This window comes from Centropristis striata, chromosome 18 (genome assembly GCF_030273125.1).
Source record: "Centropristis striata isolate RG_2023a ecotype Rhode Island chromosome 18, C.striata_1.0, whole genome shotgun sequence".
NCBI classification, from domain to species: Eukaryota; Metazoa; Chordata; class Actinopteri; order Perciformes; family Serranidae; genus Centropristis; species Centropristis striata.
The window spans coordinates 6,317,232-6,461,410 of NC_081534.1; the positions used below are offsets into that span (position 1 = coordinate 6,317,232).

General features: G+C 40.0%; 5 protein-coding genes and 1 pseudogene across 6 annotated transcripts; 3 read left to right on the forward strand and 3 right to left on the reverse strand.

The window, feature by feature from the left end:
- Window positions 1-1,913: 1,913 nt before the first annotated feature.
- Window positions 1,914-11,570, reverse strand: tbx18 (T-box transcription factor 18). The gene is made up of 8 exons (XM_059356649.1): window positions 11,088-11,570; window positions 9,482-9,644; window positions 9,011-9,112; window positions 7,552-7,723; window positions 6,826-6,993; window positions 5,744-5,808; window positions 4,298-4,392; window positions 1,914-3,625 (listed from the first exon to the last, which is right to left on the reverse strand). The coding sequence occupies exons 1-8, from the start codon at window positions 11,320-11,322 to the stop codon at window positions 3,084-3,086; spliced, it is 1,542 nt and encodes a 513-aa protein (XP_059212632.1). The 5' UTR covers window positions 11,323-11,570; the 3' UTR covers window positions 1,914-3,083.
- Window positions 11,571-46,875: 35,305 nt separating this feature from the next.
- On the forward strand, window positions 46,876-59,519 carry LOC131991299 (hormonally up-regulated neu tumor-associated kinase homolog). The gene is made up of 11 exons (XM_059356652.1): window positions 46,876-47,276; window positions 49,007-49,129; window positions 49,509-49,678; window positions 52,204-52,259; window positions 52,356-52,494; window positions 52,693-52,820; window positions 55,658-55,793; window positions 56,451-56,628; window positions 56,750-56,833; window positions 57,498-57,795; window positions 57,881-59,519. The coding sequence occupies exons 1-11, from the start codon at window positions 47,016-47,018 to the stop codon at window positions 58,660-58,662; spliced, it is 2,355 nt and encodes a 784-aa protein (XP_059212635.1). The 5' UTR covers window positions 46,876-47,015; the 3' UTR covers window positions 58,663-59,519.
- A 9,228-nt stretch (window positions 59,520-68,747) lies between these two features.
- On the reverse strand, window positions 68,748-81,084 carry selenoi (selenoprotein I). Its single transcript, XM_059356542.1, has 10 exons — window positions 80,887-81,084; window positions 78,063-78,131; window positions 77,261-77,369; window positions 76,299-76,373; window positions 73,585-73,847; window positions 73,392-73,500; window positions 73,257-73,305; window positions 72,989-73,169; window positions 72,691-72,870; window positions 68,748-71,767 (listed from the first exon to the last, which is right to left on the reverse strand). The coding sequence occupies exons 1-10, from the start codon at window positions 80,941-80,943 to the stop codon at window positions 71,660-71,662; spliced, it is 1,200 nt and encodes a 399-aa protein (XP_059212525.1). The 5' UTR covers window positions 80,944-81,084; the 3' UTR covers window positions 68,748-71,659.
- Window positions 81,085-82,601: 1,517 nt separating this feature from the next.
- On the forward strand, window positions 82,602-83,916 carry ost4 (oligosaccharyltransferase complex subunit 4 (non-catalytic)). 2 transcript variants are annotated; one of them, XM_059356336.1, is made up of 3 exons: window positions 82,602-82,626; window positions 83,421-83,558; window positions 83,795-83,916. In XM_059356336.1, the coding sequence occupies exon 2, from the start codon at window positions 83,422-83,424 to the stop codon at window positions 83,533-83,535; it is 114 nt and encodes a 37-aa protein (XP_059212319.1). In that variant the 5' UTR covers window positions 82,602-82,626; window position 83,421; the 3' UTR covers window positions 83,536-83,558; window positions 83,795-83,916. The 2 variants fall into 2 exon arrangements, with proteins under 2 accessions (XP_059212319.1, XP_059212318.1); XM_059356335.1 differs by having other exon boundaries at window positions 82,603-82,626; window positions 83,762-83,916.
- Window positions 83,917-84,200: 284 nt separating this feature from the next.
- Window positions 84,201-100,204, reverse strand: agbl5 (AGBL carboxypeptidase 5). Its single transcript, XM_059356334.1, has 17 exons — window positions 100,096-100,204; window positions 97,621-97,911; window positions 97,126-97,297; window positions 96,812-96,978; window positions 96,506-96,683; window positions 96,210-96,388; window positions 94,520-95,051; window positions 94,163-94,332; window positions 93,495-93,630; window positions 92,989-93,206; window positions 92,697-92,899; window positions 91,658-91,834; window positions 87,439-87,581; window positions 87,256-87,308; window positions 86,836-87,029; window positions 85,642-85,775; window positions 84,201-85,519 (listed from the first exon to the last, which is right to left on the reverse strand). Exons 2-17 carry the CDS (start codon window positions 97,833-97,835, stop codon window positions 85,442-85,444), a joined length of 2,949 nt encoding a protein of 982 aa, XP_059212317.1. The 5' UTR covers window positions 97,836-97,911; window positions 100,096-100,204; the 3' UTR covers window positions 84,201-85,441.
- Window positions 100,205-102,428: 2,224 nt separating this feature from the next.
- LOC131991460 (poly(A) polymerase type 3-like) lies at window positions 102,429-108,679 on the forward strand (annotated as a pseudogene).
- The last annotated feature ends 35,500 nt before the right edge of the window (window positions 108,680-144,179 follow it).

Sequence of the window (144,179 nt, forward strand, 5' to 3'; positions counted from 1 at the left end):
ACTGCAAAGCTAAATCAACAGATCGACTTTCCACAGAATCACACTCGGAGATGAAATTTAAGAAGAAGCGCAGCTCAACTATGGAGTACTGCACAATGATGCATGTCATGCTGTTATGACCTATCAGATAAAATAAATTTCAGATTCAGCCCTTTAAAAAAATCTAAGAAACTCAAAGTACACAAGGACATACTTTTGCACACATTTAATGAAATGGTCTCATATAATTGATTCATGACAGTTAGCGAGCAGAATTAAAAAACATTTTTTTTTTATGTTAAGTGATTGTTTTGAGATAATTTTCACTCAGGTAATGGTGTTTGTAGGCTCACACATGCAGTGAATGTGCATATGTACATCCACAATACCAGTTGTAGTTTTTCATACCTTTTCAATTCCACAGTCATGATACTAAAATGGAAGTAGTCTCAGTATCTCTGTCCTTTGTTGTTCTCAATAACCGTTCATCATCTATTTTGATTGCTCAGGGTCCCAAAAAGTGAGATATACGGGTCATATTTAGTAGTAGTGCGTTATGCGCACACTGTGTAGTGTATTGAGAGGGGGCCCCTGTTAACTGTTTCACTGATGAAATGCATGCTGGGTACAACACGCTCTCTGTCGCTCACTACAGCACATTCAAGGCCAGATGAAGAAAGAGAGACCAGAGGTGTTACATTGTAGCAAACTCAAACATTTCAAGCATCAGCAATGTAACTTGCTGTAACTAAGAATGAATGCTTTTTTTCCTGGAAATAGCCCGGTCCCAAATAGCCAGCTGTTAGAAAATAGAGCCTAAACTCTAGCATTGCTAGGGGACACAATATGTGTCGAGTGTGTGAAGTTGTTTGGATGAGTAGTTTTTGTGAAAGCTGCAAACAGCAATACCAGAGGCCAAGCATGTGGTGTGTTCAAAACAGGCAAGTTCTGAGCGGGCACTACACCAATAAAGATAAGACCCTGTATAGTTTTTGTTAGCTGCTAAAGTTTATGTTGCCTTCTGTTTTGAATTACTCCTTTGGCATCCTTACTGACAAAGGCTTCTTCAGTACTAGCTGTTGCAAGAGATGAAATGTAGCACTTGTTTTCTTTTCAAGATTTATTTCGGGTACGAGGTACAGAAGAAATACGTCTGTGTTTTGTCTTGCTCTTGGAGTTTTTAGTTGCCGTGCTTGTTCAGGTGTTAAAATGGGTTAAAATGACAAAGCTTCAGTGACAGCAAAACAGCTTTCTGAAAATTCTTGGCTTATGCTTTCAGCAGAGTATGACTTTGGAGGAGGAGGAGGAGGAGGAGGAGGGGGGGTCAATTCTCAGGGATCTACATGAACTTTGAGACTGTGAGGTCACACACTCGCTGTCAGCTCAACCACCTGTTGCCACATACACACACACAAATGTGCACACTCACACATGTCCGCACTATCACACCCACATCCACATTCACTGCACACCCTGCCTCCTGTGACCAGTCAATTCAGCAGAGTTATAGGTATTAGTTTGCACTGCCATTACACAATGATGACAATGTGTTATTTGTGTGTGTGCAAGTGTGTGTGACTTGTTCTTTCTCTTTGTCTCCTGTGGTATTTTTCATTTCTCTGGAATCCAAAGCCTGTGGAACACCCCCAGTCTTTGCTTTATCACACACGCACGCACACATGCGCACACACACACACACACACACACACACACACACACACACACACACACACACACACACACACAATATGGCTAGCACATATATGAGTGAGAACACATAACAATACAGTCCTCCGTTCTTTGTTTGGGAAATATTATATTTAAAGCATGATAATTGATTTACTTTAAAAAAAATGTGAAAAGGAAACCCTCACAGACATGCCTTAATAAACAATAGGAAATCAGTTAAATTAGTAAGATATTGATTACATATAAACATTGTGACATGAATAGATATATTTTATTTGGCTCAAAAAAGGTCACAGAACATGTAAATGTCCTCGGCCAAAGGGCGTGCTGGAGTAGCGCGTGTTTGCAAAGAAAAGCTTTTCAGTCAAGTTCAGGGCTGGTAGTTGCGTACCTGACCCAGTCTAAAGAGCAGAAGCAGGTGCATTGGGGTTTTTTAAGTGCGTAGGGTCACACAGCCCTTTATATACACATCTCTCCTTCCACCTGCCTTCCCCTCACTATTTACAGAGTCATCATGTGCAGTAACGTCTGTGTTGCACAAGGAAAGATGTACTTCAGCCTGACATCCAAACAGCTGCATCAAGGAAACGTCTGTCAAACCAGACGTAGACTATGTAGATCAGTCCGTCATCCATCATTCTCCTGCTGCTTTAACTTCGTCAGTCCATAACTGTCACTGGAGTATCTCCCATGGTCTCTCATGGCCATGATGTCATCATGTTAATATGACAAGCTCTTCTGGTGTTGTGTGTAAAAAAAAAAATTTAAAGTCTGAGTGGTGAAAAGGCTCTTTCTGTAGTGCACATTACTAGATGGACTACATGTTCCAAAGACTTGATCAAGAACACCACCAGGCATGTAATGACAAAGAATTTAATTGACAAAAGGAATTTAGTCAATGTATCCCATAAAAACAAGTTTAAAAGCAGTGTTCAGTAACTCCATCCAAAGTAGGCGAGATCAAGGAGGCAGTGTAGAATGCTGCGTGAGTATAATAGTTACTGCTTCAGGGCCTCCTGCCAGGGGTTGAAGTGCTTGCTTTGAGTGCCTGGGCCAGCCCAGTTTCTGCCCAATCCATATTCAGCTCCAGTTCAGTCACTGAGTTACATCGCTTGGACTCCTTGTCCAAAGCCGCAGGAAGTTTCTCCCTTTTGTGACCACTGCAGCATCACATGCATGTCCTAGAGAACGTAGTTGAAAGATAACTTGATAAAAAATATTCCCTTCAGTTAAAGGAGCTTTGACAAGCTCTTTATGCTCACAGAGGCAAAGGCTGGATCAGTCCACAGTTCAGCCTGATGCTTGTTCAGCACATGGAAGATTAATTCGTACAATGCTCTGAACCAAAAGCAACTTGCACCCATTACAGGGTGTCATTTGGCTTTCGTGACAACCCTAGATGTCTGGAGTCAAATTCAGCCCATGTGGGCAGTGACCTGTGAGGCCCCACCTCCCGACTGGCTACCTGCCAATCCTAAAGTCCGAGAGTCAAACAAAAAGCCCTGCTGTCCTCCACTGAGTACACCCAGACTGTCCGTTAGAGTCCCACTGGGAGACGAGCCAAGGAATGGACTCTGATGATTGGCAGTGGCAGCGGCAGCCATTTTATCAGGACTGGCTGCGAGGCGTGGTGAGGGAGGGAATGTGTAACCGTACAGGCTGTATGGCGGTGTGTGGAGGCGTAGCCCAGCGTAACCCTGTGAGGTGGGGTTGGATAGATAGCCAAGTTGAGAAGCAGGGAGAGGCAGAGAACAGAATCCTTCACTTTCATACGCCGATGGACCTCTGGGAGGGGGGAACGGCTCTGGGGGGTTGCCATAACGATGGAGAGGGTGTGTGGGTCGGCTGCAAGTGTATTCCGGTGGGCTGAGAGGGCAGACCTGGAAAGGTGTGGAGCACGGAGATGTGGAGAGCAGGTGAGATGGTGGTCCGAGTCCACCATGACCTCCAGGGAGCCCTACAGAAACAGAGCAAAAAAAAGAAAAAAAGATCTTAATCAACTTCAGTGGTAGCGTTCACACAATTCATCAAAGGATGCACCGATCTAATAAAGAGTCCTGCACTTCTCTAGAGTCAGGGAAGCTGTATGTGAGAATGGAAATTTTGGAATTAGTTGGCCTGATGATGGACCAAAGTTCATGTAATGTCCGACTGAGCCTGTGTGAATAGAGCATGTCACTGTCAGGAGAAATCACAGTTAATGAGTGGACGTGTTGATGACGTTTATATCATGCCGCCGGATCCAAACCAGGAGTCAAAAAAACATCTGAGGGTTAATTTACACAAAGATAAATATGAAAATTTCTCACTGTAGAAAGAATAAGATTCAGGAACTTCTGTTGGCAAGGGCCGATGCCGAATCGTCAGACAAATTCAAGAAATGGAAAGACCCTCCATTGTTTATCATAACCAACTGTCTATAGTTTAATACACGTCATGTAATGCTTCCTGCGTCCTCTACCAAAGCACCACCCCTTGCCTAAACCAAACGGAGTATTCCCAGTAGCCAAGAACAGTCTCCCATTGTGTGCTACAAGTGTAAAAGGACAACTCTGGACAATGTCCGTACATCGTCCAGGGTTTATATGAGAGAACAGCTTTATTCTCAACTCTGATTTGCCTACTCTACCTTGCTTAGTAATCCCAGGGATGTCCTCAAATGTGAGTGTTCGCAGAGATGGACGCCAGAATGCATAAGACTCCACCAACGCCTCCAGACCCATCCTGTAAAACACACAGACATGCACATGTTAGCACGCATACATTTATGAGCATGACTGATAAGTCATCAGACCACCACATGGAGCAGAACTTAATTCTCTTGCACTTTCTTTAGTAACTGATGCAGCTGCAGCCGCTCTCTCCCAGCATGCCTCACATTACGCCAACCACCTGGCGGCCATCTTAGTCGCCCGTGGGGCCTCTCTTGCCATCTCCATGGAGACCGCAGGTAATGAGGGGCATAAACGCCACGTTGCGATTGGCTGCTGCCAGCCGGGTGCTCGGAGGTAATTGCTTTCACACGGCTTTTACGGGCGAATCAGGACGAAGGAGCAGGAAGCCGCAGCAAGGATTTATGAGGTGGGACTCCCCTTCCCCCCAATCTGCGTCTCCCTCCTCCTCTAGGTGGGGCAGAGGGTTGCTGTGGCGGGGTAATGCGAGTGCTCTGTTACCCCTCGTTAGCGTGAGGATAAAAGTCCTCCCCCCCGCGGGGTTGTAGCCACGGTGATAATTTAGACAAGCTGCCCGGAGCGGTTCTGTGTGCTCCAAAGCAGCCTATCAGAGCAGAAGTTTATTTAGCAAACTGCTTAACTCTTCCTGTAATATTTAAGGGGAGCTTTTTTTTCGGCCTTCCTGAGTTTAACTTTTATAGGGTCAGCTGTCAGGGTTATCCAGTTTGCTGTTCTCTACCTTCCTCCCTCTCAGATTTTCTGTCTTCCCTACCCTTCTCCTCCTCTTTCTCCTGCTCTCCCCCTTTCTCTCCCCTCCTCTCTAATGATTTCTGTGAGGCCTCAGGGGAGTGGCTGTTTGGAGACTGTTGGAGTTTTACTGCTGTGTTGTTTTAATGCTGTGTTTATATATGTTTAGAAATGTGTTTATACAGATTTTCTTCAGGACACTCTTGACTTTTATTATTTTGCTGTTGATGTTTATGTTCTCGAGGCCGACTGGAATCTGACGCTCCATTTAGGTTTGCAGCCGAGGTTAGGCATTTCCCTCTCGGAGCATGTGCCTGTTGCTGTGCAGTTGTGGGGATTAATGTGCCTTTAAAGTTAGCACATTTAAATGAAAATGCATCACCGTTTAATATGGTGAAATCATAATAATATGTGCCACGTCTGTTCAGTTTAGTCAATTTCTTCTCTGCCATTCAGGACAGATTTAATGGGAGACTGTTGCACATTTTCCATTATAAAAAAAATAAATAAATACAAAGCTTTGCTCCCCATAAAATCTGACTGAAATAGCCGTGACAAAACCCACAACCAAGCCAGAATATAATGCAGTCATGCATCCCACATTACCCCTAATGCACTAGATAATGTGAAAATCTCTGTGGTTGACTTGAACTCACCGGTTTCTGCCAGAGTCCCTGAAGCCTTTGGCAAATGGGTTTCTGTCAATTTTCAGCCTTGTAATCTGAAAAGTAAAATAAGACTTTAATTATTTCCAAACATTTAGTTATTACAGAGTCCATTATAACATAAACCTTTTAATCAAACAGTTTTTCTGGCGCTGATAATTTTCCTTGTTAATGTGCATAATTTGCTGCAAACTCTTGAATATATGTAGTATGCATGGATGTACTTTGTTTCCTTGCACATATATGTGAATTAGTGCATGTGTGCGTGTGCATGTTAGCTAATGTCTGTGGAGTTGCCATGGAGTGGGCCAGGCTGTGGGTGGTGTTTAAGGCCCAGCTCTGTGACCCGCATCCAAAGGGACTTTTATAGGCATCGCCACCATGTTCTGACTTCAGCCATCATGCGCAGTGAGCCAGCCAACCCCAGCTAACATCTTACTTCAAAGCTCACACTGACTGGCTCAGTGCAAAAATAGAGACAGAGCAGTAGATTCTCCTCATTGAAGGAGTTGGCTTTTTTAAATTTGGCAGGCCAAATTCAGAAAACATGGTATGGGAAACATGGGACACTGCACAGGCAGTGCAGAAAAGTACTTTAAAAATTCAACTGAAGTAAAAAAAAACATAATTTTGTAACATCATCAGTCCAATAAGCGTTTCCTTGGTAGAACTGGTAAAACACTCCCAAGGAAAACCGCAGGAACTTTCTCTCTCACTCTCGCTCAACTTTGCAAAACACACATACACACTCACGCTCAGAATAAACTGCCTTTAAAATGCAGACTAGACCAACACAGCATAAAATTGTTACGATACAGAAATTATAATTGTTTTTTGTTTTTCTTTTCTACATCTTATAGTCCTCTTCTGTTGTGCCCCAGTGTGACCTGCAGATGTTATTTTTAAACCCTCACTAGTTAGCAATTCTACACAGTACAAAACTACATATCTGTTGGCAACAGGGCAGTCAGTGTAGCACGTGCATGCTGGAAACGCGGGTTTCTTGGCCAAGTTGGTTATTTCAGTGGGTTTAGTTTGAAGAGGAAATGTGGTTGTGTGGAGTTCAACTGTACCTGTTGATTCTGATATGCTGTGACGGTGGTGAACACTGTCTCTGGGAAGGCAAAGGTGCGGGTGCCTTCCCCAGCAGGGACGGCTCTCACTGGGGATAACTCCTCTCCACACTCCTTACGGATCACATGCACCCGAGGCTGGTACTTGTGCATGGAGTGCAGAATGATCTGAACAGGGAGGGGAAAGGGATTCTTTTAGGATTAAATTACACAAAAGCATTGTCATGTTATTTGCAGATATAACACATGATTATGACAGCTGCACACACACACACACACACACACACACACACACACACACACACAATTACAATTAAAATATGCCATAGGCCCTCATTTGTCGAAATGTCAGAATTTTAATTTATTTTTATTTTTTTAAAGTAATCATATTTTCTTCTTCTTGTTATGATATCATTTTAGTGGAATGCTTTTATTATCTTATATTTTTAGTAATAACATTTCTCGTTTTAAAGGATAAAATGATTATCCAAAGATTATCCGAATAAAAAAATGTGAAATCAAAATATGAAATTGCATATTCCTATCATAAAGGGAAAATGCAATTAAAGGGGACACAATGAGATGAGTATTATACTCATCTCATTGTGTCCCCTTTAATTGCAGTTCATTGTGTGATAGCCATGGCTATAATAGCCATGGCTATCACACATAGGAAAAAAAAGATCATATACATATTTTACATACAGTCCTCGTTGTGGCACTCACATGTCCCTGGTCGTCCAGTTCGTTGTTGGTCAGTTTCAGTTTGTCGAAGCTGACCACCTGACGCATCCACGTCTCCCCTGAGGCCGGGGAGTCCGGGTGGATGTACACTCTGGGCGGCACAGGAGAGTCCGCATTCCCCGCTACCATCCACTTGGAGCTGTGGTACACGTACCTTCACAGTTCACACACACACACACACACACACACACACACACACACACACACACACACACACACAGAGAGGTAAAAAATAATACCATGACTCTCTAAAATTTGCATTATTTTTTCATCCTGTTATGCATCCAATTTCACATGCATAACGTAAAAAAGACGAACGATTTATTATTTTTTCATATTTAAAAGTTATTATTTAGGCTATTATTCTCCTTCATTAGGCTCCTTCATTAATATTATAATAAAGTCGGGAGAAACAATCTCAGACATGGGAATTTAACATAGGTCTATTATATAAAAAAATCATATCATAATATCAAATACATTTTTTGTGCGCTACGTTGTATATGATTATGTTTTAAAAAAGCGTCTGCCAAGTCAAATGTCCGCTTAGATTTTAAAGCAGCCTTGAAGCTATTTCTACTATTTTCGTTATATATGCAATTAAACTTGTCAGAGCTTAAAACGATGTAAATGCACATCAGGCTATAAGTCTAACGGCCTTCAGCTAGAAAGCCAACTAATTAGTTCCTCATCTGGCTGAAGGTGTTCATCACCTGCTGTTCAGCGTTTGGTTGAATAAAAAGCTGCAGACTCGCGCTGTGGCCTGCAGCTTTTACTGTGCGCGCTGCATGTGAGCAGCACATTACGGTAATCCACTGAACTCTGTGATATCTTGTCAGCCTGGCTGAATAACACGTCCTCTATAGGATGTCACTCATCACTAAGGATATGTTCACATATAAACGGCTTTGAAAGTCTGAAATGACAGACCTACAATGCAGCAAGACTTGGCTGCATTGTCGTCGTTGCAATAAAAACGCTGCATTGTAACGACATTTGTTGGTTTGACCTGCTCGGGTGGAGAGGTTAGGCATCCAAAAGGCCTTTTTCCAAAAGGGACGGCAAAACCGCCGTGACAGCAGCCCGGTGCCAAGCGCCATTTGTGGAGACAGAGCTGGGACTGCACAATAGAAAAACCCTGGGTTGTCCCAGGAACTGTGTATATGGAGTCTAAAATTAGGACTGTACAGTTCCGGTTCTATAGGACATGCGTGTACCCACTTCTATTATATTTACGGTTTCTGTATCACTTTAATATCAGTGAGTTTTTAAATTGGAATTTGGTTTAGGCATTTCCTTTATTAAAATAATAATAATAATAATAATAATAATAATAATAAAAAAAAACATCACAAGGTTGAATAGCTTCTTTAAGGATATGCCACTGACAGGTATTGTGGAGCGTGAGTGGGCGTGTGTGTGTGTGCGGAGTGTATTTTACCTGTATCGCTTGTTGTCCACGGGGATTATATCCATGGCAATGTAATACTGCTGATGTGGGTCCAAGCCCGTAATCTTTACACGCATAGCGGGGAACATCCGCCTGACAGGAAAAGCAAATAAATCATCTACATTACACATTTAACATCAGCTGCAGCCTGCATGGATTTACAACACACACTTATTATTAATAATAATCACCATCATCATAATCATTAGAAATTACTGTATAATCAAGTCTGTCAAGTACTTCTGTTATCTGGATCAAATCCTGGTTTTAATAGCTAAATTGCTAATATAGTGACTTTTATCTGATGAATCTCTTATATTATGCTACATATTCCTAAGCATGCTTTTATTATAGGCATGTCTTACTTCCTCTCAGTATAGTGTATTGTAAGTTATATATTATGATTTTAAGTTGATTGATTTAATGTAAACACTGAGCACGTTACATTTTTTCCTCCCTTACCGTCCAGCCTTGGTGATGATCATTTCCGTGCCGATCTCGTGGAAGCGTTTCCACAGGTCTGATCCCTGCAAGTCCACGCGGGTCTCTTCTCCGCTGCCGGTTACCGGGGCCGTGCACACAGCTGCAGGCTGCGGGCTCTCCAGCAGCGCGTCCTCGCTCTCTGCTGCACGTTAGAAAGAGGCGAGATGAACGCGTTATAATAGAAACATATTCAAGCCAGGAGTTATTCTCTTCCAAGGGACTTATAGAAAGGGCTCTTTTCTGAATACATTGCAAAAGCACACAAACACGTTTTGGATTTGACATATAGCCCATATGAATATGAATATTATATTATTATATTATATACGTCCATACAATTGAAATCCTCCCATTACAGGGACTGTAATTATTTTAAGATGCAAAAACCTCTGTAGCCCACAAAGAAGTCTTTTTTTTCTGACAAACTATAACGTTATTTTATATTGCAGGGAGATTTAATTGCACACTTTTTTATAATAACGTTCAATAAAGTCACTCTTTAGTGATGCACTGAAAGTTTTAGAATTTGTAAGAATATTTTATGTGTCTTTTAAACAATAAGGTCACCCTCCACTAATTACCGAATATATGAACCACAATATATTATGATACAGGAGGAAAATGCCAACTTTACTATACATTCACTATAAGTCCACTTAAAGTCCCAGTAGGAACTGTATAATGATTTTGATGATGGAGTACTTGAGTTAAAATGTGTTTTAATATCGGGGACATGTTTGGAGGACACTGTAATAGCAGTGTTTATGTGTCTCACCGCTGTTGTTATTTGCACTGTTCAACACAGGCCTCGCCAGGTGGTGGGAATTTATGGACATTAGAAATGGGCCTAACAAGCCAAACTAACACAAAGACAAATCCTCAGCCAAGTTCAGCACAGTGAAATGTGTGAGGGCCGGTTGGTTCGTGCTCTCTGCAGCCCTCTGAGCGTCCTGTCCGTGGCACTCCCGGCCTTTATACGCTGCTAATTGGCGTGTTTATGATTGCAACACAACTCATAAAGCAGCTCACATTAGTCACACTCACACCACTCATATTTACTAGACCGGTGCCACGATATCATATCACATTTCCACTGAGAGGCTCTGGCCAAAGCAGATCATTATTTTGCCTAATAATCTGCAACTTTTGCTTCTTATTACTGAATTTTCCTCGAAAATAGGCAGAAGACTGCATGCATGAGCGTGATGTGGAAAAAACGGTGCTGCTTCTTATGAAATAATAAATGTCAGCGAGGAGCGAAGAGCAAGTTTAAATAATATCCTAAAAAATAATACGGTATTAAATGCGCAAGGCCTATTACATAATGGTATTTGTAGACTACCAGTAAAAAAAAAGAAAAAGAAAAATTCCCTCTTATATTTTGATCAAAGGCAATATTTAGGCTAATCTAATATTGGTATATTTTTTAGTAGACCTGCATGGAATGATATTCGGAGTAATTTGGTATTTTTGCCATTTCAAGAACCAGTCATTATTAGGCCTATTTATTTTTTATTTGTCTGTTATTGTAGTAATTTCTGTTGTTCTTATTATCGGCTTTATTATTTAGTTGTTCTGTACTTACGGGATCCGTCACTGGCACATTCCGCCTCGCTGCCCCGGTCGCTGGTGCACGCTCTGTCGGCTCGCGGCCCGGGACTCCCGGTTAGATCAGAGACATCAGTTCCGTCCTCGTACCCGGGGGACACAGCATCCTCTGCGGCCGTCCTGCGTCTCTTCTCCGCTCCGATCAGCGCCTCCACGGAGAAAGCATGAGCCTTGACGCTCAGCGCGCACGGGGACCGCCGCTTCTCTGCCATTTCTCTCCGTCTCCAGACAGAAGAGCGAGAGGAAGGAGAAGGCGTCACGAGCTCACAGGGAGCAAGAAAAGTTCAGAAACACAGACGGATGTAAAGAAAAAAATAGTGACTCCACGGTGACAGTCCGTGCGGCGGTGTGTCCTTCCTCGTGCCGAACAGCAGAGGACACACAGGGAGCCGAGACGAGCTGTAATAATGTCTCCGTTATCCGTGAGAGCAGCGCGGACTTTTGGAGAGTGTCAACAACCGGAGCTTAGAGGAGAGCCGGAGAAAGGGACCTGTCAATCACAGCGCACAGCAACCAATCACGAGTAATCACAGCCCCCCGGAACTCTCCCCTGGTCCCGCCCGCTGTGGGGGCCGCTCGTGCCGCCTTATGTGGTAAAAGTAGAGCTGGTGAATGAATCATGTCTTCAGGAGAAGGAGCGCGAGGAGCGTCTCTCCGGAGCATTGCGCGCATTTTCACACACCGGCCCGACATGCTTTGCATATATGTCCATTAGTACCTTCTGCACGGTGGACACTTGTAGCCTCATCCTGGAATTGAACATTTATAAAGCATGTTTCATATAAAGATCTCCGTGTTTGTGCATGTGATAATCATTTCAACTATGGGCGGCCAAAATACATTTGGTTAGACTCCTGATACGGTATCTGGCCGAAATATTTGTTCTGATTTTGTTTTGTTTTTCTTTCTTTTGTACCCTTCAATCTTAAAAAAAAATCTGAATTATGAAAATAGGTATCCCAATGTTGTCATCCATCATCTCCGCCCATGTAATTGAAAAAACATCAAATTATTATAACAAGATGTATTTAATATACAATTAGCAAACAAACACACACATATTATGCAGCTTGGAATTAGTGTATGAAGCGAAATATTGGTAACAATGTCCTGAACTTTAGTGTGCAAACAAATCCCTGTCTTTGTTTCACTGCAACAACACAAATGGTCTGAGATGCTGCAATTGTACTAAAATAAAACCGTAGTCTAACATACCATAGATAGCAACCATGATAGGCCATGTTTAAATTGCACAAGGACTACAGGCTTGGCCTACACATAAGTATAAATACAGATGTCAATATAATTAATTATCATTAAACGCGTTCAGTGGTTGCTTTTAATTATTTTGGTTTTCTAATAAACTATTCCAACGTCTGCATAAGTCGGTGAATAAGTAAAAACATTATAGGTCATGATTGAGATAATCAAGATAATAGAAGTGATTTATTAGTCAGTACAGAGATGAGTTGGATTCCCCCTTTCGCGCACGTTCGGAAATAATCTCCCACACTTTTATGGCTGCATAAATGAGCGTGTGGTGACGCGCGGAATGCGTGTTGGTGCGGATGCGTGTTGAGGCTACAACATATGGATGTGGAGGACCTGGCTATAAATAAACAGACCAGGGAGCTCGTGCGTGTGTATGTGCGCGTGTGTGTTTCTGAACCAGACTCCTTGATATAAAGAAGCCGTTTGGAGACTCAACACACAAGTGACTGCAGAACAGTTCAATATGAAGAATATAGATCATCTCATATGCTTGATCCAGCCGATGCCTAATTTATCTGCTCATGTGTTACTTAGCTACGTTTGTTTTAGCTACTTATCAAAGTCTTAATTGTATTTGATTATATGAAATGCCATTAGTGCCATCAGGACTGAATTAAAGTTTCCTATTTGCTGCAGTGATGTTTCCTCCGCTAAACTCACTGCAAAGCTGCAGGCCTCTCGTGGCCGCTTGGTTAAATAAACAGCACGTCGCCATCGTTTATTGGCATAAATTCAGTGTAAATGATTGGACGTCAAGAGGAGGGCCCGTGCCCGTATCCGCGTGAGTTATCAGATCAAAAGCCTCGTGTTTCACTTCCCGTGGGCATTCAAGAATGTCATATTCTTAATGAGTCCGTGAGAATTAAATAGGCTCTGTTTGAAATATAGATCGATTCAACCCAAGCCTAAAGCCCCACGACTTCTCCCAGCACTGGCACAAATAACCTCTTATTTTACAACTATATTGTTTGCTCTTGAAGGTGAAATCAAATACATCAAAATATAAATTAATTTTATACATTAATTATTGCCTATTATTATTTATGTCCCCTCCTAATGGCCTAATTACATTAAATAAGACTATTTTTACAATTAGCCCAAAAACATAACATACACTACCCCCCCCCCCCCCCCCCCCCCCCCAAATAATACATTTTTTATCCCCCCAAAAAACTTGTATTCCTTTTTACATATATTCCGATAAATGTTGCCGTCGAGGAAATTATATAATAAATAAATAAATAAATAACAAATGAAAAGAATAGCATCGACAATCACACAACAACAAACAACAAAAATAACAATTCTTTTTATATTTCACTATTTTAATGTATTTTATTATAATATGGTATTTTATAAACATCAAGCATTCAGTTTGGATAAATGGTTCGTTCAGCAGAATGCCCAGGACTCTGGCTCTCATTAGACCCACCACTTTAATCGCATAACTGTTAATTGGCGCAGTTTTATTATATTAATATGAACCGTTGGCTTCAATCAGACCTCACCAAGAAACACATTTTAGTTGTAACAGTGTAGCTTTATAAATACACGTTGTTGTTTTTTTATTCAATAAAATTACATCGTTTTTGTTTCTAATTGTCATTGTTTATAATCTTCTATTTTTTCGTTAGAAGGTGCACTTGTCCTTGCATATTAGGGCTCACTATACCATCTGCCGTTGGTGTACGATTATTATAGATAATAATACCTTATAATATAATCATAATTTTACGGATTGATTAGAAGGATTAAAAAGAAGCCTCACACACTACAACCGTCAGGGAATATCATTGATAAATAAAGCGATAATTAAAAAATAATAGTTGATTCATTCATACACTTTTAACATAGTTGATGTAGCATCTAGAAACAAAGTCACTTCTACAGCCCTGTCTCTGGCCGAAATGACCGGAAATTATTGTGTAATAATCTGATCTGGGCCTCTCTAAATATACCCTCGTTTCTTTCTCTACGGCTGGGGGACGACTCAGTCTAAAAATAGTGTGCACCCCTCTGTCGCTGACCCTTTCTGCCAGTCTGGCAGCTCCTCAAAGATGAACGGAGCTCAGTTTTGGACATAATTGACTAGAAAAATCCTGGGCCTTGAATATTTTTTTATTTCTTAAATTGTTATGTGTATTTAATTCTCCTATGGGCTGTGTGTTAGACTCTCTTGTCTCACTGCTTATTGTGTTTCACGTCTGTTGAGTGTCTCAGTTTGTCAGCACCTGAACTTGATGTGATAGGCCTACATTAAAAACCAAACAAAAACACGCTGAAATCTAACCGGTATCCTTTTATTCGTGCATGAAAAATGTAAAATAGGTTATTTTTTGTTAAACAGGTGTAAATCGCAGGTTGCCCCTTCACCCAGGAAACTGAGCGCGAGCTGCTGCACTTTGATTTATTAATGCATAGTCTTAACCCACCATTTTGGGCGATTATGAACAATTAGGCTACGTAAATAACGAATATACTTAACATAACATAAACAGGAAACGTTTTCCAGTTGAATAATATGCCTAGGAATATAAAATTATCTTTAAATATAATAGGCCTAAATAATTGTGTTATCCTAGCAACAAAATTTAAAACGGTGGCTAGCATTTAAAAAATATATATTATTCTTTCTTTTTTCTTTTTTTTTGCAATTTAGCCTAAATTAAACAATCACGTGCAGGTGTGTGCTTTGTGCGTCATTCAGTCAATCAGAGCCCGGCCCGTTTATTCAAGTGTCCTTTTAAAAAAACGTTTTTTCAGTGTGAATGTAGGCGTTACCCACTGCGCACTGAATAGGCTGTTTATTAAAAACCTTTGACATAATTACCTGTGAGCTTTGAAGGGACGCGGGGTAGAGTAGATGTGCCGTTTGGGAGTCTGGGTAATACATTGTTAACAGTTATTTAGCGCGTGCTAATGGGCACGTGGATCACTGCCAGTTATTTTATGGCGGAAGTGGCATGAGCGGCAGGGAAGGTGTGTGGGTTTCTGCCTCTGTGTGTGTGTGTGTGTGTGTGTGTGTGTGAGAGAGAGAGAGACCTACATACAGTACAGTGGTAATACAGTATTTTTTTTTAAAGCTTTCAGAAGTGATGCCTTTTCTTGTTTCATTTGGGCAGCAGTAGCTCAGTCCGAGGGGACTTGGATTGAGAACCACAAGGTCTCTCGTTCATGTCCCCACACGGGCTAAGTAGATGGACTTTGAGCTCTAGAGGTGCCAGTTTGTCTCCTGGGCACTGCAGAGGGTCCATTGAGCAATGCACCGAACCTCCAGGGAGTCTGCATGGGCATCCCCCTAACTGTGACATTTTGACACTCTGTTACAAAATCACATTTTCAGACATGATTATCATGGTCATATTTTAATATCTACAGAAAATATATCAATCAAATGAATCTTTTTCTTGTTTATTAGTCGTTTTGTCTTTTTTTTTTGCAAATAGATGCCAAAAAAAGAAAGGCAAAGTGATAATGCAAGGAAAATATTTTAAAAAGCACTGGATCATCAACAATATTCTGTTATATATATGATAAATATACTATCAATACATGGTTTTCTTTTTAATTATCACAGTATCAATACCAGCATATAGCAACACCCCAACTCTCTCCTTTAATTCATGTATATAGACATAATGGCCTATGTGTAATGTGTAAAAATAGAGTAAAGAAATTGAATTTCCCTCTTGATTAATAAATTATGACTTCTTCTTCTCTCTTGGGGACAGAGTAGCTGAGTTGAGTGCTACAGTGTATCCGTAGAAAGAGTGCAGTTTCACAGCAGAGAGTGATATATACAGAGAGAAATGCAGCATCCAGCTTCAGCCATCTGCCTCCCTCAGATTCAGGGCTTTCCCGTCACCCTTGCGGCCCGTCCTGGGAGGCCGAATCCAACACAAGAACTGCCGGATCTTCTGTATGGCTCCACTGGGGAAGTCATAACTTGAACTCCACGTCTATCTGCAGTTGTGCCAACAGTGCAAAGCAAACGGCCAGAGCCCCTGTGAGCATATCCTGCTTATGCTGGCCCAGAGTCCCTCGTCATCCAAGCGAAGTGACCCCTGCTCTCTTTCATAAAGTTAACCTTCCATTGAAAACGTGGTATTTACTGACATGCTTGATAGGAATTGATGGATCTATGACATTTATTGAATTTTTTTACGAGCCGGTTCTGGTCATGACGCCGTTTATTCAGGCCTCTGTGCGCCTCGGATGTTATTCAAGTTGAACTCCTGCTCTGGCTGCAAATGCTCGTCTCTCACACACACTTAGGCACACACAGACAGATAGAGAGACACACAGATGACTCAAGCTCTCTGTAACTGTGAGTTACAGCCTGAAGCTGCTGGACTGGCTCTGGATTCATCCTCTTATTCACAGATCAAAAATGCACTGCTGAGCTAAGCCAGGTCTGTCACTACACAGCCTATCACATCATAATTTCTACGACATCAAACTGAAAAACATTTAGGAGGATTCTTTCACTGTCCATAAATGCATGTTATCAACGTCCAAAGCCAGGGTTGAACAAAATATCTGCTATCCATTAGGTAGAAATCAACGTTTAGAACTAATAGATTGGAGAGGGAGCAGAAGGTCAGAACTGTGACAACACTGGAAGAAAACTTGAGTCTCTTTTAAAAAAAAAAAAATCCATCAGATTTTAAGATATCTGCACCAACATTTGCTGAGTTTTCACATTTTTAAGAGCGCACATGCTAATGTGCTCTTTATACAGCAGGCAGACTAAAACCTCAGATTATTGAGACACATACTGATTGATCTTGATATTTCAGAGCAGTCATTAAACACATACAGTCTCTCCCATATTAGTGTGATCTTGTCATTTTAAGAGAAGCATTACATGTTAATGTTTAAAAATGAAACATGTTTGTTCCTCTCACCAATTTAGAAATATAGCATAATGATTTCTAATGTTTTTATTGGAGATTGGAGTGTTATGGTTTAAGGATTATCATAAGATCAAACTGACAAGTTAATTTGTTAGGTCATCATATATACAGTTTGGTGCTGGTTTAAATGTTCCACATTTTACATTTTCTGGTTCTACAAATCACTGTAATGTGGAGAGTGGCTGTAGAGTTATTAAGACTGAGTGAGAGACCCGATTCTTTTTTGTGCACAGACATTTTTTTATTTTAAGTGTCACCAACGAGGATTTACTAGAATAGTCTAAAATACAGCCATTTAACTAATGACAAATCAAGTTGTAGTGTGTTTTAAATTTGACATGTAAACAACTGCACACTGTAACGTTATGACTGTCTACCTTGAACATCAGATCCCGTATCTACGGGACACACACTTAATTGAGTGAAGTTGTAACTGATGAGTTGTCTCGCATGTAGCCTGTTGCCTGTTGCCTGCAGTATATGTTAGCCAGCTTGCTTGCTAGCTAAGATTGGTTCATATGATAGCATAAATATTGTGCGATGTGATGTAAACATGACAAGCTGCACATTGTTCATATGTTTATAATCCCTTGTTAATCATTTCCACAACTTATAAAAGACTCAAAGTTGTTTCTCAACAGAGTGATACGAAAAAGTGGTGCAGGAATACGGTAAAATCTGCATGCAAAATTCTCTGCATGAATGGTTCCAGCACCATGATGTCCCCCCTGTTGAACCAGGATCTGTTGCCTACTCACCAAGCTCTTTTTCAGGCATGACACCAGCGACACTCCCCACCTCCGGCCTGAAAACCTCCTCCTCCCAGCGGCCCAAAACAAAGCTCCTGTACTTTTGGCAGCAAACTATATGGCCTGTGACCTATGATCAGTTGGAACCAGGGATTTCATTGGTCAAACAATATTTGATATCTGAGACATCTGAGGCTCGTCCAAATAATTTGTTCCCCGTACAAATGTTACGCAGCAGCCTGCAAGCATTCATAAGAACCAATAAAATCAGCTACAGTGTCACATGACAGGAGCATATTGCATCATTTTGTGTCATGTTTTTGTATTTTTTAATGGCTCTGGATTGGCCCATTTCTCTGCCCAGTGAAGGCATGCCTATCAAAAAGTAATAAGTTTGAATCATATGGTGATTTAATTTGGTCTAAAGCAATTATGGGGAACTTGTATTTATGCAACCACAACAGCAAAAATAAACCTTTTTTTTTCCTTCCAGAGGGGCAGCTTAGCCACAGAGGGCAACTTCAGCCCGGCCTCGTGCTCGTCCCTGTTTTCAGAGCAGGGCTAAAAGCAGGTAGCTGGAGGTTGCTTGGGTGTTATTATCAATAGATTAGTTTGATATTGCAAGATATTTTAATGGAAAATAACTACATTATTCAGGGATGACATGCTTTCAAAATGTGCGCACCACTGTTGTGAAAGAGGGAAGTTAATACGTTTGTCTTCATGATAATCTGTAGTCTGGTTATGTAGCTGTGCTGTATGTTATTGATTTTAAACTTCAAGCAGGTTCAAAGAGTCAACGGCTCTGCAGGACTGGCTCCAGTCATATTTACCCGAGTCAGCAGGAGACTCAGTTATACATATTTCTCCGGCTGATCTAAGCTCTATTAATTACAAAGCTGAGTCATAATTTGCGGAAGCATACTGTTCATTTGCTGGCATTGGACATACTGTAAAACATGCTCATTGTGTGTGATTGGTCCAAAATACGTTAAGCTCCTCAATCTCTATTGCTGCCAAGTCAACCTGCTCATTTCATCACAGCCTTCATCTGGATCCTACATGGGATGTGATTGGTGACCTCCTGGCTGAAGCTGCTTGGTTTGACCCCAGCCAGAGACCTTAAGCAAGACTCCAGATCCTCAAATGCATGACCTTTTTAAGGTGCTTTGAATGCCAGTGGGCTAAATAGGAAATGTAATGTGTTTAATGCGGTTACACAGCAACTAAACAACTCGTCTCATTACCTCAGTGCCTCGAAGACAGACAGAGAGGAGGGGCAGTCGGGATGGGCAGAGAACAAGCAAGCAGGTGCTGTTTTTATGACTCTTTCTCCATCCAGAGAAAAAGAGGTGAAAACATTTTCTCCTCTCATAACCAGTGAAACTCAATTGTGTGTGTGTGTGTGCATGAGGTCATTAGAAGGAAGGATTGTGTATGCATAGGTTTTGATTATCCCCTATTGTTTACTGCCAGGATATTCTTTAAATCATAGGTGTTTGTAAGTCTGTGTGTGTGTCTGCATATACGGGTAGTCTGTCATTGTGTGTAATCGCCTCAATAGTTTCCTGTGATTAGGCTGCATAATGAGCTGCTAAAAGCACACAGATTAGAACTATGGTTAATTAAGCTCAAAGTACTCCAGACTTTTTTTCTTTGGATGTTCCTCTCTCCTTTGCCCACGCAAACACACACACACACACACACACACACACACACACACACACACACACACACAGACACACACACACACACACACACACACTAATGAGTGCAAAGCTCATCACGGAAACACCGCAATTTGAAAATAACAACAATCATAAAAAACCATACAAACATCTGCAGCTCGTAACTGACGTCTCAGGCCAACCCCAGCACACGTGCCTCTTAAAACTGGAGAACAACGGTTATTTTCATCTCTTAGATGTTGGAGTTTTATTTCTTTTCTCTTTCTCTGGCTCAACTGGAACCGTTTAGGCGTTTTTTAATCAAAGAACGGAGTCGTTAAAATTGAGTATTGGCGGGGAAGGCGTCCGGTAAGCCTGCCTCTCCTCCTTGCCTGCATTCAGCGTCCACCCCAGAGCTAACTAGCATTTAGCGCAGATTTAAGGAATGCTGTTTTATTACTGTATTTAAGAAATGTCTGCGTTAAAACGTGCACAGAACATGCATATGTATATATGAAATTTTACTACCTTGTTACGAAATAAAGCGTTTCTGTGTTTTCTCGCCAGTTTCAGTTACTATTTTAAAACCTTTTAGGGATTCTAATTGGTCGTAATGACACAGTTTTAACTGGGGAGAGATGGAACAAACTCTGAATGAGACTCAGAACATCAAAGATTTTTTATACATACCGATTCACAATTACACACACTCAAAAACACTGTTCCTTTCAACCACGCATGCACAGTATGAAACGTCGCAGGTCATTTGTCAGTTGTACATTAGTGAGTAATGTGTTTCTGTTGAATAGGCACTTTTTCACTGTTACACATGTTGTGTGTACATTATGCACAAATGCAAATTCAACCTAACATGATTGAAGTGGATGTAGTAGTCAGTTTAGTTGTTAAGATGACTGTAAAGGTATAACTGGGGCTCATATTAAGCAAACTCTTGTTGTGAAGTCTAAGAGTGACCCAATCTCAATAGATCACGATTATCATGCCAATGAGACACAAGGATTTACTCTGTGTGATTCATTATTTTTTCAAACAAGAAAAAATCAAATTGCTTAGTGTTGTTCTGCAAAAACTGTTTCTGTTATTTCCAAGAAATCCTCAATATTTAGGCTAACAATTAATGTCTGAAATGACCAATAATCTAAAACAAGCATGAAATAACAGGAAATTGTTTTAAATGTACAAAAAAAGAAAAACTTTAATAGACAGGAATTATACTTTAAACAAGAAATGAGAGAAAACATATGATAAGAGGAATTTAGTTTTTACAACAGTGAAAGCGATTGCAAACATCAGTGCCTGATGTTTCTCTTAAATTTGAGTTTTTTATGCTGGGAGAAAATTGATTAAAAATGTATATTGATTTGTTTTTACATCTGTATTAGTATTTTAAATAACAACAAACACTAAACACTGTTTACAAATTCAGCAAGATATTACAAAAACAGTACAGAATTTACATACACAGACAAAAACCAATAGGACGTACAGTAAAAATACAGTGTAAATATCAACCGAGGTACAAAGCTGCTTAAGGTGGTGACTATTGACTTCTCACATTAAGTATAATGTTACTGTGCAAAGATGTCAGGGGATATTTATATCATAGTGTCTATACAACCAATGAAAGTTTGCAATGATCGTAGTTTTTTTCATAACATATCTGAGATCAACAAATTAGTGTGAGGTTTGTGTGTATTTACATTTCAATAGAATTAAGGGTCTGAAACTTGCCACAGTGAAAGTGAGTCCTCTTAGATGACTGTCCCCTACCAGTACCCCAAATATAGCCAACACTGGGTCAGGCTCTGCCACGTGTCCCAGGATATCAGACAGCGTTTTTAAATATTGTGTTTCAAAAAATTGGATAATTTTGGGCATGGCCAGAACATGTGCCCCCAGGAGGCAGGGAGTACCTCACAACAGTCACACAGAGGATCTATATTAGGATATTAGAGACATTTAGAGAGCTTGACCTTTTAAAAGATGGAGACGATGCAACACCCTTAACTGAATAAGACCAAGACTGGTACATATAGACGCTGACTGAACACCTTCTGTGCTCCTATCCATCACTCCTCCATGAAGCTAAATAGCTTGTTGGCTAATAATCTGTGAGTAGAAGTAAAGATTTTTTCTCTTTTTTTGTTCAACCAGCTTTTTTCTTTTTTTTTTCTCATACATTTTTGGCATTTTTCATCCTATACTAGTGACAGAGAGAGAATGGAAGGGTAGACAGAGAGGAAGACAAGCCTTAGTAGTATGTGCTCTCCCAGTGAGTCACCAGGACGTCCCTAGCATTTTATTTTAAGCAGTTTGATAACTGATGTAGTATTTGACAACAAAACGTTTATTAAGTTCTTCATGTACTGCTCAGTCCATCTGTAGATTTTGTTCATACACGGAATTGCATGCACATGTTTGCACATGTGCATGTCTGCATTATACACAAATGTGCGTGCACGTGTATACATATGTGCACCTCTCTTTATTTGTAGCCATATAGCTGCAGTGATAGAGCCTCGGGGCGAAATGTGTTTTTGATATAGAGTCTCTTCCTCTCCCGGCATGCCTCTAATACTCTCCCTCTTCCCAGGATAACAGGGTCACAGCATGGAGACCTCAACGACTCCACACCTGGAATAACACCACCCAGAATATCCGCTCCGCTCCGCCTGTGAGCCAGTGTGTGTGTACAAGTGTGTAAGGGAGATAGGAAAAAGAAGAGAGCGGCTTTATGAATGACAGGGAGAAGGAGGTCGTGTGGTGCAGTCAAGTCATCTGTCTCGCTAATTCCTTTTTCTTTTTCTCTCTCCGTCTCTCTCTTTGACACATACTCAGGCACAAACGGAGCACTCTGGTGTTTTTCGCGATGGCCTGTTATGCAGTGGAGGAAATATGAAACACCCTAAGGCATTTGTCAGCGGTCACTTGCATGTTCTTACTCTTTACTTATGTGTGTGTGTGTTCGCTAGGCGCATTTTAAACTTACAAACCAGCGTGCGTCACTCTTCCCCCTGACACGCCGCTGAGGTCTGATTAATAAAAGATGAGTTTAGGGGAAGTATGAGTGTTTTGATTCCCCCCTCCTCTCCACGGAGAAAAAGAAAAGAAAAGACGGGATGAAAGACGGGGAGAGAAAGAAAGTGGAGCGACAGAGGGCAGGGTCCACTCTGATCACCCCAGGACCGCACTGTGAATGGGCCGTTCACCCAGAGAGAGAGGGAGGGATGGAGAAAGAGAGGGATGAAGTGAGGACACAGAGAGAAAGAGAGAAAATTCATATATCCACCACTGTTTGATGCCTGTGGTGTGCCTCTGTAACTATAACCCTCTTTCTTTAGCTTGCTCTTTCCCTCCTTCTCCCAGATTCCCCCTCCTCCTCTCTCTCCCCATCTTTTTTTTTTTTATATCCCTCTCTTTGCCCTCTTCCTGCTGATCTGTGCCAACCACCATGAAACCACCGCCACATTAGAGCCTTTAACGGGCACTGCCTGGCATCCTGCTCTGTCCAAACATATTATAGCCCAGTCGCACACGCACATGGAAGCGTGTGTGTATGCGTTTTATACAGTTTTCTGAATTCACAACTATAGGGTTTCACCGTATATTAAGAGCAGGGGGATATTTTTCATCCTTGCAAAACTGCCACGTGTCATTGTGGCTCCAAATAAACTCCAAAGATGTTGACTGCTTCTAACAGATGGAGGGAGAAGGCGGCAAATAAACGGTTCACATATACCGACAGAAAAATGATATTAAAGCTGAAGAATTTACTAGGAATATGGTTTGGACTGATGTTTATAGAGTGGAATATTATTATTAAATTCCGACTCCATGCTGTACTAGTACAGTATTATAGAAAAGAGTATAGAATAAGACTGAGCTGTGCCTTTTTCCCCAATCTGCCCTTATCCTTTCATCATTTATCGATCCACCCTCCATCACTTCTCTGTTTATTGGCCCATCTGTGCATTCATCATTCATATATTTCAGAAAATTAAGGCTTGTTGACTTTATTTTACCCGCACACCAGCTGAGTCACTGGCAGTCCTTCACTCAGACCCTCTAATTACTGCAGAAAACTACACATTTTGACACAGTTGACTTGTTAGTGTGTACATGTGTGTAACTGTACTCATTCTTTCATCTCTCACATGAACTGACCATCTGAGCATTGTCTCATACCCACACACATGCCCACGTGAGGATTTTACGATTTGTTAATGAGGCAGTGAGGATGTTGCTCACACCCGTGCGGAGGAGGATGCAGCTGGACGGCACTGACCACACCTGCTGACTTCACATCACCCACACCAAGGTGATGTTTGTTTGTTGTCTCGTGGTGTAGAGATGAGATAACGTTTTTGGGAGGTGATTTTACCACATGGGAGCAGAGTGGCTAGTTAATCATGAGATCCTGTTAGTGAGCAGCCTTCGTTTTATCCTCCGAACCCCTGCCAGCTGCAGGAGCACTGACCTGTACCTGGTACTGACCTTTGACCACCCTATGCATCAAATGTACACACATATCATACACCTCTGCAGTTCCTCTCAGCTCTAACAAGCGATTAAGCATATTGTAGCATTTTGTTTTTGTACTTTCAGCCTGTAATCTCTTTAATAACCCCATTTCCAGCCACAGTAGCTTAATGCTTAGCACCGGCAAGAAGTTAGTGACTAGCTGGTGAAAACAGTGGAGAATCTAGTAGCTAAAGAGCTAAATATTTGGTCATTAGTCAATGGTCACAAAAAATAAGATACAGGGTGAATTATAGAATATTCACATAGACTGTATATGAAAAGCAAATGTAGCCACCATAATGTCAATCATTGATTTGTGGGTTACAGTTTTGAAGCCTCGAGTATAGCCCTCACCATCTTGTTTTTTGGTGCCAGAATTCAAATAGTGGAGCTAAATTATCAGCGAGTACAAGTGCTAGTTAGCTAGCTTGGTTAGCATTGTGCAAAAAAAGCCGATCAACCAAAATATGACAATTATCTTGATACATTGAAAAAACACTGCGAATTGATCAAAGTTTTGAGATGAAAACATGAACAAAATCGCCTATAACATTCTCTGCTCTATTATATTTTTTTCGTAATGGGACCATAATTCACAAAATGAACATCATACTGTATTGAGGAATAAATTAAACTAGCCACTGAGTCCATAAACTCATTGAGAAAATGTTTACTGAGGTAATAAATCAAGTGAGAAGTAGTTATTTTCTCATAGCCTTCTATTCAATCTGACTTCCTTTTGCAACCGCTGGAGTCGCCCCCTGCTGGCCATCAGAAAGATTGCAGGTTTAAAACACTTCCGCTTTGCCTTTACTTTTCAGTCCCGGAGCTTGACATTTGAATGTTTATATGTCCAGGGGTGGAGATTGCAGCTTTAAATCACTTTTAATATTGCTCTGTATTATTTGTGTTCATAAGCAACTGGTGTCTGTCAGGTTTTTCAACAACTTTATATTGTCAGTGTTGATTTTAGAACTTGTTCTGCTGCCCTCAAGTGGCCAAATAACAAAAATAATGAATAATGCAGCTTAAAGATAAATGTGTTTTAAACAGATTTAAGCTACATGTATCAAGCAGTGGAAATGTGGAAGATTATGGCATGGTTCTGCAATTCAGATCCACTTAATATATACTATAAATACAGAAATAACACGACTAGCACATTCCAATATATGAAAAAATGAGCATTTTTATGCTTTACAATTTTGCTGTCATTTCCAAAATACATGTATTGTGCAAAATGTTATTGCACAATACTATATAATATCAATCCATGACAGATGGATAAAAATAATGGATGTAAGTCTATCTTGCTCTGTGCCACATTGTTCACAAATCCGTTTATATTAAAAAACCTAGCTGTATTCATTCTCAGCCGCATGGATCAAAATAAGGTGTGTACGACCTTTGTGGTTGATGGACTAAGGAAGTTAAGCAGTGTTTGTGTGACAAGTGCACACAAACATACACACACTGCATCTTGTAGAAATGAAACATTGCATAAAGCCACAGCATTAAGGCTCAGAATCAGGCGGCCTTGGCCTAATCTGTCCTGACTGTGTGGCGCTGTGAAAGCCCAGTTCCAGAGGTTCCGAGTGCTACTGAGCCAAGAAAAGGTCCTTTGGTTAGACTGCACAGATTAGCAGCAGGCTTTACTGTCAGGGAGTATCAGCGTCCGTGTCCTTTGACTCTATGGTTATGTAAACAACATTTATAGGATTTTTAAAAACACCCGTGTGTTACTGGGGGTTGTAGGAACAGTTAATGGTGTATGTGACAGTTTGTTTCCCTTTCATAATGGGATCTGAGCAGAGCAGGTAATTACAGCAGGCAGTCTCTTGGGCTGCACAGGGATGAATGTTTACCAAGCTGGGAAAAAAGCACAATGTAAGTGTTTGAGCCTCAAAGTATCTGCGGTATTAGTGACATACACCCAGAGAAATCACTAACACCCTAATGATTTGCTAACCTTACGTATTATACAGTCTTCCTCTCATCTTTTGACGTCTCTCCCTTCTATTCCTTTTTTCGCTGCTTTCATAATTTATGCCAGCATGCTGCCTATATTTCAAAACAGTGTGGACAGAGTTGCAGTGAGGAAACAGATACTGTAATTATTCCATAAATCATCAGTTTATAAGACTGTTGAGGAGTCCTGTAAATACTGCAGAGAAGTATTTGGCTGTCCAGCTGTGTTTGGGTCAAAACATAATTCTTATCAAAAGCCTGCGTAAAGAGACCAGTGCTCAGATAGACAGACAGATATTTAGGGTGAATATGTCATTTTTTGTTTTCATGTATATTCAACTTTCTTTTGAAGCCTGGCTATATAGTCAGACCTTTGATTTACAGCTTGGATTCTGAACTGCAGTTTACAACTTTAAATAGGTCATGTGTCTTTTCTGCAGAGTTTTAATGTGTTTTCATCAGCCTTGGCCCAGCGGCACGAAACAAAGTTGTTTTTTATATGGGTCCTGATTTGAAAATGTTTTGGAAACCTTGACTTTATAGAGCACTGAGCTCCAAAACTTGTCACGATGTTTCCCTATGTGAGTCAGTCTGCAACACAACTGTTATTATACAAGCTGGTGATGAGTGAGAGGAGTAATCACTTTTGTTTTGCTGGAATATCTATAACTATATAATAATTGTTGTAAAAGTTGTTGGAGAATCAGCGATGGTCATCTAGAGAAATTGTGGCGTATTGTTATCAATTTTCCAAAGCAAAATACATTCTCCCTTTGAGATAAAAGTTATAACAACTTGCCCACATAGTTGTTTAATAATTATACTTTTCAAAATAAAATCCAGGCAAAAGACAACTTTTCTAGCGGTCCAGGATCCTGATGAATTCGATAGGATAATTCTCAGGCCACAATTACAGTCCAGTGTCATTATTCACTGTCAACGCAGGAATTGGAATTCACAGTGAGGAATGTGGCAAAGCCTGGAGTTTGTATCTATCACCATCCATCATCCAAGTTTTTGCAGAATTGACCAAAATCAACAATCTGTCTGGCAATAGGGTTGTATCTTTCTACCCATCACTGAAAGTGGAAAATCTTAAAAACTAAAAATATTTGGGATCTTCTTTCTTTTTCCTTTGCTGTTTTTTTTGCCCTCTCTATGGCTGAGGAGACACTAAGATTTGACTGGACCTATTTGCAAAATTTCACACATTTGCATGCATGGGCCAATAATTTTTGAGGAAGATACAGTCCACAAAGAAGGAAGAGACAAGTAAGAGGAGAAGACATTAAAAATGTAGCTGTTCATATTGTTGTTGTACACTCACTGGCTGGAAAACAGTTCTGATATCTGTTGATCAGACTGCCGTGTGGCTGATGGCAGCAGCTAAATCCTCTTAAATACCGTGAGGCGGTGAGAGGACAAAATCCAGTGAGCAATCCAAACACGGTGAAAGGGGCTGAAATGGGAGAGAGAGAAACAACTCTGTGGACACAGCAAATTTACTCCTAATAGACTATGACAAGGACCCATTTTTTGTCCCGCGGTTTGGTTTTGAGTGTGTGAGTGTGTAGACAGTCCAGGAAAAAGATCATTGTCTTGTGATGAAAGATGGAGTCTGTGTGAGTGTGTGTGTGTGAGAGAGAGAGAGGGAGAGATGGCCTAATGGTTAACCTCGGTCAAGTTTCCAAATATGATATGAAGGTTTTCAGCAGCTCCTTTCTCTCATGATACGAGGGGATTCTCTCTAAACTTCGTAGAGTTTCTGTGTTTTCCTAGTTCAGTCAGCTCTGCCTCACAGCATTGCCTTCCTTTTCTCTTTCTTTCACTCCCTTTTTTGTTCCCTTTTTGCCCACTTAAAGAGCAGAGTAATAAAGTATAAGAATTTTAATCAGGCTTTTAAACAGTCCTCTCTTATTTGCCCTCCAAGGAAGGTTTTAACCCCCCCCCTCCATCTTTCTTCCTGCCCTCGACCCTACACCTCCCTCCGCTTGTTGAATGCGCTCATGCATGATGGTCTGAACTTGATAGACGCTCAGAGGGCATCAGCAAGAGAGCTGTTAGCATGTGCATGTATGCATGTGTGTGAATGATGGATAGAGTATGTGTGGTCTCCCTGATTGGGTTTCATATGTGTTTTTCATCTCTCTTTTTTAACATATTGTGTTTCTACACATATAGTATATATATCAATCTAGCTCTCAGATCTTACTCGCTTTCATCTCTAGCTCTTATTTTATTCTCATCTACGGCAAGGAATGTGTTAGTTTTATGTGAAGTCAGCACATATGCCAACAGGCCTGTGATGTGGATGCCAAAGTATGACGACTCTATTCGGGCTAACTGTCAGACGTTAGCTGTAGATGGATTTGAACGGGTAATTGGAGGGAAGTAAATAGCTGCACAGAGAGAGTGTGAAAGGGAGACAGAGACAGAAGAATGAAGGAGAGCTGCCTTAGAAAAGTTTGCTCGGTTATCCTGGGAAAGGCGGATGGAAAGAGGGATAGACGGGGAAGGGAAGGGCTGAGGGTGGGGGTGTGTGATTTCAGCACAGGGATTTTTAATGAGGGGAGATCTCTGCAGGTAACTTCCTCTTCTCCCCTCTCCCACATCTTCCCCCAGTGTGGGGGGAGAAGCCCATCTGGTTGGACTAAACAGCAGATTAGCACATTAGCACTGGAAGACGGGCATGCAGGCAGCACGAGAAAGACCCGAGCTAACATATGACATTGGCGCACATGGTGCACGACTCATTAAAAGCAGACATAAAAGTTGCACTAAATTAAAGGCAAACTCCATCCGCCTTCATTAACAGATGGTAAAAGTTTGACTCATGATTGCAGCTTTTATATATTGCACTCGAGCAAAGTAATGCAGCACACATCTGAAAAGATTGTTTTGATGATCATTTTTTGAAAATACACCCTTGAAACGGGCAACTCTGCAGCAATACAAAGTTAAATACAACCTTTTATTAATTTTTCCCTACAGCATGTTTAGTAAAATAAATATCCCAAAACAAAGAAGATGGATTGCACTTGCAGCGATGGGCATTAAAAGATTAGATTTGAATAACTTAACAGAGATGTAATTTTCCAGAAACAATGACCTAGGTAAATATACATACTATCCACTTTAGAATTATTGGCTACCAAATCACAACTGCCAGTTGTGTTCATACTGTTCTGTCAGAAGGGTAAATTAGAAAAGTTGGGTGAATTGGCCCTTTAATCTGTTTCATCTAAAATGATCCTATTGTCGGACAGAAATTCAGCAAAACCCTGCATTATGTCAAATGTCAGCATTTTTAAAACTTTTTATTTTCTAAAATATCTGCAGCCCAGTCTCCTGAAAATTTTCATCATGTTGTTAAAGTGACATGAATATGAAACCTTCCACGTCAATATTAGATTTGCAAGTGACTGACGTAATGTAACAAGCATCAAACTCAGCGTGGGGAAGAGGTGGGATTGGACATCTTGGTCAAACAAACTCTTAACTTTCACCCTGGGAATTGTGGTGTTGTGATGTCCCGCACGAAACGCTCTATTGAATATTTGCTAAATTCTCACTGCTTTCAGCAGTTTTTTCCTTGTAAACGGATTTAAGAAGGACTAAACTTGACTTCAAATGCCTTATTTCCAATACATGGTTTGGCTCGTCTCACATTTGGTACCAGTGGTCTGCAGTACTTTGACATCACCTTCCAGTATCGGCTCAGTTCGCTTAAAACCTCAACCAGTGTTATACCAAAAAAAGTACCACAAACTATCCACAACTTTTAAAGGAAAACCAAGTTCAAGTTGAGTATAGCCATGCTGTAACATGCAGTGAAAATGTGGTAAAAAAAAAAAAAAAGTACACAGCAGCCTTGTCTTCACCCTCATCCTTCTCCCCCCCCCCTTTTTCTGTCTTAATTAGCCTGCATAATGAGCTGCTAAAGAGCACACAGATTACAGTTGGTTAAACTAAAAGTATCTGAGACTTTCTTTTTTCCTCCACCCTCTCTGTTTAAAGGTCAGAGAATGATTGAAGCATGTCGCAGGTATCCAGGTTAGATTTTTTTGGCCTTGTTTTTTTTTATGATTCCCGAGAAAAGAGCTGTGAGAAACTACAAAGTTGCCAGGCATGGCTGGGAGGGGTGCTGCATGCACATTCGTGTGTGTGTGTGTGTGTGTTGTAATAAAGTGTATCCCGTTGCGAGGTGTGGAGTTAGGAGCTGCTAAAACGGCCACATCTGAGATTGCAGCTGTGTGAACACATCATCATCTGTGCTCCTGGTGATAGGCAGGCTCAGAGGAACTAGTCCCGCCCTCCATATACCTGCTACTTCATACTCCAGAATCAGGTATAGTTATAGCTGCTCTTTTTACTTTTTTAATTTACAATGGGTCAGATGACAATGTGTACAGTGAAAGCGGTTGCACATAGTAATGAATCCACAGATTATCACCTATAAATTTCTCCTCACCTCCATAGAATGTTTTATCATCTTTCAGCTGATAGTTTGGATTTTATGGTCCGCAACTTTCATTTTTTGTTTTTTTTTCCCCTTTTGATTCTAGATGCAGCAGGTAGCTGTTTTCACTGATAAAAATTCTCTTTAGTCAGCCTGTCTAGCACCTAATGACAGACAGTCAGTTATAGGGACTAGCAGGTTACCAACATGGAGCTGAGGGTTGAGACCAAAATGGAGCTTAAAGAAGAGTGAATAATAAACAGACTGACATGGCCCGTTGCCCTTAGTCCAAGCCCCTATTATACTTTGCATAGATTATGGGGCACTTTCAGGCTGAACAGGAAGCAGTGTCTGTGTGCTCCTTTTTTCATTTACCCATTGGGGAATAAAACATGTGAGAAAACCTTTTAACACCCCAAGCAGTCAGCATACTGCCAATTTGAAGAAGCAGGCAAGTGTAAAATATATTTATATATAAGCAACTTTAAAAAATGCCAAACTAAAAAAAACCCTGTATCAGTTTAAATCCCTGTATCAGTTTACACAAATGCTATATTTAGAATATTTTAACTGCTTCACCTTGCCATCAGACAACCCTTACAGACAGGACAGAACTGAAGCAATTATGTCCCTCTTTTCAAACTCACCAGATTAATTTAAATTCAACCTGAACAAACTGATTTTTTAACCATGGTAAAAAATAATCAATGGACCAGAGTTAAAAAGAATAAGAAATAAGAAAAATAATTTCTTTAACAGAGTTGCCAGCGCATCATGTTAGCATCTTGCATGCTACCACACAGCTGTGTGAAGGTGAAGCAATACTCACTCAGAAACACACATGCACTCCTCTAATGTTCACATATATAGACCAGTCTTTGTTAAGTCAGGGTACACAAGCATAGTTGTACACCAGTTTAACGACCTCATTTCGCCTGGCCAACGAGGTGTGCTATTAACAACATAACACATGCTTAATGAATACACACTCTCACAAACACACGCAGCACTCAGCTGCCTGCTGTCTCAACACACAAAATATTACCTAGTTAACACAGACACATTGAAACTCGGCTACACTTAAACACGCACAAACACAAACTCATTTAGCCTGGCCTTTATAACACACACTAATGAAAGGGAACAGACTTTATTAGCTCTCTTTAATGGCCAACACCCCACATACCTAATCACGTTCACACAGAAACACATTTTCCTGAGCAAGTCAAAACAAAGATATAGACGTTTAAACTGAGATTTGAAGCTGGGAGCAGCGTGAATAATCGCCTGTAATTCCATTTCCTGTTGGTTGAGGCGAAGGAACTCTGTGCCATCCAAGCATCCATCTGGTTTCCCTTTGAATCCCGGGACCCCTCACTGCTCCACCAGCACCAGCAGCAGCACCATTACTACCATTACACCTCAGTAATGTATCAACATGATGTATGAGCGGCTGTATTTAGACCATGAAAATCAAATTAAAAGTCAAGCAAAAGGAAAAGAAACATCCTGCATCCTTAATCCTCGGCTGGCAAATGCGAGTGCACCGGCTGCAGTTTATTAATGACAATAAGCTTGTTCAGCTGTAGTAAATGTAATACGCAGATTTAACTAATCTCCATTTCTTCTTTTCTAATTGTATTGCATTATTTGCTTAGCAGTATTCATTTCTTTTTTTCGATGCAACTGCACAGTTTCCCTTCAGGAATTGTTTTGGTTCCGTCCAATCATGTTTCAGCTTATCTCATCCTCAGGCAGAGTCAGAGGTGCTTGTAACCAGCTGTCAGCCGGGACAGCAGAGAGCCCAGAGGGAGGGAGGGAAGGAGGGAGGGAAGCAGAAAAGTGATCGAAGAGGTCATTTTAACATATGACTCAAAACACATGAATGCACAAATATAAAAGCACCATTGTTTTATCTAATTTGAAATTCAGAAATCAGAATTTAATAACACATTTAATAACCTTCTACCCGTCATTAAGCCTTGTGCAAAAAATAAGGCTGTCCTTTAATTAGATCAGTTGATAAATCAGTACAGTCTTGCTGAAACAAACTAAATTCCCATTTTTCGTTGTTAATTGAAAAGAGAACTACAAAAATAGGAGTTTTGTTTTATGAGTAACATGCGGAAAATAAAAACGGAGCTTTTTTCAGTTGATGTCATAAAATGTAATCAAAAGAGTCGTTGATTATCAAAATAGTTGTAGCTCTAGATTACACAAAAAAGATTGTATCCCCTTTGCTTTGCTTTGGTTTGTATTTGCAGTTAGAATGTATTTTAAAAAATCACTCCATGGCCTGGTTTTGGCTTTTGCACGTTTTTTCCCCCCAGATGTACTGGAATTTCTCACAGTTGCTTGGCATAAAGTTTGAATTGAAGGACCCAAACACAGCCTTCCTGTCAATATTCTTTTAGCTACCTCATACTTTTATATTTCCTTTAGATACTCATTTTTATAAACTTTAGTAGTCTGTCTGTACCCTGTCAAGTTGGGTCATCTTTATAGCTCCAACTTCTGATTTCTATTATCTATATATGTTGTCCAGTTCTCCTGTGCTTCCATTTATTGCATTTCATGCTTTTCTGGTACCAGTTTAGTTGGATTTTATAAAAGCCATAATGCCAAAAGAGAGAAGAAGCAGGGCATTGGGTTTTACTTAACAATGCTTTGAAAGACAGATTGAGTAATTTTCTGCACATTATTCACACCCTTTAAACAAAGACTCCTCACTCATGACACATCATGATTTTGGAAAACAAACTATGTGCCGAGCTTTTATGGACAGAATACATAAAACGAAGTGTGTGTGTGTGTGTGTGTGTGTGTGTGTGTGTGTGTGTGTGTGTGTGAGAGTGTGAGTGCAGGCTTTGTGTGCATGGGAATGGAGTTAACATTGCTAAGTGGTCACGGCATCACGGCGGGTAGAGCTGGCAGCGCATTTACTGTCCAAATTAAAACAGCAGAAATCACCACAACAATTGAGAACAGATTTTCACCAAGGTGCCTTAATGACATTGTCAACCCTTAAAAACACACACACAAACACATGCTCACACAACCAAAACGCAACACACTCACAACGCTAATGATGTACTAGCTTAAAGCTTTGGGGCTATCTCATCAGTGAACAGGTTGTAATTCATAACATATTCACTCTGGGGCTTTCTGAGCATGTGTGTGTGTGTATGTATGTATATATACGTGTGTGTCTAGTAGGCATCAGAAAACACACACCCGCTGTTCCAGTCTGTTTCCTCCCCATAAAAAGCAACACTTAGCACTTCATTCTCAAGCAGTTCTGACAACATTATACAGGTTAGTTTAAGAGAAGAGAGGAAAAAAAACAAAGCCAGGGAGAGGGGAACGGGGAGAAAGAATGAGGGAGGGAGGAAAAAAAAAAAACGGAAGCCTGGTCACTCAGCTGGGAATATTCAGAGAATTGTTTTTAACGAGTTAAATAAATTCTCCCACAAATGAGGTGAGGGAAAGAGAGAGGGGCAGAGCGCTAGGGAGAGAGAGAGAGAGAAAGAGGGAGGTGAAGTTGAAGTGAGTGTTTGGCGTGGTGTTGGGAATATTTTACAAGCTGCATTAATGGCCGTTCTTAAAACACTGCTATTAAGAAACGGCCATAATGTTGTATATCATGGGCGATTATGTTCACACACACAGGCTTACACAGCTAAACACTCTCATTACACACTCGCACAGACATGCACAAGCCAAAGCAATTAAATGTGTGCTGCTCCAACACCTTTTGTGTAAATAGCAGCTTCCTCCTGCCCAAACAAACTACACCTCTTCTTCTCCAACACACACAATGTGGCCATTCACACCGTCCCACTGCCGCTGATTGTGGAACCATTTCTGGGTCACAAAATGTTACATTGACATGCAGCAGCACGATGACACAAGCCAATCCAAGTCGTGTTGGTTCTGTTGTGGTTGAGTGTCGGCACACGTGGCTGTGTTCTGGCTGCAAAAGACAAAATGTGAGCTAGTTGTGGCCCATATATGGCTGCAAGAAATGGCCAGGCCTTAGGACTGCCAACTTAGCTCCAGCTAGCAGCATTCAAACCATGCTGGGTCAGTGTCAGCACCCGGAATTGGACCAGTGTGCTTTTATCCTTTAACTACTGATTTAGACGAGTTTTGGCCAAGACATGCTCGCAGCCTGGGAAATTTTGAGTACATTTTATTCTGTCATGAATAAAAGTTCTAAATAATCTAACCCTTGTGCCTCACTAGTGACATTTTTGGCTTTTTGATTGAGTTTTTCAATCATTTTGGCTGTGTTAATGCATATGGCATACATTTTGGCAAGGTTGTACGTTTTTTTCCCCTCCAAATTTTGGAAGTTCAGGCTTAGCTCCTATAATAAGTCTATAATAAACTGTATAAAAAACAGACACTCAGACAAAATGTCCCAATTGAAACCACAATTTTCATCCCATTACAAAATACTGTCATACTTTCTATTATATCAGGCTTTCAATCTAGAGCCCTGGCTTCAATATTTTGGTTATTACTATTTTATTTTCCTCCAGATTGAGCCATTTTCTCATGTTTGCCATATGGAGAAATACATGCTATTGACCTGGTTTCCACTAGAGTTATTGCTGCTGTATTATGGAGGAAAGAAATCCATGTTTTTGCTAATCACTAGCAAAAGACTGTGAAAGAAAACCAGTTCAAACTAAACTTTTTCTTTTTGTAAATATACACTGAATTCTAAATTTGATGCATACTGTTTTTATTTACATTTTACACACAGTTGTACAGAAAATTGTGTTGTAGCATTACATAAACAAACTATTTTAAAGGGTGTACATTCTGAATAGGAATAAATATTTCGAAGTAATGAACAGGACTGATGTTTTGAAAAATTAATTCAGTGAAAGTGCAAAATATTTATAAATATTACTTTTAGAGCCATTTCCTGTTTGTTTTTTTTTAACTTTTTTTGTTCATGGCAACAGTGGCATTATATAATCAAACCGGCATTTGAAGAATTGAAATACTGAAAAGGTTTAACTCAGTGAAAGTGGAACATAATATTTATATACAACATTATGGCAATTATCTGATGCAGATATTTTATCTACGAAGGGCATCAGAGCAACTTTTTTTAAGTGAGGAAACATCCAAAACAATCTGTCAGTCTGTTATTTGCTTTCTTTCTGAGAATAAGTCCGTTATTATACAGTAACCCTACATGAAAAAATGCAGCCCTCTCAATCATTTTAATCAGGGCCAGTCTGTGAGTTAGTTACAATCTCTACAAGATTGTAGTGAAGTACACACACACACACACACACACACACCTCCCCTTTCAGTAAAGCAATGTGAAAACACCTCTCTAGTGACATACTTTGCACAGATTCAAATCAATGTAGTCCAGACATCTTAGGGGGTAACACAAGAAAAACACTTTTTCGAATGGAGACGAACTTCTCAATCTCACTAATTGACATGAAGAACATCTTGACAGTTAGAATACACTTGGCCAACAGCTGCAAGCCTCCAGAAAGTCACCATTTCTAGTTATTGTTTGCCAAGAAAATATTATAGTGTGTAACTCACCTAAAAACCATGGATTTTAGTTTAAATTAAACAACCAAAATACAATGTGTTAATTGCGAGCTTTTGTTGTTAGCCCCTTCCCAATGCTTCTATGCAAAGCTAGGCTAATTCTGTTCTGGTTCCAGCTCAGTACCAAACATCCAGTCATAGATCTTCTCATCTAATATACACAAAGTGAATATGATGTTTCCCCAAATAATTAACTGTTTAAATAACCATCCACTTACCAGCTGGTAAAATAACAGTCTACAGGATTATATTTGCTCACATGTATGCTGCCAATAGATGAAGAGGATCTTGTAACAACACATGTTGTTTGATTATTCCCTGCTCTCCATGGAAGGTCGTTAAATTTTAAAATCCCTAATACCAGCTGTCCATGGTGTAGCTGTTTGTGTATGTAGTTATAAAAGGATGGAATGAAAACAAAACAAAAACAACCACAAACAAGTAAGTGTGTATGTCCTTTCCATCTCCTTGGAGAATAATTGTTTCATTATGCTTTTAAGACTAGAAATTCAGTTTTCAATAAAGTCTCATCCCCTTTAAATTGGCCCTATACTGTAGAGCAGATTTACTGTCTGCCCAGTAAATATACTGTACCCACAGTATACTGGCCTTGGCAGAATGTGCAACACCCCGGCATTATTTCCTCCTGCAGTTTCTTCTCAAAAAGCTTTATTTAACTAGCAGAAGGATCAGTGGAAAAGGATCTGATTGTATTTCTAAGTTATAATCCATGAATCATGCGTATATGAGAACAGAGGGGTTGGAAATATTAAGACATCAGACAGTATGGAGCTGAATATTTTCTTTGTTATTCTAGGCGCCAGGGCTTGCTCCTGGAGGAAGTGGCGGGCATTGTGGTCAGTAGCTGAGTACAGTATGGAATAGACCCAGTGTGTGTGTGTGTGTGTGTGTGTGTGTGTGTGTGTCCTGAGTGGTGATCGGAGGTGTGGCTGTCAGGCTTCTTTCTCTCTGCCGTCTCGCTCCTCCTCTCCTTCCTTCCTTCACTTTCTGCAGTGCTGCAGTCTGAAAAAGTCCAATTAAAGTAATAAAACACACATCCCATCCAGCCCCAAAACACACACACACACACACACACACACACACACACACACACACACACACACACTCTCACACATACATTTCCCCTGCAAACACAAACATCCAACACACACGTTTATGCACACAGGTAAGCACACATGCACAAAAAAACATACACACCCTCAGTTCCTCCCCCCCGTCTTCCCGCCTCCCCTGGTTAAATATCCTGGTTATTAAACAGAAATGTGCTGCAGATTTCTGAGGCTCTGTGTGCGACACATCTGGCCTGGGCCTTCAGGAAACGACTGGTTCACTTCACTCTTGTCATCACCTTCCAACACGTTTCTTTCACATTTCAATTTGGGAGCGGCACAGCGGGCTGCACCAGCACACACACACTCACCGCACATCTGCACATACACATGAATGGACTCACTCACATGCGCGTGCACAACCACACATGGACGCACATCTGCACACATGCACTCAGACACACACGGTCCACATTAGCGGCAGTGGGAGTGCACTTTTGGTGTTACAGCGCTCTGTTTTCAGCCTCTCAGCTCGAAGGGGTGGGCTCTTTTTCATCCCTTTCTTTCAGTATTTTTCTCAAACCTCTCTCTCTTTCTCTCTCTGTCTCTTTCTGTCTCTCTCTCTCTAACCAGTGTTTTGTTGACAGTAGAAAACCTCTAAACCACCCGTGACACAAACTCTCATTTCAGGCTCGGTCAGGATTGTGTGGGATTAGAAGAGTGTGATGGACTGAAGCTCTGGGAAAGACATTTTTATGGATATGTATTGTGTGTGTGTGTGTGTGTGTGTGTGTGTGTGTGTGTGTGTAATCTGCAATACTCTACTTTCAGGCAGCACAAAATGAACAGCCAGTGAAAGAAAAAACAAAAACTCAACTTTTTGTCAATATCTCCAAACCAATGGTCTTAGTTAGACAAAATGGACAGATTTAGTCATTGCATTCAGGTTAACCGTCTTTGTATTGGTGTGGGACTTGGCAGATTTTAGCCATCTGAGAAGGAGTTTATTTAAGTTACTTACAAATTAAAAATTATTTTTTGCTAATATTCTTTTGTGACAATATCTTTAAATGGAACAATTCTCGTTATTTAGCTTTTATTTGTTTTATTAAATAGTATTCTCAATTATATTTCTGACAGTGTGGACAATGCTTTGAAGAATCATTTATCAACCGTAATCAACAGTAAAGGTATAATATTTTCACATCAAAATAACTAAAAATGACAAATTTGTTTCCATTCTCCCAAATGTTTCCAACAATTTTCAAACCCAGAAAATCTGTAATTTGTAAAGAAGGACATGCTCCGTGTCTTTTGTCGCCTTTCATTATCCACTTTGTGCATGCGTCATCATTGTGGTTGTCTGCTCGAAGCTGTCATGAATCGACCTTTTAAAATCAATTTTTGAGATCTTGGTTGTTTGTAAGTAGAGAGGATTTTAGTCATCAGATGACTGGATCTTAAGTTAGCAGAGAAACAAGCTGAGCAAATGTTAATGGCAGTTTGGCTACACTGACGTGCGGAACAGCATCAAGGAAACACGCTTTTTTAATCATGAAACTGCTTTATTCAGGGTTTTTACTAGCTTAAATCAGCCGGTCAGTTTGTTTTGGAGAGAAGGAGGCCCCTGCAGATAATTCTGCTCTTAAGTAAAATCTTCTTGAACATCTGGATCTTAATTTATCAGAGAAACATAGCAGCAACTCGACCAGCAGCCCTTCCATCAACAAGCCAAACTACATGGGAGAAACTGATTTTTTACATTAAACTGCATTGTTCCGTATTTCTAGTTTAAATCACAGTATGTTTGCTTTGGAGAGGAGGAGACCTCTGTGCCTAATTCGTCTCTCTGTAAAAACCTCCTCAATGCAAAACACTGAAGGAATGTTACTTATTTGATGGAGACACTCCAAATTACATATTGTACGTTTAAATTAACAAATATCATGTGAAAACAACAAGTGACACATTCGTAAGCCGATTTACAGCCTTGTTACAACTGTTAAAAAATATCCGTTGTTTAGCTCTACTTTTCTATCTTTATTCTATCTCAACAGCTCTTTTGCATTTCAAATGTCAGAAAAGTGATGCTGCAGTCAAGTTTATCTGATACATCACCACTGAAATATCTCCAAGCTGTGTCTAGACGTGAGTTAAGAATTTAAGACGGCTTTAAATCAAAGCATGCTATTAGTGTTATTTAATTTTTTTTGCCCTTTCTTTATTTCAGTTTTCTTTGGCACATGGTGTTTTCACAAAACACACTTCCCCTAACTGTTTAGAGAGGTAATCCAGCACCATTTCTGCCTGAAGCAACCCGATCTCATTGAAATGTTTCTGCGGGCAGCAGTGGTTTGGTCTGTATTCTGCTCTGTCAGTATATGATGTGGAAGACATGCAGCTTAAAGTCTTAGAGAGCAGCGCGTTGTTTGGGTGTTTAGAAACCAAGGAGAACCATTTCCAATCAGCATCACCGAAGCACAGACCACAGAACATGAGAGGTTTGAACCACAGCAACATGCAGGCGCTGACTGATGACACGCTAAGCATGTTGCGCTGCTCTGACTGATGATGGCACGGTGAAGGGATGGCGGGTGTCACTGACAGATGATGACACGTCAAGGAGGCTGCGGCTACGGATGAAGTCATCAGAGGTTGACAGCATCTGCCCCCCCTCTTCTAATGACACAACTAGATGAGTGATGATGTCGGGGCAGACAGTGACATCATCACAACAAGGTCCAATCCTGGAAAGAAAAATCAGCCTCGACCTTTTTTATTATCACTTAATTAAAAGCACATGAAACGCACCCTTTTCCCCCACTCTGACCTTTGTCAATGTTCTCTGTCATTATCAGTTGTTTTCTCCAACCAGTCCATCTATATATGCTCTCCTGCTGTTACACAACATCAGCCTGTGCTGTTTACTCCACTGCAGGAGTTGTGTTGTGATGGAGTGACTCACTTTCCCTCAAGCGCAAAAGTTGACTTGAGTTGATTATTTCCTACATTTCTCCAAATCCCTTTTGACAACAACAACCCTTACACAATGAGTGTTAACGTGTTACACACTTGTTTCACTCAGCTGTGGGTTACATATGCAGGTGGTGAGAGTGAAGTCTTGTAAAGCAGGAGAGGAACACTTGACAGTTTGTAGAGCAGTGCGTTCTGGTCTGTTGAGACAAAAGCAAGTACATTTTTTGCATGATTTCCTTGAAGTTAAACAGTCACGAAAGAAGCCTTTGTGATGGGAGAGTGATACCAAACTTTTTATTTTCTGTATAACTGGAGAAATGTGTTGATCAAAGACACAGAAAAGAAAGAACAATGACTTCCTTTTTAATATTCTGCTTAGAAATTCTTGCCTTTAGTTGAGCTGTTGGATTTCAGAGCGGTGTCCGTGCATCAGTCCATTACGTCCACTGGAGGGCAGACAGGGACAGCAGAGGTGGACACCCTCATACTGCTGTCTGTCTGGGATGAACAGTGTCCTACTGTAACACTGTCTATGCAGCATATCACAAGATATCAAAAAACCTCCCCACATGGACTTTGTTTTGCAACAAATGCATATCTACTTTGACTCAGAATAATATCATTCAGAATCAGGTCAACATGAAAATTATTTATAGAAATTGGCCAAATGATCCGGTTAGTGTTTGTGGCTTTTCACTAACGGGACTTCAGATTATCCACAAATTATTGAAGGGTGACTCTCTTTTCCAACATCTTGTTGATTACAAAATTTTAAAAAAAGAACAACAGAACACCAACAAATACATTTACTAAAAGATGATAAGAGAGAATACCATTTAAAAAAAAGCCATTATCATACCAACCATAACTTTGTGATAAGGGTAAATAATTTGATAGTTGAATTGTAGTAAAAATATAATATAGTTATGTAAAATGCTCTGATTTTTTACAATTATCATTATTATTGTTATTTTAATAGATTAAATACAATAATTAAAATGTCAAAATAAAATACAGTTATGTAAAAACAGTCATGTCGGTGGAAAAAAGTCAGTAATTCATGCATACAATCATTCATTTAGTGAATGAATGGCTTGTAATAATCTAATTTAAAAAAATAAACAACAGAACACCAACAAATACATTTACTAAAAGATAATAAGAGAGAATACCATTTAAAATAAAAGCCATTATCATACCAACCATAACTTTGTGATAAGGGTAAATAATTTGATGGTTGAATTGTAGTAAAAATATAATATAGTTATGTAAAATGCTCTGAATTTTTACAATTATCATTATTATTGTTATTTTAATAGATTAAATACAATAATTAAAATGTCAAAATAAAATACAGTTATGTACAAACAGTCATGTCGGTGGAAAAAAGTCAGTAATTCATACATATAATCATTCATTTAGTGAATGAATGGCTTGTAATCATTTAATTAACTGAATGTGTATATCGTAAATCTAACTCTTTAGAACTTGCTCTCGCCATGAATATCTTTTATGTATCTCCTTTCTCTAATGACATAAGGAATAATGCACTAAACAACAACAGATTGTACTGATTGCCCACTTAATATTTTGATTGAGCGTGTGTATATTAATAATGCACAAAATCTTTAATTTTTGCTTCCAAATTACAGTAAAGCAATTTTCCTTTAATACATTCCAGGATGATGCCACTTTACTTCCTGGTTCCCAGACAGCATGTTGTTATGGCAGCAGAGCCTGACCTGTAAACATAATGCAGGTTTCATGTCTTCACTTATACTAAATCAGTCTGTATTCGGTTCCATGGTGGTCTGCACTGCTCGACCTTTAGCAAGACTACTTTGATCCTGCATTCTTTTCCTTTTGTTTTTTCACTGTTTGGGATATGTCAATGATTAGTTACTAACAGCACTGATTTTGATACATTGCATCAAACACAGCTTCATAATATAGCAGCATTAGTGAAAACAAGGAAAACGGCATGTTTTTGCCCCATACTGCAGACATGAGAAAAATGGCTTGGTCTGGTGGAAAACAGTAAAAACTACAATGTTGAAGCCAGGGCTCTCGATCGAAACCCTGATATAATAGAATGCATGATTTTATGCTGCAGTGGCCATGGGATCAAAAATTGTGGTTTAAATGGGGACATTTTTGTCCCTACACTGCTTATTATAGACTTATTATAGGAGTTGAGGTTGAACTTTCAAAATAAAAAAAAATAAAAAAACCCAAAATCTATGCCATATGCATTAACATTGCCAAAATGACCAGGGGTAAAAAATTAAAATGCCTAAAACATTGTTATATTAATGTTTTAAAATTCTGCATTTGCATTTTTCTGACAACAAAGCTCAAAGGTCTAGAGTAGAACATTTGAAGAAGGGGAAAGAAAAAGCCAGAAAGTCAGAGCTGCTCATTCACTGAGACCGTGAAGAGTTATAACTCTCATTAAACACTCTAACAGGCTACAAAGTAGGACTGTGAAGTACATCATGCTGTGGCACCAAAAAGATCTTATTTGGACATTTAGCTTCTTGCTCCTTTTTTGTATAAAAGCAAAAAAAAAGGGGTAGATGGAGAAATGAAAGAAACAGAGCAGAAGACAGAGAGAGTGAGAGAGATGGTGAGAGGGTGGGGGTCGACTGTGTCTGTTCTAGTGTGGTTTTGGGGAGTTATTTGGTGTTAAAATATGCCTTAATGGTTGCTGGGGATCCATTTATTACAGGCAGGAAGCAGAAGGGGGTTTCTCTTCTCATTTAATGTGACCGCCGAGAAGGTCGCCAATTCCTACAGGCAAGCCAGCATTCCTCCCCGCCAACACAACACACACACATGCACACATAATTATACTGCTACACATGTAAATGATGCTTATGTATGCATGCATGTGTAGATGCAAAGACACATAAGCAGTGCTTTTAGAAACTGCTTACAAATATGTGTATGCATAAAAACACAAATAGACTGTGGTCTCTGGCAGTGAGAATGACCTTTTCTGAACCATGAATACACACACATTGACACACACACACACGCAGAAAAGCCTCTGCAAAACATTTAAGCATGGCGGTGCCGAGGTTATATAAAAAGCCTCCTGAGGTCTTATTAATTCACATTTGTTTTTCAGTTGTGAAGTTCGGTTTCTCTCCTTCTCACTCATCCTGCCTCACTTTTTAGTTGTTCACTCACTTCCTGTCCCCTCATCTGTCACTTTGTCGGGCACGGACGCGGCACACACCGCTTCCTCTCTCCGTCACACTTTCTTCCTTTTTTCCTTTCTTTCCTCCTCTGTGTCTGTCCAATACAGAGCCAGAGCCAGCTTGACACCCTTTCCCCGGCATTAGGGAGGGTGTGTTAACACCTCCTCCCACACACACACGCCGGGGCCTTAAGATCCGTTTATGAAGTGTAGGGCTCCTGGCATATGAGCGCACGTACACACACACACGAAGAAGAAAGAGATTAAGATGTGAGATTTGATTTGTGTAGGAAAATGACTGATTCTCTTAGAAGGGTTTGGTTGAATGTTTTCACAGCATTTTGGATGTGAAACCACTAATGGTGGGCTGCTCTTGTGTTTTGCGGCTCATTTCAGAATATTCTGGAAAAACGGTTGATATCGGCATTCAGTAAGGGTGTGTTTTATATTTATGTGTCTTTTTTACTCGTTAGACAGTTTGGACCTGAGGTGGTCAGTGTTGCAGATTGTATCTCATAAAGAGTTTTTAAAATGTTGGCATGGTCACCTTTAGGGGGGAAAGTGGTCGACAAAGTGTTTTGATTGGGAATTTAACGGCGCCTGAGTGCGCACAAAAGAGAAGAAAACTGTCATGGCTGCTGCAACTGTGTGTGCGCTCTGAATGCCAAATCAAATTATACAGTATCAACATGTTTAAAACAAAATAGGGTAACTCTAGAAGCTACACTTGGCTACTACAGTCACTCAGTTAAAGGTTGTGTAAGGTTTTTGTGTGTGTGTTTGAGTGTGTGTGAGTGTATTGGGTTACACGGCGGATATAAGGCTCTATTCCTCCTTTCATCAGCTGAGTGAGGAAGAATCGAGCGGCAACACACTGCAATCTGACCCTGACGTGTGCACGCACACGCACTTTAATACACACAGTAGCAGAAAAGCAGACATACTTCAATGCTGGCCATCAGTCATCAGCACAAAACCTCACTGCTGCTTTCCATTGATCACCACTGTCATAATAAAACATGCCTCTGTGGCTCTGATCCCTCTCTTTAGTATTATATCATATCAGCAATATAACGTGAAAACCTCCAGTTTGGTTTTTACTTGAAATAATCATTTAAACCCACCTTTTTATGTGAAACCATGGAGACCGTGACAGGCTTTGAAGTAGAATTCATGATAATAAGTCAGCAGATATCTGCCCTGCTGAGGAGATACTATGAAAAAAAAACACCACCAGCATCAAGGGTGCTGATCTGTTGTTGACCCCGACCTCTGACCTCTCTGGGACAAACAAAAGATAATTACCTTGCCAAGGTCAACAATGAAGGTAGTACTTGTAAAAGCAGTATGGATAGAGACATTTCTTGCATAATTAATTAGCTTGCTGCCATATAAACCAATGGAACTTATTCAAAACTAATATGCAATGAAAATATAAACAATTGTACGAGTATATAAGAAAAAGACTTTTACTTAAATTAAATTACAGCTTTAAAGAAACAGTTCTACATTTAAGGAAATATGTTTTTTATGTCTGGACAGCAAATTTGAAGTTACAAGAAGTTATTAAGTTAGTAAGACAGTTATCAGTATTACAGTCAGTATGACGACTGGAAACAAATTGAAGCAGCTGCCGTAGCCTAGTGCTATGCCACTGTCCCGACGATCCATTACTGTGAAACCCTAATTGTCAGAAAATAATTCCCATTTGAGCGACAGCCCATTTGTCTGACAGCCTGTGATCCTGAAAATATATGTCCATTGCTCTAATGGCCCATTGCCCCAAAAATACACATCAAAACCCTCTAACTTTATGAAAGGGAAGCACATGGCTAATTATTAAGCACAGTGATATCAGAGACCTCATTCTCGTTGTCAAAGTGTGTTCCCTGTCTATGTGGTAAAACTGACCCTAACCAGAAGAAAACCGTATCCTTAATCCCAACCTGTCATCTTTTAGGATGCTTAACCTGACCCAACCATTTTTATCTACTACGCCTAACAATGCCCAAAGTCCTAAGCCCAACCACGGTAAAGACCATTCTCACGGGACAGAAACGCACGGGAAGAAACGCATATAAACGTTGAAACTGACGTCAACACAGCGGTGTGAAACATTAGGACGCAGGCATTGTAGGCCATGAATCTCTCTAACTGCAGGGGGAGTGTGTCTGCTATTTTTGTAGCGATGGCCGTTTTATTTTTGGGATAACAGGCTGTTGGACAAATGGGCTTTTGGTCCAATGAGACATATTTTCAGACTATGGGGATTTAGAAAGGTGGGCTATTGGATCCCTGAAAATGTAAAGAAAATCTACCTAGCACCAAAGTTATGGTTTTAAGTGTTTTGTTACCTTTGGACAGAGCCAGGCTCACTGCTTCTCCGTGTTTCCAGTCTTTGTGCTAAGCTGCTCGTTGTAGCTTCATATTTAGTGTACAGTCATAAGAATAGAGTCAATATTCTTATCTAACCCTTGGCAAGAAAGCAAAATGATCTGATCTGCAACAGGTTATCAGGTTTGCTAACTCCTGACTCCAATTAGCACTTGTTGGAGTCATCCCACCAGCACTATGAATGTTTAATGAATAAAGACATTAATTATTATAATTATTTGTGGGGTATTGGGTTAGGCACATTGTGTTTGTCTATACTTGGGACTAAGATGCAGATCAGATCACATTTTATGCCAAATTAATGCAGAAAACTAGGTTATTTCAAGGCGTTCACTTACTTTTTCTTGCCACTGTACATGAAGATTGCAAGATTGAAATAGCTTGGTCTCAAGCACAAGAAGGAAATAAAATTCCCTCTTCGGGTGATGGACACTTCTCCCTCTCCCCTGTCATTCTCATACATGAGAGTGTGTCATAACAACCCTGATCTGTGCTCACACTGAAGTTGATGATTGTGTCAGTGAGAATCTAAAATTGACAGAATTTAAAAAAAGATTTCAAATGAGAACCCAAGGAAGTAAAGTAAGAGTTTGAATAGTTACTGTCTAACTGTGAGTATCTGTGTGCACTTTAGTGTTTGCAAAGGAGGGGGGGTAATTACGGTGTAGAATGTCCTCCTCATCACTGGAGCTGACCTAAGAACACAACAGTTAATCATCCACTAACCGGCAGAGAGAGACGGAGTGAGAGAAGGAGAGGGAAGCCAGTGTTGCATGATACACAGTTGGATTGAAATAGAGGCACTTTGAGACACCTGCTAAAAGGTAAAATAACAGAAGAGGAAAAGAGGAGTCTTCCATCAGACAGTCTGGACTAAAGGATATACTTACCTGAGAGTGGAACGAAAAAAAAAAAAAATCTGCAGCCGGAGACACGCACCTGCTGCTGAAGAAGGATTTTTTTAGCAGCCTTTCCTTCCTCAAACAACCAGCGTGTGTGTTTGTGTGTGTTAGTATGTGTGTTTTATGTGGACTTTCCTGTTTTTGGATTTGATTGTGGTTGTGTGAGAGGCGGCCACATGGGGCCCTGGCCCTACCCAGTATGCCAGCTGCAGCATTGAAGCCCACTCAGGAGGACATGGTGGCAGAGGGAGGGGGCGAAGGAGAGCGCGGCACGGCCCAGTGGGAGGCCTCGGGGTCGGGCCGGGAGCGGCTCTCTCTGCCCTCTCTGAAGGTCCCCAGGGAGCTGCTGCGGAGCTTTCCCCACTCCAAACGTGTGGGGTCCTACCTGGTGGGGAAAATGATCAACAAGGGGTCGTTTGCCAAAGTGATGGAGGGGCTGCACATCGGCACGGGTGAAAAGGTCGGTGGTCTCTCCCTGAGATGAGTATAAGGGACCTACCGCAGACAGGAGGGGTGGCAAGAAAAAGATCACACACATACAAGATTATGATTACACACTTACAACTTGTAACTGATTGTTATACTCACTTATGTTAGAAGGAGGCAGTGGCCTGTTATTATTCTTGTTATGTCTACAAAACTCAGTCAGACCCATCTGTAATTACTTTATCACACAAACATGACTTACAGGGACATCACAAGAACAGAACTTGTGCTCCACAGATTTAAAGAGGTCTGAAGTAGATCTGTTTCAGCTCAATTTATCTGGCCTGTATAAAACAAACAAGTTCATTCATGCAGCACAGATGAGAACTCACATATCCTGTAAATGTGATCAAAAGCAGTTGCACTTATGTGTAACTGTACATGTTGCAAATAAATCAAGTTCAGATGTAATACATGTAGCATAACCCCAAAACTTCCTGGTTAAAAATAAATGGAATATTCTTCCCAATAGGTTAAAGGTGAACCAGGCTAATTTAACAAATGTGTGACGTTGTTTTATTTTTGATGTTGTGGTTTTGAACTACAACTATATGGATGTGCACTTATCTTGCAGTGGAGGCAGGGTGTGTGTGTTTAAGTGCATGTGTAACTTTCTTTCACCGGTCACTGAGTCCCTGACCCCAGCTCATATGTACCTGACCTGGTTGCTATAGTAACAGCTAAACTCATCTCCGGGGGTGTTTGCTCCTCTTAACCCTTGTTACCCTCTGCAGGGACAACCTGTGGAGGTTAAGTCTGGAAATGCATTACACAGAAGACCATAGCAAATGGTATTTTTATTTTGAATAAAATGACTGAACACCATATATTATATACTTTTTAAATACACAATATTTATGGAATATATAATGTTAATACATTGATACATCTAGATCTTACTAACAATATACTGTCAAGTCTTTACTTAGTTACTTATCTACAAACTACAGTTATTATATGTTCAATATACTTAATACTTAGTAATTATATTGCCTGTACTATCATCATTATTTTGGGGGCAAATTGGTTGAGAACACAAATAATTTGCATGTTAGCCACCCTAGATAGAGATATCGGCCTTCTCTCTAATGGAATAGAACTAGACTTCACTTAGCTTGTGGTACTCAAAGCAAAAAATAAATTTAAAAAACTCAACAGAAATGTCTCTTTTCAGAAATCATGACCTGGCTGCTCAGGATAATTCACAGACCTTGTTGTGAGCAGTTTCATCTAGAAACTATTTTCTTTCTACCAAACTAAATCCACAAGCTGCAAGCTAACTTTTCTCCCCAGTTCCTTATACTTAACTTGTTACCTTTCGTTAAAGGTCCAGGGTTTGAAGTCATACAGGTTAAAGTTCTATTCAGATGCTACATAGCAGCTCATGACTGAATTGCTAATGGTTCCATGGTCTGTTTGAGTGGAGAAAATGTAATACGGTGGTGGTTGAGTATTAAAATCTCCAATTTTTACAACTAAATTGCCCTTGAGCAAGGCTCTGAAGCCACAACTACAATCTACCCATACTAGGACTGGGGTTCTACATATCAGAGATAAAGAGATGGTGTATGGTTCTGTTCCTGTTCACATGTGAAGAATTACCCATTTTGGAAGCATAATTGCATAACAAAAAATAATATAACTAAATATATATAACTAATAAAATATAACTTTTTACAAGTGTGCACTTATGTTTGTGTTTAGGTGGCCATTAAGGTGATTGACAAGAAAAAAGCGCGGCAGGACTCTTACGTGCTGAAGAACATGAAGAGAGAACCTCGAATTCATCAGATGGTCCGACATCCTCACATCGTGGTCCTGCTGGAGGTAGAAAATTAAACCATTCATATTAATACACCAACATTGATACAAACTATCAGAAATGCATATACAGTTTCTAAGCATTACATGTACTTAAATGTAGGCCCATTAACAATGAAGTATGTTAATAGATAGATAGATAGATGGATAGATGGATAGATGGATAGATAGATAGATAGATAGATAGATAGATAGATAGATAGATAGATAGATAGATAGATAGATATACAGATAGATATACTTTATTTATCCCAAGCTGGGAAATTACAGAAATTGTAAACCCTAATCAAAAGGTTATAATAACTTGCCACTGTGGAATAAGATTGGTTCAACTGATATGCACATGATAAGTATGTGTGTGTGTGTGTGTGTGTGTGTGTGTCAGACTCTGGAGACTGAAAACAGCTACTACATGGCCATGGAGCTCTGTGCTGGAGGAGACCTGATGGACAGGATCTGTGAGAGGAAGAGGCTGGAGGAGAGGGAGGTGCGGCGCTACACCCGTCAGATCCTTTCTGCAGTGGAACATCTGCACAAACACGGCGTAGTACACAGGTGACACCACACACACATAAACACACAATACTTTCTATGTATGTATTAGACACACTGTCTCCTTTGTGATTGATAAACTCAGTCATTATTTTCTAAATTGGATACAGAGATTACACGCTATTGTTCTTGAGACCTTACAAAATTAAAAATAATTCATAAATAATTGATACGGATACATAGACTCCAACCCATGTTCAGTCCTTTGTGACGTCAACTGACTGGAGAACTCAACAATGACACAAGAGCAGATCAAGTTTTATCCTTTGAATCAACTGCATGGAAATAATTTTTGATTGGATTGTCTTCCACACGGTAGAGCAGTTGTGCTGAAATTGTTAGTCAGTAATTCAACTTTTTTATCAGACAAGTAATTTGTGTTAATTCTGATTACTAATTAATGATTGAAGTACTTTTGTCATTTTTTGTCATTTACAGCTTCTCAAATATGAAGGCTTTCTTATGTTTTTCTATTAAATATTGTTAGTAGACCTTTTCTATTTTAGTGTTGGTTGAACTAATTATCTATTTTAAGAACACTTTGTGCTCTGGTAGCCAGTGATGCACGTTGTCATTATTTTTGGTACTTTTTAAACAAAATGAATAATTGCATGATTGAAAAATAGTAAGTAGTGAAAATGAGTGTTAGATCTGCACAGTTAGTTGAAAGTTTATTAAAATCACATCACGGATCAATGCAAAATCCAAGTCACAGGACAGAACAATGTTTGTTAAAACACACATATTTTAACAAAAAGTTGCAATATCAGTCTAAATAACTGCAGTTAGATTGTATTTTGATTTTAGATTTGTAGGCTACATGCATAATTGTCCCAACATCATTTGAATGGCTATATTAAAATGTAGAAAAAGGTCATTATTTTGGCGAAACAATGGTGACCTAGATAACTAAAAAAAACCTCATTGCATAGTTTTTACTTAATTACTTCTGGCATGCGAATGACTAAGTCCATGCTTCCTGAGCTAGTGTAGCTGTCAGCCAACAGGAACCTGTGATGCAGAACGTTTTTTTCTTACCTTGAGCTTTTCTGGCCCAGTTAGAGATTCAAATAAAACCAAGAAAGGTGTGAAGTGTAATTTTCTAAAAATATCACTGTCCACTATGGCGAGAGAGCAAAAACCTACCTTCAAATAGTAGCTGTTTAGTGCATAATGGATGTGAAGGTCAGACTTTGTAGACTCAAACACACATATACACACTTGTGAGCGCACACATGCACAAACACACAGTTAGACACATAGTAGTTTGCAGGGCATTAACAGCCTACAGAGGAGGAAACGCTGCAAGAAAGCCAATACATGGCACAGTGCAGTGTGGGAGCTGAGAGTGTTATTGTAGAGGCATTTTAGTATGTGTAGGTGTCAGAGACCCAATACTCACACACACACACACACACACACACACACACACACACACACACAACATGCACAGCGCTGGGCTTTGGTTTAAGACCTTGGCTCCTCTGAAGGTGGGAATGTGATTACCAGGCAATGACCTCATCATCCTGCGCCGGCGCCATGATTCACACATCATCACAACATCATGGACTTCCTCTCTAATGAAGTCCCTCAACGATGGCGCTCTCAAGCCTTCAATAGCACCTCTCTCTGTCTCACACACACACACACACACCCCCGTGCTCGCACACATGCACACACTCCCTCACACTCTCCACCACAGTCCCACACAGAGATGATTAAACTGGAAATAAATGGAAAATTTGCACTTAAATGCACCTCCTACCACCCACATCCAGTAGGTTTACCGCATATATTTTCTCCTTTATGACAATGTCTGCTCTCGCTCTTTCTTGCCCTTTTTCCTTCTTTCTTTCTCCGTCTGTCTTTGAACTTTATTCGCGTTGTGAGAGTGGTGTTCTCTGGATTTTTGGGACCCGCAGTGTCTGTTGGTTAGATGAAGGCAGATGAAAGGAGCATGGCTGATTCCCAGGCTATAGTTTATAGGGGATCTCTCTCTCCTAACCGCAGATTTTCATTTAGCTCGGTAGTTTTAAAGCAGGCGGTGTGGTTGCTGGGGTTGCTGGGATACTTTTAGAGGAATGAGGCAACTTTCCCAGGTGATCACACAGATATTACTGTGACAGAGAAGAATGAGTAAGTTGAGAAGAGCTTCATTTCAGCTGGAAAATTTCAGTTTGGCTTGAGTTGAAGATCACAATGGGTGCAGGTTTGTAGGAGTCCAAAACAAACAAATTATCCAAATTACCACTGACTGTTCATCCTGGGTTCTACCCAAACCCAAATTTAGCTTGGGTTTCTTTTTGTTCCTGTGGGTCCAGTCTGGTCCCATCTCATCTGATTGTCCATAAATACACAGAAAAAGCTTAAAAGGGCCAAACTCACACTGCAGGAGTTCTTAAATTGTTAAACAGTAACCTGCAAGGGAAAAAAGCAATTCCTGTAGGATTAAGGGCAGAGCTCATGGAAGTACTACAGCCTTACTGTGTGACCAAACCACTCTCTCTCTCTCTTCTTTAATTCTGCAGAGATTTAAAGATTGAGAACTTCCTGCTGGACGAACACAACAACATAAAGATTGTGGGTATGTGTTGGACAGATCAGCATGGCAGAACCTGTCTTAGCTATCTAGTGCATATGTGCATGTGCTCTTCTCTTAAAATGATGATGTTTCACACAGACTTTGGCCTGAGTAACACTCTGAAGGCTGAATCTTTGTCTCTGGAGCTCCTCAACACCCAGTGTGGAAGTCCTGCCTACGCGGCCCCTGAGCTGCTGGCTCACAGGAAGTATGGACCCAAAGTGGACGTCTGGTCCGTGTAAGTGATAAAGTCTCTATGCGTCTGTTGAGGAGGGCTGCTGTCAAATCGGGTCCATCATAGTTTAGAGGAGGTTTAAATGCAGTTTTTCTATCGTTTTATTTACTGTTTGAAACAAATGTCAAAATGCATTTCTGTGTATGCATCTTGTAAATATGTTTGTGTCTTCACATTTTGTGTGTGTGTGTTTGTGTGCAGAGGTGTGAGTATGTTTGCCATGCTGACGGGGACTCTACCTTTCACTGTGGAGCCTTTCAACATCAAACAGCTGCACCAGAAGATGGTCAATGGAGAGATCAGCAGCATCCCCAGTGACGTCAGCAAAGGTAATTCACATTTCACCTTTGTGGCTTTATAACTGAAAAAAAAAATGACTGAGGGACGATTTCACAGAGATTGGGTTGCGCCTGCTGCTAGCACCATGCATTTCGCATCGCTTGCAACTGTTATCTGCCCCGACATAAGGTCCAATTCACTAAAGATATATCACAGTGCCTGTCGCTTCATTTACCACCAGCTCTCTGAAGACGGTAAAAAGTTCACTCTAACTGCATGTGACTATTAGCACTGGTGTTTGTGAGTTGGACTTTTTTTTGCAATGAGGATCATTTGCATAGAAAGAGGCCAATTTTGCACCAAATGTATGCATATTACCTCATTTAAATATATACAAATAGAACCATAGCACTGAGACGCAATATGCTTGGCAGTGCAGTTAGAGGTGCAATTCACCCATTGCAGGTACTTTGGGAATTACACAATTTGTTTTAGCCTCATTTGCATGTTAAGTGGCTGCAAAAGCTTCATAATCCTTTTGTGAATTCGCCCCTGAGTTTTGGTATTTGCACAAATGAGATAAAAGTGAACTAGCTAGCGCGCCCCACAGTCCCTACGCTTCACTCCCCATGACTTTCTCACTAGGAGCAGAGCGTGCGTAGATCCTTTTGTTAGTGGCTGTAGCAACTCAAATTCAGCCAGTGCAAACCCCTGCAGGGGGTCTGATCCCAGACTGCCCTAACTACCTGCTGGATCAGCAAACTTGCCGGCACAGTACTCACCTAAACTGGCAGACAGCAGAACAGTTTTTTGAGTTAAAATGATAAAAGTAAAGATATAACTGTGTCCACTAAAATGATACCAAAGTACCAAAGTAAAGTTTACAGGTAACGAAAAAAATATTGCCTCTCTAATTTGCTTCCCCCGTGCTGTCTGCCATTTTCTGCTTTATGTGTTTCCTCCTCTTTTCCGCTGGTTTGCCGTCATTAATATGATTAGCTACACCATAATAAGCCGTTAAATAGAGACTCTTGTTATATGAACATTGATATTGGTGTCAGTGTATCGATAATTCATCAAAAGAGGGTTAGATACAATACATTTCCCTATCTATACTTTGTCCCACCCCTAGTGAGAAATATTATTTCAGCTTTTGCAAACACAAATGGGATCCAGTCTTCTTTCTACAGACCACAGATCTGTCAGAGGAAAAACTGTTTCACTTATTTCTTACTCCTTCCACTTGTCCCGTACCAAGTACACAGTGGCCTCAGTGTCTCTGTTTTATTTTGGTCTCTCTCTCACACATAGTCACTCCATTACACTCTGTCATGGCGCCATGTCACCACAAACAAACATAGCTCCTGTTACTGCGGGGAAAACCAGCACAGCTCTACAGCTCTGAAACTGTGACAAGATCGTATTAGTGATTATATCGCTGCCACAGACCGGCATCTCAGATCCTGCATTCAAATGTTTTTTTTCATTCAAACTCTGCTTCTTTTTCTTCTGTCACAGTAACTCTTTTCTGATTTTGGTATTCTGCTGGCTCATTCATTTGTTTTCTTGTATTTTTTTCTTGTCTGTTTTGCTGATGTCATGCTTTTTATTTTATTTTTTAAATTTTATCTTCAACACTGTGTGTTTGCACCGATTAATCTTTAAAAAAAAAAATGATTCCCCAGTTTTATAAATAGAAATCAACATAAACAGCATTTAAACTGTTACACAAACTGAGTGACCGTGACTGAGACAACTGATAGTCACAATTAAATAAAGCAGTCTTGGCTAATATATCTGTGAATGTGGCAGCCATCCTGTTCCAATCCACCTGCTCCTCCAGACTGTGGAGCTTATCAGGACTCTCCATCTGGAGTCAAACTATCAACCCCGCTTGGCTGTCACAGGACGGCTCCGTGTCACAGGCTGACCGGCTTGATTTGGTTCTCCTGGAGGGAAATCCTGCCTCTCTACGTGCTGTCGTCTCTGATACCTGTCAGTGAGGTCACAATGAGTGACATCAGCCTGGCAGTCCTGGAGTTGTTGTGTAACATTTACTCTTTTACTTTGGTCCATTTTGGCCAAGAAAAACACAAACTTAGATGTGCATGAAAAACACTGCACAGTGCCCTTTAGCCACATAAGATACTGACACAAAACTGCTCCCTAGATGCAGACCAGAGCCTTGCTGGTGTGCTGGTAAATGTGAGGGACTTCATCATTTTATACATAAGTACAAACAATTTAGCATAACCTCTATTCGGCAGTTGTTGAGGGCCAGAGGCAAAACATTTTTTTTAGGATTTACACAAAAAAACTAAAAAAATTAGAAAACAAGCGTTGCACTGCTTCATCCGTAGGGTTGGGTCTTAAAAAGTAGATCACTTGAAAGGCTTACTTTATTACCAAGGAGGTTCAGTTTTGGTTCAGTTTGCTTGTTAGTTGGTTTGTCTGTCTGTGAGCAGGATTATGTGGAAAAACTACTGGCAAGATTTCCATGAAACAAGCTGGAAGGGTGAAGCATGGGTCAATGAACAACCAATTTAATTTTCAAATCCAAATCACAAAGGGATACACAAACAATTCTTGTTAAGTTTTGTTAACTTTTTATTGTTGTGTGATAGGGCATGGCCTGTGGCAGAGGAGACACACTGCCAGGGCTCTGTCAGTAATGTGTTTTTGGCATGGAAATATAAGACCAACAAGCTCAGCAAGACATTTATGAAATATTTATAAAGTAATCCAAAGTAGCTGTAATACGTTACATGATTTAAATTAATCTAATCAAATATAGCACTCTTCTTTTGTTACATTTTTGGGCATGTAGTCAGTAACCAGTCAGTAGTTGAATACATTTTAAAAATAACCCTTCCAACACTATATTCAGGTGCGGTTGCGTTTGTGTTGTCTCTCCTGGAGCCGGACCCAGCCAAGAGACCGAGTGTCAGAGCTGCGATGGAGGAGAAATGGATCAACGAGGGATATGCCAAGAAACCACTACACACACTCAATCATAAGAACAGGTAGAAAGCGACTGTGTGCAACAACAATATTTTTTTCGTTGTGTGCACATATAATAAATGTACACACTTTTAAAAATATATTTAGCAGAATTGACCAGTTTTATGTATTGTAAAAGGGTCTATCATATTTTTTCTTATTATATATAAACCAAAAAAAAAATAGATGTATGCCCAATATATTCTTGAGAAAACCATGTAAATCTCCTGGATATATTCAGACTTGCCGTATAATGTATGTTTATGACAAAGAGACACAAAGACTGTCCTCAGGGAACGTTCTGCAGTAAACATTACAATCTGGGAAAAAGAACCAAGAGGGAAATCACTGCTGAGTTTTCTAACAAAATGAAAATTTTTGTGGTCAGTAGGGTAACAGCTTTGTGTATTATAGCATGACTAAAAGGCTTTTATCACTTTACGCAGTGTGGAAATGCAATCATGTATGGCTCCTCTTGGCAATAATAGGTTTTTGAAATCCACATGAATGAAGCAAGAACTGTTCCAGCTCTGTTCTGCTCACAGTTGAAAATCATCAAACTACAATCCTTCAGTTACTGCTCACCGCTTACCAACAAACTCTTAATGACCCCTAACATTTCTCTCTGCTGCACTCTTCACACTTTATCTTTGTAACCGTTCACCCTCTCTCTGGCCCAGGTTGTGTCCAGAAGATCTTAACTCATCTGTGCTGGCATACATGACAGAGACGCTGGGCTACTCCCTCTCTGAAATCATACACACGCTCACCATCAACCGACCGTCCGCCATCATGGCCTCCTATCACCTGCTGCTCAACAAGCTCAGCAGGAGCCAGAAGGGAACCAAGGCCAGCAAGGTTCATGCATCATTTTAAAGCACACATTCACATTCTCAGAAAACAATGGGTCAGTATAAACACAACCTTTCTTATGTTCTGCTGCAAAATTTTAACAGCTAATAATGATTGATTTTGGCAGAAGATGGAGATCAATGACTGGAGTCTTCCAAGCAAGAATACATGGAGAGAGAGGCATAACACTGACTCAAAGACTCAGCAACAGGTAATTTTGTGTGTAATTTTTTATGCACACAGATGCATTTATCATTTAGATATGTTCATAGAAATAGTAATTTATTAAAGTATACAGATTGTTATTGTCTCTAAATCCCAAAGACTAAACAGGACATCATGACACATGACAGTGTTCCAAAAGTTTGGATCGCTTCGTGTTCACTCTGATGTGTGTTTGTTTTCTTGACAATTTTGGTTTTAATTTGTTTTTTGATGCTATAAAAAGGGTTTTGTCAACTGTCATTTAGTCCATTACTCTCAGTACTTTGTCTGTGGCACTAGCCCCCAAGTCCATTTGTTCCTTATGAATTTGAAAGACTATTTCCAGCTGCGGAATAATACACATTTGGTGCAAAAGTTAGTACTTAAAGAAGCCAGAAAGTATATGTAGGATTGAAAAGTAACTACATGATCATGAAGGAATGGGCCACCCTGTGCAGCGGTGTGGCTCACTGATGTGTTTTACTGCAGAGAAACTTACAAGAATATATCCAAGTGAATGATATTTAGCGGATGAAGTGTTGTGGCTGTAGTAGAAAGAATCAGGCAACTTTCTATTTGAGGTTATATGAGATGAATATGGGATGTCTTAACCCTTGTCTTTGTGTTAAAAGTCCTCGGCCCCCTGACAACTAATCGTTGCTTGTTTTTAGAATGAACTGACCAATGAAAAAAGCTCAAAGCAGTCCAGCAGACCACTGAGAGCCCAGCAGACAACTGAATGTCAGAGCAGCAGGAAGAGGCCTGAGGATCTGCACAGAAAGGACCACAGAGAAGACGCAGAGAACCGTCCACCGTCCCCATCTCTACCACAGCTTCCTCACTCTGCCTCCCCTTCAGCCCCCCCTCGCCTTCCCTCCCCGTGCCCCGCCCCTCTGTCTGCGGAGGATGGAGCCACAGATGAGGAGATCGCCATCACCTTGGACACCAGAGAGACACTGTTTCCTGAAGGTAAGGATTTATATTCTGTACAGAAACAAAAGCTGCACAGAGTTTGGGACATATTGGACTGTACTTGTATGTTTGTGTGTTTCAGTGTCTGTGTTTGGAGACAGAGAACTCGTCCATCTATCTCCTCCTAAAAGCTCCGCGTCTCAACTCTGTGACTCCGCCCCTTGCCAAGTCCCCTTACCCGCTGAGCCAATCAGAGACAGCAGCACGTCGAGGCTGATCCGACACACACACCTGCTCAGGACGACACAATCAGACGGGGCGGCAGACCCTGGATCAGACTGCTTCCATGACACCCGTCACCAGGACGACCACTCTCATCACCTGAGCATCAACGAGCGTTTGGAGAAGCTGCAGACGTTTTATTCCTCAGAGAAGAACGGCATCTCTCCCAGAATGCTCCTGGAGGCCGACGCACACATCACCCACCCCTCCGACAGAGACCACCTAGGAGCCATGGAGAGGACACAGACGTCACCCTCTGCCCCACTGCCTCGCCTTCGCAACGTGGGGCTAAAAGACGGAAGAGGCAGGAAGATGACATGGGTGGGGTTGACCCGACCTGGGCCCCCAGGACTCCTGGTCAACGGGTCTAAACCCCCTGCCTTCCCCTCGCAGAGACAACATACTTTGGTCATTAAGAGCCTCAGGCAGGAGAGGGGCAAGAGAAAAGATCTGTCGGCAGCGGGAGGGGGAAGCGGGGAGAGGGGGACAGCAGGAGGAGGGCTGAACGGGACAAAGAGGAACTCAGTTCAGTTACGTTCATCTCTCCAGCGTCGGGTGGCAGACCTGAATCTGCCGCTGCTTCCTGCAGCCCTGCAGGGGAAGACAGATAGGAAGAACCAGCTACACAGCATGGACTACTGATAGACAGATGATAGTGATAGTGATAGTGGCCAGGAAAAAGTGCAACAACAAGAGAAGATAGACCTGAGGTTAGTGACACGTTTAGAAAGATTAGCAGTTAAGAAATACTGGTCGGTGTTGAAATGGGGCAAGATTAAAGGGGTAGTTCAGATTTTTTGAAGTAGGGTTGTATGAGGTACCTATACCTATACCTGTAGTAGATGACGATTGGCATGTCCCCAGTTAGGAGAAGTGAGAGGACCTGTTCGGTGTACACAGTGTACTGCTGTGAACGGGAGCAGCAGCAAAATGTATTTGAGCCACCTGAAAAGACTGAAGGCGTTCTATGCTCTCTCCAAAGATACCAGACCCCACTGACACTTATTTTACCTTCCAATCCTCACTACAAAAGATCTGACTAATAACTATCAAACTATCCCTTTCAGTTGAATAGAAGAGAAGTAGAATAAGAGATGGATGGTATGAAATACTGAGTAAAGACAGGGCGGCAGTTTAGAACTGTGCATATCTATATTGAGGAATAGGTGTAAAAGGCAGCTACAAAAAATGCTAAAGCTATTATTCTCTACTGATGCATATTCATGCATTGCTTACTAACAGGACTTCCAAGCTAACAGCAAACAGTACACATTGTTTAAATGCTACAGTGCCAAAAATTCTAATTTTCAGCTCATTCATTTTAATTCAGCCTTTGGAAGCAAAGTTTTGGTCTAACTATTGTTAAATATCATCTCTGGAATTACAATCTCCACCCATCACAATGTGAAGTGCAGAATGCACACAGACGTATGTTCTATTTGTATTCATTGTTCTTAAATACATTTTTGTACCAACACTAAAAGTCAGTAAAAACAGCTCTCAACCCTGCGTCAACTTCTTGTTGTGCATCTTCATATAAGTTTAAAGTTGTTGCTCAATTAAGAATATATTAAGGCAACCATGTTACATGTTTTGACATGTTAACTTACCCTTACTACAGCTGTGATATCTCCACTTTAACAAACTAATTTTCTGCCTACAGAAAGGTGACCAAATGGCTGCTCTGCTGAAGGCAGCCTTGGGCTTGAAGACCTTCCTGTAAAGTAATGTCACTACATCTGCAGCCGCATTTGACTGCAAGCTATTAATTTTACATGGCAACACATTATGAAATCGCCTCAAATGTAATTTTATTTCATTTATTTATTCTATGCACAGTAGGCATCTCATGTTTTAGTAAAAAATACCAAAATGCATTTCCTTTGTTACTCTGCTATCCTTCCTCTACATCTGGGGCGGAGGGGCTGTTAGTCTGCATGACTGATACTTTATCTGAGGTTTGTTCAAGTTAGAATCTCTGGCCCCGACCATGGCTCTGAAATATCAGTAGCTTAACTGTGCTGTGTTTGATTAATGCATGTCGCTGTCCTTGGTGCTGAAGTAGAAGGTGGATTGTAATTATGACATTTTCTGAGTCTGGGGACGGAAGTATTAAAAAGGAGTAATTAATAGGTCAGTTTGCTAGTCGCAGGTAATCCAAATTAATCTGATTATCAAATTGCCTACTGACTACACACATTGATCAACATTAAATGTGCCAGTTTGTCTGCTAGCTAATATTTAACTACAGTAATTTGTCAATATGTTCCTTAACCAATGACAAAACCAAATAACATTATAAATGGAGAGTGACTGTGTTGTACTGGAATGACAAATAATAATTTCTCCAATGTGACGTCAGAAAGTCTCAAGATAACTACAGCTTGGTAGCAAGCAAACAGTATGATGTATCATCTGCTAAATGTCAGTGTTCATTTAAAATCATTTTACTTAAGCATTAGCTTCCATATTGATAATAGCGTTAGCATTGGCAGGATGCAATGCATCAACACTTTGATTCAGAGTTGTTTGGAACTGGTTGGTTCTTTACTTGACTGATAACTAATCAGGATCGTGTTGGTGCTACCACAACTATTTGTTTGGTAAACTGATGACTCTTCTCATCTTACAATGTGTGTGTTTTGTGGTATCGACAAGGACCAAAATGGCTACACTCAAATCATGACAATTACCTAAACTTGCAAACAGTTTTCACTCTTTTGAATAATAGTTTAACATTTTTTTTACATTTACATTTTTTAATGAACCCACCAACAACTACACCGCAGTCCTTCCACTGTAAAGCTCATTTATACCACAAAATTCAAACTAAAACAACCTTTCCTCCAAATCAGTGACAAGCATCTTCTCTCTCATACACCCTCTGTCTCTGCACTCTTCTTTCACTGTCTCTGGGTCATTAATATTCAGGTGTGCTACAAAGATGTGGAGGAATCTGGTTGCTGCTTTGCGGCGCTCTTCGTGGCTGCTAAATAATTGAGGGGCTGTTACCTGATACTCTGTTGGTGTGTGAGTGTGTGTGTGTGTGTGTTGGAGTAGAGCGCATGTTTTGCGAGTGCCCAATGAGGACAGATTGAACCCACTGAGGTGGATACATCCCCCACTCCAGTTACCTCTCTGGCTACTTAACAGTGATATGAACCAGTAAGCTCTGATACTGTATCAGACAAACACATTGACACTGCACAATGGCAATACACTAAACAAGAACAGCTTGTTAACGGTCAACTTGCCAAATACAAGAGCTCTAGTTCTTAAAATAGTAATCCAGAAAGCAAATCATGTAATTTCAGTGTAAGCCTGTGGTATAAACTCTTTAAACAAATATTAGCACTCATGCAGGGGCCAAAACCAAAAAATAATAGACCTTTTTTAGATGTTTGCTGCTCAGCATCCACTACTGCCCCCACTAAGCTCTATTGGACTGAATCAGAATAGTACATGTGCATTAGAATTGGACAAACAAGGTATGGAAAAGTGATTAATAATGCATGTTTGGCATAAAGATGTATCCATGGCTACTGGAACATTGGGTTTACCTGCATGCTATAGTGAACATTGTTATGTCAGAAGAGCGTGAGCCAATAGCAGTAATGTCAAGGAGCGACAGCAGGTTACCATGACGCATTTGCTTTTGTGCTCTTCTCACTCAGAACAAGCAAAGTGAAGGTCAATCCATAGTTTACCAGTCAGTATTTGAAATTGTTATCTGCTTGGTCATTCATCTGTCTTGCAATAGTATGCAGCAATACATGGAACTTTTTGAAGCTATGAGGCTGTAAATGTGTCAAATGTGTGTTTATGAGTTTGAGTTTGTGTCCTAGAGACAAAGAAAGAAGAATTCATAGAGGTAAATGATTGAATCCTACCTGTCAGACTTAAAGAAGCCTTGTGTAGGATCTATTGGTAGAAATCTGTTTTCGTTCAGAATGAGCTCTTCATCATATAGGGAGCAGGTCCTCTTCCACAGAGTCTGCCATGTTTCCAGAGTAGCCCAAAATGGACAAACTAATTTCTGGCTCTACAGATCTCCTTTTGCATTTTTACGTTTTAAGTGAAGGACACCATAGGTTCTCCTACACGCTTGGAAAGGGAGTGGTGTTTAGTTGGTTGCAGTCTGCAACCTGGTCCAAAATTGATTTTGTGAGACTAGAAAGACATTCAAAGACCTAGAAGACCCATATTTCATCTTAAGCCTAATTACCCATAACTTGATTCCTGAAGTTAAACTTGACTAGGATTTGTTCTAAACAACTCTGACACACACACTGTTGTTATATGCTGGTTTCATCCTGTTGTCATGGTCTTGTTACTTAACAAAAAAAATGGAGGCACATTCCAGTTGAGTTCATCTGTGTGTGGCTTCACAGAGGAAGAACTTCACAAGGCCTTATGGAGAATTTAAGAAGTACTGTGTTGACTTAATTAATGTAAATTAAGGAATGTAGCTATAATACTGTTTACCACAGCACACCTCTCCACCTACCTGACTTGCATTATCATCTTTAACCTACAGTACTGATGTCAGTACTGTATATGTAAACTCGGTTGTTAAGGTGGCAGAATGTAGGTGCAATTATATGACCGGTTCAGCCCCATTAGGTAAGATGGTATAACAAGCACTAGTCGTAGTCACTGGGAGTTCCTCATGCATCTGTATGTTTAATTTGGTTTGTTGGCACTCTTAAATACACAAACCTGCCTGGACATGTCTGCTGCTTCCTCTGATGTTTGACATTTGGGGAATGAGCTAGTTACTTATTAGAGAAGCTCCAGAAGAGACAGACTTTCCCAGGACTCTGAGAGTTTGTAGTGTTGAGTCCAGTCATGTATGGCAGTGCTGTTACTGCACACCACTGGATGTTGTAAGCACCCATTTATAGATTTGTTTAGAAAGAAAGTGAAGTTAATTTTTGCCTTGTGTCATTCATATGAGTTTGGCCACAGGACTCTTTCTTTGCCCTAACAACCAATCACCAATTATAAATTAGCTGTAAGCTTGCTAGCAGCAGATGCAGTGTCTGTCGAACTGAACTGCAGTTCTTTCTCTCCGTATTCCTCTCCACCCTGTATGTTTATGCAACAGAATCATAAAGTCTTTATACAAATAAATTCTTACACCAATGTAACAGCATTTCTAACTGGAGCAGAAGTTGTTGTGTCAATTTGTTTTGGAATTATTGGAAAAAAGAATAATTTGACCTGATGAGGGTGTTTGATAGAAAGTTAAAGGGTTAATCTCAGTTAATACAATTATTTCCAAGGGAGACATGTATATTATGTCTGTACAAAATGAGTCATGGCAATGTATCCAGTTTTTTTTAGTCATCACTAGAGCTATGAATCTATCATAGCTAACGAAATAAAAAATAAAAAAGGGAATAGAGATACCGATGGACACACCCAGGCTCTAGTCTGAAAGCTGAAACCTTCATTGGATGTGTGTGTATGCACACATTGTGGATGAATGTCCATCAGTGTCATCATTTCATGTACTGCTGCTTAATCCCTACGTTAATGACTGATGAGATATGCGTCCTTTGTGTTCCCTTTTTCATAGAAAGCAAGCAGGATTAAGAACTGAGACAAAAGAATAAATATTCAGCTGCCCCCAACGTCGAGTTCCAGATACATCCATCCATCCATCCATTATCCAACCGCTTATCCAACCTCAGGGTGCAGGGGCTGAAGCCGATCCTATTGGGTGAGAGGCGGGGTGCACCCTGAACAGGTCACCAGTTCATAGCAGGGCTGACTCATAGAGACAGACAACCATCCACGCTCTCATTCACTCCTATGGAGAATTTAGAGTCACCAATTAAACTTAAACTGTCTGAAGTCGAGCCTACTCTCTTACTGTGAAAAAAAAAGTGCTAACCACTACACCACCATGTAGCCCACTTCCAGATAGAATGGATATGAATATAATTCTGTTATTGTATAATAAACAAGAACTTTGTTTCCTGGGGGAAAAAACATGCCATGAAATGTAATGAGTTTGGTATAATATCATAATTTGACACCGATTTTAATTTGCTAATAATGGTACTGATGTGAAAAATGCATACTGCTGGTCACCTGGAGGCCACAGGGGTTACAGGTGCAGTGGTTATGGAATGAAATGGATGGTGTTACTCCATTAGCACTTCAATAGTCTTGGGTGTCTCTAAGAATAATCGCCGTGCCCATCACAGTGTTTGTGTGTGTGTATCAGTCTGGGCTAGCCTGTGTTCCGGCGTGTCTGGTTTCTAATGATGGTCATCCATAATTGAGTGTCACCTCGCAGGGGGAGCGGTCCAGGGTGGCGCTGTGGTTAACTAGGCTCCGGCTGCTCGCCATGACAGTGTGTGTGGACGAGTCACGGGGGTCAGCAGCTCACAAAACGTCCAGCGCCACAGAGTAGCAACATGAGCCCAACGCTGTTTAATTGATGCCACCTCTGATTAACTGTCAGCTCAGGATCAACACCAGCTAATTCACTAAAAGACCCCGACTAGAGGGACACTGTGTCACGTTAACCTCAACACATAGGAGCTACCCTTAACATTAACACATAGGAGCTACCCTTAACCTCAACACATAGGAGCTGTCCTTAACATTAACATAGGAGCTGCCCTTCACATTAACACATAGGAGCTGTCCTTAACATTAACACATAGGAGCTGCCCTTAACATTAACACATAGGAGCTGCCCTTAACATTAACACATAGGAGCTACCCTTAACCTCAACACATAGGAGCTACCCTTAACATTAACACATAGGAGCTGCCCTTAACATTAACACATAGGAGCTGCCCTTAACATTAACATAGGAGCTGCCCTTAACATTAACACTTAGGAGCTACCCTTAACATTAACACATAGGAGCTGTCACATATAGGAGCTACCCTTAACATTAACACATAGGAGCTGCCCTTAACATTAACACATAGGAGCTGTCACATATAGGAGCTACCCTTAACATTAACACATAGGAGCTGCCCTTAACATTAACACATAGGAGCTGCCCTTAACTTTAATACATAGGAGCTGCCCTTAACATCAACACATAGGAGTTGCCCTTAACATTAACACATAGAAGCTGCCCTTAACATTAACACATAGGAGCTTCCCTTAACATTAACACATAGGAGCTGCCCTTAACATTAACACATAGGAGCTGCCCTTAACATTAACACATAGGAGCTGCCCTTAACATTAACACATAGGAGCTGCCCTTAACATTAACATAGGAGCTACCCTTAACATTAACACATAGGAGCTGCCCTTAACATTAACACATAGGAGCTGCCCTTAACATTAACATAGGAGCTACCCTTAACATTAACACATAGGAGCTGCCCTTAACATTAACACATAGGAGCTGCCCTTAACATTAACATAGGAGCTACCCTTAACATTAACATAAGAGCTACCCTTAACATTAACACATAGGAGCTGCCCTTAACATTAACATAGGAGCTGCCCTTAACATCAACACATAGGAGCTACCCTTAACATTAACACATAGGAGCTTCCCTTAACATTAAGACATAGGAGCTTCCCTTAACATTAACACATAGGAGCTGCCCTTAACATTAACACATAGAAGCTGCCCTTAACATTAACATAGAAGCTGCCCTTAACATTAACACATAGGAGCTTCCCTTAACATTAACACATAGAAGCTGCCCTTAACATTAACACATAGGAGCTGCCCTTAACATTAACACTTAGACGTTGCCCTTAACCCCGACCATGATTCCATTCAAACACCTTGACATCCATTTGAGACAATGAGTTGGATCATATATATTTGATTTACTGCTCCCAGCACATTGTTTGGATGAATCATTGCTCGGTGAGAGTCATATTTCTGGATGAAAAGATCCCGTCAAGATAAGCAACCTTCCTGATCGTCTGCCAGCTGTTTTGACAGGCACAACTCGGCACATTCACGTTAACAATAGAGGGCCGATCCACGACACACAAGCCGGGCCTCCACGTTCAAACAGAACTGACTCAATCAATCTTCTCTTTTGAAGTTCTCTGGCAGTTTCTTTTAAAGATTACTTAAGGATTTAAGGGCAAGAATTTCTTTGAATTTTTTTATTCACTCTGAGTCGACACCCCCTCCCTAACTCCTTGTGTATGCTCCCTGTGGGTTTTAAGAGTTCTGAGCAAGGATGATAAAAAAACAACAACAACACAGCTTTTACTTGCGGGCGAGGAGACAATCAATTACTAATGAAGTCTGCAACAGAAAGCAGAGCCTCATGAGTCAGAGGTGTTAAGTTCGGCACACATGTTTTTCATGCTGTGAAGAAGACCATAAAAATGCCAACTGTTGTTGTACCTGGTAAACTTATTTTAGAAGGAAATGTTTTCAGTAACGGTACTGTTATCATTGTCTGCTCTTTGTCCTCAACTCTTGCAATCATCAACTGAAAATCACGTTGGCTACAACATGTGCTGATCTGCACCTCCATCTGCTGAACACTCTGTGTAGTGCAGCTAGTTTTGCTATTGAAGTTGTTGAAATGTGTATCTCACAACTGCTTTTACACTTTTCATATTCTACAAAATGCATTACCTGTAGAAAATGTGAATGAATGCTGAAACCTAAAAAGCTGACGCTAAACTGCAATGCTGGACTAAATGTGTAGTGAGATAGTAGTAAGATGGCGTAGTAAAAACAGTAGTAAAGATGGGAATGGGTCTAATTGGTGTGGAATGTCATTGAAAAGTTGAGAAATACCAATAATTTAGTATGTGTAATATGTGTGTATAATGTATCGAAAGTGTGCACAGTGTGTATAGTTTGTATGTATATTATGTATAGTATGTGTAGAATGTCTGTACTGTATGTAGTGTGTTTAGTATGTATACACTATGTAAAATGTGTGTACAATGTGAAGAATGTGTGTACAGTATGTGTAGTATGTCTGTACTGTATGTATAGTGTGTTTAGTATGTATACACTGTAATGTAAAATTTGTGTACAATATGTGTAGAATGTGTTTACAGTATGAGTAGTGTGTGTAGTACAGTATGTGTAGAATGCATGTAGTATAGTGTGTAGAATGTGTATACAGTGTGTACAGTATATGTATAGTATGTGTAGTATACATGTACAAGTATATATGTAGGCTATTGTATGTATAGTACGTGCGTACAGTGTATATGTATAGTATGTTGAAAGAAATTCAAAAAAGTGTCATAATGTAGTTCTTTCAAAAATACCTAAAGACGGCACAGAATAGTATGTTGATAATTGTAACAACAAAAGTAACAATGCAATCTCCACACCAAAGGTCCCCAAGTAGGATTAAAACCATGATCTTAATTGCAGGGAGGCTGTAGTGCTGACCACGACACCACACTAGCCTAGAATGGCATTTATAGTTTATTTGCCTCATAGTGTAGTTTGACCAAAAATTCCAAGAAACGCGATGGAATAGTACATTGATAGTGGATGTAGTATAGTATGTTGAAAAATATATCTGAAAAAAACATCATGTCAAAGTATGTCCTAAAATGAAAAAGAACGCCTTTAATATGGTTGGTATGTTGTTGTTTTTTTTACTATTTTTACACAAATTATACTACTACATATATCAACAGAGTATAATTGGGCCATTTCTAACATTTTAAAATTTGACCATTTTTGACGAAAATCGACATACTTTAGTATAACTTTTTGAGGGGGTCATTTTTGGACATCCTATAATATGGTGTTTTTAGGCTATTTTTGGACAAACTATACTATTACATGTATCAACAGAGTGTAATTGGGCCATTTCTAGAATTTTCAGGCATTTTAAAATTTGACCATTTTTGCCAAAAATCGACATACTATGGTATGACTTTTTTTTTAAGTGGGTCATTTTTCGACATTCCATAATATGGTGTTTTTCTGTCATTTCTGGCCATATTTTGCTATAATAAGTATCAACAGACTATAATCGACCCATTTCTAGCACATTTAGGCATTTTAAAATTTGACCATTTTTGACAAAAATCAACATATATACAACTATAGTTTGACTTATTTGATTGATTTCAGCAGTCCAGTCCGTCTGTTAATTGGCTGGCAACCATTATCGTCTCGGTCTAGCTACAAAGGGCGTCTTTGACTAAAGTAATCAGTACGAATGAACGCCATTTTTAAAAAACTTTTTCTGTTCTGTCATCCAACAGCAAAGCCAGACGACGCTACCTCTGAAACTTGTCTGTTTTCCTGTTTCCTTATTGTTTTTTTCCTCTTGAGTTTTTTGCCACCAGTCTGTCCACACAACTGCCAGTGAATACACTGAACCCACTGCCAAGCTGTGGCTTAGTAGCCTATTTGCACTACTGATATTACTGTATGTGTAAACAGCACAATGGTGTTCTAGGCTACGGTTTAATTCTAATTTGAACAACAGTAAGCTATACTTTATATGCAGTAGGCCTATCCACTGTATTAAAGTGTTTGAATAATAAACAGTACAGTAATTTAACTTGTACATTAATTTGACAAGCGTCTGAAACAGCTGTAGAGCCACAGGTGGTGTTTAAGTAAAGAAATATACTTGAGATGGAAATGCATTACCAGTCAAAGCACAGAGTACACATGGTCCTACTCTCTGCTGCTCTCCTGTGGACATTAAAGGAACTTCAGACTTCTTTTACCTTTAAAAAAACTATGAATGTTCAAGTTTCTGGCTCCAACACAGTAAAGTGGTTAAAGAAAATTCACTTTTATTTGTTTCTGAACCGTCCTTTCTTTCACTGGTTAAATACAACATCACAAGTAGCCACACCGAAGCCCCAGAGTGTTTGCCAGGGCAGCATTTTACAACAACTTAGTCACAATTTGAACAGCTTGGTTCATTGATCCAGGGGGTTGAGACTTTTCCTAGAAATTGGTGAGTGAAGCTGAGGAGCACACTACAAAAAATGCCCAGGAAATTAGCAATATAGGATAATAATATTAATTTTGATGTGAATTCAGCTGCCAGCTGGATGAGAATTCCGCTTGTTTTATAGTTTGTTCTGCAATTTCTGCCTGGTCTTTGTTCGTTGGCACAAATTTTTCTCACCCAGCTAACATTTTCCTATTTATATGATATGAAATTCTGTGTTGCATTCAGCACTGTTTGTAGTGTTTGCAGTCTGGGGTCTTCACACCCAGTCTGCCCCCTCTCCAAACTATCAAAAAACAACGATGTAAACCAGCAGCGGAGATGAATTTTTAAATTAAAAAACTGTTGTCAGATAAAGGAACTGCTGCTGAGATACTTATGTATCTGTGCAGGGTTTGCACCTGCCCCTTGTTTGGAGAAATCGACCTACCAGTTAACAATCCCATTTGTTTTGAAAATAAAATAAAAATGAAGAAATAATATATATTTACACAGATATCCACACATACAGAGTATACACCCATACAATAACAGACTTTGTACACACAGATCGGCACATATCCAGACAGTGCATGTACCCACCAGAACAGTTCACTGTTTTGGTGGCGAAATCTCAGTCACAGTTGTTTTCACGTCACTACAATCTACGGTCTCCAAAGTCACAGATGTGGGGCAAATCAAATTTCTACTAATATTTATGTGCTTATGACTGCATGCAAGCTTTCCTCAGCTGCAACCTACACAGGCTACTTTACTGGGTATTATGGCAGTAGAGTTTGATCTTACATTGTTTCTCCCAGTCATGATAGACACTACAGGGCTGCGGTCTAAATGTTCAGTTTTGCTCAATAACAGTTTATGTACAAAACTTCTGGACAAGTGGTAAAAATAAGTACAATTAAGTACATTTTCATATGTTTCCCAGTGTATCTAATGTACGTGTTAATCAGAAAGTATCGTCACACTTTTACCGTATATGAGATGATTATTAACGTGACTTCACATTTAGACTCACATAGCAGACAGAAAGAACTCCCAACTCAACTCGTCGTCACAAAGCTTTCCCAACAGTTGTTATTGTGATTCATTTGAACATTTTTCAAACCTGAACACTGGACCGACAGTTTAGCTGGCTGGAGACACCTGTTATTTTGACTGGCATGACATGTAAACCAGAGCCCCAGTGGACTTTGTGGGCTAAAATGATCTAGTTTGGGTGAGAACCACAGTTTAAGAAGACTAGTGGAAAACTTCATCCCTTAGTCTTTGTCAACAGACACTAGAGATCTGAGAAAGTCTTTTAATAAAGACAAGACTAGTCACTTTTGTCCATGTCAGTTTTTAAAATGAGAGGTGACACAGATGATGTGTAACCCATCAAAACGTACTTGCCCCGGCAGTGAAAACCAGTTGAATGCGAAACAAAGTCCTGCCACTACTGAATATGCAATTTCACCATGGAAAACATAATTTGAGTGACAGTGTTTAACAGACTGAAAAAGAAAAAAAAAACACGCAAAACAATCCACAAATTATCTGACAGACAGTATAAAAGGTGTGATAATATCAGTGAGGCGCCAGGCGCTGCTGTGGTGTTTGCGGTGTCCTGTGCGACGGCTTGTTCCCTCAGAGTGAGTCCGCTCCATTGACGGTTTTTGAACGCACTCTTCATTCAAGCCCTGCGCAAACTGAACCACAAACCACTGCCATGGCAACAAATTAAAGTACTACCAAAGATGTGTATATATAGTAAAAAAAAAAAAAAGAGGAAGTAAAAAACAAAAAGAGAACGAATCAGCATGAAGACACGACACCTCAGAAAGGAAGGGAGAGCTGGGAGGCCGGTGCTCTGTCAGAGGTCCAGGTGGAAGGTTAGTAGAGTTCAAAAGGTCAGAGGTCGCCCTGGTCATTTGTTGCCCTGGTTAGTCAAAATCCAACTCTGTTTTCATTAGAGGGAAATGTATACAATGTTTTACTGGAGTAATCTTGTTTTAAAGTTTCATTTCAGTTTTAAAATAAAATGCCCCAAGCCCCTAACACATACACTATATATATAGCTATTAACATATATATCAGTGGGACTTCCAACTGAAAATCATCCCATGATAATAAAAAAAAAAACGTGACAACCTTTAAACTGTGGACACAGCTGTGGATGTACGAGCCACATGTGGCCACAGTTTAAAGGTTTAAAACAACACATACTTGAGGCATTCCTGTTAATATAATAATAATATAATAAGACTTAAATGGCATTTCCCCAAGGCATATTATACATTCATAATACTATGTGAGTGCAACTGTTTGTGTGTGTTTGTGTGTGGCTGTCTTTCTGTTGAAATACCTGCCACCAGATAGAAATGATCTGCACTAAAGCAGAATAATTAATCTACATATATTTGTGTGTGTGTGTTTTAATGGCTCCTGTCCTCATGACTGAAGCACATTTCCGTAGGAAACAATTGCACCTCATTGGCTCAACCAAGTTAGCCAATCACCAATGACGGAAGCCAGAGCCCCTGGGCCCGCCCCATCGCAGAGGCCAGAGTTTGGTTGGTTAGGTGGGAATGTGTGTGTGTGTGTATGTGTGTGTGTGTGTGTGTGTGTTTGTGTTTAGGGACAGTGGAAACACAGTCTTTTCCACTTGAAATGTCCTCATGTTTGGGGGGGAGGGGATGAGGTTTCCGTGGTGATGAGAGTGAAGTGTCGATAAGCCGAGGAGGGGAGGAGCCTAAACCTCCGCTTCTTTCAAGCCGATTCGTTCCTCCTCCTGTCAGTCACTGTTTGGCTTCTTCAGCGAGAAGGCCAAAATGTTGAAGTGGTTGCTGAGCTGTTGTACCTAGAAATGGAAAAATAATTTAATTGTATTTAGTACCTCATTGATGTATGAATTCAACAGAAAAAGTCATAATTTCCATATTTAGTAGTTCAGGACCTAGACAGGGAATTTTTTCATCTTGAGGACCAGGTTATTAAAATCATTGTTGTACTGTACTTTGAAATTGAACCACATTCAGTTTTTGCCTTGTTTTCACTTTTTAGTGGAGTTAAATCCTAGACTTAACTAAGAAGATTGGCACTACTGTCTTACCTGTCTGATAATATAACAATTAGCTTATCATGGCACACAGACAGGAAATGGGGAAACAGTAACAGCACTGTTAGTTGTTGTCTACACAGAGTGACCCAGATTAGTCATAAAAGTTATCTATTAACAGTGACTCTGTTAATAAGTCAGGTAAAGCAATTTTGCTTGTTTTGAGGGAATTAAACATAAACACATAAACAAAATGCAACACATCTTTGTAACGTCCATGTTGTTTCTACATTACAATTTAAAGTCCATTAACACACCGAAGTAGGAAAAAAGGACTTTGGGCACTCGGGAAGGGGACCATCTAAAGAGCATGTGAATGCACCATTAACTACATAATGTACGGTAACTTATGTAAGGGAGTTAAAATAAGGTGAAACGTCCTTTTTGGTCCTCTCGATTCCCCCTTTACTTCTCCTGCGTGGGCTGTGTCGCGCTTTATGCTACATGATCCGTCATAATGAAAACGGTCACTAGAGGTCGCCACCCAACAAGAAACTTAAAGATGAGTCCTAATCAGCTGTTTGCACTGATTAACTACAGGGCCATTTTTTGTGAGGACAGTCTGACATTATCTGTACAGATGTGACATTATTTATTTCAACAGAGGGAGTGTGTGTGTGTGTGTGTGTGTGTGTGTGTGTGTGTGTGTGTGTGTGTGCTCTTACCACTGAAACACCGTAGTGTATGTGTGCTAATATGACAGCAGCTGTCCACAGGTAAAGCAGCAGGCTCTCGTTAGCAACCACACCGGTCACCGCTAACAACACCACTGGCGTCATTGGCAACAGCAGCCAGCTCAGCGCCTGGCAACGTGTGTTACTCATCTGACACACAATCAGCTTACACTGCAAGATAAACACATTCACACATGAGTAAACAAACATACAGACGTCTATGCATTGTGCGGATGTCGAAAGGCACAAACGAACAGTAAGGATGTGTGAAAACTGAGCATACACTCACCGTGACATTAGCGAAGGCTGTCCCCACCATGAGGTAGAAGGTCCTGGGCTGCAGCTCCAGGATGTTGGATGGAGAGAAGACCACCCAGATGGTGGACAGGACGAAGAGGAGGACGGGAGACAGGAAGGGCAGGAAGGCTTCGTACAGGCTGCTGTGCTTCAGAGTGTTACTGCGGTGACCCCTGCATAACCACAGAGGAAGAGTTCAGAGCGCCGTGTGATACAGTGACACTCAAATATAATAAAACACTGATGAAAAGTTGACTTACTTGAGAACGTTGAAGAGGCTCATGGGTAAGGTCACAGTAAAGGAACAGGCTGGGAATCAAAACATATTTGTTATTATTATTGCACCTGCTTCAGCTAATGAATGACTGCATTCAAAGTGACCAATCACAGCTCACCGATGATCATAAAGCTGAAAAGGTCTCTGTAGAGGAAGTGCCACAGGATTGGCTGGTACCATGTTTCAACGCCGACCACAGCAGTGACCAAGTAAACGAGGGAGATTGTCTGGAAGGAGAGGAGTCATTACAAGACTGGTGGGTCAAGGTGGCAATCGCTCTAACGTGTGTGTGTGTGTGTGTGTGTCCTTACCACTTGGCTGATGTCGTACCCCCACGGCAGAAACAAGATGCCGGTGTTATATTTCTCCCAGTGAGATAGAATGAATGAGAACAGCACCACCCACAGGATGTAATACAGTGTGGCCACGCCCACGCCACTTTCCAGACGCCCAAATATGGAATAGACGGTGGCGACAAAGAAGATGCAGGCCCAACTGTCCAGGCCATGGTCAAACAGCTCCCCTAGTGGTGTGGAGGAGTTGGTGCGACGAGCCTGTTTCCCATCAACTCCGTCTATACGAAACAAATAACAAAACACAGAACATGTTCATGTTAACATTTATATATGAACATTTTTTGACATGTGACCAAAGCTGCTGCCCTCACTCACATAACTGCAACTGGACTACACTCATTTCATCCACACATGGAAGTACTCTGCAAACACATCCTCATAACAACCGCCATGTGGAAAGTTGTTTTATTTTAATGGTCCACAAAATGGTGAGGAAGATTTTAAACTGACTTTAGTCTGGTTCACAGAGTGCATGTCTACACAAAATAAAACACAAACAGAGAAGGAATGTGACAATAAAATGTGTATTTATTTGGCTGAAAACAACCCAGGGGAAAAATGTGAGGGCATCTATGTAACTTTTGCAAAGTCAGTGAGCGAGGGATAGAGGACTAGAACAGATCTAATTCAGTTCATCCCTCTGGCATTTCTGTTAAAATTCCTATGAGCTTCAGAAGTTTAAGATAACACTCTGAAGCAATGCTACAAACTGCTACATTTATCCTGTTTAATGTTACACCTAGCTGTGTACATATTGCTCTGTTACAGTGACTAATCTAGTGTGAAGGAGCTTCGGGTGAAGAGTAAGAAGGGTGTGGCACTGTTACATCAGAATCTAGTTAATTATCATCTCCTTTAACCGTCTCGAATGATCACATCAAATGGTAAACATTCAACCATTAAGTCAAATAGTCCTTTTAATTCCAGACCTGGAGCAAAACCATCTCCTCTTCACATAAAATTAGAACTGCATTCATTGAGTTTTTGGGTCCTCCGCCCAAAATATCAGCCACAAGCATTACACACATTCATTACCCACTGTCAGTATAAACAAATATTGATTAATGCAGCTTTAAATAAACTGCAGAGTGCAGGCCAAACGGCTGACTGCTTATATAAGTCCAGCCAGCAACTTTTTAACTATTAGATTAATTTCTAATAAAATACTTTTAATTTGGTATTTCTGAATGCTAAGCAACTACGCTGCTATCAGGCCGTTTCATAAAAACAAAAAGAAGAAGAAAGAAGACGAAAGGACAGAAGAAGCGTGACCACAAATGACAGCAAAACGTGATTCAGCGTGTTTTTTCTTTTCATTTGGTGTAGGTGCTGTTGCAAAATGATTAGGAGCTACTTAAGCATTTCGTCAAGTCTAATTCTGGTAGGGATTGTTGGCTAAAATGTTGCTGACATGCATATGCATATCATACGATATATATTGACAAGACCTTGATAACTTTGAAGTCACCATTAATACTGGTACAGACAGGCTTTGGAGCAATTTGCTGCCATCCAGACAACATCTATTCTAGGGACGTCCTGCTTATTTTAGCAAGACAATGCCAAGTAACTATCTGCATGTGTGGCTTTACAGGAAGAGAGTGCCGGTTACAAACTGACCTGTGTCTCTTTCAAAATATGTGACGCATTTGAAGCACAAAATACAACAACGGAGACCCCGGACTGTTGAGCATCTGTCATATCAAGCAATAGGTCTGTCACCATAACACATTTTTCAGAACGATATATTTTCCCAGAAACTATCACGAGAAACGATAGTATCGTTGTAGTTTTATAACGATATTACAGCATTATAAGTACATCATTTTCCACAGCAATGATTTTTTAAATCCCGAAAATATTAAACATTGGAATTGAAATGTGGAAAAGAAGTATTAAAACATCCTAGATAAATAAGACTTAAATAAATAAACTACAACCAAAACAAATAAAATAGACTTTCAGGCTCTGTTAACAAAACATTGCAATGAGATAATCATTATGTATTATTATTAAAATAACATAAAAAGCTGGAATGCCTGTCAAAAATTTGATGCATTACACAACACAAAAAGATGCATGTAAACGACAATATATTGAGTCCAGAAAAAAATATTGTGTCCATTTTATATATTGAACGATGAGTCGATATAGTAATTATCATGACAGGCCTCTCAAGCAACAATGAGAAAGAATTTCACTTTTAAACAACTAGTTGTCCTCAGTTCATTAACATTTACTGACAGCATCACAACTCTTTTGGAATCAGGGTTGTATTTTTTCAGGACAAAATCTCCTCAAAAACTAGTATATCCAACTGACAACGGTGCTGATTGATAACGTGGCATCCTGTTAATACGGGTAACCGTTTCTACCTAATGCTAGAACTACAGGATCGTTTATTCCTAATGAGAAAAAATACTTTTTCAGCACACAACACTATCACATTTATATAAGAAATTATAAAAAGTGACGAAACAGAATTACATACATCTAAACCTCAAGGACAGTCTGTGCAGTATATTCTAGCAGAAGACATGTGAGACTGGTTCAGAATAGATTTCTGAGAGTCACTGTACAGAATACATTCCATGAGGAGGAATTTGCCCCTGCGCCTCTTAAAAGTCAGAGAAAAACAACACACAGGGGTTGCAGGGGTCAGGACTCACCGAGTGTATAGGCCAGGAAGTTGAAGATCCCTGCAGCAACCCAGACCCAACTAGGCACATGTTCATGTCCTGCAGCTGAGACACAAATAATGTAAATATGCAGAACACCACACACAGAGCCACAGATGAGACCAATTCATTTTCACTTTTCTCACTTTGTTTAAAATTCCTCAGGAGGAGAATTGAAGGGGACGCAAAAACAGTTCTGTTGGAATAAGCTGCTGATGATGTACAGTCATGGAAAAAAATATTAGACCGCCCACTGTTTTCTTCAATATCTTGTTCATTTTAATGCCTGGTACAACTAAAGGTACATGTTTCGACAAATATAATGACAACAACAAAAAATAGCTCATAAGAATTTAATTTAAGAGCTGATATCTAGACATTTCCCATGGTTTTCTTGATAATGATTTTGGTTATTATCAAGAAAACCATGGAAAATGTCTAGATATCATATTATTGTTCTTCTTTGTTGTTATCACTATATTATTCCAAACAAATGTACATTTAGCTGTACCGGGTATTAAAATGAACAAGAAATTGAAGAAAACAATCTTCTAATCATTTTTCCCATGAGTGTATATCTCATGAGGACATTTTTTTTTACTTTAGAGATAACTTTACAGAGTGTGCGTCATTCTTTGCTTATGTTCTAGAAATCTTGTTGTACATGTTAACAGCAGTGGCTTGCAGTGTGTGTGTGTGTGTGTGTGTGTGTGTGTGTGCGCGCCCGCACAGAAAATGTAATGGGTGAGTGATTATCCTGGGCCACCATAGGCACCCATGTGTCAGTAAGTGATGAACTTTGCCTTTAATAAACAAGCACGCCTCTTTTTTTCACAACACCTTCTGCAGCGTTTGGCTGGGTTTGGCATGACTTAGTATGTTTCATAAACTGAACACTCCCTCATGCACTAGTCAAACGCAACAAGAAAAAAGAAGAAGCGCAGAGGACCTACCAGAGGCTGTGAAGTCAAAGTCGTAGAAGGCCAACATAAGGAAATTCAACACAAGGAACATAAAGCCTGTAAATGTAATGAGGTTTGGAGCCAACCATGTTGGTAGAAACTGTAGAACGAGATGGACGGAGAAAAACAGTTAATTAACATGTCACTTGGCTCCTCTCATCATAATATTGACAGTGATTAAATAACTAGACAGTAATTATTGTTGTCACACTTAATGGACAGTTACATAACTGTTGCAGAGATGCTTTTAGGACCGGGATGGGGATTTTGTAGGGCTGTACTGAATAGCTTGAAGCTTCATTTATAACACAGCGTTGACATTGCAAATCTAAATCAACATTCAAATGCTCTGCTGCGGGCGGCCATTTGGAAGAATATCAAGAATATCTGTGATTGGCTGAGTTTATCACCAGTTGTTTTTTTTGTCAATTTATTTTATTAATTCAATGTTCTGCCTCTGAAGAATGAGCTGCCTCTCTCTTCCTCTGCTCTAATAAAAAAGGCCCACAACTGCAGAGAGACAGCCGGGAAAAACAGCTTGTAAATCCAACATATTTTAACGTCTACTCTGTGAACTAAGGCTTTACTTTAACCAAACCAGAGTTGGAGGTTGTTGGAACAATGGGACGACTAACTGAAAGAACTGAGAACTGCTCCTCTGGTGCATAAGCTAAAACTGTTTTTCAGCTTCTGGGTTCTGAATATGGCTGTCTCGTTACTGTATCACAGCAGACAATTGGAAACCTCATTAATGATGTATGCTCACATACACACAGCTGAAAAGGTCTCTCACCTTTACTACAAAGTTCCAGAAAGGGTGCATGACGTAGACAGACAGGGGATTCGAGTCCACTGCGCTGTACTGCAAAGAGACACAATTTAATCAGTGAGGATGTGATTAACAAACACAAAGAGTTGATTGGTTGCATTTTTTGCCTTTGATTCATCTCACTGCACGGTAACTACGGCTTGTTGGGCTACACACCCTAACATGTACCTTGTTTACCGGCTAGTTTGGTGGCCTGTCATCACGCAGATCATAACAAACCTGATCCCAGTCTCTGTTACTTTATCCAGGCGTGACGAAAATGTTTGCATGCTACAGTGTAACGTATCCTCTCTGGTGTTCATACAACTTAAGATGTGTGTAAGGCTGCTTTCTGTGTGTTTTAGGCTTTCTAATTAGGAGCAAATGCCTCAAATGTGATTTTTTTTAGATTTAATTCTCACTGCTAGTTCAACTGAATGGGACTGCATTTTCATATGACTACAATGGTTTAATTAATCTAGTTGTGTCATGCCTGTGTTCCTCAAATCAACAAGATAATCAATGAAAAACATACACTGCGAGCATGATCCACGCTCTCATCTTGTACAAACACAACTGTACAGATAAAAGCGCCATGGGAGGCTGCAATCTCTGAGTGTGACAAAGGATGTGAGAGGCAGGAAGACGGATGACAGCATGACAGACAGAGCGGGGCGATAAGCGAAACAGTCCTCACTCATGTGCTTTGCATTTGCACGCACAAGCCTTTATAATACAAACGCTGCGTCAAAGAGAGTTCTTTCATTCACTGACGTTTGTCATCTTCTGCTCTCCTCTGGCCACTGACGCTAGAGGCACAGTAGCAAACACATGGAGCGAGCAACTTAAAAAGCAATTATTGGATAAAAGGTCTCGCTTGATAAACAGTTCGGAGAAGCAGTTTCACAGCAGTAATCGAAAGGAGGCCGTATGAGAAAGAGCCTCACTGACCTAGGTTTGTGTCATTTAAGGACAGAGACCATTACCATGAAAATACAAAGCTGCCTAAGAACTAATGAAAAACATAAAGATTTAAATGAATGGGTGCATAAATATCACTATTATAGTAATGCCAAAGCTTTATATCAGAATCTCTTATATCACCTGTCTGTAAACTTTAGTTTTAGACATTTATCGTCCCTCTTGCTCCCACTGCTTTTCTCTTTTTAAATCCATGGCATTTCCCCTGTCCTGGCTGGAATAGTGTTGTTTGCCATGGTCCAAGCCACTTTATTTGTTTCCCATTTACAGTGCCAGGGTTGTGTGTGAACACCTGATTTATTTTCAGCATGCAGTGCACACAGATTGGACAGCCAGTGGACTGTGAGGAAATATTCACTGAATTTAACAAAAATGGATTGGATTAGAGTCACTCCGTTCACCTTTAAGTGACTTTGAACGTGTTGTGGTTGTTTTTGCCAGACAGGTGGTTTGAGTATTTCACAAACTGATCGACTGGGATTTTTACACTCAACTATATCCAGGATAAAATATGGTTGAAAAAGACAAAATGTCCAGTGAGCTTGAAGCAGATAGGAAGATGCTGATTAAACATGATTCAAATTGTGGAACAGGAGACTCACATCATGGAAGTGCAGCTGTGCAACTGTGGGATGCAATCATGTAAATATGGACCTATATCTCTAATGAATGTGTCCAGCCACTTGTTGCATCTATGCCACATAGAATTAAAGAAGTTCTACAGAAAAAAGAGGGTCCAATCAAGAGCTAGCAAGATGTATAGTAACCAATGAGCACATTCCCTTATCTCTTATAAAAAAAAACTGCATTGCCTTGAGCTGTTACATCCCTTAATGAGTGCCACTCCTGTTTTCTACAGTCCTCCATACCCAGTGAGAGAACAACAGGTTCATTGTATGTGTAGTTCCACATTAATGCTCATTTTTATGGAAATTATCTGAACACTACCATGTTTGTGGAACACAGAAAGGATGGTACGATTCTAAAATCACTAGAATAATTAGAATAGTAATTTCAAGTGTCAGTTCCTGTTTATTTTCGGTGTTTCCCATCACTGTACTGGTTCAAGTTGAGTGGTTTCCCCTTACTTATCCATTAACATTACAGTAGCTAGTTGGTTTACTTTCTCTTCTGTGGTTGCAATATAAGAAAACGTTAAAGAACTGTCATTCTATTCAAAGACGAGACTGTCGGAAGGTCTATTGAACACAGGAAATCACAAAGTGAAGCCTTATTTTATAGCCAAGCAATGCCGAGGAGAAAGAAAGATAAAGCTAGCTAAGTATTAGCACATTTGCGCCAATGTCAAGCAAAACATGGCAAACACGGACACTTCCGGTAGTCCGTTTCAAAATAAAAGTACTATTCGTCAACATCAGGGTATTTGAATCAAATAGTATTTGTTTATTGTATTCACTAGACTTAAAACGGCATGGTTTATAATGCTTACATTTCAAGAGACAGAAAGCCAAATTTATACTGTAATATAAGTGTACAAAGGACCACTTCCCGTCTCCAAGGGTGCTTTTCACTTTGACTCCAAACTTACGTTATAAATATATCTAATCGATAGTTAAAGAAGTCAACTCCATAGTCAACATTATGACCCAAGCAGTACACTATCCAAATGTACCCGAACACACCATACTGTAGTTGTAACGTAAATGATCACGCTTTTATTTTCTAGGGGAGTATGACCAGCTTCTGGTATGGTTTAGCTAACTGTTGCTACCTTCACACACTCTGCTAGGGAAGCACCCTGCAGATCGTGACAGCTAACTGTGAAACACACACAGGTCGCCTCCACGGCTAGTTGCTACAGCCATACCTTGTATTTGTCGAAGCCCGCAAGCTGCTCCTGAGTGACATATTCGTAAAGAGCCATGGTAGAACAGTCTGGCTCCACAGTGAGATAAAAGGATAGCTCTTCCTTTGGAAATGCAAATCCCCAACGTTAGCTGCCGTGTCGAAGTACCATCTAGCTTGGCCGCTGTCGTTCACGCCGGGTGAGGTGATGTCGGAACATTTGGGCCACTCCTACGGAGCGAACATCCAGCCGGCTGGAGCTCACTACCGCCACCTCTGGCCTGGAGGTTTGCCATAAAAATCATCCAAAACAGCAGCATAACATTTCGTCACACTGTTGAAATAATCGCCTAAGTCATTTTTTGTCAGAATTGGGTTTTTTTTGCCTAAATCATCTCCTCATGACGCCGGCCACCTATGGTAAAATCGCCTACATCCTCAGTTGATCAGATCATGTGATTTTACCCCTTTAAGATCATCACTTCTTTGACAATTTGCCACACTTTACTCTAAGGTGTCTACATAAGAGTGATGTGTTAAAAATGTCTCTGTTGTCTGTCTCTGTGCGTGACGCAGGTCACTATGTGTCATTGTGTGTGTGCCCTCTCTCTATGCATTTATATATTAATCATGCAATATGATTTTGATACAATGATTATGTTTGTGTGTTAATATTGGTTTATAAACTATGATTACTTTAAATAAATAATAAAATTCCATTTGCTTAAACTGATTAAAATTCTATAATCTGTAAGACATAAAAAGGCAAAATGTTTGTCTTAACAAGTTTTGATAGGAGGTCAGGACACAGTGTGCCGGGCAGAGATGATTGCTGCCCGGTGACATGACGTGCCTCTATATTGATTAAGAAATCTACCGTCATGATTAGTAAACAATTGTGAGGATAAAATAATGGGTTCGAGGGAAAGGAGACTGGTTCAGACTTCACGACCTGAAACCATTCTGTGTGTACCAGGGACGTAGCCTAGATGTAGAGTGAACCCAGAGCTCTCTGTAACTGTACATTTCTTGACGTATTGTAATACAATTATGTTAAACTGAGAACTTGGACGTTTCCTACTCATCATTCCCCATCAAACGATCTGCGCAGAGAAATTTTCGGTTGGTGTCAGATTTGAAAGGTTTCCTCAAGCGATTTCTCTAACATGTGTCATGAACATTAATGAAACTTTGAAGTAACATTAATGCTCATGATACTTGTCATGTCATGTTTCTGACAGGCTTGTGTGACTCTTATGTAGACACCTTCAAAATAAAGTGTTTCCATATCTTGCTTCAGTCACAAAGGCATGTTAAAAAAAATGCCCAAGTAATTTAATTCTCTTAGTTACATAATTTACACACAGTGTTATTACTATGCCAATAGCCATCCTTTGTTACATCCTTTTTGAGTGAAATTATCAATAAATGTCATATGTTACGCTTTTGGTGAAGTTTTTTGTGTTTCCTGCAAAACTTGAAAAAATGACATAGGCGATTATTTTAACAGGGTGACGATTTTGTTGAATGGTCCAAATGACATGATTTGAATTAATATTTGCGTCACATCATGAAATGAATATAGGTAATCATGGTTTCTAGCTGGTTTCATTCAGTTTAACTGCGGTCCGCCTCACATTTCCGTCCCCTTAAACGTGACGTGGCTTTCCTCTCCAGCCGGAAGACACAGATTTGCTTGTTTGATGCAGAACAGCTGAAGCATCGCTTGAACCCAGCGTAAAAGCTCAATTTAAGGCATAATGTAAGTAATAACACCACTTTATGTGTATTGCAGTAATTGGTTTAATTTCGTAATTGTCTCAAAGCTTCATATGTCGCGTTTGCGCCAGTGGTTGACTCAGCCAGTGCTGGTTCTTCTAGTTAGCTAGCTCGCTAGCTAGCTACGTTAGCATGAACCTCACAGAATGGTGGTACAGATTTAGATGATTAGATTAATTTGGCAGATTGTTTTACACATATATAACCGCTGATAAAGTGATTATTGGTGCTATGATTTTGCGATTCATATAAGAACAATACAGAATCCAGCGACTTGCAAGTATCGCAGCTGTGTTAACAGTCACATAAAGTGTCTATATGACAGGTGTTAGCCATTAGAAATGTGATATATATTTTCAAAATAAGATTTTTTTTCATCAAATAAAGGTCACAGGACTATGCCAGTGGTTTTAGATACGTTACCTTAACTGTACATCAAATCATATGAACTCACTGCTAGGCATTGTGCAATGATTTTTTTCTTATTTTTTAGACTTTGAATGAATTATTCCTGTTTTCAGGCAGTCATTTGTTGCCTCTTCTTTCAATACAATAGGAATTGATAAACATGCAGGAATTTAAACGTGCTCATTCTTACTTTTATTTAAGTCACTAGTTTTACTATTATTAAATAAAACACTCAAAATAGGCTGGGAGGTCAGAATGATATAATTGTGTGTTATCATATATTTTTGTAAGAGGCAAAGATGGTTTACTTGGCTGAACCCTGACCAGCTTTGTTACACTTGCCCTAATATGTCCCTTTATTCTTTGCAGAATGGTGACGGACGTGCAGCTGGCAATATTTGCCAACATGCTTGGCGTGTCATTGTTCCTGCTGGTTGTGTTGTATCACTATGTTGCTGTCAATAACCCCAAGAAGCAGGAGTAGAGTCCCTCAGTATGGTTGGAGAGGTGAGTGCACTTTATGCTGCCCTGTTCTGTTAAGATGGTTCAGCTCGTTAATGTCTTGTTTGTACTTTGGGACCTCAAAGACTTTTAAACTCAATATTGAATTTGTTCAGTAACTCAATCAATGGTTAAACAGATGTTATACGAATTAATGCAAGCAGCATTAGAGTGTTTTGTTGATTATAAAGAGGTCTGTTCTTTTCAAGGTTCAACACCTGTGCACCTGCTTTCTCCCGCAGGTGAGATGGGACTCAGTGCCACCACCATGGAAACAACATTCCCCACTTCCAAGTCCCAAAAGATGAATTTCTTTGTAAGATTGCACAGTAGTGTTTTTTCTAATAAAAATGTGTGAATATAATTTGCATTCATGTTTCACGTATTCCTTGTTATTCTGCATGCACACTAGGCATATTCTCACTGAATATATATATTGAAAATGTGAAAAACAAGTTAATTTCAAGTTCATTTATTTACACTTCAAGTTTGATTCAAGTTCCAACACAGTATTATATCAGTCACAGTATAAGTAATTTGGTAGAAATCAGTTCATATGTAACTTGGTTTAAGATATGCTTATTACAGTTGAAAAGACAACTCCTGTTACTGTTTGCTTTACACAAAATATATATATATATATATATATATATATGTATATATACTGTATATAGTAATAAAGTACAGGTTCCTATATAGGTGTGCTGTGGTGCAAAATGCTCCAAAGGAATGTGACAGGGAAAGTATATTTAATATGAATATTCTAAAGTGTGTGCATAAAAGCATTAACCCACCTATAGGACCTTATCATGTTCTACTGCTTTGAATATATTACTTTTTAGCCACATTGTGAAGCCCACATTGTAAGTATATGTGGAAAATAAATGTCAGTTCTCTGGTAGGCAGCAACTGCAAGGCTTCATGGGATTTGGAGTCCTCTCTTACTAGGGCTCTTTACACATGGACACCAACATTTTTTTGATGGTGATTTGCCTATTTTCCTTTCAAACTATTATTTCTTCTAGTAGCTGGACTTTCCAGATTCATGTGTACTTAAAATCACTTGACACACAGGTGATCTCATTCAATCTGATATGTGCAGTTAAAGATTGTACTATTTTACAATTTAACATCAGTTTCTTTGCTGTTAAGTGTCAAATCCTATGTAAATCAGCAGCATAAACCATGAAAATATCCGTCGAGGGTGAATACCTTTTATAGGCACCATATGCAAAACACAAAGAAATGATCTCAAATACACACTGCACTCACACATCTGTTTCTAAAGTCACAATGGAAATGAGGTTATAAAGGTGCTGCCGTGCTCGTCAGTCTGAATATAAATCAACCGGTTGCAATAGTAACAGTGGCTGATGTAAAAATACTTACCAGTGCATTACAGTGTTGGTCAGAGTGCATTTAACACATTTTTGTGGGGAGGAGATATAGAAAGCAAGGACTTCAATCACAAAACAGATATGTGAAGTAGAATGATGGTAGCTGAAAGGCTAAAGGATATTTCAAGTCTACGGATTCTTAATCAGTTGAAAAACTTGCATGGGGAAGGTTTGTACCTCTCCCCTACCTCAGCCACTGTTCTGGTTTCATTGAGCAAGGCACTAAACCTTCAGCTGCTTCAGTTTAGCTGCTCTCTCCATGGTCTGACTATGTTTAGCAGCATGGTTGAAAATACCATGCATGCTCTGGAGAATCAGAATAAATAATGTTAAATTGTTGTATTGCACGTTGAGATGCCCCAAATGATCTTCCTGTGATGTCAATGCCCCCTCCTGTTTCCTAGTTTTAAATGGTTTTGGTCACAACATAGCAATTTATGCTCACATTAACAGACATACAGTATACACAGGGCCTCCTCTTCTGTGTAGTTCCTAGGCTTCTCCACATAGGGTCACTGTCTCACACATGTTCACAGTCTCAGGCAGGGGCACCACTGGAGCTTCCTCAACCTTAGAAGACAACATCATACAACCATGTCAAGTTTTAGTAGTTTGATTAATTCATTCTAGGTATATATTCTCTCTGAATGTACATCAATTCTATTTGACACAGTGTGTGCATCTGTTTTTACCTGTTGCACTGTTTCATCTGTCTCTTGGGCAGTTTCTATAATAGTATTTCCTGTGTAGTGGAGGCTCCTGTCTGGGCTTTTCTTCATTAGTGCTTTAGAGGCCAACTGCATGGCACCCTCTTTCCCAGATACACCTGTACACATTCATAAATGATGTTAACTGTGGATATGTGCAATTTACATACTGGGAAGAGAGAACTCAAGAAGAAATATCATGCATACACAAACTAACTACTGTAATCAAGGCAGCCTAATACCAGCATCTCTCATTTCTGCCGGGTAAAATTATTGTTTTTGTCAGGAGTTTGGTGGCTTTGAAACAAGCAAAGATGGATATAACAGCTTTAGCTTTTGTGCCGTTACTCCTACCTGTTTCAGGAGTCATGATGACCGCCATCTACTGTAGATAATACACCGAGTATGAATAAGAACCTCATACAACCCCACTTCAATAAATCTAAACTATCCCTTTTAAAGTGATATTTTGGATTTTTGACATTATGTTGTTTATAATACTTGCCAGTAGTGTACTCGATCCAAAGCTATTAGCTTAGTTGCTGAGCTCCGGTGAGTTCTGGCCAGTTCAGATTGTAGAATAGTTCCGGCAAGCTGGCAGGGTCACAAAACTACAACGTTTTTCTCCACAAAACTATGTGTAGACTAAAAGATCAGCCATTCCACCACAAAACAATGGTCCTCGTGCATATCTGTAACCAACTTCATTTGAAAAAAAAAAACGTAAGAATATTATTCTGCATACGCTGCAGCCGGCCTGTACGCTCATTGTATTTACATTAGAATCATTGTTTTGTGGTGGAATGGGTGACCTTTTAGTGTACATGTAGTTTTGTGAAGTAAAACCTTGTAGTTTCACGACCCTGTCAGCTTGACGGAACTATCTATTCTACGATCTGAACCGGCCAGAACCACGACACTGGAGCTCGGCAAGTAAGCTAATAGCATTGCATCCATTACACTACTGGCAAGTATTTCATACAAGTTAATGTCCAAAATCCCAAACTATCCCTTTAAGGTCATTTAAAACCCATCTTTTATTAAATGACAAATTTGCAAAACCTTGTATGTCACTTATCCTACATTGACTAGTGCTGTCATTAGTCAGGCAAGACATTCTCGACCAAACAGAGTTATTAGCGCAGAAACATGTATGTATGAGCGTGTATGTATACGTGCCTGACAGTGACAGGTGTCGATGGAGACCAGGTCTAAGCAGCTTCCAGACCTTCATGGTGGCTGACTCCTCCTTATCTCCAGGTGAGACTGGGGAAATGCTGGTCGGGGATGTTTTACTGTCATGTGCAGGAGGGGTTTCAGTGGAGCCTGCCCTCCGGATGGGGATGCGGCTCATGTGAGGTTGCAGCTCACACCTGGGCGGGCAACAGAAAGGTTAATATGTTTCAACACTGAACGGTAAAACACAGCAGGCATACTATACAATGTTTAATGGTCATAATACAGATGTGTAACCATTTTATCATCATTTCAGTTGGCTTTCAGTCTATTTGTGAATCTCAACCATTGACTGACTTCTTCATTGGCTTAAAAATCTTCCATGTATGATTTAAAAACTCCAAGATACAAGGTTGGACTCACTTGCTAAATTTGATGGAGGAAAGGATGTGTTCAGGCCCCAAGTCTTTAACAGTCTGTGACACATGAAGACAGCACTGTAAGAATTCATGAATCAATATTATGCTATATATTGAATATATTGTAATAAAAACTAGTAATACAAGACATGAGGGTAATCTGAGTGAGCCAGCAAGGACAGCTAACCTCTGTGCGGGCCTCTGTGGGGCTATGAGTGATTGTTAGAGTCCGACAACCCCTCCCCACACGCCCAGGACGCATGGGGAACGGCATTTTGGACCAACTGGCTGAACTGGTTCCTCCAGCCTGGAAGTCTGGGCAGCTGAGGCCTGTTAACCAGATGAAAGGACATCAATTCAAGGAACAGAGAGAAAAAGAGGCAGCAGATGACTCTTACCCAATTTAAGAGGAGAGGTTTGACTGTTTTGACCCCTTTGTAACCAACTATATATTAAATGGGAGCTAAAAAAAAATAAAGAACACATACACAGAGTCAACAGACAGTAGAGGACCCACACACAGAAGTTGCTTCACAAAGGGATAGTTTTTATTCCAGAGGTTAAACAGAGAGGCGGTAAAAGACAGCAGCACATTCAAGAAGGTGATATTCTGTTACACAGACAAACACTTACTACCAACCGTAGTCTGGTATAGAAGGTTAGCACCACATTGAAGAAAAACGGCACAATTCTCATCAGGAGTATAAAGCAGAAATACCTGGTGAATGTGACTATGCATACAGTGTTTCCACCTTAAGCTTTATTTTTGTCATTCTGGATGAGGATATAGTTTGAAAGCTTTAGGGCTGAAACAATTGGGAAACAGGACATTAAAGTTCACAGTGAGAAAGCAGAATAAAACGACAGCACACACACTATTTTTCAGGGCGTTGAATGCAGTAGGCAGAGGTTGCATGGAAATCATCAGCTTAGTGATATTAAAGGAGCATCAAGTAAGACTTTTATGTCATTGGAGTGTAAAATGACCAGATCTGCAGAGGAATTAGTTCCACTCCTGGAAGTGTAATTATTGATTCTCTAAGAACTGAGATTTTCAGGCATATATTCCTGTTTTGGAAACATTTGCATCTATATAATGCAAAACACATTTGAGTTGAAAATTCCAAGAAAATTTTGCTTTTTTATTGTTTAAGTTGCACAAGAAATTTGTGGAGAAAGTAAGTGAGGAGACTGGTCTGACGGGTAAGTTATAAAAACATGTGTCTGTCATTCTCCTTTTTCAGGATGTCTGGTGCCAGTAATGTGAATTACTCAAATGAAGCTATGGTCAAATTTGAATAAGTAACACAAGGTGAAATTTCATTTTGACCACAGCATTGTAGAGGGGGGGTGCTGCAAGAACATGACTTGCAGCAGTTTCAGCTTTTTATTTATTTATTAAACGGTCAATAAAAGTCCTAAATATGCTCTTTTAACGTAATGCCTAAACACTAACTGCCGTGACAGTATATGTAGTTTTTGTTTGACCATACAGTATTTTAGGCCTGTACATAAAGCGGCTAAATTATTCCTGCTTTTCACTCTTTATTGCAACTTGCAATGGCTAGTTTCTCCAAATCAAGGACAAAGCAGACGAGGAGGCAGGATGAATGACCTAACAGACCATAATATATTTGAAGAGTTCTGGTAAAATAATGAGTAAGAATGAGCAGAGCCTCCAAAACCTACTGCTGACAGCAAACACCAGTCAGAACAAGGCGCACCATAACAACAACGTGACACAACACTGGAACAGACAATAGCTACAGTAAGTTAAGGCCAAATATTCTGAAAGCTATTAAATCAATTCATGATCTGGTTTATCTGCTGCTCATAAAACCTCTCCAGGTCTTACACACTCTACCTCTGCATCTTAAGTGCATCTAAAATGACTGGTGCTAAAACACAGACCGTCATCAAGTACTTGGATGGCAGCGCACAAAACTGAATTACAGTCATAACATTGATCTATAAGGGATTACTTATAGGCCAAGACAACAAGATACTTCTCACCTCTGCTAACCACAAATATATTAAATTTGACAGCCTACGAAACACCTGCCAGGTTCAATTTACACTAATAAACACACAATTGTGCTCGATTAAATAATGATCAATGTTTTCTTCAGCAGTTTGATGAAACATGTAATTAAATCAAAAAACTTTACATTCATTTACACCAAAATGAATAGTTGTACTAAATTCCAAACACAACTTTGACCTAGTCAAATTGCTGAACACCAGCCCAAACAAATGGTTTTTATAGGATATTGCTCGTTGGCAAGCGGCTCAATAAAGCATCTATTTTTATCTCAAAGAAACTCCACATGAGGTTTCTGGCAGTAGGCTACACTGTGAACATCATAATGTCAAGACCAACATTGGACTGACACTGGAATGATACAAGAACTTATTGACTTGCATACAAAAAACTAAACCACAATCATTTTCAGTGTGACTTTTAGTCACTAGAAATTAAATGTAGTCTACAGAATGCTTAGTCCTACTCTGTACTGACACAAAATATGACGATAAGTGGACGATGTGTTCAGCCCGCGACTTGCACTGCTTTTCATATAAACATTACAGGGCAAAAATCGAATACATAGAAAAAGAAACAAAATATAAGAAAGTGCTTCAAAAGAGTTTACAGAAACAGAAGCCACACTATGTTCAGTCTCATTCTGCAAACCCGTTACTCAAAAATAAAACTGCAATAAATAATAAAAAATAATTGCAACATGGCAAAAGTAAAAGTTTCTCCTTCACATTGTAGCTGATCATGGAGAGGTCCCATAAGCAGTGTGAATAGAAGAAAATGCTGCGGCTACTTTCTAAATATCAGCACAGTAACATGGTATTTTTTGTAGCTTATCACTTGTATACAAACATAAAAAGCTGCATACAACTCATCAATGTAATGTAATCCATTAGTATAATATTCCCAATATTATATATGTACTGCAAAAATCTACTGTGCTGTAAGTCCTGGGTGAAGATTATATAGCCAAGCAGCTGTCTCTCTTTGCTAAACACATTCACATACTAACCGATCTGCAGGACATCCACAATAACTACACCAGAGGACAGTGCAATAACAATGAGTGTATAAAAGAAGTGGACATAGTCACCATGACATCACCAACTGGTTTGTTAACAACCGTTTTGAAGTCTCAAGTTTGGCATTTTGGCCGTCGCCATCTTGTTTTTTGAAACCAAACAAATTTGGCTTCATCTGACTGAGAATCAGAGAATACTCCCAATGTCTCATACTTCATGCAATGTTGCTGCTAACAAAATTAGCCTAGTAAATCTAGCCTCTATCCATTCGCCATGGTAGCAGCTTGTCAATCACAAGGTAGCCATGCCCACTTTCCAAAATGAACATCATACTGCAGTGAAGAAGACTTGACCTAATGATTGGGACCATAAAATCATTAGGAAAATGTTTACTGAGGTAATAAATCCAATGAGAAACAAGGTTATTTTCTCATAGACTTCTATACAGCCAGATTTCTTCTTGCAGTCAGTGGAGTCAGGGCTGGACAATTAATCAAATTCTATTTTCTATTACCATTTTGGCTTCCAGTGATTGTGAAAACAAGATAATCGAGATGATCCATTTCACAGTGATGTTCTCATTTTGTCTTGCCCATTTTCACTGAATTACTGACTGGAATATGTTGAAAGGTTTACCAAAATTTCTCATTATTGACCAAAATAGTCATCATTAGAATTTTTGTCATAATCGAGCAGCCCTAAGTGGAGTCGCTCCCTGCTGGCCATTAGAGAATGCAGGTTTAAGGCACTTCTGCATTGGTTTCACTATCAGAGCCAGAGGCTATGTCCACTTCTTTTATGTGTAATAAGCAATGTTTCTTTATGCTTGGTAATAAAACACAAGTGAGATTGGAGGAACACTTGCACTCTCAAGTGTATTATTAATCCTAAGGTGCTAATGATGTGGCACATCTTTACACAGATGTGCACAAGGAAAAACAATATTTGAGGAAAATTAAGAAGTGTTAGCACCAGAAATATTTCACACACACATACACACATGCGCATGATCAAATAGTGGTTTCCACTTGTATTGACCTACAGTACGTGGAGTGCCAGACAGGTTTAGGTTTCTGTAAAGACAGTCTCTGGATAAAACACCACTTGTCTGGTACTACAAGCAATTTAAGAGCTCACGCTCACTCAGTCCACCCACACATACATATAGCCAAGCTCTCACAGGTTAGGTTAGATCGAGTCCTGGGTGGGCCCAGCTGGAGTGTTGGTAGGCGGTGGTAGGCTCTGAAGGAGCAGGGGGCTCAGTTTGGACAGCAGCCCGGGGCGGGGCAGAGCCTGCAGGGAGGGGAGCAAGGTGGAGAGGCTGGGGGACTGGAGGGAGTACAGACCTGTCATACTGACGGAGGCCGGGAGGGGACAGGAACCCGCTGCACACACAGAGGAAGACGAGGAGGAGGAGGAGGAAGGGGGTGAGAGTGGGGGGCGGGAGGGTGTATGGCTGTTGCCGGGAGACCGTAGGATGGAGCGGTGGTGGGGGGGACGTCTCTTCTCCTGAGGCTTAGGGTCTACAGAGAGGGAGACACACACACAGCTCAGAGACATGCGGGGATTGGGTGCACACACACACCTAAAGTGCATCTTACATGAGCCATGTACTGAGATCAGAAACATGTTCAGATGCCCAATTAATGAGATGTCAATCAAAATCTATAGTTTGCAAATTTGGCTCTAAATCCCCTTTTCAATCATAGGAACTTTCACCAGGGACTTTACACCTTTTGAGGAAAACACACACAGCATAGCTGCGTAACTCGTTTACAACTTCATTCAAGAACAAGGAAGTACTTTAGTACATCCACCTTTTTTCTTTCAGTACAAAGAAACTGGCTGAAGTAACCTTTAGTGCCTTGAAAAGTAGCCCAACGACTAAAATTACCAGGAACTCCTTGGTCAATACGCAGCTTGGGTAAAACATTATGTTAGAATGTTTTGTGAATTTGAATTTGGTCTTGGCATCTGGGAACATGGCTCATGTAGTTTCATCAGGGTAGGACTAATCTTTGAAGGTAAGAAAATGTATGCAAAGACATCAGCAGCAGCAGGTGGGGTCATGCAAGGGTCATGCAGTAGTCATGATGTTTAGGGACATCCAGGACATAAATCCATCTCTTAATGTTTCTAAAAATCCATCTTATCCCAAACCTGAGACCAACTTTACATAATCATCGCAATAAACCTGAAGCTAATCATCACACAGACACTGACACATTAACCAACCTTTAGCCCTTCTTAACAAGAAAGAGAGAAACCAGATGGTTGTAAATGTGATATTTAGAGTGAAAAAGAGAAGAGCCCAGGTACACCCATGGAGAGGTGATAGAAAATGCCAGCCAGCAACACAAGCAGATGGTTGAGTGATCAACTTACCCCTGACTGGCCCGAGTGTCTTGTTGCCTCCACGGCCACCTGTGTGCGTGCTGTTGTGCTGTATGTGACTCCGGGGTGGGGGGCAGCCAAAGGTAAAGCTCGGGGAGTTGTGCATCTTCGGGGAGGGTGTCTGGCTACTGCTACTGTGGCTGTTGCAGCGATTGCGACTGAGTGCATTCTCTGACGCTGAGCCAGACAGACAGCTGCTCGGAAGGCAAACACAGAAACCCAAATGTTACACGTGATGAATAAACTAAAAAGTGTGTGATCTATTTTGGGTGTGTAAACTAACTTGTTGAAGCTCTTTGGCGGTGAAGCCTTGCTGCCATTGTGGTGTATTCTTGGTGGAGGATGAGCGTGGATGTGTGAGTTCAGGCCTTTGGTGTTGCGGACGTGCTTGAGGATCCAAGCTCGAAGGTTTGTCAGGCAGCTGTGCTCAGACAGCACCAGCCGTGGCCAGGGGTTACACTCGGCCATATCCAGGGCTGAGATAGCCACTGCACGCCCCACCTAATGTACAACATCAATTAGTTTACTCCAGAAGTGGCTTATCTCATAAAAGGGTTTTTTGTGGGTATTTGTAAATCACCTAGACCTGCTTCATAATTTAAAAAAAACAAGGAATCTCACTAGTTACAAAATGGAACCTAAAAGGTAAATTTGGTTTGAAGGTTGATGACCAGGAGTCAATAGCTTGGGATTCAATGTGTTAAATTACCTACAATCCTTCAAGAGAGAACCACATTCCTGTCTGAATAAGAAGGCATTCCTGTGAAGAAACCACTCTTGTTATCCTACCTGTTCAAATATTTCTGGAGTGTATTTTGGAGGGAATGATGGAGGTGGTGGTGGGGTCGCCCGTCCGTTGTCATGGCAAGCAGGTGGGATGGTGTTCATGGTTTTTCCTGTGTTGTAGTTGCACTCCAAAGTGTAGCTGGAGGGAGCCCAATAGCAGAAACATGTTAAAGAAACACACATTTACAGCTTGAAAACAAATGATAATGTATGAGTTGATATGAGGTCATTTACATTCAAAGTCACGACTGAGAAAGAACTATCATAGCTTTATGACGGAGTTAAAGCTACAATGTGCATGTTATTGTTGGTTGAAGTTCGTAAACACACAGCATTCAATGTTGAACCGTCCACCCCCACAGTTCAATGAGCCAGAGAGAGAGAGAGAGAGAGAAACAGAGAGAGAGAGAGAGGGAAACAGAGAGAGAGAGAGAGAGAGAGAGAGACAGAGAGAGAGAGAGAGGGAGAGAGAGACAGAGAGAGAGAGAGAGAGGGAAACAGAGAGAGAGAGAGAGAGACAGAGAGAGAGAGAGACAGAGAGAGAGAGAGAGAGAGAGAGAGAGAGCTGTGGCTGAATTTGCTAGAGAGTGAATGAAGAGAGGGATCAGCGTGAGCGAGAACAAAGCTCAAACTCAAACTGTGGATGTTTTGTGAAGCCATTGAACTCTGACCTGTGAAGCAACCCAATGGCCTTGTGAATGGCTACCCGCCCGCTGCCTTCTTTAGACTGGCCATCTCTCTTGTCTCTTGCGTACATGTTTTTCTCTGAAAAGTTACAGCCCAGGAAATCAAAGTGGGCCGAGTTCACAGCGATCAGCCTTGGATACAGCATGTTCTCCACCTGCAGAGAGAGAAAACACAGTGCACAGGAGCTCACATGTATGCAACAAAAAGTATTAATACCCCATCTCCAAATATGGCAAGTGCACGATGAGAAACAACTTACTGAAATTAAAGAATCTAATTTCTGGAATAACAAAAATGAACCGAATTCTCCCAAAACACTGAGTAAATATAGCCATTTTCACCTGCTGGCTCTCGTCAGGAAGGTTATTTCCGTACATGAAGCATCCTCGTTTAGAAGCGTGGCCATGCAAATCCACATAATAAGCCACACCTCCCTCCTGTGGTGGAATTAACTCCTGTTCCTCCACCTGTGGTTCTGTCACCTCCACAGTAACAGGAACTACAGTCTCCGAGGAGCTTGATGAGCTGTTCTGGTCCCCTTTCCCAATCTCCGTGGTGACCCAAGCGTTTTCCTCCGTCACCATGGGAACTTCTGGCAGCACAGGATTTGCATCCTTCTCTGCATTTCGTTGGTTCAAGCTGACTTCAAGGGGAGTGAAGGGAGGGGGCTGATGCTGATTGGGGGGTTTGATGCTTAGGGGCGGGGTCTCCGTGTGTGTGGTGCTGTTACAGTGACTGCTGGAGTGTGTATTGTGCAGGCGGTTGTGTGTGTGGTGGTAGAGCAGAAGTGTTTTGGCTGCATAGATGGAAGGGTGCAGCTCGGGGCTGGGGTTTAGGTATTGTCTGTTCAAGTTCACACCCCTAGAATCAGTCCTGCAAAAAAAGAGAGACAGGTTACAATTACTTTAAAAAACTGTGGTAAAGTTTGCAAAGCAATGTCACATTGTGCTTGATTTTGTATAGATAAAGCACCATTTTCCACTTTTACTAATTAACATTTTTTGGATAAAGTCAGATGGTGAACATATGTTTGACAACCAAAACAGGAAGCCGCACACCCTGAAACACTGACAAAGTACTGTTACTGTTTACTGATACCCCTAATACATCACTGTCTGACACACAGTGACGCAGGTTTAACCTGTATCTGCTGAGAGGGTAAACACGTGACATCTGACCTGACTCTTCTAACCTGTGCCTCACCAGCAAAGCCTTTACATGTGCTTCAGTAACTGGGTTACAGTCTGTAGTAACCTGGTTTATTCAATGTCATGTATACGTGGAAACCTGTTTCCATAACTGTAGTAGCAGCTTAGAAAAAAACGGATTTCTCATGCTAGATTTCTCCTTGCCAAAGACGATTTCTTGGGCATGTAAACAGGTCACCAGGTTATAATCAGCTTTTTACATGTAAGCATGTGAATAACAAAGAGTTCACACAGGGAAAGCATCACAGTGACAGCAGAGTGGCAGGATTAAAGGAGATACCGTTATATGTAGTTATACTGCTATAATGTAAAGTGAAATTTTGGGCTCTGACACACACTCAAAAACCATGCAATGCTATGTTCCCAGTATTAGCCTGGTCCCAAACAGCTAGGTGTAAATGATGGCTCTAGCATTGGATGAGCGGTTCTCGAGAAAGCAAGCAATCTGCCTGTTCTGAACAGGCGTATTCTGAATGGGGACTGCACCAGTACAAGCACCTGTTAACACTGAAACTGTTACTGAACTGCTAATTAATGCTGGCTGAACCACATAATGGGAGAATGCAAATTACTTTTATGATTGCTGCAGCCTGATAAAAACAGACATCACACAAGCCCTATTGATAGAACCTTTCAAAAACACATTACTCAAGGAATAGAAAGATAAAACTCTTTCATAAAGAAATAACACACCGAACATTAACAAGCAATGAGAAGTGAATAAATCAATGCACACCATGCCGACAAGAGTTTAAACTATACCAATCACTGAGTCTAATGTTTATGTTGTTGTGAGGATGGTGCGTGGGAAAACAGTTGCTACCTGTAGTGTCCACGAACGACCCCGTCTGGGTTGAGCATGGGAATGAGTTTGAACACAAACATGTTTCGCAGCACATGAGCACGAGGGTCATCTCTTCTCAGTATAAAGTTGAGGAAACCGTTGAACACAAAGGATGATGGAGTCTCCCCGGGGTGCACCCGACTGCTGAGAAAAAACACCTGCAGACAGACAAGGACCAAGAGTCAGAATCACTGTTTCGACAATACTCAGCCTCAGCCAGAAGCAATTAAAGGTGTGACATTGTGATTGTGTGTTTATGTATGACTGAGTGATACCCTTTTGCTGGGGAAGCGGTGTGGTCTTGGTGTGTTGGTGTCAGGAAACAGCTTAGGCAGACGGGGTTCTCTCTCCTCTTGCATCCCGTTGCAGTTGGTCACAGTGAGCAGGTCCACTCTATTGCCATCTAGAGATTGGCACAGCAACTCCCTATGATAATACACACTGTCCGCGGCACTGACAGTGAGACACAGTGAGAGGATGGAGATTGGTGGGAGAGCCAGTCAGAAATTGTATGAATAAGAAGTACAGAAAGAAAAACAGCTTCAAGTTGAAGTGTGTTTGAGGCAGTGTGTGTGTGTTACCTGCTCGGACTGAGTTCAGCAGCATTGGGGTAGCTCTTGTCAAACTGCTGCAGCATGTCCTGGCACTCACTATAAGAGAACGGGAAGCAGAAGGAGAAGTAGGTGGTCGCCCCTCTTGTCTCCAACAGCCGGTGAGTGAACGAGAGGATGAACTGGTTATCTACAATCTGCAAAATGACAGAAGAAAGAAAGAAGAGACATTATGAGAAAGATAATAACAGCTGTCAAGAAGCCAGACTGACAGCAGCACTCTGCCTCGTTAGCTGCTGATGCCCACATCCTGCCCCCGACGGCCTCAGGGTATGTGTACATACCTCACATGTGGGTCTGTCCCGGATCCTTTCCCACCGGTTCTTGCCAGGTAAAGTGCGTACTAGAGGAGCCATGCCCTGACTGTAGAGCTTCCTCTGGTTGTTCATGTTCATCACATTGATTTTCAATATCTTCCCAGGTGCAGCACCCCGAACACTGAAGTAAAACCATGATCTGAAAAGCAAAAACAGGATTCAGGATGCTTTATGAAAATAATTGCAAGCTATTGTGATAACATCTACATAAATAATATCTAACATGGTTAGAACGTATGGAAAATGTATGATAGAATAATGCAAACACACCTGCAGATGTATAACACACACAACTGGACCAAACATGCTAACCAATTCCAAAGGTTTTTTATTAGGATGTGTGGGAACCCTGGTGCAGCCAGTTAACACATTTAATTACAAAGAAGCACTGTTCAAGTCTTTTTCTCACCCTCTCAGGTGAATAACATTAAACATTTGCTCAAATGCATCAGTTATTTTTACCTGTTTCCATTCTCGTGTTCTGTGCCGCCGCAATCTGGCTGCGTCCACACATTAAACTCATAGTCAGGGCTTAGGTTTGACCCTGGGAGGGCACTCCCACTGGGAGCTACTTCTGTAGGAGGACTGGAGCTGCCCTTGTCCACCTTCTCCACACGGGCCAGGTTCCCTGAGTCAAACTTGGAGCTGAACACAATATTACCAAAGCGCGCCTCCATGGTTCTGGGCTCTGAGCTCTTTCTTCTCCCCTCAGGTTCTTTGTGAAGTGCCAGTCAGAAGTCTGACATAGACAGCCTGTAATGGAATCAGGCAAACACAATTATAGAAGAAAAGGGTGTGCTTGTGGTGGAACATCAAATAAAATAAACTATAAGTGATATGTGCTGTGCTCGACAGTAATTGGAGAAATTGGCAACCAACTCTCAACCTTTACATATAAAAATAGGAGCAGTAAACCCCACAATAAATCTTTTTTTAAATGCAATTTGTTGCATTAGAAAAGTTTAAATATTGCTGTTAGGTCAGAACAGGAATCAGACAAGGCAGCTCATGCCTCGGTGCCTTTAATCATGTGTACACAGAGCAACAATTGACGAAGCAAATAAAAGTTGTTTGACTATGGGGTGAAAAGTCTAATAAACATCAGTATCACAAACCAATGTGTAAATTGTGACATGGAGGTAATCAAGTAGAGATGATAGCCAAGCTGATGCTGGTGTCACTTAAAGGGACCCACAATCCCTTCAAGGCTGAAATACCAGTAGATCTTTAGAAATCAGCTCAAAAGTCCAGAAACAAAAATAAAAAGAGACAAGAGATGAACAAGCAACCAGTGACTTGCTAGATTCATCTCGGAAGGATCTGTGAACATGAAAACAGTTGCACTAGAGTTTTGTATATGATGAATTGAGGGTGGACACCTTAACTGATAACACTTCGACTTCTATAAAATGGCTGACAACCACTTTTAAATGCTAGTGTCAAGCCCTAAAGTGGATCCAACAAAAACTGAACAGACCTTCAGTCTCGTACATGTTGCAACCTTGTATTGCGATGACAGTGTTTCCTCTCCATAACATGTGTCATCATTCATTTAGTCAGGTGCAACAGAATGCCTATTACCGGATGGTACTGCATGACAGATCACATTAAATTATCTTAAAAGGGACTGTAACTAGTAGAAATTGATTGATTTATTTAAATTTGATTGATTGTCACATTTTTTGTAGTTTAGAGTATTATGCCAGTTCTATATATTTGAAATTGCATTGTGTAATAAAATCATAGATTTGGTAGTAATATCTTTGTTACAGATACCCAAACAATATAATTTTACCATCTCTTCACACCAGTGATATCTGGTTTGTAGGGATATCTGGAATTCACTTTCATATAGTACAATTTAACTGCAGACATCTTTATAAACTACAAACAACTACTATAGCTAGTCCAGGGGTGGGCAACTGGAGGCCCGGGGGCCGCATGCGGCCCGCACCCTCACTTTAAGTGGCCCTCAGTACAACTAAATGCATTTAGGCATGAAATCTTAAAAGCGCAGTGTAAAAATGCACAAAATTACTGTTGGTCTGCTGTTCTTGCACTGATAAAATAAAAATCACAGTAAGTGATTATTTTTTATTTGCTTCAAACCTTCTGTATTCCTATTTATACTGTTATACATGCATTTGAGCATGAAATATGTCAAGTTACTGTACTGTAAACATATTTAAAATCGCAGTTTCATCATATCTGGTTAAGTGCATGGTCCTATGTAGCCCTGTGGTAGTGTCCATGTGGTAGTGGCTCCCTCCAGCATTTAAGTTGCCCATCCCTGAGCTAGTCAATACATTATATATTTTACAAAAGATACAAACAACGCATTGATTTATTTAAATGCACAACAGCGACAATCTGAGGTCGTTAACGAAAATACACCCATGTCAAAACTATACACAATATTTTCTACAGGTACAACCAAATATTAGCAAGAATCCTGTATCCGTTGTATATATGGCGCAGATAAATTGTTGCAAGGTCCCTTGCTTATCGTTTTTCATAACATGACTGCATATCTGCGCCGTGGATAACATAATGGCTGCTGTTTGATTTCACTAACGGAGTAATAACAACAACAGCTGACCGAGATATCTGCACGGAGTAAGGGGGAGTGAACTAACGGATGCAAGCCAGTCCGTTAACAAAACGGCCTCCTTTAACACCATTCTAATCGGCAAATACTAGCTGATATTTACTACTATGCTAGTCTTAGTGCTAAATGTCACACCGGTAATGTTACACACAGCTAATAGCGCTAGCATACGTTTCTAAGCTACTGAGGCTAACTTAGCTACCGAACTAGCAGTCGTTGGTACAAAACGACAGTCTTTTCAGCGAATACACGGTTTTCTGTCGCTACAATGTTAAGACATTCAAGCTGCAGCAGTGCTTTTATATTAGACAATGCATATTCAATCTTACCAGGCTATTTTCGTTCGATGTCCATTTTTGTTTTCAACGTCCTTCTTCACCCTCAATTCATTGCTCTGGGTGCTGCGTTCAGGTGTCTCTGTAGAAATGAACGCTGTCTGGTAATGTCATTGTGAGCAGGTTTTATTGGTTGAAACTTACTGTTGCTGTAACAGTTGGTAGAATGCGTTTTTTATTTTAGTTACGGGCTCAGATATGGCAATAAGAACAAGTTGTATAATAATCGATATTAGCAGTAGATAAGCAGACAATTAAGTGACAGACATTATTGTCATGACACGATTTGGGGGTCTGTGTTGTGGCCCTGCAGTGCAAAACACACCAATTTTACACCAAAAAGCATACAATTAAATAAGAAAAATAAAGCAATTAATTAAACAAACCAAATCGAAAAAGCAATGCATATTTCATCACATGAGACCATAGACACCACAAAGATCATACATGATCATAGATTTCCGCAGGTTCAAGCCCCCTCTTCAGCCAGTAAATACCTGTGGGGTGGACATTGAGGTGGTGCCAAGTTATAAGTATCTAGGTGTATACCTGGATAATAAGTTGGACTGGTCCCTAAACACAGACGCTCTCTACAAAAAGAGGCAGAGCCGCCTCTTTTTCTTCTTGAAGCTCAGATCTCTGGACATCTGTAGTAAGATGCTGCAGATGTTTTATCAGTCTGTGGTGGTAGTGTGTTGTTTTATGCTGCAGTCTGCTGGGGAGGCAGCATCACACACAGAGATGATCAGACTGGTCTAAAGAGCTGGTTCAGTGGTTGGAGCCAGGTTGGACACACTGGAGGAGGTGGTGGAGAGATGACCTGTCAACATGTTCCAGGTAGTCCTGAAATACCCAGATCATCCGCTACACAGAACCTTTATGGACCAAAAAAACAGCAGTGGACGGCTCCTCTGTCTCCGTTGCAGGACGGAGAGATACAAAAGATCCTTCGCTCCTACAGCCAACAGGCTGTCTCATTCTAACAGAGATTCTACCAGACCAACTGAATTTCCCCTCGGGGATAAATAAAGTCATTTTGATTTGATTTTATTTTAGTTTGAGAGAGTGGAGAATGCAGTCTGCAATGCAGTCCTGAGCATTGCTTCTGGCAGTCTTTTCTGTGTTGTAAATCTTCATTTCACTAAGAATTTGAGTTAAATGGAGATTATAACAACAATAATATAGTGTTAGTATAACTCCTGCTTCAACTATCATAGAAATGCATATCTGATTTCACATAATAGCCTCACCGTGTGCAGTCTGAGGCTTGGAGGCCCCCTGGCAGTCTGCTGCCTCTGGGGCACTGGCCATACTTCAGATGGTTAAAATGAAACCATATCATTCAACATGATTGTTCTGTCAAAATGAGCCAATGTTTAGCTGAACTGTTGTATTTAGGATGAAAAAAATGTCAAACAGTATGGAAGCCACTCTTGACTTCAGGGTGTACGGTCTGGATGATCCTAAAACAGCTCAATCATCTCCGGTCAACAAACGTGTTGGACAAGTTGTTTGTCAAGTCAAATTGTTTGGATAAATGACATACATCTTTGTTTAACTGGTTCTGCTTTTTTCTTTCTGTAATTTATTTACATATAGCCTCAGGTGACAGATGAACTGCCTCACCTGTAAACATTACTGACACACTTATAAAACCATTTCTTCTCTGGACTTGTGGAGGAAGAATCCTCTCTGATCACCTGGCAAGTTTCACATCTCCTGAGAAAATGATCTGGCTTTTTAGCTACTAAATGCTTCATTATGTTTCCATTGTGTTTGCTTCACTAACTTTGTCTGAGGTTTGGTGCTTTTCACGTTGCATACAGTGGATATTTATAGTTTTCAGGGGTTTTTATACTGAAAACAGCTGCATGCTGCAGCTATAAGCAGCACTAATGAGAGTAATGAGACTGAACCAAAACAACGAGCTGAAAGATGCCGAAACACTCTGTAGACCTGACATTAATTATTTGTTTTTTTTACAGTAATGATTATTGTGTTGTTTCTGTGTTCACAGCAGACTCTCTCGACTACAGCCCTTATATTAACTGTCCCTTCTACACAATGGCAGGCAGGAACTCATTGAGGCAAGGGAACACATAATATCAACTCAAATATTACACATGAAAATATATACAGAAAATAATAATTGAAGTGTCATACATGATAATGAAATATCTATTGTATGTAATAGTAATTAATATAATTATAAAACACACAGTACAGTAACTTTACAATATACACAAATTGAAAAATTGTTTTAAAATGGGTGGTGCTGATGAAATGTTGTATACTTTTTGTGTCATGACTAGTTCATTAAAATCCAAATGTCCTGTTTCAATCCTATCAAGAGCACAAGTCCATTAATCCCTGAGACCCAAATATGCTATGGGCCCACTCCATCTATCAGTGATGATCTGCCCGAGGAGGCGGACCTGATCCAAACCAGAACACTGATAGAGAGTCTGAAGTCATATGGAGTCTTTGAGGACGACCTGGAGCTGCAACACAGGTACCGTCCATCTTTTTCTATTTCTTTGTTTTCATGTTGTAAGAGAAAAAGACGTAAGTATTTTTAGTGTAACCTCTTACCTCGGTTAGTTATCACTGCAGAAAGACCAAAACCACATTCACAGTAAAGGAATAGGCCACAGGTGGAAGGGAGCATGGCACATTTTTCTTCAGAGAAATGATGATATCTGAACCTGCTCTTTATGTTTCATTTGCAGACAGAAGTTGCTTTTAATTGTTCTTTACTCTAATAAGATGATGGACGACTTTCTGATCAATGTGAAAGAAATCTGTGTACAAATGGTAAGACATCTGTCTCTATCTATATTGTTGTTTCAAAACTAACTCCAAATATGATACTGGAAACATGATGTTGCATTGATAATACCTTTTTATTAATACTCTTTTGTTTGGTTTAGAATCTCCTAAATATGTGACAGAAATGGTCGGAGGAAAGATCTTAACGTTCGGCTCTTACCACCTGGGAGTCCACACAAAAGGTAAGTACCAGTTTCTTTCCTCTACTGTGAGATGACTCCAGGACTTTGGCTACTTGCATTTAACAGTTGTTCATGACTTTACTGTGTGATGAATTTGATAGCAAAGAATTTCACAAGAGAAACCTTTTATTCAAGAGGCATTCAGCATTGTACATAGTGAAGATAATGGCTCAGAGCATAGTTACACATTCAAATATGGACTTTCCTCTCATGAATCTGTGCTGTTCTGACAGGTGCTGATATTGATGCCCTCTGTGTCGGACCCGGATTTCTGGAGAGGAAGACCTTTTTCACCTCCTTCTTTGAGAGACTCAAAGCTCAGAAGGAAGTCAAAGACATATGGGTTAGTTTTTTAATCTGATTTATAATGTACAAGTTAAAAGAGATTTTTATCCTGATTGCAAGTGACTGACAATATTGTTGTCTTTAGGCCATCAAAGAGACTTTCGTCCCACTCATCACAATGACTTATGATGGAATTGAGGTAATTTGGCTGAACACTCTACTGTCTGCAGTATCCCTCGGTTCAAGGTTTTATTTCATGTGTCTTCATCATTATTTTTACTGTTATTTCCTAGATTGACTTAGTGTTTGCCCAGTTGCAGTGTAAAAGCATCTCTGACAGCCTGGACCTTCTGAATAACAGCTGGTTGAGGGGCCTCGACAAACACTGCGTCAGAAGTCTCAATGGTGAGCATTAGATTAAAGAACACAACTGCTCAGAAATCCTGCAGTATTTCGCTCTGATAGCTGTACTCGTGTGATCTATGTGATTTGTGGTTTGGCCCTTTTTTCTGTGAATGTTTTCTATATTAATCGTGTTCTTATTCTGTTATTTGTAGGCTACAGAGTCACAGAGGAGATCCTCCGGGCTGTGCCAAACATCTACAACTTCAGGCTCGCCCTGAGAGCCATTAAGCTGTGGGCCAAACGTGAGTTGAACACACACTAACTAGTTCAGCTGGCTCGTGACAAAAGACACTGTGAATACTGAGGGATTATTTTGGAATGCAATTCTAAACAATGCAAAAAGACAACTTCAATCTCTAGTACTGAGTTAAGTACTGAGTGTTTATTATGATGGGAGACGTGAAAGAGCGTACAAGGGAGTGCTTTCAGACACAGTCATTGTTCTTTTTTCTTTATCATGCCTCATGTTTTTTTAGTGTCTCATGTTGCCATGGATATTTAGTTTTTCTTGTCTACATTTGCTACCAGGCAACCGCAGCTATTTTGCATTTAACAATGCACAAGTTTACTTAACTGCATAGATGGTGCCTTTCTCACAATATATGTATATATATATATATATATATATATATATATATATATATATATATACATATATATATGTATATATATATATATATATATATATATATATATATATATATATATATATATATATCATGTTTAAGCAAAATCCAAGGACAGCGTCAGATTTCCTGTAAAGGATCTTAATAATCCTGTTTTGTAAGACAGACATGGCTTTTTGTTTTTATCTTACACGCTTTATTTGTCTTCATTTTTACTTCATTTTTGAGTCAAAATTGTAGTAATGTGAAATAAAAGAGGCATATATATTATTTAGCACACTTAAAAACACAACATTGTGCTCTGGGAGTCTTAGTCTTTTCTCTCATCCTCTTATTTCTCTTTCGGCTGTAACATTTACTCCAACATGCTGGGCTTCCTGGACGGCGTGTCCTGGGCCATAATGGTTGCTAGAGTTTGTCAGCTGTACCCAAAATCCCGTTGGGTTTACTGAAAGTCCCTTGAGATCCACAGTAGTCAGAATCTGGTTAATGCCTTGTTTCCATCCTTGTTGGGTGGGAAATTGTAAATGATTACGTGGCATTTCAGGGAACAGATGCAATATGTGAGCACACTCTTTAATGTGCCCTTAGTTTAAAATTTCCTGGAACAGCTTGGCCAACATAAAATCAATCTTTTTTTTTTAATTTGAGATGTTTGTAAAAACTGCAGAGGATGATCAAATGATGTGAAAATGTTGTTTTGTGTGTCAGGGAGTCGCCAACCCCCATTAACTTAAAGAGACCAGAGACCTGGGACTTCAGCCTGCCTGTGTGGCATCCCAGGGTAAGGCCTCTGCAGGTTTTTTGTCATGAATTTAGACTTTAAATATAAAAACATGTCAGTTTATTCTCAGATATGTGCACAGACACAGGTAATCTGAAAATACTGAGTTCTTCTGCATATCCAGGTGAATCCAAGTGATCGCTGCCACCTGATGCCGATCATCACCCCGGCTTACCCGGAGCAGAACTGCGCTGCCAACTTGTCTGCCTCCACCTTCGCCATCATTAAGGAGGAGATCAAACGGGGTACGTAGTTACTCATTCAAACTTCAATTACTGTGTTTTAATTTTGGATTAGATTGCCACGATTTACCCACATTAAACCTCATGCCCTGGAGATTATTGCAAGGATTTGATTCCGTGAACACAGATGGGATTTTGTTTTACTCAGACTTTAACAAGTGTTCTTTTCCTCGTTCACAGGCCGTGTCATCACTGAATAAAGCAGACCAAACTGTTTAAAAAAGACAACTTTTTTAGCACGTATTATCCTCCCATAATATGAAATTGGACTGCTGTATACAAAATGTACTCACATACACATAGCTTTATGTAATATTCATTTACATTTCCACTACATTTGTTTGAATTTAGTTCAAATATATTTGAGTGCCCTTCACTTTCAGCTTTTCTAATTATTTAATCATTTTTCCAAAGAAGACAAGCTTAATATCTGATGTTTTATGTTGTTTATTTTCCTGAGAAACTAGATATGTAAAGTAAATTCTGCAAAATATTGACTTCTTTAACCTATTTTGTATTATGTTCAAAACACATGATTTAGTTCAGGTTGTGCTCTATTTATGCCTTGTTGATTGAATTAATTTGTTGTTATTCAATGTGCTTTATGATGCTTTAAGTTTATTGTGTGATTTTTGCTTTGATCTTCTCAAGGCTCTGTACTTTAAATGATGTAACTGATACAGTTTTGTTGTTTAAAATTGACTTTTTGTACCTAACACAAATGGTTGAGTGCTTCATGTGCAATGAGTGTGCAAAACAGATGTTTGCAATTTAATGAATCACATTATTTCTTTTATTGTGCGACTGATTTCCATTTGCTTTTAATTTGAATTATTGAATGCCAGAGTTTTAGTAAAGGTAATTTAAGAAGAAATGGGTCGTCTGTTTGTATGTGTGGATTTACAGACTTTTACTTTTTCAAAAGTGCATTGGACTGAAATGTAATAGTTGAATGCTGATTGTTTTATGGTTGCACAGACCAGATTTTGCTGTTATTAATTTCAAATATGGACTGAAGCTTGTTGAGTTGATTTAAGAAGCTGTTAATGTGTGCTGTCTGACTTCAGTCTGTTGTTGCATTCCATGTGTTGTTCTGTTTAAATAAATCTGTTGTGTGTTCTGATCTCACTTGCCTTATTTTTTTAAATTTTATCTGAAACTCTAAACATGGAGTTTTCTTGATTACGCAATTACCTAGAAACAGAAAGGTCACAACAGGCAGCATTTCTTAAATGGCTAATGACGTGGTTACCAGCTTGATTAAGAAGCAAAAAGTTGTGTTGCTGAGATTTAACATGAAATATATAAACACAGATTCGTTACAGGAGACAATTTTCCTTTAAAAATAGACAACAAAGGTTTTTATCTTAAATGAGGTGTTCCGTTTCAAGTTTATAACGACCTGATGAAGACAAGTCTCTGTCTTTGTTTAGTGATGGTGTTCAGAAAATCTTTCAACTATGACTGTTAGTAAAACAGGAGATCAGCTGAATGTAATAAGCCTGTAAAAGGCTCACTGCTGTGATGTCTGTTGTCATCGTCTCTGTTGTGTTTTAAGGCATTACATAGTGCTGCAAGCTTCTTCAGCTACAGAGAAGCAGCACCTGGAATGGTGAGTACACAGAAACAAAACAAGAAGCCAAGTTTTTTATAATCCTAATGTTTGGGTGAGAATGATTCTCTTTCATGCCCCATTGTTTTAATATTTTATTACTCTCATTCTTTCCTCTTTCTGAAAATCACGTTTGTTCCCTCTGTCAGGGTCGGCCTGGTGGAGTCTAAAATCCGCCTCCTGGTGGGAACTCTGGAGAGAAATGTGGAGATTTCGCGAGCCCACGTTCACCTGCAGTCCTTCCCTGTACGGAAGCGCTGAGACGCTGAGTAAGCACACATGACTTTATGCTTTATTTCAATTATGGCAGGGAACTCTCTTTGAAGCAAATAATGTTAATGAACTCCTTATTGTTTTTGTTCTGATGCTACACATTTACTCTCTGTTTGCAGAAACACAGTATTAAAACTATCATGTAGTAGATATATGTGTTCCACTTTGTCAACTCGTGTGTGTATTTTCATGTGTGTATTTCTGTGTTTCAGAGAGGGAATCAACACAAGATGGCTGATTGGACTCATCTTTAATACGGACGGGTCCAGAGACCAGAATATAGACCTGACCCTCAACCTCCTGTCCTTCAGCGACACTAGTAAGGTTTTTTTTATTTTTTAAATATTCTAAATTTAGTAGAAATTAAATATGTGTGAAGTTCTAAATCTATTTTATTTTGTTGCAGTGTACAGTCTGGCAGAGAGCTGTAAGGTGTATGAAGAGGGGATGACTTTATCGGCCAGATGTGTGACCAGGGACAGTCTCAGTGTGATGATCCCTGATGGAGAACACAGACTGGTCTTCAGTCCAGAACCAGAGCCCACAGCGAGCTGTCTGATCCCTGCCACTGTAGCAGCTGGTCAAACAGCCACAAAGAGGAAAGGCTGCTCTGACTCTGAGACGCCGGCCAAGAAGATCAGAACTGACAAGGTAAACTATGCCATGCTGTATTCATAAGAAAAGGTCTTAAATGTTAAACTTTTTTTTAAACTATTCCTTTAACATGCCAGGTACTTTCAAAAGTTACCTAGCCGATGCTAAAATAAAAACCATGTTTCTTGTTCTCTGCAGGAATCAGTGTGTGTGTCTAGCGTCTCACCTCTCCAGTCATCCACGTCCAGCAGACCTGCGTCCCCCTCCCTGAGCCCACGGGCCACCGAGAGACCTCACTCTGCTCAAACAGAAACTTCTTCCAAGAAGTTTAAATCTGATGAGGAGCCTCCTGAACCGAGCTGCTCTGACTCCTCTGCAGGTGTCTCCCTCAGTCAGAGTCCGTCTCAGAGTGTGAGCACCAAGAGAGCGCTCACTCCAGAGCCTGAGACTCCCAGCAAGAGAGTCAAAACTGAGCTGGTATGTAAAACTTTAAAGTGCTCTGTTCATCTGACAGAATGTTCAGAATTTCACTATTAAACTCCTTAAGTCTTCAGAGATCTATTTGCTGCCCCTGTCCCACTGTTTACATTAAAATACTGATCTGAACATATTCATATTGTGTGTCTGACCTCACTGTGTGTTCCTCTCAGGGTCCGCCCACTGTCGAGCTGTCCAACGTGTCTCTCTGTCCCACCAAACCTGCTGCGGTGGTGAAACAGACCATCAAGATTCAGCTGATCAGGTAAAGCTCGCTCACTCCTGATGCATGTCAGAGTTCAGGGAGCATCTTTACCTTCTCTAATCTTTTTATAAATGGTCAAGTCACCCATTTGACCGCTTCTTAAAAAAAAAGATAAAAATCCGTCCCCTTTCAAATGAAACTTCATACATATGATTCTACTGCAGGCTTTGAATATATCGTCCCAGATTTACATTTAGGTAAAATCGTATTGGTAATACTGTAAGTCAGTTGTTTTGGTGTCATTCAACAACACAGAGACACGTTCAATGCTACCACATAATTGCAAGTGATATTTAATTAATAACCTTAATAGTCTGTATGACAGCAACAAAGCAGCAAAAACACTATAAAAAGACGAAAAGAAAAAAATCTGACAACAGCTGATCAAGGTAAACAAATGCTTTTTCTTGTGCTAGTCTTGTATGGAGACTTGATTGGTGCCTTGCATGAAGTTCAGATTCTGATCACAGTGTCTCCTGTGTCTTGCAAATAAATAGTACCTACTGTATTGTACTAACTGGCAGAAAGGTGTTCCTTACATAGTGATTTTCCAGCCAACTTCTAAAATGTGCCATTAAGATTTAACACATCAGGTACAGCACAGAATCAAGAAAAGGAACTTCTCTTTAATTCTGTCGAGGTGCACACACTTCTTCTTTTTCCTACCTTGTCATGTGACCATTTGACAGACACCCTCACACACAGAATTCATGCTGAGATTCATATAAGGCCTCTTGTCGTGTAAACTGATCAGCTGGATGAATGTCATGTGTTTTCACCACAAGAGGGCAATGAAGCCTTTCTGCTGGCCTCGTCCTCAAGCGTAGCAGAGCATCGGCCACAGACACACTGTTCAAAGACTCGTCACTTGGTGACAGCAAAAGCTGATGCACATTAGAGTTAAGGGAGCATCTTTACCTCCCGTAATCTTTTTATAAATGGTTGAGTCTTCACGGAAAGAAAATAAGGATTTTCAATGCTCGCATTTTTCACCTTAATGTGTTGATTTGCAGAGCAGATAATAGTAGTGAGGTGCTGATTAATAATTTTGTGATGCATTTGTGAGGATGATGTATCATGCCGTCCTTTATTTTTTCATTCCGTGCTGTTGTTTGATCATTTTCCTGGAAGTGCTGTACCCAGAGGATAATGTTTTGTCAGTTGACCTCTGGGAGCTCTTTGCAGAGTGGCGCTTTTAAGTCATCTGCTGTCTTTGATTAACGGTAATTAATGACAGGGCGAAACAAACATCACTCATTATTGAATGGTAATTGTTTTTAGGTCTTTTTGGATGAAGAGGATAATAGCAAGTATACTTAAGATCTGAGTACCACAAAAATCACACTCAGTCTAACACCATTAAATACACTCTGCATCGCAGACAGCGAGATGGAGCATTTAAGTGTCTAAAGCCTGGTTCTACATCATAAAACCCTCCATATGATATGTAAATAGCATCCTCAGAAGAAAATATAACAGAATGCTACATCGCCTTATAAGGTAGTTTTATATTTTCACATGGTTTTGAGTACATTTTCAGCCTTAAATCTACTGTTTAAGAAACCCTCTTATTGTCATTATACCTAGGAAAGCCATACATCCTCTGAATGCCATATGTCTCTAGTTTGTGGTTGTAAAGTTTCATGAGGCTGTGATTATACTAGAGGTCACAACAGGTCATTTTATACAGCGAGGTCAAGATTCAAGAAATGCTGTCACTACAATGAATGGGTAATATTAACATCATCACGCATGAACAAAATTGGGTTTATTGAATCCACAAGAATCTCAATTTTCCAGTGATACCAAATTCATGCAATTCTAAGACTGTTTAAAGACCCTAGTATGCAGAAATATTCAACTACAATAGGCAAAAATAACACGTTTGTACTGGATGACAAAAACTGCTTTTTTTTTTGCACCAAACTGGGATTAAATTAGCATAAAGTGGGCACATTTGAAAATAACCGATAGGTACCAATTGATTCTCAGGGCCTTCTGGTTTCTTATGGAGCCTGTATGTTGACTGTAGCTTTATAACTGAGCCTTTGAAAAAAAAAAAGAAGGTCTGCTGGGCTGATGGCTTCAGACTTTTATCATCATCTGATAATGTGAAGTAATTCCTTTCAAAAATGCTGGAGGGAGAGGATGAATTAGAGAGTTAGTGACCAGACCTTGACCTTTAAAGTAGGCATCCATTGCACAGTCACTTGTACATCTGTCTTGTACAATTTAAAAAAAAGAGCTTAAAAGCACCCTTTCTGAAAAAAAACAAAAACAAGACTTGACCTCTGTCCTTGAATGAATATGAAATATTTTCAATAAATCAGACTTTATTTGTATAGCACCTTTCAAACAGGTTAGTTCAGTTTAAAACGTTTCACAGTTGCTTGAGAAGTCGATAATTATACAAACTAACTATAAGACAGTGTATTTAATGTACGAACTGACAAACTTTTGTTTTGTATTTGTATCTTTTGTATTTTGTTGTAAATATATACACTCTGAAATCTGATTTTAATGCATTCTGTGTTTTATTTACATTTCACACTGTTTCAAATCTTTTTTTCAATCAGGGTTGTAAAAAAGACAAATTACAATTTAACAATTAGAGACCAATGCAAAATGCACTTGGCATGAGAAAGAAACATCAGAATAATTACAGAAAGAAAAGAAGAATTGCAATACAATAGATTTAAAAGCTGTATTTAAAAATAAATACATAGAATTAAATAAAAAAAAAAGATAAATATTATATGACTTGTAATCATTCATATATTAAGACGTATTGAGATTTGGATTAGTAACGTACAGTATACCACAAGCTTGCGTCTTTTGTCTTTATAGTTTTTTATTGAAATACAGTATGTATCATTAGTGGGGGGGTGTTGTGCCAGAGGAGACACCCAGGGAGCAGACTCATAACATGGCCTAGTTAAGGGTTTTCTGTTGTTTGCATCCCAATCCGGTCAAAATTTCCCCAGATGTAGCTTGTAAGAGGGTGTATGTTGTTGCTTAGGAACAGTTTTTCCTGTGTCCCCAGTAGGTGGGCTCTTTATGAATATCATTACATATCCCCATTCAGGGGAGGCAAGACATCTTTATCCCTTGCAGACCATGTTTTTATCGCTATTTTTGCTCCTGAATTTGGGATGGATTTTGCACACTGTGGTTTTAGACCTTAATGTATTTACAGATAGATTCAAAAGAATTGCTGACACATAGGAGAAGCTGAACAGGGAGAGAAACTTTTAAATAGTTATACAATGGTCTAAATGGGCTAAATGCTCATTGTTTAATGCTATTTTCTTACACAGCAGTACCGGCGTACTTACATTTATCTCTAATTAATCATGGACAACATTAGGACTTCATCCAGAGGTGTATCCACAGGAGGTCCAGTCTTGGGTACGGGGCTCCCCTATAGTTGTGGCCCCTCTTACTCCCGCCGTGTGCACTCTGTGTGGGGCAGAGGCTCAGGGCATGGCCCCCTGTCTTCCTGCTGGGCCTCCATCTGCTGTGGAGGTGGTTAGGTCCCCGGATTGATGGCAAGACAATGAGTTTATGACATGTGTCGTCGTGAGTGACAGAGGGTCTCGTCCCAACTGGGCCTCCTGACGACCACGGATCTCACATTTGCAGTCGGCACTATGCCAAGGCTAATGGGAGGAGTGATCCTCCTGCTGTGGAAGGGGACTTGTAGTTTACAGCTGGCTGGTAATACAGGACAAGGAGCAAATCTCTCTGGCTTCTGTCTTAAGACTCTTTCGGTGGCACGTTAGCGGAGCCTTTCATTATGTGGCTACATCTGAGCGAACTATAATCTCTGGTAAAAGCATGTGCAGGAATCCATAGAAACTAGCCTTCAATGCTGACTTGTGATGTGCAGTGTTGATACTTGCTCTGCTGCCAGTGTGCACCATTACTCCGCCTCTTCACAGAGACTTTATGAAGCCTTCTAAACTGGTCTCTGAAGTTCCCCAGTTGACCCAGCAGCACTCCTTTCACACACCTGTCAACACGCTGTTTCTTTCCACTTTGGTGGGTCCAAGTTAAAAAGAAATCGCTTCCTTCATCTCCCACTCCTCTCCTCCTCGCCCAAAACAGGATGATAAAAGCTCAAGTTTCACATCTGAGAAACTGCAACAATGCTACTGTGCCTTCAAAGGGGGAAGGTGCCACATTGTGAGATGACAGGGTATTGATATGAAAGTGTTGTCTCCTTCCCGGGTGAGATCAGAGGAGGCCTGGTAGATGTGTACTGTTATGTTGCTCTGAGTGATCTGACCAGCGTGGTGGAGGAGAGGTGTCATGCGGACAGACTTACTGGGATGTGTCTGTGTCAGTTTTTTTTTTTGGTATACTGCAGTTGGATTTTTTTTTTTGTGCTGAGGATTAGATAGTATGGTAGTATTTGCAAATTACTTATTAGGAAATTGAAGCCATTTTTAAGATGACTCCAACAATGAACACTTTATTTACCATGTCTATAATAAATTATTGGGCACACCACTTTGAATACCAACAATTAGTTTGTATTTCATAAGCAAATGTTTGTTTTGAAATAGTCTGTGTGGTGGCTGATCTCTTTCTACATACCATTTTTGTCGCACCCAAGGTTGACCTTTTTAGCTAAAGGGCGTTACATGCTGCTTTGTCAACTTACAAATCCTGCAACCCCACAGCAGGTGTAACTGATTCAGCTGGACCAAAATAAATGGTAAAAAAAAAACCCAAATCCATTTCTGTTGTATTCCATTAAGTGCACTCAAAAAACATTTTAAAAAAATGTGTTGTTTCTTTTGGGGAAAACCCCTTACTGCACTTTAACAACACTTACTGTCTAAATACTAATACTGTATGAAACTAATTGTAAGTGTAGTGCATTTGCAAAAAAAATAATGAACCAAAATCATTCCCTTGAAAAATAAAAAAAATATGTAAAAAATATTTAACAACTGTTAAATGTTGTTGAATGTTCAGTACCTCCAATAAAATCTAGTTGAAATGTGTTAAAATGTTGTATTAATTATATTATTAAAAATTATGTAAAAATGTATTGTCTAAATAAAAATGCTGACTGTGATATTGTCATATTGGTATGATATTTGAGCTGGTCAGGTATTGATTTAAGTAGCAAAGTCAGTTGATGTCATTGTCTAATAGAAAATTTGACAATAATCATCCCTCTTTTAAATAAAACATCTAAATGTTATACTTCATCCTGCAAGCTTTAAGGTGAAACCAGTATGATGGATGTCGGCATAATGAAGTTGTTTTGGTGTCCGCCAACAGCACAAAGATCCTTTAGATGCCATCACACAACTGTGTGTAATATTCAATTAATAACCTCAACAGGCTTCATGACAACAACAAAGCAACAAAAACACTATAAAAAGACAAAGAGAAAAAAGCAGCTGATCAAGCTGAACAAATGCTTTTTCTCTTCTTAATCTTGTACGGAGACTTGATTAGTTGTCTGCGGAACAGGTTCTGATCACAGTGTCTGCTGGACTGCTGTGAGTCCCACTCTTGAAAATATGCAGTGCCTACTGTTTTATAACGTAGTAGCATGGTGGTCCCTACACAGACCAGATTTGAGAACAGAAATGAGTGAGCATGAAACGAAAATATTAGCTTAGTGATTGTGACAGTTCAAAGGGCATTTGTAAAATATACCCCAATTTAATAAAAGATTCTCTCTGGATTGAAAGAAACATAAATATCTTTCATATTCCCTATGAACAAAACAGTTTGACCTGATGTACACATGTAAATGTCTTTATTTTTTACTTTTTAAATGAATCACTATGTTAATGATGAAACAAGTGACTGTGTTTTGATTGGCAGGTGTACCCCTGTCACTTGTTTTTCCTTCAGGAGAAAATCATCTTATGTGTACTGTAGTAAATATGCAGTCAATAGTCACATCCAAAAGTGGAGCTAGAGATTCTGGCAAGTAACAAAAAACACATGAGATCAAGTGCTACATTCTTTCACAACTTACAGAGTAATACACCCACCAACATGTTGTGAAGAGTTGGATAAGATCACCTTCTTCAGTCACAAGCTTGCACATTTTAGGATTTTAGCATTTAGACAAATCCTTTCCTGCTCATTGCTAGCTTTGCCACCACGTTATAAACAAAACTATTCAAGTTAGCTGCAGCCATAAATGAACATGCATCTGGAGTCAGACGTTGTGCCTCCAACACAGAAAACATTCAGCTCAGCACTGAACCCAGTGAAATGCTCCCAATTTAAAAGCAACCTAAAGGATGTAACTGAGGCCTACGGACACCATAAGCACAACATGGAAGACCACCTGTTCCTGGATGGCACCCTGCCACTGCTCTCTGTCTGCCTGCTGTGGAGGCTCGCTACCCACTGATGAGGAATTAGAAAGTCATTAAGGAACACAAATAGCAGGATGGCACAGTCGCAACCAACTCCAGACTAAATTGGTGTCTTCATTTATAGACTGAGGGAAAAAACAAACTTTTTTTGCTCATTATTGATGGTATTTACATTTAAAATCTAGATTTTCTATTCAGGTTAATTGTCTTCCATTAAATGTCACCTTTTGACAGAATACTGTTCAAAGCAAATAATGATAGAAAGTGTTATGATTGAATTTAGTCGTTTTTTGTTTGTTCATTGAAAGGTCAGCTTGAATTGATGTTGGTTACAATACATGCCAAGACTAAAAAAATTGCAGCAGTATAATTTTTCTGTGTTCGTCAGTTTGCTTAATAACCACTACAGATAGTTGCTTGAAAAGAGTTTCTCACACATAACTGCCACTATATAACCTGCAGAATCTTACATTTTAGGCACCCAGGGCCTGAGGCCAAGACAGAAGCAACAGAGACGCAGCCATATCTCAGCAGGAGGGTCCTAAATACTCCCCAGACTAATTGAGACACAGACTAAAGGAGAAATCAGTGAACGGTGCAGGGCTGCATTTCAATAATGCTGACAAATAAGAACAAGACTAAGAGCTTACAGCCAAGCTAACTACTCTGTGAGGCTCTACTAATGCTGCCTTCAAATGAAACTTGTGAGCTTGTGCTTACGACATTGGAAGTTGGGTATGTGTATGATATGACTGACATTCAAGTGATTAAGATGTGAGAAAACACAGCCACTAGGCAATGGCAGCATGGACGCTAAGGCTAACAATTTATCAATCTAGCTAGCAGGTAACATAAGGCATAATGATATAGAAAAAAGATGAGGCTGTTGTGAATATCAACATTTCCACAGACATATTATAAAATACAAAGCAAACTGACTAAAATTACATTATCCACCGTGTGGAGTGTAAGCTTTTAAGTTAGTATTTAATAAGGGTGATTTGAGCTAAATGCCAATGTCAGAGTTACAATGCTAACATGGCGATGGTTAGCAGGTGTTATCTGTTCGCCATCTTAGTTTTGCATGGTAGCATGCTAACTTTGCTCATTAGCAATAAACACAATGGATGTCATTTGTCTTGAAGATATTTAGTCAGAAAGCAAAGTATTGGACACATTGAATTTCTAACCTGGTGGTAGCGCCTCCCAATGTTACCATCTTTTCAATATCTTAAAGCTTATTTTATGAAAGTCTATGCAAATGTTTCCACAATATGGGCTTTTCAGGCTTTGTCAGCACAGGGACATTGACCTCGAGGTTCCCCTTACTAATACTCGTTCTCACCTTGAAATGCAGGTTTATGCTATTATTAGCTTAACCTTCTTTACAAATCACACACAGAGGCCACTGTGGGGCAGTGAGTCATTCGAGCCAAGTAAACCCAACTCGAGGTACAGTATCATGCAGATTTCTGCTATGTTGGCTTAAAATGTTGTTTTAGGCTGCAAGATCTTGAAAAAAAAGTAGCTTTATTTTGCTACTTCACATACCTTAATAGACCCTTTTCACTGTAGACATTCTGGCATGTCATAGCAGGAAAAACACAGTGTGTAATCAATGATAACATTAAAAATGCCTGCATTCCATTTAGGTGAGCTAGTTCCAGGGTTCTGGTGTTGCGCATGCTGGCTCATAGGCATGACTTACTGGGACACTTAATGGAACTGAGCCACTGTTGACGAAATGTGTTTCTTTTCCTGCTATGACAAGTCAAAGTGTCATAATGTCTGCAGTGAAAAAGGTCTTTTGCAGCTACAGCTGCTACTACTGACTGTGTTGGGTTTGTGATAAAGCCAAATCAGTGGACAGCTACAATGACTGACTTGTTTTCAGAACACCACACCACATATCCTGGAAAACCTAGAGGTTTAAAAACTAATTTTTCAGTCATGGAAACACCCTGTAAATCAAATTAAAAGATCATATATCCCAGATATGCTGGAAATAATTATGTTGTCCTTTTACAAATTTTAATTGTATTTCAGCCCTACATTTTTTCTGGAGCTTTGAGTGTAATTCTCCATATTGGGCCTACCAAGTGATTGCCAAACATTAAGGCAGTGGAGGGAGAGACTAGTGGTGGCCAACGTCTCCCAGCAGCTGACCTTGCTATCCTTTGATCTATGCTACTACCATGGCTAAAGAATAATGCTATCAGGCCTTAAATATGAACAGTTTGAGCTACATATCACTTCAGCATTCCTGAATTGGGTCATGTGGAAAATGTATTACTGTTTCCCTGGTGCCATCTGTCTGATGCTCACTGGTCACACTATCCCTGTACAAGTGCTTGTGGTACCTAATTAAAGGCTTCAAATGAAGTTGCAAATTAAGTTTTTCAGTTGTCTCCACAGCTGGCAAGGCAGGCAGCACTGAATCCAAAGGTTCAACTGAAGGACAACAAGACCTGGTGGTTTCCAGTGACAAGTTAGGGACTCTAATGTCTCTAAAAGTTTTGCTCAGAGCTGGATGGATCTGTCTATGGTGTGGTGGTAGCTGTAGGTTGTTGCTGGGAATGGAGGGATTAAAAGGCTGGAAAAGAAGTGTTTGGTGTTGGATAAGATTGGGAGATGGGAAGAGGGAGCTGCTGCCAGTTCTAGTCTCTGAAACAACTGTTAAAATGTGGTACACTTACAGAAACAGCTAGTCACGTTCCCACTTGACTGGCTGTGCACTTAAAGGGAGACACTTAAAGGGAGATCCTTTATGAGACTTTGATTTGTGAAATCCAAATACCTTTGGACAGACAACACCCACAAACACAGACAGCTGCTTGCCTAAAATGGAAATCATAGCATCAAGTCTTGAATTGATAATTTCACAACCCTTCTAGGAGGTGGTCCGCCGACACTGAATTAGCGACCGACTCCATGGACTCGTAGAATGTTTGAGATTTTACATCCAAATGAGTTTTATTTGACTGAAGGCCTTACAGCTGTGAATCATAAAAGGTCTACATATCCCAGTAAAATCACCATGGGGGCAGTCACAGTTGGCCGTTGTTCAATTATTCAGAGCCTGTGGAGAAGCTCCAGGACTGGTTTCACTTTGACATTATAACTGTAGTCTTGACTCTCTGCTGTTCATCCTGAGAAGACCCTTGTTTACATTTACAACTTAAGCCTGAGCTGGACTGCATGATTGAAATAGCACATGTCATTTACTCTTCCAGTGACCCACTTTAATTTAAAGCTGCACTAATCAATCAGCAATGCAGCAAATAACTGTGTGTGATGGGGGAAAAAAAGGGGTTAATTGTAGATATGAAATCACAGATAACATTCACCCAAAGGTGCATCCCTCCTCAACCCTGTCCAATTCAAAATCATAAAAAAGGGTAAAACACTTCATAAAGGACAAATACAGTGAGAGTGTTTGGGTCAGAGCTGAAGCTAGCTTGGAGCTGAGAGTTCCTACTTCCAAGTGTGCATATAGGTAGATAGATAGATAGATAGATAGATAGATAGATAGATAGATAGATAGATAGATAGATAGATAGATAGATAGATAGATAGATAGATAGATAGATAGATAGATAGATAGATAGATAGATAGATAGATAGATAGATAGATAGATAGATAGATTGATTGATTGATTGATTGATTGATTGATTGATTGATTGATTGATTGATTGCTTTATTCATCCCCGAAGGGAAATTCGGTTGTCACAGCAGTCCGGTATTCAAGTACAATAAAATACAATAGAATAAAATACTGAGGTAGCATAAATAAAAACAACAATAGAAAACAAAGCACAGAATAGAACAAGGACACTTAAGAAGTTAGGAAAAGAACATCAGTTGGTAGGATGGTTGGCAAGATGATGGTAATAATTAAACTGGTGATATGATGGCAACAATGCTATAGTGACTAGACGGTATATAATAATAATAATAATAATAATAGTGCAGTATATAATATATATAATATAATATGTAATAATAGATAATAAACAATATAAAAATAAAATGAAAAATAAAAATAAAGTAATTATCAGTAAAATAATATGACATATAATATATAATAATAATAGTAATAATAATAATAATAATAATAAATAAGGGCGGTAAGGCCGGTATAATAATAATAGTAGTATATTACAGTATATAGTAATAATAGTAATAATGGCAGCAACAGTATATATAATAATAATAATAGTAATAATATTAATAACATAGCAAAGTGTCGTGCATAGATTTAGTGCATTTCAGTAATGTTGGTTCTGGCAGAGGTAGATGAGTTATAAAGTCTTATTGCAGAAGGAAGGAACGACTTCCTGTATCGTTCCTTAGAGCAGCGGGGTTGAATGAGTCTGTGGCTGAAGCTGCTCTTTAGCTTGTCCAGTGTTTTGTGGAGGGGGTGAGAGGGATTGTCCATGACTGCCAGCAGTTTTGCCAGCATCCTGTCCTCCACCACCTCCTCCAGGGTGACAAGCTTGGAGCCAACAACAGACTCTGCCTTCCTGATCAGTTTGTTCAGTCTGTTGGCGTCCTTTGCTTTGATGAATATGTTGTCTTAAGGCACCAGTGTGTAGGTAGATCATATTAAGGCTTAAAGTTATGCATAGGTAAGGGCATGGCCGATTTTATTGACAGGTGGGTTTAACCTTTTTAAACCATTTTTGGATTCGGTGGGAGTTTGGAGTGTCACTACCCGATCCGTACGTCCTTCCCAATCCGTTCTGTGCATATACAACTCTCAACAGAGATTTGAAGAAAGCGAGATGGCTCACTAAGTCACTCCCAAAAAACCGATGTGTTTAATTCAGAAAGTTATTGATTTAGACATGCTTTAGAACAAGTTTTAACTTCTTCTGGATTCAGTCTTAGGAGGTCATGACATCAGTACCAAGCCAAGCTGAAGCCGAGCTGATAATGGAGGTCGCTATCAAGTGAGTGCTTTCCTTCCCATCTCAGTTGAAAGTTGCTCAGGTGCAGAACAGATTGGGCAGGGTGCACAGATCGGGTAGCGGCAAGAAGAAGTTCGGCTCTGCCAAGATGTCGACAGCCGGAGTCACCACAGTGAGCTTCATTTATGGCTCTTCAGAAACCTATGAGTGAAGTCACAGAGACTACATCCATATTTATACAATCTATGGTTCTCTTACGTTGTTGGAAAGGGAGGGGTGAGGGCAGGGGTATTCAGTTGGTTGTAATCTGCAACCTCACCGCTAGATGCCACTAAATTCTGCACTGGTCTTTCAGAGCTGGGGCTTTAGACCTCACTGTTATTGTCAGACAATAGCTTAGTATCTGTTAGTGGTGGTGTCTGTGATTCATATGGACAGCGTGTCCAGTAACTTCCTCAGACTGTGTCTGATCACTACATGATGAATGTCTGTTTCACTGAAGCCCTCAAATGCTTCGAGTACATTAAAGCCCAATTCGGGCCGCACTGCTTGAGAGGTCAAGGCATATGGGAATCTGACAGATATCATGAACACGGCTATAACTCCTATCTTTTACACTTAAATTCTGCAGCCATAATGCATTGTACTTTGAGAGTTACCCCAAGGCTCACTAGCCTTCTGAGTCATTGACACACCAGCGACTCTGACTGCACAGTCAATTACCCATCTACCTTTCATGGGCCAGGAGTAGGAGACAGGGAATGAATTCATCCATGCATTCAACCTACGCCAGCCATGCCTTCACCAGAGGTGAAACCCATATGCAGACGGGAAAAAGACAAGAGGATATTGGGTTAGTTTTTTTTTCTATGTGGAGAATAAAGGTTAATAACAGTCCTTTCCTGTGTCATATTTGACATGACCAGTCATCGCAGTAATTACAATCATTACACTCCAAAGGATGTCTAGTTATCCCTCTTAAACACAGGCCGCACAAAGGAAATCAATTATTCAATCAGAGCTCTCCCATTCATCCCTGCCTGAGTTCACTTAATTTTGGGCCTGGGTGAATCTGCCGCAAATAAACCCCACGACCGGAGAAGAAAAGACGAACAGGCCCCTAATTTGTACCCTTTCAGGCGGTCAATCACTTTTCAAAGGAATGCAAGCTTATTCTGACAATCAGGCCGACGTGAATGGGAATGGGTTTCATCTGCTACTTTACATAAGTTATCTAGTGATAAAGAGGGCAGAAGAAGGGGGGGGGGGGGGGGGGGGGGGGGGTAGCCTGTAGCCCCCCTTCGCTCTTCCTCTCAGCCCCCTCTCTCCTTTCTCTCATCCCCCTTTCACCTCATCTCTCACCCATCCTCCGCTCCTCATCTTGCCCGTGCCCACTAGGATTGGCAGCATGTAATTTAAGAGCATGGGCACAAAGACCAAATGCCAAGCCCATAATGGAAGCTGGATGTGTTCTGATTTAAATGGGCTTCTCTGCTCAGGGCCCAGGGCCTGTAATTAAGATCACTGGGACAAAGGCGATGAGACAGTCTCACAATGCAGTCGGGACCTGGTTGAAGAAGAGGGAGTGAAAATATCAGCTCCTTGCACCCAAAAATGGAAAGAAGTCTTTTTTTTATTTTTTAAATGGACACTTCAGTAGTTACAAGAGGAGAAGAAAGTTAAAGTGAGGCACACATGGCTACAAATACTGTCTGTTTGTTGATGATCTGATAAATTTACTTGTGCCAGTTGTGTCCATTCATTAAAATGACAACTTGGACGCGTAGTTGAAATTAGTCTCGGCTAACTTTCAAGGATCCACCACAGTACATGCATCTCTTTGATTGCTTATGGAGTACGACACATTGCAAAGAGCAGCTTAACTTCAGAGAGAATTACTATTACCAAGCACTGACTCCATCAGCATTCCTGTAGGGGTATTTGATCAATCTGAATGATGAAAAGACTACGAGAGGCCTTCATATCCGGATGGAGGGCTGGAAGTCTCGTCCTCCATATCCACGCACCCTCCATCACTCTCTCCTGAGCGTTTTTTGTTCCCGAGGACACACTCTAGCTCCTAGTGCTCTGGGTGGTTGTGTGTTCAGACCTTTTTCCGTTTAATTAGATTTGTTAAAACAATTTTTGGAGTGCTTTATTCGGTAAAAGCTCTCAGGGGTTAATATCCGCAGAACACTTCTGTTCAGCTTCTTTTCACCAATGGAGCATAAATTATTTAAATTATTCAGAATTGTGCGACCTTTTATCTCACCCCCTTTGAAGGCAGCAAATTAAAAATGCAAATGGGCTAACTAATTAATATGCAAATGCATTCATTCCCAGTTAACAATTAGCAATTAAACCTGCAGTGTCTAGAAAGAGCACTGACAAAATTAGCAACTTATTTTTTCATTTGAAAAATAGTCAGTCCGAAAAAAAAATTGATTGACGAAATGACTTTTACTGACAACCACCTGCCTCGATATAAACAAAATTAATAGGATGTCATGTAGGAGACACAGAAATCTGAGGAGAGTCATGTCACAAACAACAGAAATGTATGTCATTTTGTCATGGTTTGGTTGCAACACTTGTATATTTCATAACTCAATCAAACCTTAATTGAAACATGAAAGTCTGCGAGGGATGTGTGCAAGGGATTTATTTTAGGGCAGAGAAGACAGCTTAAAAAAGTAAGGCAGACATACAGATGCAGAGGAGTTAACACATTGCATAACACAAACTAATAGCAGCTCTTTGTTTTTATAGCTTTGGTCAGATATCCAGAACAGCAAAAGACCAGCAGGAAACCATAAAACATCAAGAGCTGTCAAACACTTTCCTATTTCCTTCAGCACGCTCAAATGCAATCTTACACTTCACGCTATCTCCTATATTACACCTTATGATACCTAATGTTACAAACTCGACATCAATCATGCATGCCAAGCCCCAACTGTCTCTCCAGTGTCTGAATTTAACCACATCCAGATCCTTTGATGTGATAGTGGGAAGGTGCGGGGGCCGGGAGGCGTGAACTGCACCTCCTTGTAAAGGTTATCTGTGATACACAGACCCGGGGGCACCTGCCTCATGCAGAGTTCACGCACGTCGCCGCTATTCAGCCGAGAACATACGAAGTGATGTATGCGTGGAGATCACTGTCAGCTGTGGAGCTATGACAATAGAGGTCAGTCAGTCAGTCAATCAGAGGGAAAGGGAAGCGAGGGCGGGGGGAAGAGAACAAGAAGGATTCATTTTTATGAACATCCCCAGCTAATATACTTATAATCCCCGTCAGTGTTCAATTTGATCTCTTGTCAGCCCTGCAACTTTCTGCCAGAGGGCTCAGCAACACGATCATCACCTTTCGACAAATGCTCAGTGATTGCCGTGCCTTTAAAACATGATTCTTCTGTTTCATTAACTTGCATTAAGTGCCCGCGTCCCCTGACGCCTGAATGTTATATTGCCAAAGAAGGTTCATATTTTATTTATCACAGTTTAATATTGTTTTTGAATATTTGCGCTGCCTTTAGGCCTGGCTCGCAGTCACGTTATGCTCTTTAATTTCTCTTCGGAATTGATTTCCTATCGCTAGGAGTGACGTTTGATTAAAAACATTTTCTTGCATAAAAATGTAACATGGAGCTATTCTCCACGCCACAGCTGTTTGCTACAATATCTTTGGATTACGCTCTCATTTTTATTTAATGCACTCCTTAATTGAATTGTTTCTTATTTACATTGTCTTAGATAGACTGCGCGCCACTTAAGAGCATCACACCTTACTGACCATTTATGCCGACGACACCCTGCAGCTCTAATGCATTCACTGGTTTTCATATACATACTGGTAATATACTAGCAACTGCATAATTACTGCACTCAACACAAGACACTCCACATGCATCTCTTTATCCGCTCACTCTTGGAATAAATAGAACTAAAACACAAGAAATGCAGCAAAGAGCCTCTTTCAAGCAAATAGGCTGGGGGTGGGGTAGATAATTAATTCTGAGATTAATGTACTGTAGCAGTGGTGTGTTATTAAAACGCTATTTTTAAATTACAGCTCAGAAAGCACCCCCTTGGGATTAAGAGTGTTAGCCACTGATCTCTGCTTAAGTTATGGATGGAAAGGGAAGGGAGGGGGGGTCTACTTTACATGCCCAGGTCCCATCTTATGGCTCATGCTGTGGGTTGACACCAAGAATGTTTTTGGTGTTTGCTCGCCTCAGTGACTCACGGGAAAGCCTTTAGTCCCTTTATCAATGGAGTTGTGCTTTTCAATAAGTATTTAGAGTGTTTGATAGGCGAAGGCCACTGCTGGCTTACAAGTGGCATTTGATTAATGGATCTGGCTGTGTCTATTGTAAAACACTTGTTTGCAGAGCAGGGGAATGTTGGAAGGTTGTTGTAAGACAGACAGATGACAGATTTTGTCGTAATTTGGCAGTTCAAACAACTCAGAGCAGGACCTGTGCAGTTAAAGGGCTTAAAGGAGGATGACAGTTAAACACAACCTAAGGCTATTATATAATTTTTCAGTTTTGGCCTTTATTTCACCGGCATGTCTGACATTTTTGACTGGGGTGGGTTAAGTGGGGCACTGACTTACACAGGGGTGACACACACACACACACACACACACACACACACACAAACACACACACACACACACACTATTCCCATGCTCAATTATACAGTGTGTGTGATACCATTTGTTACACAGATTTTGTCAGTTAGCCACTTTTGATAGATCTAGAATAAAGAAAAAAAAGTCAAAAATCCCTCCAAAAATTAACACCAAGACCTAGAAGAACACCATAGATAAATCAATGTTGTGATTTGGAATCAAAACCTTTTGGAGATTTCTGTAAGAATTGCATTTTTCTGTGATTGATGGATGGTGAGCGCTTCTGTTCTGGTGATGTCTCAGAAACAGGTATTATTCCAACTTTATGAGCATATATTTCTCGTGTACATATATATATATATATATATATATATATATATATATATGTACAATAGATACATAAAGTTGGATTAATACCTGTTAATAATATTTTTACCTCTTGAATGATTATGACAATGTGATTTATTCTTCGTTATTCGTTATTAATCAATCTCTTCCAAACATATAACAATGAAAATGAAACCACAATTAACAGAGGATTGTGTCTGAAAACAAAATTATTCCAATTTTATCAGCGACAGTGTACATGAGAGAGTCCTGTATCTTCTGATTTCCCTGGCCAATAGCACCCAAGGCCACTCCCGTGACACGCCCCTGTATTATTTTTGTCAGTTATGATCACATTGTCGGGAGGATTTTATCGTTTTGCTTTGGGCTTATGAACTGATATTATGGTTGCTTGGGCTATTGACATTGGCAAACTGTCTACTTATAAATTGTGTCATGATTGTGACTTTTTTCCTTAAGCAGCTGTCTGTTCATTAGAGTATATGTATATCTGTTTTTATCCTTTTTTATTTACATTGAACATTGAAGATGAACATTTTGATAAAGTTGCATAAAGTTGCATTACAAGAGCAAAGTCCTCTATGTGGCCTTTGATTAAAAACAGCAACAAACAAAGACTTGCACTAAAACAACAGCATCCCACATGTTGCAGAATACAAACAGTGCACCTGTAGTTAAAACAGGACTCTGGCATTTTGAATGACCATCTGTAAATGAATATGCAAAATACATTACATTTGCATTGAAAATGTTTTGAGATGTTTGAAGAGAAAAAACAAAACCTTATTTTTGGAACTCAAATTTCTCTGACTGCATCTTCTTTTTTGGTAAGGTGCAATATTTTTAATACTGATTGAGAAGTAGTCTAAAAGTACTTGGATTGGATTTCATTTACTAATTACAAAAATGGTCATGTATTTTTTTTATTACATAACCGACATTACAAAGTAATCTGACCCAACCCTGTTCATAATGTATAAAAATAATGAATGACACAGCTTTAGAACCTCTGTGTGAGTTCTTGTGCTCTTTTCCCCGTCTGACTTAATCATGTTGACATGTTCTCAGATCTCAGCAATTAACTTCATGAGTAAAAATTTTAATAATACCATTGGAATGATGGCCAAAACCATGAAAATAAAGTTGTAATAAACTGAATTTATACTCTAAGATCCAAAGAGTAATGGACGCTAAAATACACTTAACAAAGTCCAGGTGAGTTCCTGTAGCAGGAAATCAAGTGCTTGAATCATAGCGCTCTCATGTGCTTACCATTTGAGCTAACAGCACTTTAATTTCTAACAAATGCATAAAAAAAGGCTGTGCAATGGGGCCATCTGCAAGAGATGACCACAACACGACGAAGAGAGTATTGGAGTATTGGTCTCTAGATTTAGCCCGTGTTTGTGTGTGTGTGCATGTGCTATGTTCTGTTTTTAACATTGGCAGTGAGTGCTTTGCACCTGTGGCTGCTGGCAGACCATCCGGTGTGTTGCAGCTCCGGAGGGACCTTGAAGCCCGTCGCAGTGGGAGAGAGGAGTCTGTCCTGCTAACCGTAATTAGCACAGGCCTGTTGATTCACTGATAATGAGAGGGAGTTCATTAGCGCCACGCTAATTGCTGCCTACTTCACCACCACCGCCACCATCGCCGCCATGCCAGCCCCCCAAATCCCCCTGCACTCCAAAAAAAGTTTGCCCGTCTATCACATTAGAGATGGAAAAGTGCATAAAAATCAGTAACTTTTAAGGAGATTGGAGTGGAAGCAGATGGAAGATTGTGTTTGGGTTAGTTTTGACTTATTTTGTGTGTAACAGAGAGGGAGAGAGAAACAGAGGGAAAGGGAGAGAGTTGTTTTGGTTGTGAGACTGCATTGTGATGAGCAGCAGGAGCCTTCTGCAGAGGGGCAGATGCATGCAGGTAGGACAGTTCTGTCCAAGGACATGATGGAGGTTCAGAAGCTAATTGCCAGAACAAGCAAACAAGGAAAAAAAAAACACAGCGTGCTTGCTGACTCAGCGTAAAGACAACCTCACCTGCACCTGCATTATACAACAACTGTGTCACAGGCTTATTTATACTGCAGAGAGTTTAATTCACACACTGCAACTATCAGAGTCAAACATTAAACATATTTACAATAATTATGTGCACACAGAAAAAACACCAAGTACACATAATAAAAACCCAAGTGCAAAGAAAAACAAAGACAATAACCACAATAAATAGGTTATGACCTTCACCAAAGTGTTCATAATACAACAACCTAACTTTTAGTATGAATTACTTTGCAGGATTTAATAGCATGATGTATAATCAAATGTTGAAGGAAGGAACATTATCAGTAGACATTTGTTGAAGTCAAACTGGAATTTCAAGTCATTATTTGACTACTGTACAGTCCTTTTGAGGCATGCTAATAAAAAACTGTAATTGACACAACACAAACACACACATAGTCAGCACTTACCACCTAAGGCCATTGTTCTCCTGTGTGTGTTCGCAGATCTATGCTAATTGCTCCTCAAAGCTGAATGATGTGTCATTAAATGATGTTGGTCCACACGAATGTTCCCTGAGTTAAATGAACATCTGTGAGAACAGATAACTTCTTGTGTCTGTATATTTCTTTCCAGAAAGTGGAATAAAAGCAAATAAGTTGGAATACATTGGTATCATTACTGTTAACAATAAGAGCTGTTGAGCTTTTCTTTTTTTTCTATTATCTTTTATTTGGTCCACCATGTGCATCTGATATTGATAAGAGTTCTATATGCCTTGTCCCAGCTGAACTGAAAGACATCTGTTAAAGAAAAAGGTCACATTTCCATGTCTTTTTATTACTATAAAGCAGGTCTAGGTGATATATAATTACTGTGAAAGCATCAGAGCGCTTAATCCACAGAGAAAAGCAGACAGCCCGTATTCAGAAAATGTCCTTTCAAACGAGACGTCAGGACTTCTGTAAGGTTTTGATGTCACAAACATACTATATAAATGTGCCGTTATAGTGCCTTTGGAGTCATTCCCCGGCTGCAATGATGGCGCAAAGATGCAGAGAACGTAGATGTTGATGAACCACTTATGCATAGTTCACTGCTGTGAACAGGAGCAACAGCAACATTTTAGCCATGGTAAAAAGGCCCACCTTAAAAAAAACATCTCTATCAGTTTAAGTGTAGCTATATTAAGAATGTTTTCAGTGATTTACTTTGCTTTCTCCTGTATTCTCTTCATGAAGGTATCCTTTCTGCTCACTCTGTCTTACTGTCGTCTCTTTCATAACCTATGAAAAGTCTGACTCAAACAGCTGATCTGTTGCAATGTGAATACAATGTGCAGCACAGTGATGGTTAAAACAATACAATAATAAATGTTTAATTTCTGTGACTCCCTCCTTCTCCAACCTGCCCACCACCATTTACTGTAGGAAATACACTGACTATGGAGAAGTACCTCATACAGACCCACTTGAAAAAATCTGAACCATCTCTTTAAAGAGACAGGCACTAAAACCTTTTCAGACAGAGTCAGACAAATAATGTGTTTTTTTAACATTATGCAAATTATGTAAACATGTTTGAGTAGAACCTGGAAATACATTAATCTCAAAATGAGCATAATATGCCCCATTTAAAGCAATTTCCTCATAAAATCATAAAGCAGATTTGTTGCAAATACTGTTAGTACACAATGTAAAACATAACGTCAAGGCCATTACATGTTGCCAATGTTTAATCAATATGCTTTCTATAATAACAATGGATCTAGTGTCTATATTTAATGTGGAAGCGATCGCAGTAACAATTATATTGAGAACTACAACTGTATTTATCCCGCGCTGGAGCTTCCCTCAGTTCTGCAGAGCATTTTATCATCTTTCAGCTCATTGTTTTGGTTTTACAGCACACAATTTTACTGTTTTAGTTAATTCTCGCTGTTCATCAATGTTGTGTCCAGCACCAGCAGCTGTTTTCAGCGTTAAACCTTTAAGAATCGCTCTGTACCTCTTGAGTCCAGCACCAAATGACAGACAGACAATGTGAGGAACTGGCTGGTGAAAATAGCGTTTAGCAGCTAAAGAGGCAGATATTTCCCTCAGGAGTTGGTGAAGACACAAACTCCAGAATTCATTTTAATGTTGCGTCATGTCTGCTGGATGTGTAAAGTTGCAACTGCTTGCTAACACCTTCATCCACCTACTGTAGGTTTAAAGCAAATATCAATGCTAAAATGGAAAGCATTCATGTTGAAATGCTACATGTAACAATTAAACCTGAGCTAACAGGTTTTTACCAGCTGTAAAATGTTTAATTAAGTTGGAGCAGATTCATTGTTATTGTAACAAATCACTACCTGGATGCTTTGTAAAGAAAAGATGGATGAATTCTCCCTTGGAAAAGTTTCCTTCTAATTGTTGTGAAGCTTTAATCACTGATGCAGTCTGCAGCTTATGGTCCCCAGAGAGTACTTCATATTCAACCTGGATGGATGGAGTATGAAGGGATGACTAACCAGTCCGAAAGTGCCATGGTAATATCCGTCAGTGTTGTGTATTTCTACATAACAAGTGTCCATCCACGAGGCAATCTCACCTCAAGAGAGTGATCTGTCTCTCCTTTCCCCTCGCTAAGGGGCTGAGGCTTTATCAGCAAGGCCATGATGAATTCTCAGCAGACACCCACTCCGTATGGGCCCTGAGTGAGCATGCATTTAAATGAACCCTCTCTTCCTCTGCCGCGTTCTACACAAGGATTTCTAAACTCTCTCTCTTGTCAAGCACTACATCAAACACAATAACAACAGCCGTCCTAGCCCTCCTTCATCCCCTCCCCTCCCTTTTCTACCTCTTTCTTTAAGTCATTTTCTTCTCTGACATTTTTCTTACTTGGTCCACATCACCAAAGACTCCTTTCATCTGCTTTTCATGATGGACTCATCTACATTTTTTAAAGCACCTTACGCCATATCTGAGTTTGTTGCTGCTCTCAATCAAACCACAAAGAATCGTAAGCCATCATTCTTAACCACCTCGTCTGTCGTCTTTTTTTCCTACTCTACAGGTTTTGAACCAGAAGGTGAGAGGCAGCATCCTGGTGATCAGAGCATCAAAGCTGCCAGTGAGCCCCCAGGCTGGTGCATCATTCTCGGGGTGAATTACAGCGTGATGAGACCCCCTTCCTCCATGACCACTGCTGTTTAAGGCACAGCACGTCAGCCCCTGGTCTAATTAGAATCCAAACACCTCGCTCTCACCTGGTCGGCCCTTTCAAGTCTTTAGATTAAAGGGGGAATTGCATACTTTTATATAAGGCATTTCCATGAACTAGTCGATTGTAGGGATGTAAAATGTCATTGTTGGCTATTAATGTTGGCCAAAGTGCTGGAAATTTACTATCAGTTGCTATTTGCATTTTACTTACCATAAAAGTAATAATATTACTTGACTAATTACTAAAATATTCAAATTAGATACACTTCATATCAATCCCAGAATCCATCGGCTATTGTTCTGACAATTTAGCCTCCTGGGGCAAATGCTATTATTTCTGGGGTTCTGGTGTATCCAGTAGATATTCATAAAATTGATATCAGGGCTATCACTTCCTTATTGGTCACATGGTCAGAATGGAGTTGCAGTTGAGAAACCAACATAGACTGTAATGACGTATTCAATTGGATTGTTTCACAAGTGGCTAGTTTAGCTAAGTTAGCTTAGCTACTAAAGAATCTTTGATAGACGACGGATTCCAAAATTGCATTTCGACCCATGTGTTAAGTCTCTTTTGCACACATACTCAAGCTGTTTACCTTTAGTCAAGCAAAGCTGGCTCCAGTCTGATTTATAACTCGTACTACACACAGACTAACCAAAACAAAACAAAAAAACTTCAAGAACTTCAAAGCCTCCACATCCACAGGTCATATATTCAGTAGGCTAATAGCTTGAAGGTATTTGCCAATCATTGACAGCTACCTTAGCCCTGAAAAAAAAATGTATTTACATTCCTACCAGTAAAACTGCAGGTTTAACAACTCTAAGTGAATCTGCTTTCTGAGTGGAGGTTCCCAGGTAGTATTGGAAAGCTATCTTAGGAGTCTGACAGCACATTAAGATAAATACGATGACTTTGGAGTTAATACTAATGCCTAACACTATTTGCTAGCCAAATGGGCTAAAAAGCTTTCACTGGCAAAATTCTGACTCATTCCAAAGTGGGATACCCCTGACTAGCTGCGAAACAGGGTTAGCTTTGAGTTTTTGGGGTTATCTCCTGAAAATCACCTAAACCTGGGGCGGAAAGCTATCAGTGTGAAACAGGGCTAAAGTAAACAATGTAATTTTAGAATGTTAACATTAGTAGTGTAGTGCTACGAGGCACCACTTTCATACTGAACAACAAGCTTCTGCTTCACCATGCCCTCTTTGGCTTATTAGCCAATCATTGTTCATGCCAAGGGGGTAAAAGTAGGCCGTGTCCCTCCTCCTGACCTCTCGCGTCCTGCTGACAACGCCAAGTTTGTGGCAGCACTAGGGCTATTTACTAAATTTTGTTTAGGGCTCCTTTCCCTTTTTGTTATTTTCTAGTCCCAGACCTTGTGCCTATTTTAAATAATAAAGATTTTGTACATGATCATTGAACTCGGTCTCCAGCCCTCTCTGTTTGAACGAACCTGTGTGCTTTTGTAAAAGTTGGTAACTGACCTTTAGTACGGGTCCTTGGGCCCTAACGCAGGGTGGCGTTGTCAGTAGTGTAAAAGAAAAGAAGCTCTTCTGATACATAACTTAGTAAATAACCCCTAGTGCCGCCACAGTAGCATGTTCAAACAGACATTTAACCCAGGGGTGGTAGAAGTACAGTGTAGTGCATATGACCCTAGGCTCAGGTTAACCCTGTGTCAGAATTTGCATGTGAAATACAGTTAAGTTCCCTGGGTCCACTCTTAGCCTAGGGCTGAGGTTAGCGAGTGTAAGCTTTGTGAGGTATGTTCTTAGCAAACTAGGGAAAAAGTTGCCACTACTGATTCCTTGCATGTCTCATGATTGAGCATATGCAATATCTCAGTAAAGACAGGTGTGGACCCAGACACATGCCCCAAGCAGGAAAAAAGATAAAAGGATAGGCAACATGACTGAAACACAGTGAGAACAGGTCCAAATGGGCCGGTATGTATACACTTTCAGGCCTGATGAGGGAAGTTGGAACAGGTGAGTAAGTTGATGAGACAGGTGATAGAGAATGATGGGAGCAGGGGTTGCTGCAGGTCAGGAGGAAGTGGCAATGAAAACATAGTTAGTATGGCAGGAAAACTCCTAGAAAATAATGACATGAATCAAGCTGGTGTTCTGACAGCATATGAAACCATAGGTAGCTCCCACCTCCAGCCACTGGAGAACAATAACTTCACACCACGTTTGGATTTTCCTCAATTAAACCACTGAAGTCATTGTTTCACAGGAAATTGAGGAAAGTTCTAGAAAATGTGCGGTAATTATTCATAATCCCAACAATTTGAGTGCAGCTACCTCATTTGGCTCAGTAATTTCGGCTTTTCTGAAAATTTCTTGCATACATTTGCACATTAATGTGGCCTGTTGTGTGCGGAGAGGGAGCGTTTTCCTGTGTGATGTCTCACACAGTGGCGCGGCCCAGTCGGGAGGCTGGGCCAGCTGAGACACAAAGATTGGTTTTGTTCTCCTTTCGCCGTGCAGCGCTTTAACACATTCAGCGTTATTGCCTCTTGTCAGTGGTGTCGTGACGGTAAACAAACACCTTTGCGTTGTGTGTGTGTGTGTGTGATCTCTTATGTGTCTTTGTGTGCACAAAAACAAACTCAAAATTCAAGCTTGCCATCAGTAATTGTGACATTAATTAATGTCTGTACAGCCTAATTTTATATATTCAATCAATGCTGAATGTCAGGGAATTATCCCTTACATACTGTACATCCATCTGCAGCATCCATACATTTTATTTACCACAAGTTCTACACCCATCCCCTCCCCTCTTTTGCCACTTGGTCCTCATCTTTCATGTTTTCCACGTTTTTCCAACTAGTTGTGCTGCCGGGGAGATATGGCCACCAGTGTCTGTGGCCGGCTCTGTGTTGTGCTGTGACTGTCTCCCTGAGATTTGCATAAATAAGCTCCCAGTCCCAGCATGCCCACGCTGTTGTCCAGGTGCAAGGACATTTGCATATAGAGCTGTGATAGGGCTCCCCTGGGTCCCCTCGGCAACTGCTGAGCGGGTAGGGGGCCGGCAGCACCACAAATGAGTTCTGAATTGGAACCTCACCGCTGCCCTCCATTTTATGTGTGTGGAGGCACGGAGCAAGGCACGGAATGACCAGAGAGAGAAAAAAAGAAGAGATAAAAAGGGAGTGAGAAAAAGATAGAGACAGGGAGATGGGTGGCATATGGCAGAAGGCACAAAAAGCGGCAACACAGACCGCTGGTTATGTAGGAGTTACCCATGTGTTTGATCCTGCTTTGTTGCTGATTACTGACACCAGGGTGGATCAATCACTTGTTTATCTACATTATATAATGAATCCCATAATGGCTTTCAACAGCTTTACTGATATATAACCACATATTGTGTTGGACATCAACCAAAGCAATATCAGCCACTAAATTTCTTGACTTTCTCTGATGGCCCCATCATGCTTTTCCATTACCATGGAGCCTCGGTGGCCTTTTGAATCAGCAGAATATGGTTTGGGAGGCAGGGAGCCGAGCCCAGTCCTGATTAGTCACATGCAGCTCCTCTGACAATACTCTCTCCATCTGAGCACCATCGAGCTCGTCTCTCATTCAAGAGACGAGTTCTGATGGGACGGCAGCCAGAGGAGTCTTATGGGATCAGCAAAGAAATCCTGCACAAGAAGAGATGCAAGGAATCACACACAAACACAAATATTACGAAAAAATCAATGTAACCAGCTGTAATGGACTACATGCTTGACAACCCTTAAATATATAATTACTTCTAAATGTTATATAGCTAATTGTAGAAAGGTTTTTAGCTTTGGTTAAATGTGTTAGCTGTGCAGCAATTTACAGCAGCCACTGTATACAGTTAATGAGTATAATCAGAGTGGGAATGCTTGGGCAGTGCCAGGGCACAAGCAGAAACAACCTCTTGCAGATTACGCTTACACTCTAAAAGGCGGTTTTACACCAGGTCATTTTTTATCAGAGGAAGAATTATCACACCAGATCAGTCCATTGTATGATGCGTAGCATTGCTAAGACATTTTGACCTCAATTACCACAGGATGTCTGTCTAAACAAGTGAGTGAAATCTCAAGGCCAAACAATGAGGTGTTACTCTTGTCAAAGATGCTCAAAGGTCAGTGAAAACCCTCATTAACCATTTCTCTTTTTTCTGGTTTTGCAAATATCTTACTTTGAAAACATTGCTGCAACGAGATGAAGGTGACCCCTCTGATCTGACTGCAGCTGGGGTCACATACACAGTGAAAGTCTATGTGATATGGAGAAGGTGTAAGATGAATCACACCAAAAAATCACAGCTAAAAAATAAAGAAGAAAAAAAAGTCATGCTTGCTTGAGCCAAAAAATGTAGAAAACCTTGTATGTATAATGGGAGATTTTGTCTGTTACACAAATTGTCAGGTATATAGTCCACTTTTTTAATGTGTATTTGATACAAACCCTTGTACAATACAGTCCAATATATCATCCTAACCATAACATCTACCTTTACAAAGTTTATAATCCATTTTTGTTGACATTTTTGTTGGAAATGTGGAATTTCAATTATATGTCTGTGACTGAAGTGATTAATTCAATAATGACCTGAGGGCCACCCAGCAGGCCCGGCCAAGTTTGTGCCTTTCAGAAGCTGTCGCGGTACATATTGGTTTCACATGAAAGTAGGAAACCTAAGGAATCAATTGGTGCTAAATAACGCTCCAAAATTAGGATACATTCCTTCAAGAGAAAAACTCTCTCTTTTGACCTTTGACCTCAAGATATCTGAATGCTCTATGCTCTATGGGTCTCCCCTTTGAAGACATACACACTTTAGAACATGCCGTTTTTCTCATGTGTTATGATAATGTAGTATTTCAATAGGGTTCAGGTTCCCACATTTCAGATGACACCACTTTATATGTACCATCACCTTTTATAAATATTTCCTGTCTACAAAACATAAAAATGGGTCTATGGCGGGTGATTAGAATATTTAAAACACTTCTGAATATAATACAATCAAGTAAAACATTATCCATAACTATGACCTCATTACAGATAGGCCTACCTAATAAAGTGGCAACTTAGGAATCAAGCACAGCAGCAAAAAAAAAAAAAAAAAAAAAAAACTACATAGATTTTGACTAAATATTTAAAACACCATTGAAGTAGAAGATTCTGCTTTGTGTATGTAACATGATTGCTTTCATCCCTGTAATGAATTGCACAGTTTTGCCTGAAGGATTATATCACTCTATTAGAGTTTGCTCAGGCTTTCAACTTGTAGCTCATTGACTTTTTGCAATTTATTTCACAGCAGCAGTAAATTTACACAGCAAATTAAGTGAAACCAATGGCAATAATGTAGACAATTGTTTAACGTCATGGCTGACCAAGCATAGCTAGTGTGTCAGTCAGGTCAGTGGGATACAAACAGAGCGGCTGGCACCTGATTCAGATTCTGATATGGTGCTAAGAAATGTTGCATTTCTTGAGTGCAACATGCTGTTAAGTCTGTGTGGGTTTTTTTTTAAGCCCCTCAAAATGTCATATGTCATACATGTAATGTTCGATGTCTGATGTTCGAATTAAATATGGCCAGTGTTTTAAATGATGAGGTAAACGTATGTTAAATTAATCCTTGTGATTAAAAATCTCAGATTTCTGATTGTTCTGACCTCACAACGCACACATTTTTTTCTACACTCGGCTCAAGCTGAAGCCAGTTTGTGCCGGGTTTCTATATTTGGTCATCTGCAAGTATTTTTTTAGTCGCATATTAGAAATGAAGTTCTTAATTGGGTCTGAAATGTTGCTTAATATTGCAAGGAAGTCACCAAATTATTAGAGATGCAGAGAGAAAAAGACCCGGAAATGATGACCAATAAGAGCAGACTAAGTTTTTTTGGGAGTGGGGCTTAAAGAGACAGGCGCTTTAACAGAGCATTTCACACAGAGAGTGAATAGAGGTGCAGCATCTGTGAGTGGTATGACAAAGATAAAGTATTTATTGGTCATTAAAGCATCTAAACATTCTAGTACAAATCAAGTGTAATAAAGTATAAATATGACCATAATAGGTACCCTTTAAAGTTCACTCTTGGCTATAGATAATAAATATGTGATGGTACAGCATGAAAGATAAACAATATGGGGACCTGCTTGTCACAACATAGCTCCACAAAACTGCAGGGTACCTTTAACGGAGATAATTGAGATTTAGCTCAAAGGTTAAAGCACTATAAAACAAACATTATCCCTGTAGGAATGAAATAAATGTTGTGATCACACATTGTGTGAAAGAGCTTTGTTTACATTTGATATTCTCTCTTTTATAGGATCAGCCAGAAGGGTTTTACATAAAGTGTTTGCCTCTGTGTGATCAATCCATTTACTGTGCATGATTGATACAGTATGTTTTGTCTAGTACAGTGTTCCACGGTGCCAAACAGGCTGAAAATTGCTGGTCTAAAGGACACCAAAAGCGCTGCTATTGAAGTCTCTCTGTGGCTGGCATGACCTCCACTCCAAGTCTATTCAGGGCCTTTTGTTTGCTTCTTTGTTTGGCTCCAGGCTCTAATGGCAATCAAAAGGGACATGGTGGTCGTTCTCAGTCCTCAGCACTAATGACATTGGCACCGAGGCAGACAGACAGTGTTCATCCAATCCGCCGGCCTCCCAACGCGGTCTCATCGCCGTACGCCGAGCCTCTGCAGAGTCTCTTCGGAGAGCTCCCATTTAGCCATTCTCTGTGATTTCCCTCTCAGGAAACAACCAAATCATTTTCTCATAGACACGCTCATTAGCTGACAGCCCGTTCCCTGCCAGTTTCAACATTTGAATATTCCCGTGTGTACCTCGGCAAACATCGGAGGTCTCATCGTTTCCAACCAAAGCCAGAGCCGACATGCCAGCAACACACTCCAAGGAAAAAGATGTAGATGCCAAAGCAATAAGCTGAGGTAGAAAAAAATAATGGCTCAAATGTTATGATACTCAATGACATGATGAGAATATGTCAGAAGGTAATTAGACATTTATTTAGAAGGAGCTGCATATTAGGTTACCTAATGAAAACACTGGATGTTAGGCTGCCATGGAGATAGACCCAAACCTGTGTGTATTGTTAACAAAATTGTAGGAAAAAAGCCTTTAGCACAAGCATGCAGGGATACACACACACTAACACTCATATGCATACCATCAGTTTCAGCGAGTTTAGTGCCTGAGACTGATTTTTATTTCCCTAATATGTTCTGCAGTAAATCTGCATTGTCTGTGGCTATTGAAATACAGAGAAAGAGAGATCAATATAATAGGTTTGGCACCTGGCCAAAATCATCCCTGACAATGTGCGAGGCAGGCATTTGAAATCATCGGTGCATATCCGCGTGTTTGGGGGATAAAAATAATTCCTCGCCTCTTTGCCAGGGAGCGTGAGGCACAATGCCCAGGTCTGAAGGGAAGGGTGCCACATGGGTCTGCAAATTGGCTCAGGCGATCAGACACGGGCATCTCATTTTGTAGAGGAGAAGAAGAAGGAGGGGTGGGTGGGGGGAGTAGGAGGAGAGGGGGAGATGAAGATGGGAGGTGTGTGTGCGGTGGTGGTGGTGGTGGTGGTATTGGGGGGTAAACAATTCCAATGATTTCCCCAACCTGGCACAGTCCAGGATGTGGATGGCTGCACTGGAGAGGAATTGCAACGGGTTTATTTGGCTCTCTGTTTGTTTCTTTATTGGGAGAGAGAGAGAGAGAGAGAGAGAGAGAGAGAGAGAGAGAGAGAGAGAGAGAGAGAAAGAGAGGGAGAGAGGAGGGTGTCTGTTTCTTGTCAGAGCAGTGAGATGAGGTAGGATGTTCAGAACAAATTATTTCATTCAGATGAACTGAAAATCATTCCTGTACATTTGCAAACATTTGCACTTGAAGTTGCCTCGGTCCTCAGTATAAGCCACATTTATGAATACACAAACCTGAACGTTGGAGGAAGTAATTTCCTTTTGCAGAGGCTGACTGATAACATTAACCTCTGGTGTGATGTCAATTTTAATGTCAAGCATTTTAACTTGTGGCAATTATAGGCATAGTTATGAGGAGAATGCAAGATTTAAACTAGAGCTTGACAGATATATTGGTCGGCCGATATCTGCCTATCAAAGGCATATCAGTATCTATCCGTATCAGTGTATATATTGCCCAATATATATGATAAAATATGATGACATGAAAACTTTTCTGACACAATATATAATGCAGGGAACAATGCTCAGGGTGATTTATAATGCTGTTAGCTATTTATTTAATGTTAGATTTTTATTTATTTCAATGGTCAGTAATTAACTGAATATATACAACACTGCTATTTATTCTATTTTATTTTTTAATCATGTCTAGAACAGTTTGACATTACAAAACACACTTTAATAATGTTTAGACCCCAACCAATATGAGGTTTTTGAGACTGATAATGCTTTTACAAGAGAAAAAAATCACTGATCTACAAAATAGTGAATTTTTGAGCTGGAATGAAAATAGAACTCTTCTCAGAAAACTTTATTGAAGAATATTTAGCATCACTACATTATAATTATAATTATAACATCACTACCATATGTTCAGTGTCAGTCAATTGCTGACCATTTAAATACAGAAAAAAAAGATAACACCATTTCTAAAACAGGTGTAAATAGGTTTTCATATTGACACATATTGGACATTACATCAGCAATACCATTAGATATAGATATGCAGTTGATAGGCCAATATTGGCCGATATTATTGGTCGACTTATTTATCAGTAAGCAGCCTTCTGAGTACCTTTGCATAGTAATATCGGTGCACAATTTACATGGAAAAGGTCTATTTTCATTCCAGCTGACAAATTCACTATATCAGCCGCCATACTGGTTATAGGTGAATTTTTCCTCTCTTAAATCGGTATTGGTCGTAAAAAGTCGGGCCATAATTTGAACACTCAATAGCATTGCATTGCATATACATAAACATATTTACACACATGCAAACACACTGGGGGTGTTTTCTTTACACATGTCTGCTTTCATGTGCATGCACTGACACATGCTTGGCTAACCGGATACACACAAGCATGCACATGCACACACGCATGCTTCCCATGCAGGCAGGTACCCTTGGCACCCTACAGACTAGGCTGCTGCCGAAGAAGTCTCAGCGGGAGTGCTAGATTAAAAATGACAATCACTCGGGGTGCACGGCAAACACCACAGGAAACGCAGGTGCCTTTGTTAAGAGACACCCAGCGCTCTAAAGGGCCTAATTATCTGCTGTTATTTTGGCAGTTATCAGGCAGAGAATAACTCCCCTGCTCAGACTCAGACTCACACAGCGAAAAATTACTCACTCGCTCACAGTGAGGCATTATATTGCACCACTGACAAGGTATGCATATTATATGCCGTGTTGGAATTTCGCTTGAATTTTCACAATAGAGTGTTGTGGTTTCCTGTTTTGTTCAGAAAGGAAATTATTAGTATCACCCCGATCATTAAAATCCCCGAAATATAATGAGTGAATTGCGCACCACATATTTTCCAAAACAACTACCAGGTGTAAGATATGAAAATTGGGCAAAACTTTGAAAATAATGCTGACTACACAGCAGTTTTCTCATGGAACATAAAAATGAAATGCAGAAACAGAGGAAGATATTAAAAACTGTTTCTCCCCTGCTCTCAGGGGCTAGGTGGCACTGTTGGGCATGCTTTCAGACACATGCATACATATCCTCCTCTCAGCTCATGAACAGATAATTGGACAGTTTTATGGAGGATATGAACTCTGAAGGGGAACTTAAGCCATCTAATCATTGGCATTCAGCGTATGCTATTCATATGCATAAATACAAATAAAACACATTCTCTGCCTGCACAAAGAGAGCCCTTACTGAAAAGGAAGTCGCACTACAAAACACTCATATTCCTCTGCAATTGAACTAAAGATTATAGGAAGTGAAAGACTTCAGGTAGAAGAATCTTCAAATATATTTTTTCCTCTAAAGCATGTCTGAGTTGGAGATTAATCAATACGCTACAATATATTATTATTTTTTGCACTTGAACAATGGAAGTGCAACAATGCTCTGATGGCAGTGTGTGTGTGTGTGTGTGTGTGTGTGTGTGTGTCTGTGTGTCTGTGTGTGTGCAAGTTCATGCAGCATGTGTGTGTTTTCAAGCAGCAGAATTCGTATAAGGGCCAAGTTTTGCAAAGCATTTACATCTCAAGTGTTTGCGACCATGATGTTATTAAATCAAAATGTTTTGGGATCTCAAATGTGTTGCAGTCTGGCTTCAAATATTCCAAGTGCTTTTTCCTGGGCAGTACTTGAATCCAAAACAAGCTGCATCAATTGCAGCACAGGATAAACGAAGCAGTTCTTTTTCAAGATGCTTTAAACACATTTTGGTAACACTTTCTATGAAGCCCATGCCTATAATGCATTTTAAACATAACCCATTCTAATCTGTTTGTAGCACTGTATTATTGGTACAAACACACTTATAATACTCATAATATTTTATAATTACTGGTCACTCAGTGACATTGTTTTTGCAAGCCTGTGTCTATAAGGCATTATAAACATACTTTTAATGCATTATAATCTTGTTATATGACTGTATACAACATAACAAGTATGGTCATAAACACTCATAAGGCCTTATAAAAGAAATCATGGCAAATTATAAAACTTATAAGGTCAAGTATCATAATACTTCAAAATAGCTGGCTCATGTCAATAATGCATTATAAACATACTTATGATGCATTATAATCTGCCTATAACATTATATTATTATATTTATACACACAGAAATATTCCCAATGTCTTATAACAATAACAATAGAACACTATAAAGCACTTTATTATTACTTATTAAATATCATAATACTTCCTAATTCACCCATAAGTCACTCACCTGTTTTTTGCAAGCTGTAACGCATTATAAGCATACTTATAAGATACCCTAACCCTTGCATTATAATGCATTATAACAGTGATTATAATACATATTTTACAAATATTATAATGTATTACAACTATGGCAATTATAGGCCTACTGGTAAAACACTATGTTTGTAAGTGGCTAGCAATTATAAAGTATTATAATGCTTGACCTTAAATAATTATAAAATGCTTTATAATGGATATTGTTATAAAGCATTATGACCATTTATAAGTATGATTATAATGCATTATAGACATGGACGTCATAGAAAGTGTTACCAAGATCTCATGTGATGTTTTTGTGTTGTTTACATCATCGCTTCAACTACCTCCAGTCACCTTTCTGTAGAGACTTCCTGCCCGTTCCCCCCTCATGCTCTAGCCACTAATGTAACCAGCTCCATATAATATGCAGATAATGGTGCATCAGCGTGTCTTCTCCATGTCGCCCTCGTTGCATTACAGTGGATCACACGACACGGCCTTGCCCTGCAGGAATACAAGCCCCTTGTAATTGAAATGAATAAGAGAGGGAGGAACATGCCTTCTGAGAGCCCATACTTCTCGCTTTCTCGTCAGTATATTCAGTGGGGATCCAGCCTTTAGCTGGCACCGCCAGTCTCTGCAGCTCTGTCATGGGGGCTGAGGCTCGTCTGCGTGGCTGATCGGAAGTGGCACGGTCGAGGAGAGGAGCTCTCAGCGTGGGGTGCAGGAATGGGGACAGTCCCCTACGGTCTCCTGCTCCCTCTCCCCCTCTTCTCCTCTCTCCCTCTCTTTCTCTCTCGTGTGCAAATGCATATCCATCTCTTATGATCTTTCGGTCTTTTTCCCTCGCTATGATCTCCCTCTTCCTGTTTCCCTCCCACTCTCTCGCTCCCTCTATCTGTTTCCCTCTATCTTTGTTTCTCTCACTCTCTCCTTCCCCACGGCCCGTCCTTCCTTCATCTTAATCCCTCTTCCTCCTTGAGTTTTCTAGTCTCTGTGCTTTTTTTTTTTTTTTTTTGAGAGGTGAGTTTCATGAGGAAAGAAAAAGTAGTCCTGTTGTGGGTATTGCAGCACCTGTTAAACTTCCTGCACTTTGTAGAAAGAGTAATCTTTTATGCCTTCTGCTTGTTTTGGACACATATCTTATCCTCGCTTCAACTTTTTCTCCTGCTTGCTGAAGTTTTAATATTTCAGTGACATTTTTTTTTCCATTGCACACACTGGATGTGCTCTTAACTCATTTGCTTGAGGTTTTTCTGCAAAGAAAAATAGATGCACATGCAGGAGTTCATGCACCCATGGCACACACTCCCCCACCCCCGCCTCTTCCCCTGCACCCGCCTCTTGCCTCTTTACACTTCACCCATCTGTGAGGGCAATTATGTGCCCCCCTCTCATCCCATCGCAGCCACACACACTCAGCAAAACCACATTCATCCCTCAGTGCACCTGCATCCCTCATGTTTCTAACAGTCCCACAATGCCCTCCGTCTACCGGCCTACAACGCCCCGGGTTCCTGTGAGAGCAGATCATTGTCATCTTTTTCTTTTCTCTTTCTATCTCGCTCCCCACTTTGGTGACATACACATTATTTATTTTATGACTGAGGACTCAATTTAAATCCCCTTTCTCCATCAGTCACACGCCACACAATGGCTTTCTCCTTATCTACTGGAGTGTCCTTTTTACAACACATCAGGGCACCGTAACACACCAATAAATTCTACTGTTTCCGTATTCTTACCTACTGAAACCTGTGGTTTAAATTCACCCAGACGGGGGAAAGTGGCTATGAAAAAAATTATTACAGTTTGCACGGTGTGATAGTTGTAAACAAGTAGCTCCTCCCTAACTTTCATTCTTTTTTGTAAGGATTCCTACAGGAGAGAATAAACAACCTGATTATTTTTTGCTTGTTATTCAGGAGCTTACTCTGTAACTTTGCCTTTTGCAGAGGACAAACGTGTACACGGGTACACGCGATGACATTGCTGACCATGTCCAGCGGCCCAATTACCTCTCTCCAAATATGGCGTACAAAAGCGAGGCCGGTGTATCTGTACACATGGTGTCTGTTACTCCCCAATTATTCCTGCATAAGCAGATTGTGTGGAACATCAAACTGGGAATGTGATGGCTCGTGTGCGGGCTGCCTCCAGCAGAGTGCTCTTTCTTTCCTATCATTTGATCTCGTATTGTAATCCCAGGTGCTTTGAATAATTTATAGGATACAGCTTCTCGTTAAACAATAATTTATATGTGTCTATGAGAATTGATTCCAGAGGAATGCACATCTAAATAATGAGAGAAACTGCTGTATTTCATCTATAAGGGGAAGCAGAGAGATAATAATAGCAAAACAAAGGCATTTCAACAACAACAACAATAGCAGCCAAAATAATAATCATAATCAAAATAATAACAACACCAAGTTAAGTAAGTTAACTTCCTGTAATAAAACATTTTGTAACACTTTCTATGAAACCCATGTCTATAATGCATATCGCATTCTATGTTTATAGCACTGTATAATTATAGTTAAAAGCACTCAAATTTATTCATCATGCCTTAAAACAATAATTATAACACATTTTAAAGCATTTTGTAATGACTCATAGGGTCAAGTATCATAATACTTCATATTTGCTGGTCACTCATTGACATTGTTTTTGTAAATCTGTGTTTATAATGCATTATAAACATGCTTATAATGCATTATAATCTGCTTATAGCTATGTATAATTAGAGTTAAGCACTCACATGTATTCATAATGTCTTAAACCAATAGCCATAATACATTATGAAGTATTTTATGATGACTAATAAGGTTATTTTTGAGCGCTTATAACTTTAATTATACAATTCTATACACAGATTATAGTGCATTATAAGTATGTTTATAATGCACTTTGGACACAGGCATCACACAAGGTGTCAGACAGACACTGATATTATTGTTATGAATTTGATGCAGATGGATATGAAAATGTATGTCGCCACTGTCAAAAATATAAACATCTCGTGTGAATCTGGACATAAAATCGGTGTCCACATTTGGATTTTTC

Coding starts and splice junctions, on each gene's coding strand:
- tbx18 (XM_059356649.1), bottom strand. CDS start 11,322: ATGGCAGAGAAGCGGCGGTCCCCGTGCGCGCTGAGCGTCAAGGCTCAT. Junction 7,724..9,010: donor GTGGACAACAAGCGATACAG/GTAAAATACACT, acceptor TGAACTGTGAAG/GTACGTGTACCACAGCTCCA. Junction 3,626..4,297: donor CCCTGGGATTACTAAGCAAG/GTAGAGTAGGCA, acceptor CTGTTTCTGTAG/GGCTCCCTGGAGGTCATGGT.
- LOC131991299 (XM_059356652.1), top strand. CDS start 47,016: ATGCCAGCTGCAGCATTGAAGCCCACTCAGGAGGACATGGTGGCAGAG. Junction 52,821..55,657: donor CCCCAGTGACGTCAGCAAAG/GTAATTCACATT, acceptor CACTATATTCAG/GTGCGGTTGCGTTTGTGTTG. Junction 57,796..57,880: donor AGAGACACTGTTTCCTGAAG/GTAAGGATTTAT, acceptor TGTGTGTTTCAG/TGTCTGTGTTTGGAGACAGA.
- ost4 (XM_059356336.1), top strand. CDS start 83,422: ATGGTGACGGACGTGCAGCTGGCAATATTTGCCAACATGCTTGGCGTG.
- agbl5 (XM_059356334.1), bottom strand. CDS start 97,835: ATGGAGGCGCGCTTTGGTAATATTGTGTTCAGCTCCAAGTTTGACTCA. Junction 94,333..94,519: donor TTCCTGACGAGAGCCAGCAG/GTGAAAATGGCT, acceptor CTCTCTCTGCAG/GTGGAGAACATGCTGTATCC. Junction 87,030..87,255: donor TCCTCCATCAAATTTAGCAA/GTGAGTCCAACC, acceptor TTGCCCGCCCAG/GTGTGAGCTGCAACCTCACA.